The sequence below is a fragment of the Ciconia boyciana genome, chromosome 1, assembly GCF_034638445.1.
Source record: "Ciconia boyciana chromosome 1, ASM3463844v1, whole genome shotgun sequence".
Taxonomy (NCBI): domain Eukaryota; kingdom Metazoa; phylum Chordata; class Aves; order Ciconiiformes; family Ciconiidae; genus Ciconia; species Ciconia boyciana.
Window position 1 is genome coordinate 68,478,299 of NC_132934.1, and position 142,700 is coordinate 68,620,998.

Sequence of the window (142,700 nt, forward strand, 5' to 3'; positions counted from 1 at the left end):
ATGACATGGCTCAAGGGAGGCTGAGCTGGGTTTGTTCGGCTTGGGAATTAAGGCTGCAGGACCTGCAGTCTTCAACTACCTAATGGATGCTTACAGAAAGTATAGAGCCAGACTCTTCAAGAGGCAAAAGGCAAGCTACAGCAAGTGAATATCTGACTGCATATCAGACAAAAGTTTGCATTGAAGATGCTACAAAACTGGAACAGGAAGCCAGAGAGGCTGTCGAATGCCCATCTCTGGAAATACTCAAAACGTGACTGGACGCAGCCCTGAAAAACTTGACCTACTTTCAAAGTCAGCCCTGCTTTGGCCAGGAGGTTGACCCAGATGACCTCCAGAAGTCCCCTCAACTTAAATTACTCTATGATTCTAAAAACTGAAAAGATCAATGCAAGCTTCACAGTGTGGCTAAACAAAACACACACACATCTGTTTATCTTACGCTGTGTGACTGTATTCCAGTCCCTTAAGATAATTTTCATAATATCATCAATTTTACCTTAAGCCCTCATTATCAAATAATTCAGGCTGCACAAGCATTCAGGTACAGATGATCTGTCAAAAGCATGAATCCTAAAAGTAATGGTACTGAAGTTCAGGAGTGACATTTATCTCTACACAAGTAAAGCTGCCCAATTCCAGGCCCTGGTTCTTAAAAAAAAAAAAAAAAAAAGCTTGAAACCGCATGGTTTGGATAAGATATACAACTCAAGTCCTGGCCATTTTTAGTTCCTCACAACAGCTCATGTCATTTCTTTGACCTTTTGTGTCAGACACATGAAGAGAAATAACATGAACAGTGGCTAGTATCCTTTGTAGAATGTAACATTAAGACATGTACCTTTCTAGATAGATACACATGAGCTAAGATTTTGTGTATACTGAGATTTTGTCCCCAAAGCATGAGATATTTTTCCTACAGCTGTAGCAGACATGTAAGAAAATTATTTCCTTAGCTTAACTTTGGCTTGCTTCTTTGCATATGTTTTTATAAAAATTCAAAACCCTAAGATCTGGAGACAGTATCACAGCTGTAGCTTTAGGTTTTTCAACCACTAACTACATATCTACAGATTTTTCCAAAAGTTAACATTTATTCATAAGTTCATACTATCAGCAATCCTTTGAGAGGAATTATGCTCTTAAAAAATAAGCTTAAACAATAAGATGTAAAGCTAATAATGGTCTTCGGTTTATGAACACCTTACCCGAAAGCAGATGAGACATCCATAACTAGAAAAAGTGTGGCAACCTCCTTTCGACAGTGTAATAAAGAGCCTCTTCCATGTGATAATATGAAAAACAGCTACTAAAAATGTGACCTTTTGCACATTATTTGCACATTTCTCTCTGTTGTTTACTGTTTTCTATGCTTGTTACCAGCAGAATGATTGACCGTTGCATCGTATAGCTGTTTGTTTCTTTCTTGTTGTAACTAGCGCTACTGTTAACATTCTCCACCACACCTTCTACTTGGAGAAACAGGAACATTCAATGCAGATTTACTAAAAGATCACTTTTCCAGTTGATGGTAATTACAAATAACAATGACTTTATCACGACAGAGAATGTAGGAATGGTTAAGAGGATATGCTCAGTGGCTAACAGGATATGCTAACCATATTTTCCCTGTTGTGTCATGGATTCTAGGAGTCAGGAAAGAATACAGAACACTGGGATTCTTTAAGAAATCTTGTACTAGTCTACTTCTGGAACGATTAAACATCTGTGACAGATAGTCTATCCACTCCATATAGGGAAACATTTATGTAGTACCATCAGTTAAAGCTTGAAGGAAAGGAAAACATCTGTTTAAACCAGTTTACCAAAACTAAGCGTACATTGAGAAGAAAAAAATGTAACTGAAGTCAAAAAGAGGGTATGTCTAGCTATAGCATAGACTCCTTCATAAATAAACAAATAATACTCTTAAGTTTGCTACGGTGCCTCTTCAGCCACATGCTTAACCACAGCTTGCTTATGCTTTTAACACCATATTAGTCTTTAAGGAGCAGGAATTATAAGTCTGTGCCCAATTTGCACTCAAAGCTCCCAAGACCCTGTATATTCTGCCCTCCATCTTAGCCCTTTTTCTTTTGCACATCTTCCTCTTCCCAGGTAGCAGGCACAAATAAACAAACCGATAAAGTTCGTCTACCTGAGCTGAATTTTTTTTTGGATGGATAATTCTGCCAGATAAATAAACTTCCAAATATTAGAGAACAAGAGAAGGGACACAGAACAGTCAAGACAGAACACTTTTGTTTTTGTCAATATTTCTTTAAATCCCAATCCAGCTCCTAGTAAGACTGGACACTACTTACATCACTCCTAGAACTGCAGAAGAATGGAAACACAATAGGGAGCGAGTGGAGAGGGGGACAAGACAGCCCAGTGTCTGGCTTCAGACATTCACATACATAAAGCCAGCATCCACTGGAGTCGTTAAGGCCCAGATGCCCCACTAATAGGAACAATCCCAAACACAAAGGTAGCACATGAAATGTATTTACCTATTTAAACACAGGCAGCTGGTCAGGCTAGAACGGGGAAGGTAACTGCTAATTCCTTGTACTACAAGGAAGGAATGGAGTAAAAAAACCCAAGCCCACGGGCAGGTTTTTGCTTTGTGAACCTCTGTCTGTGCTGCTGGTTAACAGTGGTAAGTATAAAAAAATCAAAGAAAAATAATCTATTTATAGAACAAGTCAGTAGTCTGAGACATTTAGAAAAAAGTAAAAACAAGTCCTTCTTTAAAAATGGATTTACTAAAACAACTGTCACCCAGGATGACCCCAAGCCCTCTGGTCCTCTGGCAAAGCCAGGGGCAACTTCAAACAAGAACTGTTGCTGATTGTACACTGGTACACATCCAGCAAAGCCAGCAGGGAGGGGGATTTGCGCTGCCAACAGTATCTGCAGACTGCTTGCTGGTATCGCTTGAGGCCATGCCCGTAGCCTGGTGATACTGGAAATAGGTGTGAGTGAGACTTTTCACAGAAGCACATGTCAGTGTAACCTCTGAGGTAAGTGGGCTGTCTTCTTTCCTTCCCATCCCTGGGTACAGATCACAGAAGCTGGTGCCCTGGGTGCTGTACCTCCTTGCCAGCTCCATCCTGCGTGAGACAACTTTAATATGCAGGAGTGCAGAATTCTAAGCAAAGCCTAGAACAGGAGAGGGCACCCCTGCGGAAAGGGAAGCACTCTGCTTTTCCCAAGCTCTGGTCTAGCTAGACATCTTCATCAATGTTTTCTGGCCCTCCTCAGGACAGGAAGATCAGCTGTTCCCCACTAAGGAAAAAATTTTGCCTAGTGGGGTAGAGTTGGGTTTCTTTTTTGGTAAACAGAACCTTTGCTGACTTCTGAGATCATGAGCTCCTCTGCCCTTTAGCTACAAAAGAGAAATTAAAAGAAATTCATCCACTTGCTCCCATCCTTATAGTGTAGTGTTAGCTGCCTGGATATGGAGGCAACTTAACTCTCCCAAGACACTGCCCTACTCACTGGGTTGCCATGGGGAGGCAAAAGATAACTTCCAAAGTCACCTCCTTAGGGTAACCTGGTAGGCCTAAAAGCTCCAGCCTATACCCACCAGTTCCAAGCCAGCTCCACTGCCAACATGTACTTCTAACACCCTGAAGTGTCTAATCTAACAGCCTCGGGTTTGCTCAGTCTCTAAGAGCAACAGCCACACTCAAAGATGGAAATACTCAAGTCAAAAAACACTGGCTGGAGCTCCTAATCAGGCGGTGTCTGCATAGATGAGTCGGTACCACTGTGCCTTGACGTCCCCATTGTATGAAGGAAGCCAGCTGTAAGGAAGGGACCAACTCTGCTGCAGGTCTGTACATCCTTGGAAGTGAAGCTCAGTGGCTACATTAGCTTCAAACCCTCTTTCTGTAGGGTTTCAGTGGTCCATTTCCCAACAAGTTCCAGGCATCGACTAGTTGCTAACTTGTCTCCTTAAGATCTTCCATTGGTAGTTTGTAGCTCAGTAAGAAAGGAGGAGGTGGTGCATGAGCAGGGCTACTTGGTCCCTGCATTGGCTTCTTTGCACAGTTTATACATATGTAATCCTCATTCTCAGCCATTTCCGGAGAGACACCAACACAAATTTGATGAAACCACTCATCACAGCCACCATCACACTGCACCCAGTCTACCTGCAAGAGATCAGATCAGCAACACATAGCACATTACAAGGAAAGACAGATAGGCATAGTTTCCATGAAGAAAATACCTTCTATTAAACCCACCTGATACACCTACAACACAAAAGCTTTTGGGCACAAATTAATGCCTTGTAGAGCTTGTTTTAACAAGCTGCTTCAGTTTAATAAAAAATAACACTCTTCGAACAAACCTCGCCCCTCTTGCATCCTTAGATCATCACAATACAAACACACACTACTACTGAGGAAGATGACAGGTCTTCTCAAATGAAAGACAGGTATGCTGGAACACATTTAAAATAGGAGCGTGCTCAGGGACCGTTACTTCAGCATAGATGAGAGTCTACAAATACACATCCTAAATTATATATATCCCCTTAGACTGCATTATCAAATGGTAGCTTTTGCAACTTAAAAATTACAGAAAACAGAAGGACTTGTTTACTGCTTTTGGCTAAAAAAAAAAAGCCACATGACATCAGCAGCTTTAATACTTTTCTACCAGCTAGATACTAGGTACACAGCTGGCCACCAAATGCCAAAAAATGCACACAAACTGTAACTCTAAAGTGTCAGAACATTTAAGCTAAAATTTTTCAAACTTTGAGCTGAACTTGCTATGGAACAATTAGGAAAAGGCATAAAAAGTAAATTAAAACTTAGGAAGGAAAAAAAGATGAATTATTAGATTTCTGTAATTCCCTGAGTAAAAGTACATGTTAATTTGAGTCAGTGGGCAGAAACTGAGATCTGCAGGATAAGGAACACAGATTCTTAATTTTAATGGCATGCACTGGTACAGTTATAAAAATTGTTACTGCTGTAGTTCTGCTTTCACCTGACAGGGGAATGTGAAAATGAAAATATATTAGAAAAATAACAGTAGTGGCAACCTATCTAAAATGAAGAAACATTATCAGCTCAAGATTTTACTTCAGTTTGTAGGAAAACTATTCCTGAACAAATTTTTATAAGTGGTAATGGACACTAACAGCTGCAGCTTCGGTCATTACATTCCAGTATCTGCCATTTTTTACTTGTATGGCATTCACCTGTTGAATGCACAAAAACATGTCCAACCTTACGGAAAGACAGTCATTCCATTAAAAGCTTTGATTATACAATCAGGAATTTTACTCAGTTTAATTTATGGAAGTTTGACAAATTTAGTACAACCTTCTCTATAATATGAACTTTAAGGCACCCTCCTCCCTTGCAATCTCAATTTCTGTAAAAATGTACTAATACAAGCTAATTATCATCTGTGAAGTAAAGGGAACGGTGGTACAAACACTGTAACATCTTTTGAGTGATTGAGTGTAATTTCTAAACTTGCTCTAAGTTTAAGACTTCAAAACTGGTCTTTTAACTGGTCTTCTTAAGTGTTCAAATGAACACTTGAATTCCATGTTTTAATTTTGCGAAACAAGAAATAAGTTCTTGGTATTTGTATTTGTTCCTACTCTCTCTTGTGCAAGCCAGTGCAGTATAGTGTCAATCCCACAGTACTTATTGGGAGTGGTTTTTTTCTTCTTTCTAAAAAGCAGAGAAAAAACATTCCGAAAAAGACATTTTTTGATCATCAATTAGTCAGTGTTAAAAGCTGACAATCAGGACAGGCAGTACCACAGAGAGAGGCAGATCAAGTTTCTTTTGTAATAATCCAATCAGGTCTAAAAACACTGATTATTTATCTCCAACAAGAAAAGTGAAGCACTGCAGTTTGTAGAGCCCTCAGCCTGCAGCATCACTGTTCACAGACTGTATGCAAGTTAGAGAAAATATACTTCATTTAAGAACATCGCACATCCCACTTCTGCTCAGAAACACACTGAAGTCAGGAACATTTCTAGCTGAATCAAAGAGTTAATCCTTTGAATCAGACAATGCATGTTGCACATAGCCAGCAAAAAATTACACAGCTTAAAGAGGTTGAACTTCCTAACCAAGACAGAGTACCTTTTCCCAGGTTCTAATTTTCCATCTCCTCCTGTTTTAAAGTACGTAAGACAATAAGGAAGTTCTATAGTTTTATCGACTACATCTGTATATGTACCCAAGTACTACTCAATGCTCTCTCATTTCCAATCATACCACTTTTGTTGCTCATGCTGTTCAACCTAATTATTAAATTGCACTGGGGTTTTTGACTTCACATGGAATTGCCTATGACAGAACTAACTGAAAACTCACTTTGTCCTTGCAGGGCCTCTGGCAGTTTTGTGCAGCACATACAGCATTCTCATCATCTGACTCTTCTGCTCCTGACCAGTCGTACTTAGAAGGAATATCTAGAACTTTCTTCTCTCTTTTTTTCTCTGTGCTCTCCTTTGCTAGTTCCACCTTTGCGACAACTGCTTTCTCTCGCTTCTTCTTCCGCTCCTCTTCCTTAGCCAGTTTCTTTGCCAGCTTGTTTAGCTCCTTTGTCTTATCCATGGTGAGTTTTAGCTTCTTCTTCTTGGGTTTTTCCAGTTTTTTCAGCTCTTTAGATTTTTGCTTCATATCTCCAAAGAACTGCTCTGCTCTCTCCAGCTTTCGTTTCCGCTTCCTCTCAGAAGAGTCTCTCCCTCTCATTTTCAGTGGTTTCTCATCCATGCTGTCATCCTTCATAGAAAGGGTGAAAAGAGATTTTTTTTCAAATGCAAATTTCCACATACTGCAAACCTGTGGTTTGAGAGATGTACTTACCTCCACCATTACCCTGACATGGTATGAATAAACCTATTCAACAACATACTATCACAAATTCTAAACAAAAAGGGGCTCAACTTTATTGTCGCCATACTAGAAAAATATAATAAGTGGTATCAACTGTGTCAAAGTACAATGAATCAAAAATGTCCAGTGGAAAAAGTAAATCATCAGCAAGGCTAAGGAGGCAGAATAGCAATAATTACAACTCCCTTCTCACATTGCTTTTTAATAGAAGTTGAGAAGAGTAATCATTTGTTAGATGCTCTTGCTTATTTTTCATCCTAGGTCAGTCTTGCCTGTAATTATTTTTGAGAGAAAGCAATTGCTATTCTGGAGATTAAGAAAGAGCAACTGGTGAATTCTTAAAATGTATCATCAACTCAAGCAAGAGAAGAAAGTAACAGATCCATTATTTGAAGAGCTTCCAAACTGGCACACATTGTAAACATCCTGGCGTCATTAACAAATCTTAAATAGCAGATTCAGATCAGAAATGAGGCTTAAAATTGGCAAACTCTGTCACTGCAGGTAGCACCCACAGTGACAAGTCCTATTTATAGCTGAAAGATTCACATGTATAGCTCCTTTGTACAAACAGGACTGACTCAATTTGAGTAAATCCATCTATATACTTTAACCTTAATAATTATTAATAGATTAAGGACATACCATAAACCAGTAAAAGACTGTTTACTGTATATTACTTAATATAGCTACTCCACCCAAAACCAAATCCTCTGAAGATTATTTTACAAAAGACTACCTACTTTGCATGTAAATAGACATAGAAAGGTAGCCAATTCAAATTGAGTAGTTCTGGTCAAACAAGTATTCATAAGGGTTAACCAGAAAATGTTGTCACACACACACACACACACACACACACCCACTTACACCCTTTTAGACTCCCCTCGCCCCCAAAAAGCTGTGCTTAACTACTAATGTAAGAGTCTGGCATACTATTTATAAATTGCTATTTGCTGGCATTCAAACTGTTCTTCAATCAATCCCATGCCAAAACCATTACACTGAAAGAACATTAAGCTTATGAAGTGAAGTACTTGGGTCAAAACATAGTTAAGCAGTACTTTTTTGGAGGCAGGGTCTGCTTTATACTACTGTCCTAACAGATGGCAGTTTGGCAACACTTCGACTTACCCATTGTATATGGATGGCACCCACAAAATGAGACAACTGATTAATATGCTCATCTAACCTCACTGTTCACAGCATGTAACCTTTCATCTTATATTACTGTACACTACCAAAAAGTCAAGAAAGAACCATCTTCAATATATTTCCTGTGCAGTTCAGTAACCAAAAAAGCAATCATGTACTCCATAACTACACATGGTCAAACTGACCCCTAACTTCAGCTGACAGATGATAAAGGATGGGTTCCAGTACAGCTCTTCAACACAAAAGTTTACCTTCTCATCCAGCACACATCCTTTACCCACTGCATGAATGAGGCTAAGTGATTTGGACTAGACCTCAGAATCAGCAGATAAACCTGCCTCATTCATTGTCAGCTGAACAAAGTGATCAGTACATCTTCACAGTATATTCATCAAAAAACTGCTATGTCTATGTTATTCTGAGGAAGAGGAGGAATCTTATTACCTGCATTACCAAACCAAGTTTTATTTAAAAAAGTGTTCTTTCCCCAGTAACAACAAAAGTTCAGTAACATACACGTATCAGGTTATACAAGCTAAGTGTAGGCTTTCCATCTTCCAAAATGTTTCTTGTAATTCTTTTGCAGATCAGTTCTGATTCCAAGCACAATCAAGAACAGCATTTCCTTCCCTAACCTTGTATTTTCTAAAATAAGGTTTGCATATGGAACTGCCTGAGAAAACTGTTCTAAATATAGTTAATCGCGGAGAACAACGCTACGGCATGACTGATCAAGAACTGAAATTTTGTATCTCTTATTCTGTTATTTTCTGGAATCTACTATTCCCTGGTTGAAATCCAAACATGTCAAGTAACTAAGCACTCCACTACCCCACATTATATTTTTTAAAAAGCCACCATAATAATGTGGTGGGGGTTCCATACCAGAGTATTTCTTCAAGTTCCATACCTCCATGACATGAAGGAACCTGTCCTCAGAGGGTGGATGAGTAGCCTGTAAAATCCGCCAGATGTGCTGAGTCTCATCCAGTGATACCTCTAGTAGATCTCCTACCATCATTAGATCTTCTAGCTGAGCTTTCGCTCCAGGTGACAGCTCCAATACAGGGGGCTCTAAACTGCGAGGTACCAGTGGACTCTTCCGAGGCTGCTTCCTTGGAGTGCTAGAACCTTTCAGACAGGAGGCAAGTCATATAAGGATAAAAGAAAGAGATCAAAACCAAAAGAAATTACATACTTTTTACAACAACAATCGAAGGAGGGAGACAATCCCAAGCAAAAAACATTGGCATAGGTCTATACATCAAACACTGGGAAACTAACTGCAACGTAACTCTACTGTACCTTCTTACAGACAACATATCCTCTACAACTAGCACAGCTGGTAAAGCAGTTCCTCTCCTTACTGACTGCTCATCCCAGCTATCTGTTCAATTTTGTCTCAATGTATACAAAAGCAAATACCTTGAGAGCAGCTTTTAGAAGCAGATGAATATGCATGTTCGGCACAGAATGAGGGAGCAGTCCACATGTGTGTCACCACTTCCTCTGATTTAATGGGGATTTCTTCATCACAAAACAAATTGGGCTCCAAGCTGCTAGAAGATTTTACACTGGCATTGTCCTGAAAAAGACCCACAGAAAACATGCAACATCTGGATCCAGAAAATACCTACTTCAAAGTAAATTCTACTAAGACTGACCAGTCTGCTGCTCCTAAAACCCTACTTTGAAGCACCCCACCAGATACACCAAGACCATGTGCAAAAGGTACAAGTTACATCCCTACTTAAATAGTGGATGAACATAGCAACTACAGAGGTAGGTCAATAGAATTATAGTCAGTGCATGAGAAACACTTGACAAGTTTCCTCACTCAGCAGTCCCTCAAGTATGGTCTTCAGAAGTCAACATAATGAAAATAGGCTTACTCTAGCCTACGTAATTTTTTTTGCTTCAAAATTTGACTGCAAGACCATAAAGATTGGCATCTTTAGTAAAGCAGGGGTATGCTGAGTAAATAATGGTTACTACAGAAAAACTATTAAAGGTCTTACAGGTGAGGAAAAAAACAGGGTGTTCCAGCACAGCAAATATCAACATAATGGCAAACAATCAAATGTTGCCCTGGGATCGAGACTTTTATGGCAGCCTTAAACTATTTTAACATAGGAGCAAACACTGAAAGGAAGAGGGCTGTAATACTTGAGACTGTTGTGAATATTTCCATGAACAGAATAATGATGGCATTGGCTTGTGCTCAGCTCAATGCGTTGTGTAAGACGCTCAATACACTCAAAGCATTGTGTGGGATGGATGCTTGACTTTTTAGATACATCGTATTCTGAAACAGGACACATGCCTTCAGGTGGATCCACTAAGAGAAGAGAGATTAGGAATCTCTTAGCAGTGGGAGAAGCTTTGTTTGACTTTGCATTACATAAGGCAGAAAATTCAGAGAAGGCACAAGCCCATCTGAGCAGATTCCCTGATGCCCCCTAGTACTAAATTCTCCCTCTTCTTACCCCTGCAGGTGAAATTAATAAGGATAATCTCCTCAACCAGCTCTCTATTTCCACAGCACGTTCCAGAACTCAGCTACCCTGTCACATTTATGATGAAACTGGCCAACAGGTTAAACATACTTAGCATGCCGTGTAAGACTGAAATCTTTCAGAAAACAATAAAAAAGAAGAAGCTAGCTTAAAAGAAGAGAAAGGCTGTAGAGCAGTTATTGACAATATTTACCTGAAGATTAGCTGTGTGGGTCCCAAAATGGCCAACTCAGGAAATTGTACCACCCAGACACTGTCATTTCATGACATAAAAAGGGAGTTTAAGAATGGTAATCTCTCTCTGGCTTTCAGTTACATGTTTAAAAGGAAGTGAAGTGCACACTAATGATTTTAGTACAGAACGAGAAGTGGGAAATTCAGATTTAAATTGCCCAGATGAAAAGGTGGAATAAATATATTCAGAAAGAGGAAGATATTCTCCCTACATAGTAAAGGTTATATCTCGTACAATATCTTGTTCTGGATATCATATTATACTCCATTAAAGAAAGTTCAGGGCCAATAGGGAAATTAATAAAAAGATACCACCATTTGGTGGCCATAGGGAACACAGGTACAAAGGCATGAGAAAAAATACATGAGACAAAAATGAAAGCAATTACAGGTGAAGAAAATTTACAGTGAATTTGACCAGTGAATCAGTCTGCTTGGAACAAATCTTAAAACAAGTCTAGCTACTGCACTCATAATGAAGTATTTGCTAGCAAGAATCATGTTCTAATTAGAAGAAGCACAATATAATCAAACAGGCCTCTTCACATCTGTTTTTGTAACCACTGTTGTACTTGAGTTGTCCAAGACCGTGGTTTTCGAAACATAGTCTATGGACCCTTAGGGATCCAAGAATTACTTCTACAAGGTCCACAATAAGGTATTAAGAGCAAATTCATTCATGATGCATCATGATCTATATCCTCCCCCCCCCTTTTTTTTTTAAACACATCACTCCACTGGAAAATGTTTATGGATCATAAACTGAAAAAAAAAACAAAACAACCTTGAAAGCCAACAGTATAAAAATAATTAAATTCTGAGCAACTTTGCTTCTTCTTTTGAACTTTGCTGCTTCTAGATTAGACCTGAAGAATTTGGTTGCCTGAAAATTTGTCTTCTATTCCAACCATGTTAGTTGACCTAACAAAAGACATTTCTGGTCCTATCAGCTTTGCTTTGACAGATTTTTACTTTTAGGTTTTTACAATTACATATAGTAATGGACATCCAAATCAAAAGGGTTAAGTAACAGATTTTGAAATCATGACAACAGAATCAATAAACAAATGAAATTATGCTCCTGCAAAACCCTCAGATCCTGACAAGCATATGCCATCTTTCTTGACATATGCTTTATCACAGCCTCAGAAAATGCCACATCTTTCAGAAATGCCTTATTATGACTCTTGATGCAAAGAACAGTTCGGAATCTTTTTTTAATATATATAAAACTAATTTAATTAAAAGCTGTAACACCCAATTGCAATGTACTTTTGTTGGCATTTCACATGGGACTAAGACAAATGTGTGTATTTGCATAAAGCTGCTTAGAAACAAAATACTAAATATGGGAGATTGAGGCAAATCATACCTGGAAAATTCACTGTCCCTTTATAAACCAGAAAATCTGCCTTAGAATAATTTACATGACCACACTGGCTTTTAAGTTAGCATCTTTTAAGATAGATATGACACTCTCGCTAAAAAGAAAACACTGCACAAGAAGAAACAGTGGCATTGCTTCTTGTCTCCACATATATGAAAAAGACATTTCAGAAGTTCTGAAGTGAAATACATCACACATTGAAAACATTTGGTTATCTCTACAATTGCCTTGTCATGACAGTTCTTCTCTAGTTAAAATATTTTTAAAATTTAACTGCAGTTACAATTTCTGAACTGAATCCAGACACTAATTTTACAACACAATCCAGACATCTAGTCCTGAATATTTCCACACATCCAAAATGCAACACATGTACCTCCTTTATATGAGGGTTGAATGAAGAGAAAGGTATGAAAATGTGAAAGAAGCTCTGGCATCAGAAAACTTCTTACAGGGCATGCAGTTTTCAAAGACTAATTTTTCCTGTAGCAAAAACTGTTGAAGAGCTCTCCATACAGAAACTGACTCATATTTATGATTCATGGTATCTCTTGAATGGGGCATAAAGACAATGTTCATCCTCCTTGGTATTATAAATACAAATCCCTTGAGAAGTGTTATCTTTTCCCTTAGCACTAAAAAGCACAAACTCAAACAGGACATTTGGAAATTTTGAATAAAAACAGTACAAAACTTCCCAATAGTCCAGAACTGAGACGTTCAGAGAAAATCAAGAAGTACCTCTTCTGCAACAGGAGCCAGGGCAGAATGTACATAGATAGTTTAAGATACAAAAAATATTCTGAATAAATTGAATTAATAAAAAACAGGTGTTCTAGATTAATTCCATGCAGACAAGTGACACTGGATTACTTACCTTTATGTCATAGCCATACGTCTCCCTGATGTCTTCATCAGAGTCTGTCTCTTCATCATCGTAATCCAAAGTCTGCCGTGGGGATGAGGACACACTCCCTATCACTCTGTTAAAGGCTGATTGCTGGAAACTAGTCAAGTGTCCCTAAAAGAAAAATGGAATTCGGGAATGAAACAATAAAATTTCCAGAAAAAACTATTAAAAAGCTGACAAAGAGTTACTGAGAAAGAAAGCAGTGGTTCTTTTGGCCTGAGGATAACTGCCTGGACAGTCACAGAAAAGCCTAGTTACAGCAAGATGTGAAGGAAGATAGGGAAATAGCCAAGGAAAAGGTTCTATTAGATTTTATTTCCATCTTTTTGAATAATAGTGACTAGAAATATCTAGATACTGCTGTTCAGTGCTACCAAATTATAGCCTGTGGTTGTACAAACTTCTTCACCACAGCATAATCTGATCTCAATCTCAAAATGAAGAGATTAGCTGTAAAAGTACCAGTGTTTGCCTACAGTCCTCGCTGAAATTTACTAACAAGACACCAAATGCCCAAGAATGACAATCCATGAGAAATTATAAGTATCAAGACCTTTGCTTCTGTCATGAGGGAAATGGAATTTGGACACCAAAGAAGCCACTGCTTTACACATCTTCAGGCCCTTAGCCAGCTGTTATATCTGAACCGACATTTCTTACAAGCACCTTCAGCAGTCGGTATTGACAATGAGTACAAAGCAGCAGGCCTGTTCCTGGAGCAGCATCTAACTGACTGAAGCCAGCCATAGACTGAGACTGAGGAGCACTGAACTAAGTAATTTTGATATATCTAATTCTCAGCTTTTAACTGCCCTCCCCTCTCCCCCAAGCTTCTCCAAGAAAGATAAGGCATTTCAACACACTGAAGAAGGACAAGCACGGTAAAGAGCAAGCTATTCACACCCCTACCTGCAGGTCTGGGTTAGCTGCTGCTTTCTGTAGCTCTGCACTGATTATTTTCTCTGTTTTCTCCCGTGCTGCCTGCTCCACCATTCGCTGGCTGAGCACAGAAAGCTTAGCCAAAGCAGAGGACAACTCGTCAGTGGCCAAAGCCTGCCGCGCTCGGTCCTGCCAACTCATGGCACGTTCTGTCAAGCACTGCAATGCCTCCCCTTCTGGCAGCCGTACAGGCAGCTTCTGCAGGGACACCAGCAGAGACAGTATTGTCTCAAGCCGTGGCCTTCGAGAACGCATGCAAAGTGGACACAGAAACTTCACTTCTTTGGCCTGCCAACTAGAGCCCTTCTTCTGAGAACTTGTTTTGGGAAGGGGCACGCAGCCACTATGAAACCAGTCTTTGCACAGCTCACACTGCAGCATGAATCCACTAGCTGTTTTGCGGCAGATACAGAATTTGACTTCTTCGATTCGATCCACCATAGTCATCTTGGCCAGGTTAGCTGCCCTGAGAGCATGCATGGCTTCAATCTCCTTCTGTTCCCGCTCCTTGAATATAGCCACCTACCCAGCAAAGACAAAAACCAGTTCATGACCTTCACAGCTAAGAGAGATTACATTTTATTAGCAACGTAGGAAAAGAAAAAAAAAAAATCAAGAGATCTTCCTAGTTAAACTAGCCCAAAATTTAGGAATTGTGTGATCTAATTAAAACTTTAGCTAAAATACCTCCTCCTCAATTACTCATTACTCCCCTGAGTCCTTCTGACAGAGATTCTATGTAAAGTTCAGATAACCTTCTCCATATCTATGAAGTTTCTGAAGTTCATAATTAAATCTGTCATAAGGCCACCAGAAGAACACGTTTTGACTCCAGGAAAGAAGTCAGAATCAGTTCCATCCATCTGTCTATCGAGACAATGCAGCTGAGCATTGTTTCAGTGTTGACTCAGCACCAGGAGCATCTGTGTAATCACTTATCTTCCTGAAGCAACTTGCATTTCCTCAGTGTCTCCATTCAAGTAACTATAACAAAGCATACTAAGGTAAAACAGACTGTGTATAAGCCACATTAATGAGCCTGCATGTATTTTCTTTGTTCCCAGAGAAAGAGCAGCCAGATGACAGCAAATTCTTCTGATAAGCTGCATTGATATCCTCCCAACAAGGAGGAATTAAATATAACGTTCCCCCCAGCCCAGTTTCTACAACCAAGCACTTACAGGCTGCCCTCAAAATTGACCTAACCAAATGTGTCTTGGTACTGTTTAAGGTAGAGCTGTGCCTCATTCCACATTATTTTGATGGGATTTCAATAAATGTTAATAATACTAGATGAGCAGCCACAAATACTAACTCAAGAGCATTTAAGTCTTACACATAGCCCAATACATATTAAATACCAGCACTTACGCTCTGAACTGTGCTTCTCTCTACTTTCACTGCAATTAAAGCTGAACTATATTCTTGTGTCAAACATCATATTGAGATATTCGTTTCAGTGAGATTCATTTATCAGTTCTTCCATAAGATTTCTACACAGATTAGAGACAAATTAAACCCACGTATCAGGAGACACTACCTTTCATTGCTCCTTACCACAGCTGCAGTGTCCCTGGCCTCCTCCAGCCCGTCCTCCAGTTCACTTAGGGATTCCAAGTCAAGATCTTTATCCTTTTCCTTCTCCATCAACTCCTTTGCCCTCTTCCGCCTATTCTTACTGCTCCCATAAACACCAATATCAGTCCGAGGGCTCAAAACCTGTAACCACCAAGAACACTTACCCTGTCAGAGCCAAGGATGCCAAGAACAGAAAAAAGTCCTAATCTATAATGTTATGGGGACATATATGAGAACATCTAATATAGGAATTACAACAGAGTCACCAGACAGCAAAAAATACTCAGCAATCTGTCAATTAATGCTAGGAAGAGGAGAAATAAACAGAAAAGGATACAAGTATTTCATACATATGGAATTTGAATGTAATCAGCACCACAGTGATGTGGCAGGTCAACTTGAAAGCCACTGTGTTTTCATGATTAAATTACAAAATCTATTCAGGTTAAGCTATCATACCTATAGCTAACTGAAATACTATACGCAGTTAGATATCAGTAGTTTAACATTCACTTCAAGAACCTTCATCAATTGCAAGTCTTAAAGATCTGCCATGATTTCATATTTACATCAGCAACTTGGTGGCTGAAACAAAACTAAAAAATATGCTGTAAGCCTTTTAATATCAAACACGAGAGGCTGCAAAGCACTTTTAAGGACAAGAATTAAATTTTCAGTAATCTTGATTAGTTGGAAGGCATACTTAAACATAAAATCTAGCAAATTAAATTCACTATAGGAAAGTTCAAATTGATACATTTAGGAAAACAGTCAAATGCAAAACCAGAACATCTTAAATAACTAGTTAGGCAGAAGAATACAGAGAAATAAATTTGGACCTAGAGTGCATCATAAACTGAACAGAAATCAGTGTGATGTTGTTGCAATAGGGGCAGATCCCATGGGCAACATTAAACAGCAGTATCCCCTTTGAGACACAAGATGTAATTATTGCACTTCATGTGGCACTAGGGAAGCCATAGGGAGAGGATTCTGTCTGGTTTTGGACATCACACAAAGTGAAGACAAACCACAGAGAATAGCAACAAGATACGAGTATGAAAAATACAGCCTACAAGAAAGTGTTGAAAGAACTGGAATTGTTTTCCCTAGAAAAGGGAAGCCTGTCAAGTAGATATGATAAATCTTCACACACATGAATGATTTTTATTAAAACAAAGACAGTGACTACATTCATTGAAGTGAAATAAACAGTAGCTGACTTAATTTTTCTTATAGTTAAACAGCTTATAAAATATCTAATCTATTTTCTTAGAATTTAAGCAGTGGAACAAGTTAAAGCATTCATCAATTAAAGACAGCTTCTATGTCCATTTCAGGCCTACATTTCTACAATTACACAAAACCAGAAATCCTCCCCCCCACCCCCAAAAAAAAAAGGAGAGTTTTAATCTGTTTCTTCAAAAGTAACAGTTGAGGTTGTCTATACATAAAACAAGACTAGCCAAACAGACTTTTTTTGCCTTTTTCATTCTTTTCACCTGAGAACAGCTGAAGTTTTTTATTATAGTCTCAAAAGGAGCTGTGATCTACTGTAATTGAACCAGCTGTTCCCTCCAGATTGCAGAGGGCCATCAAGATCAGTTTCTGAAGGCTGACGCAGAAGTGTCTGTTGCTCACCTGTAACAGACTGTAGCTTGAGTTCTTCTTCAGGAAGGTTCTTCCTGTGCGCTCTCTCCAGGCACGTGCTGCAGCTACCTGTGACTCCAGCTGTGGCAGGGCATCAAGACGCACTGGTATTGGGCGGCCTTTGGCAGACAAGCTCTCCAGTTGCTCCAGGTAGGCATAGTTGCTCCCATTCTGGGGTAAAAGAAATTTTTCTAAGCCAACAATTCCACCATTGTATCAGTGGCCAGCTTAATTTCAAGCTATACACTGTTTTGTCACTGACTAAAATAGAGTTCCATAGGAAAGGAAAGGAGGGCAGGGTTTCAATCTTACTGATATTTTTAAAACTCCCTCATACAGTTTTTATTTTAACAGCCAGCTGGCTTATGGAGTAAGACAACATTTCATTTCTAGATGGTTGTCTTAAATGCTGTCTGCTTAACAGCAAGCTATGGTATCTGAGAGTTGTACAGGGGCTGATGTGAAATCAATTGGGCTTCTCAGTTCAGTTCCCAACGAATACCTGATACAAGAATAGCAGTTGCAGTCCAGAGATCAACACCTAGAAATACGACAGAAGCCATGTCCCTTTTGGATCAAGTTATGTGGGTAGAGCAATAGAAGGGGGGACTACTGAACTAACAATGTCATAACTTAATCTATTTCAGATAGAAAATTTCAGCCATCAGTTCCATTAAATCTTACACCATCTTGGGGAGGAAAAAAAACAACAAAAAACCCCATTTCCATAGCCAGCTCCAAAACTGAAGACCTGTGAGCAGAACATCTGCCACTGCAGCTAAGAATTTCCAGTGACCGTGTGGAGAACAGTCTCAATACCAAGTAAAGCCCTTTGAGAGTTACATTTGTATCAATGAATTTGCCAGCTTCTACATCCTCCATGAAATGCATAAAAGGAAGGGAAACAGAAATTGGATAGCCAATGGGGAAAGAGCAGCACAGAAAGAAAAAAATTCAAGCACGCAAGCTATGGTAAGCACATTTAACAGCTATAGTAAGGTTTTCCTTCAGGTCACCTTTGTGGGTACAGGGGCTAGGAATAAAGAACATGTCTAAATAAAAGGATGCAAGCAGAAGATTCCAGTCCCTGCTGTAACCCCTACCTGAATGGCCTCCACTTTGGCTGTCCAGTCTCTAGCCCGCTGCAGGGCTTCTTTCAGTGCCAGCACATTGGGCAGGTAAGCAGGGATGTTCTTTGCTTCATTCACGATGCCCTCCAGAGCCATCATACTTTGGCGTGGTCTAGAGTAAGAAAAACCCAATTCCAGCCTTCTCTCAAAATGCCAGTCAACTAAAGACAAATTTGACAGGCTGGTGATGCAACTTCATCACTACACTGCAGTGTAGGATGGCTCTATTCTTGGAGGGTGCTACTGGCTACCAAATAACAGGAGAGGTGAGAAAGCTGATGGACTTTGCACAAGCAAGTTCAAAAGGGCACAGCATCAGAACTCCTTAACATCAAGGAAGTTGTCTGGTGTAGCACACTCAGTGTTTTTTCTTGAGGGGGATGAATAGCAAAGACAGCAGCAATTCACAGCCTCCTGCCACTGTGCAACATGACAGGGAATGAATTTTTCAGCAACTCATCAACAATCTCAAATCCAACTCTTGAGCAATCAAACTGCTGGGAGGTAAAAAAAAAAACAAAACAAACACTACAGCTTCAAAGCCCCTACTTTTCACCACACTCCTCAACAGAGGCTGAGAAACCCTGAAGTGTGTGACCTGTGAGAACAGTTTGCAACTCACCTGGCCTGCAGGCAGACCTTGGCCTTCTCCTCCCACCTCTCTGAGACTGTAAGCAGCTCCTGCAGCTCAGCCATGGCTTTCTCTACAGCATGGTGTGGTGCCAAGCCGACACCCGAGTCAATCAGCTTCTTCATCACATCTAAGGTGACCCTCTGGGGATCCAAGAGGGTGGACCTCACCTCATCTAGCCACCGTGCCTGCTGCAGTTCTTGCTTCAGCCTTGGCAGTTCAGGAAGTTCTACATAAAGGCCAGAGCCCATGTCTATCAACTCCTGCAGCTTGGAAGAGTCTGGGATCTCATCCATCATAGCTTCTTGAGCACGCTCATGAAATTCTTCCACATCATCAAGCAGATTCTGAATTAACATACAGTACAAATCAATTAGGAAAAAACGCCCATAGAATCAAAAGGGAAAGCTGACTGAGGGATCAGTCAGCTGTGAATTTGTACGTGATCATCACATAATCAGTCAGAGCTTCTACACACACTGCCAGCTAGTTTGTCACAAGCCATCAAGTCTGACACATACTAAATAACAGACCATCTAAACTCATTTGGCCTAATGTTTTATACACCATGCATATCAGGTGCATGAAACTCTGCACCTAAAATAGTACAACTGCAACTAACTACAGCTGCTAACAAAACAGAATATTAAGCACTGCCTGGTCAACATTAATTTTAAAATAGTCAGGGAAAAGGGGACTTCTGCAAACAGATCGTCCTTTCAATCTAGTGTCAGGGTCATTACAGTAACAACAGTAATACACAACAGAACACAACATGCTGAGGAAAAAAAACAAGCCAGAGCTGGACACGGACATGAATACCAAAAGATCATTAAAGTAACAATGGTCAGGTTTTACATTACTATTTCCTAAAGCAGGCCCACTACTTAAACACACCTGGGCTTTATCTCAAAAAGGAAAGAAATGAAAATGCAAAACTCTCTAATGCAAAGAGACAATTTCACAGAAATCCAACTGCACTGCTGCAGTTGTCCTCATCCTCATGTTTTGGCACTGTAATGAAAGAATCAAAGAAAACAAACAGACAGGAAAGAATCTCTGCAGGAGATTCATTCAAGGACATTCAACCAGTATACTCAATTGATTCGCTCCTGAGTCTCTTACAAAAAGACAGGTATTTCTTATAGCAAGTCAATGGCACAATGAGGAGCAAAAGCTTTATTTCCTAACCCTTAGCTTACTGCACTTTTTGTCTGATACTGCTTTTCATGACTGTGTGGAAACCAGAAGGCATTTACAAAAAAAGAACAAGATCCACATTATAAGGATTTTGATTTAGGGAACATATGCTGAATGCTTCATAGTGACAACAGTAAATTATTACAGTTTAATAATTATAATGCCTTTTGTGTTAGAAAATACTCATCATCCAACATGACAATTATTCTGCAATTCATTACGATGGATAATTGCATTCAAATGCTATGCTGAAAGTTAGTGAGTGCTTAGGCATAAATGATCATTATCTGACTTCATTCAGAAACTAAGAGACTATGGTTCGTAACCAGTAAAATTATATATTTATTTTATTGGTTAGTGATTATGTTGAAGCTTCAAGAACATACACATGCACAGATAGAGTACTTTAACAGAACCAATTTCCTGAGGCTGAGGAGGGTGAAGAGAGAGACTAGCTGGGTGAAAATGTTTAGACAAAAATATGAATTAAAACCGTTAAGAGTTTATTGTATGCCCTCAACTCTGTCATCTATGAATCATGCCTTAATTAGAACCAGGTTTTAAATACACTAGAAACAAAGAACTCCTTTGAGAACAACCTTATACATCTATTAATAGATGATGATAAAATTTCATTAATAAATATTAGTAAATATTTCTGGTTTGTATTTGGAAAGAAGTCTAGTAAAATCTTCCTATCATATGAGACTAATATACTTTCCACTCTATAAGCTAATGGGAAACACATTAAAGAACATCTTTGAAGGATAAAGATTAGAGTCAACAGGCCCGGAAAATCTGTATCCTGGAGTTCTATAGTTTTCTGAAGGCACCTGTTTTCAGCAACAACATGCCAGTATCAAAGACAAGAAGAAAGTCCATTATAAAGTATCTCCATGACACCAACAATGAACTACCATGGAAAAGTTAATACAGGATTCATGAATGAAGGAGGACATAACCAACACTAGGAAACACTTATGGAAAAGAGGCCTTGTCAAACAAGAGTATTATATGTCTGGTTATGTAGGGGTAGCTGCACATATGGTAATATTTTAGAATTTTAGAACCTTAATCTAGCACTATAGAACATTCTTCTTAAAACTGTATCAACAGAGAATACGTGGGTTAATAAATGGTTAACATACATCTCAAGAACCACTTCTCAAGGTGAAAAATCTTTATTTATTAAGGTTGTTTCTTGAAAGAGTTTTCCAGAAGTTGGTTAGTAGGCGAAACACTATTTAACATTTCATCATCAGTGACACAGAAACAAATTAAGATTACTGCTGAAAACACTTGCTATGATACAGACTGCCAGAGTGATAAACGACAATAGCAGCCAGGGGAATCAGTATGATCTGGATTACTTATTAGGCTAGATTCATTCAAAGACAGGTGCAATGATATATATGAAGGACAAGAAATGCAGGCCATGCATACAAATTAAGGGGCCTGTAACCTGGAAAGCAATGCTGAGAAGTATTTACTGAACAATTGTCAACGTGGTACTGCTTTCCCTCTTCCCTGAAGAAGCACACCAATATAACCTTCAGAAGTTTCTACCAAAACATATAAAAGGTAGATTTAACTGGAAATTCCACCACTATAGATAGCATTAAAGTTGCTGGAGTAAGAGTAACAGGTTGAGAGAGGTAAAACTGGGCCACCTGGACAGTGACAGGTGGGGAGGATCTTTTATCTTGATTTACCTACAGCAAGACCACCACATCTGACCATGCCCACTGCAACAGGCACCATAAAAACTGTATGCATAGTCAAGTAAAGCGCTCTGCTCAGTTGCCTAAACGCTGACCACCATGTGCAATACCCCACACTGTCTGAGGCTGCCACACAAGAGAGCTAAGGTATTCTTCCAGAATGGCAATGGAGGCCAGATGGAATACTTTAGAGCATCTCACAGGTCACTAGATATCCACGCGTAGGCTACAAAATTGAGCCGTACATATTCGGCTGCTATGACTACACTAGCATAAAAGTACAAACGCCATCATTGCCCACTTAGAGACGTGCTTGCAGATGAGTAGGAAATACATGTTACTGTTCCATTCTGGACAGACAGCAACATGTCATCAGCAAAACTTCAATGACAACAGCAAGATTACCCAGTAAAACAGCATGACACTGAGGTAGATGTATCCAGAGTATTTTACTTCCTTTCTTGAGACAACAGATACCATTGCGAAGCAGCTACTTGCTTTATATTAGAAGCTAGAAATGAAACACCCCATTCGATTAATCTCTGCCAGTGCAAGACTGATTCTTAAAAAAAAAAAAAAAAGCCTTTCATCCTTTACATGAGGCAATATCATCTGTTTAAAAACGAAACGAAACACCACACCAGAAACAAAACAGAACAAAGCAAAAAGCACAACACTTACGATATATCTGAGGAGCAGATGCAAACTTACCTTTACTTGTCGGGCCTGGCTGATAACACAGGGCAGGCTAAACAACTGCTGTACAAATGCTTTAAGCTCTTCCATAGTTAGCTTGGTCCGTGTCCTTCCACTATCTTGGCTCTGTCTGCTGTATGAATGGACATAATTAAATAATATTACATGAGAGAGATGATGATGATCCCTGGATTTACTCCCAGTGACAGAAAGCTATCAAGACTACGGAGAAGTTACAAAAAAAATTCCATCACTTGAAAACTCAAAAAAACCAAACTCCACAAGAATTCCAAAATCTTGAAAACTAAATCTGATGTAATTCTTCGAAGCATCTTCAAAAGAATTTACCCTGCTCTTCAGAGGTAGGAATGTCTAGATGACTTTCAAATTGGGTTTGTTCCAAATAGGTAAAAGAACATAGCCCCAGAAAGCTTGCTTTAGGCAGCTCAAGAAGTTGACTGCCATGACAGGCACTGACAAGAAGTATCAGGTATGTAACAGCAACAAGCTCTGAAAAGAAGTCTTATTTTCTAGAGCACTCCCTCTTGTAACCAGAGAACTGTTGAAACTGGCCTTGCCACAGGAAAAGACTGCAACTGAGTAGGACATGTTCTGCAAAGACATTTCCATTAAATATCACTCGCAGCAAATATCACAAGCCCACTGAATGCAGTAAAAGACTTAAGTGACACACTGCACAAATTAAACACTTGGTATCAATGACAAGCACAACAATTTCACAAGCAGGACAGATTTTAAACACTGAAGAGTTGTTCCCTGCTAATGAATCTATATTTTATTACTATAGAAACATTAAAGAAAAACAAAATTCAATCTTTCAACCTATGGACTTAAATATAATTGTAAAGATTAATATATTAATATAAGATTAATTATCAAATATAATTACACACTATGTAAAACTTAGAGGGGAAAAAAAGAACACTGCAGGCTTTGACTAGCTATGACAGACAGTGAGGAGTGGTGGCTGCACTGGACCTGCTGTGCCTCCAATACTCCTGCATGAGAGTGAACGGGGTGCAGCGCTCCAAGACAACCCACTGCAGGAGGGCACACTCTCTGAAACATCGTACTGGCATTCTGTCCCTAGTCCAACCATGGACTGCCATAGCACAAGATGCTGCACAAAAAGATATAACTATCCCTGCCTATGGAAACTCACAACTTTCAACAGCAGGGAGAGATACAGGATTGGAATATTGGACACACCTTCACAGCTACACATTACCTATTTTTCAGGTTTATATATAATCAAATGCATAAGGAATAGATTTTCTTTCGCTACATTCGACCATGAGTTTATTTCTGCTTTAATCCCTGCCAAATTGTCCTGTTTGAGCACTCATTTTTAATTTTTTTTTTAATAACCTTATACTTTGTGTAAATGTGATCCTTCTCAATGTATTAAATATCAACATAAATGTTAAAGAAGCTGAACATGACCTCTATATTTAAATTTCTTAACACTTCATCAAAGAGGTTTCAAAATCTTTCTCAAACCTCAATTTTGTAACATATTGCTATTTAGCATACAACAGCCCTCAGACATATATACAAGTCCTTTTTTTTTGCCCCATGGAATTCCTTTCAGCTTTAGACCAGACACACCATTGAAAGTTGTCAAATATTTCTACCCCTTGTGTTTCTTGGGATAGTGCTGGAAATCCACCAAATAATTAACTGAAGACAAGTCTGTTGAGAGGAGGCTGACGCACTCCAACAGCAGGACAAGGAGGAAGCAGCAACAGACCAGGAACAGCTGGGAGCTACCAAAATAATTAAATTTCACTCGGAACAGGGCAATGCAACCCCTGTAGCGTTGCTTCCCTCACTCAGACCAGAGTTCTAAGTGACCATGCCTCTGTGGTAGTGGGATTCTACAAGCAATAAAAACCAAACAAGAGAGCTTTCTTTACCCTTCAAATACAGCAAAAATGCTTCTCTATTTTATAACAGCTTTCCAGTTACATCAGTGGTGTAACTACCATTTCAGTGTTCAAATTCAAGCAATGATGATACGCATTATGTTCTGTGTAGCAAAGTTGGGTATTTTAATTAACAAGGTATTTACTTTTTACTCCCTCCCTTGAAAAGTCTTAAGTAATACGTAAAAACTACACATGCAAAAAAACCAACCAACTACAAAGCCAAATCTTATACTCAACAGAGGAAATGCAAGCTACAAAAGTTTACCATACAACCACTGGCACAAGAATTACAGTCACCTGATCAAATTTCTTTTCTGAGGGACTTTTATTCAGTGCACAGAATGCATAGGAGAGAAGGAAGAACACGTTGCTGAAGGCTCGTGACAGCAGAACAAGGGGACACATCCAGCAGATTGTTGAGGTAGGGCCAGCGGACAGAGTAACACTGAGGCAGCCACAGGCAAGGCAGGCAACACAAAGAACTAAGGGAGTCTAAACTGCCAGAAGTCACTGAGGCAAGACACTACTTTTTGACCACACATCCCTGACTCCCATGGTCCTTCCCAAGAAGTAAAAGACTGGCTCAAACTATGGATTGTTTTTGCTCTCTGCACTGCTCTGCTCCCCAAGATCCTTTTGTCCTAGTCAATACCGGCAAGACACACTTCCTTTGCATCTTCCAGTAACTCCACCAGCATCACAACACATTCGGCAACTTGAGAACAGCTGGCAAAAATTTAAATATTTTTGAGAAATACTGTATCAGAAGATACAACTGCGCTTGCCTCACCAACCGTAACTGGTATTTCCTACTTTTCAAGCATTTTGCTTTGCAATCCAATGTTTTAACAGATTTTCTTTCCACAGCTTTAAGCTATGTACTTAGCCATGCTACCTAAAATAAAAACATTCAGGTCAAGACTTACTTTTCATTACATTTTTACCTCTAGTTGTCTTTCCCTACAACTCTCCCACACATTCAGAGAAATACCTGAGCAGTGATCAAACGCAACTTCTCCAAAGGATTTCACGTTTCAGTACATAAGTCAGCTGAAAACAGTACATGTAACACATGGCAACCAAGTCTGCTTTTTTGGCCCTTTGTGTCATGGTATCTGCCTCCCCTACCTCTCAATGAGTCACAGCACTAAGGGCAGGAAAGACTGAAAGAAGTTAGTAGGCAGTGAGTCCTAGGGTTCTTACATTTCCAGGTCCAATCAAGTAACAAAACCAGACAGATGGAAACTGTTGAAAAAATACCTGTCCTACCTGTGTTTTTGCTTTTTGCTCAGAAGCAGCTGTGCTACTGAAGCACAGGTCTCTGCTTCTTTCACAGCATCTCTGAGCCTGCGGAAAAGATCATTCTCTGGATATTTTCTGTCTTCAGCATCTTCCAACATTACTCTCAGCTCGATCACATCTGTAATTAACAGTACATAAATAATTTGTAGGCAAAACCAAAAGAGATTTTAGGCCTGCTTCAAAGGCCTTCAATCAAGGTTCCAACAGGCTAGTTCAATTTGAAATGCAAAATGAGTCGCATTACACTCTCAGATTAGCTCGTTTCTTTTTTCCAAACAATACACAGTATTTCTCTCATTAAATGAGAACACAGAACAAATGTACGAGTTTCAGAACATCCTACTATGAATGACAGAAGTCTGACCTTTCTTGTGGTTGAGATTGGCAGACAGAGCCTCTGTAACTCTACTGACCCAAGTGTCATAAGACTGTGCTCTAACTTTCACTCCGTAGAGCAAAGAAGGAAGGTCTTCTAGTGGATACCGGTACCTGGAGATATGCAAGGAAAATACAGAAAGAGTATTAATGCCCATACAAGGGCCAGGATATTGCTTATATTGAGTTTTTCCAGCTACAAGGCCAGAAAGACAGAACATGTATAACACCTGCTGCCTTGGAACCAAGAAACAAGAGAAGAGGATAAAAACACTCCTTAAATAAAGGAAGAGAGAAGTGTGGCCAAATGTTGTGTTTGGTCACTGGTATCCAAAAAGCTATTGGATATGGAAGAAAAGTGGGGAAAAAAAATCCTGTGTACCTTAGACACTTCTTCTGCATGGGACATGGACATAAATCAGACGGATGGTATAAGCATACCAGACGCTCAGGATTACAGGAACATGTAAGAGCTGACAAGAAGCACGTGGTTCTGCAAGCTGTGCACTGACGCTCATCATCTGGAACCAGTTCAAACACCTCTTCTTCAGACATCAACACTCCCTAACAAAAAAAAATTAGACACTTGCTAAAAACTCTAATCCAGGCTGGGGGAGGGGGAAGCAAAAGTTCTTTTGCAAGCGAAGTAAGAGAGTTGTCTTATTACTCACCATCTGTACAACAGACTCCCTTAACCGTGTCTCTTCCTCTATCATTAGAGTCATCTCCTTGCAGACCATGGCAGCCAGCCCAACATCCAAGCACTCTGGATCTGCAGCCATCTTGAAGATCAGCTCCTCATGGGAGAAAACACAATGACGTCCTAGCCTTCGGTAATGACTCACACACTGACGTCCAATGGGAAGCTACAAAAAAGCGACATCTTTCATTCTGGGAAAAGACATTTCAAGATGATCTCTTAGCTCCCGCTTTCCTTCCTTTGACAAAACCTGGGAAAAGACTGAGACTAAAGAGCTGTATCTTATGGGACAGAGCCAATTATAACAACCTTAAATCACGTCACAGATGAGGACAAAGAGGATATCCATGTTGGGGGGGAATCTGCTATAATCTTATGTGCCTAACTTTCAGACACAAGTTTAAGAGCTGTCCTAAGCTCTTTTTACTTCCAGTGGAAAGAAACTGGCACCAAAAAGAAGTCATCTGGTCTATGCTAAGGTGAATGCATTGCCCTCTGCATATTACTATGCTTGGACATAGACATTCAACACAAGATACCTAGAGTTAACCAAAATTGATATTGCTTATTTTATGCCTTTGAAAACAAAAAATATAAAATGCTAGATGAATCTGATACACAGATTTCTGGTTACATTTTGCACAAGCAAAGGAAATTTCACACGGCTGGTGTGAGTTTAGCAGTTTTTCACAGAGGCTATACACAGATTACATCATAAGCACAGGAGAAAAGAACACTGACACACTGTCAATCCTGCAGACAATCTCTCTGATGAATGAATAAAATTCTCTGATTAAGGACTAAAATTCCTATTTGAAGGTAACAAAAAAGAATTTAGAGACAGATAAACTACAGATGAGATCGTACCTTCCTACTGTAAACCCTGGATAGTGATAGGACACACTTCTGACAACCTACTGAAGAATCCACATAAGCTAAGCTCTGGTGTGGCATGGCTATTAGAACAAGCACTAATATGATTTAAAGGTGCAATTAGCTGGCACAGAAGGAGAACAAAAGACTATTATATGCCTACCTCCAACACTCAAACAACAACAGCTGTTCAGGACAATACATTAATCTGTATCAAATTCAGAAAGAGACATCACAGAAATACTAGCTAAAGGTACTGTGAGATGTCACTTTTTGGTTAGATCAATACTTAGGAAGGAAGATGTTGTGGTTTAGCCCCAGTCAGCAATTAACTACCACACAGCCGCTCACTAACACTCCCCTGCTGGTGGGATGGGGGAGAGAATCAAAAGAGCAAAAGAAAACTCATGAGTTGAGATAAGAACAGTTTAACAATTGGAACACACACACACAAAAAATTGTAATGAGAAGGAAAACAAGAGGCGAGAGAGGAACAAAACCCAGGAAAAAACAAGTGATACAACTGCTCACCACCCCTCAACTGATGCCCAGCCAGTCCCCAAGCAGCGATCACTACCCCCTGGCCAACTCCCCCCAGTTTACATACTGAGCATGACATCATATGGTATGGAATAGCTCTTTGGTCAGTTTGGATCAACTATCCTGGCTGTGCCCCCCCCTCCCAGCGTCTTGTGCGCCTGGCAGAGCATAGGAAGCTGAAAAGTCCTTGACTAGTGTAAACATTACTTAGCAACAACTAAAACATTGGTGTGTTATCAATATTATTCTCATACTAAAATCCAAAACACAGCCCTATACCAGCTACTAGGAAGAAAATTAAAATAGAAAATACCAGCTGAAACCAGGACCGAAGACCACATGCCAGAGTTTCAGTTTGAAGCTGCTTAAAATTATGTGCTCATCAAAATTATTTTGTGTAATGGAAACTCACGTCAGTCTAACTGTTGTAGCAGGAACTATAAACATAAAACATACTATGTAACATAAAAGACTACTCTTCAGATAAGAAAGTTACTAACATTCTCTTTGCAAAGGTGACCTAGCAGAGATATAGCAAACATATACAGAAGAACAGACCCAATCAGCAGTACAGAAGTTCACAGCTTCAGCAAAGTTATATCCCTGGTTAAATCCAGAGTGATAGGCACGAGGAAAGGTCACAACAAACTCGCCAGCACACTGATTGGTCCTGTATACCTAATACAAGTGAGGATAAAGGGGGGGGAAAAAAAAAAAAAGAAAAAATATGAAACTTGCAACAGACTTTAATACACATAATTACAAGGCATTTGAACACCACTTTCTTTACCTATAGAACACCACAGGCAACGTAGCTACCCCAAAAGTGGTAAGGATTGGTTCTGTCTTCTTAAAATGAATCCTCAATTTACAGCCTTAGTCAAAAAAGCTGAATATATAAGCCAACAGTAGAAAATTCTCTTTATGAATCCCAAAAGGGATGTTTCTCTATCATCATTTAATCTATCGCACCACAAAGTGCAAAAGCTTCTGGAAACAGTTTATGGTTTGCTTTGTTGGGGTATTTGCCAGGGAAGCAATTTATCCTAAGACAAAAGCAAATGATAGTGACTGCTGCTTAAAGTCTGCAGTCAATTATGTTTGGTCAAAAAAGCATTTTGTAATGCTGAGATTTCTACTGAACATAAGAAAAGTATTTTACTGTCAAAAGATATTAAAAGGATTTCACAGACAAACTTGCTGCTATGGCAAGGTGGGATATTTTTTTTTAATTAAAATGTAACACAATGTACACTTGTTCTATAAAATATTTTATGTAAGAAGCTTGGCACACTCACTTCTGATATAATTTAAATTTCATGGTGAGTCTACAGAAGATTCTAGAAAATAGCTTTAAAAAACACCCCATAACTAATTAATTAAATATGTAAATGTCCACTATAAAAATTCTTCAAAGTTATGCCAAACCATTGTTACACAAATCTGGCACAGAATGAAAAAAAGAGAGCGCATAGGAGTATTTATGTAAAAAATGCTCATGTGCTACTCACTGGTACACCATGTTCCATCAGCACATTGGGGTTCATAATAGTGACCAGCTGATGGAGGAGATCAGGCTGGGATTCAAATAGCTCAGGAGCCAATTCCTTCATCACATCCTCTAGCTGCTCTGCTGCATGAGAGGGCACACCATACCATGTCTTTGGCTCTCCCCTAAAACACAACACAACCACAATAATAAACGTATTACTTAAAGGAAAGTAACGGTGCCACCCGACTGCAAAGTGTACCTCAAGTCTAGCACCACTGTCCACACAAGCCAAATATTTTGCATATAGACACAGAAGTATCTTTAATCAACAACCATCTTCTTCAGGATGTATCGTTCTAATCTGAAAAATCAATTACACTACAACACAATTCTCAACATACCTGACAGCAGATTTGCCTTGACAGGTCTAAAGTGGAAGATAATTGTCATTTACCATGCTCTAAAGGGATAAAATGGGCAATTATTTTCCTTTAGGAAGAAGAAAGTAAGTTTAACAAACAAAACCTTGGCCATCACAGCTAATGTTTAAGAGAAAAGAGATCACGGTACTCCTCCACTCACTTTAATTAGGCTTGAGGTAGTCCTATTCCTGAAACAAATAGAATAGTATACCAGCTAAGCAGAAGTGCAATTAAATATAAGCAATCCTTCTAATATACTTAACCAATTACTGAAAACCAGTGGTCTGCTGGAATCTTAAGATAAAAAATGCCTAAGAACATGATTTAGTTAAGTATGAGGGAAGAAAGAGATTAACAAGACCAAAACTAAACAGAAAATTACTTGAGAACATATTATTCCAGTCCTTCCAGTCCCATCTTAACTTAAAGAAACTGTAATGATCTAGTATCTATAGTGCTAACATTTATTTTTTAATTTTATTTTATTAAGAAGTACAAGCAGTAGCCTGCTGAAATATCTGAAACCGTTTACATAGCACTATTTAATTGTATTAATCATCTTGTCACCAAGCATCCCAAAAGTTAGGTGAGGCACAGTCCAGCATTTTCTGTGGTTCCTCCAGGCTTCAGTGACACCTGCTGGTAGGACACAGCTAGTAAACCCCAGTAAATTACTACTCTCTATCTGGGCTGCTGGAATTCACCAGCCGACACAAAACCCTCACATACTGATCTAGTTAATAGCATGCTGAGGACAATAACTGAACTCGAAACAAAATGAATCCTCCTCCTGAGCCTGTGGGTCAGATCTTACTAGCAAACATGCTTCTCCAGAAACGTGCAATCACAGTCTAAAGGCTATCAACTCATCCTTACCAGACGTACAACAAACTTTCTATTCTGAAGGGGTACTTCCCACAGCTTCCCCCTCCTTCCCCCCTGGCCATCCACTGTGACTGAGCCTGATGAACTGGGAATACTGCAATGCAAATAGTTAATCTGTCACGATTTTTCTTTTCAAACACAAAAGCTGAACTCCAGAACACTTCCAGGATTGTTCTGAAAGTCAGAATTACTTTCAAATTCCTCTTCTCTTGACTAGGAGTATTTCTGTGTATACATAGATCTGCTGCTGAACTGTCAGCTCTGAAGCCTGTGTAAGCCACTAGGCAGCAGCCTCCATTTCCAGCCTAGGGGCACACCAACTTTAAATCATAAAGCAGTGAACCAGTGAACTCTTAATTCGGTTCAAAACCAAAAGCTTTCTTAGAAAAGATGTGAGCCTGTAAAGCATGATTTTACAGTTACACTGGATTTTTGGCAACACAAGAATATTTAATCAGTTAATGAAAAACACTAAAGTGTTTAAAACAGTATCTGTATTCGCTTTTAATCAGCCTCAGCTAAGAATATGGACTGCTCATCACATTTAGCTTTTTGGTTAAAAAGTCATCAGCATGCGTAGGCATTTTCAAGTAGAACTACAAATTGACTAACAGCAAACAGGGCAGTATAAGATAGAGGCACAAAGGAGAGCCCATACCAATGCAAGTAGTTGATGGAATAGCTCCAGTGATCTTCAATATGCCAGCAAAATGAGGAGAAGCACATCCCTACATACAGCCAAGGTACCTTCATGCCAGAGATATCTGCATTGATGTGAGCAAGGACTGATTGTTCTAGAATTGGCATGTTATTCAAGTTCCAACCAGAAAGCGCATAATCCTGCCAAAAAAAGGAGAAAATTCTGAACAAATCAGAAGAACGTAAGGATACCAACTCCAGAAAAGGAAAGTACAAAGGAAGAGATAAGCCTATCCATTTCTATAGTAGAGAGTAGATAACATTCTGCAACAATGAAGCATCAAAACTAGGAAATAATTCCTTAAATACCTTAGCAATTAATCAGACTAAGATTTAAGGCCAGTCCTAGTATTTCAACATGCATAGTCCATCTTCTTTGGATCAAGGCTTATATACTTAGGCTTTGATTCCTGCCCCCCCCAGGTTTATAGGTTTCATGCTTTTATGGTGGAACAAAATACTAGCAACACTAGTAGAAGAACAAAAGATAAAATTCTTCAATAAAACAGGATAACTTAAGATTGTAAACAATGCAGTGAATCTGATTATATTATTTCAGCTCTTTTACTGCACTGAAGTTTATCTTGATCTTCTCTATGTATTACTTCAGAAAGTTCTCTCAAGAAATTCCTACACGCTCATTTCTGAGAAGACAGCATCACCAGTTAAGCAATCCCACCTTTACTTTCAAATACACACAATTTGTACAAAAACTGAGAATCCAAGCAGACTGCCACTGTGCTTTAACATTAGTCTTTCCACATTAAAAAAAGCTGTTAGCACAGATTCACAGTCATTTTAGGGATATCCCACAGTTGCTGAAAGGACTGGTCACACCCTCAGCTCAGCCACACATTCCTGCTGTTTCCTTTGCTCTGACACTATAAAGACAATACAGTGAGTCAGACGACTTAAGTGATCTGGCTATAAAATATTTTTTTAAATTACTACTTTCATACAAATAGATCAACAAGCAGTTCTGACTCACTAAGCAGCTACACAATCCCTGCATAGCCAACAAAGGTACAAGTAGAAAGGTGCAGGTATGGATGGAAGACAATAATGAGCAGGATTACTTCTTCCAGTGAGCAGTATAAATTGATTTGGGGCTGTCTAATCATGAAACCACACCTTTACTCATTTCCTCTGAAGTTAAACATATAAGCAGCCAGAAAATTTATATGCTACAGTAAGGTCTGAGGGAAAATAGGTAATATACTTACCAGATGTTCCTTATAAAATTTTCTATCATGGGATGCTGTATCTACATCTTTTCATTCTTACAGCATGCACAGTCAGAGAAATAAGCTAAATCCAATTAGTTTGTTTTACCTATTAAGAACCTCCTAAAGAGGTTAGAATCATGTTTCTGTAGCTAACTCTATAATGAAAAGGTTTGGAACAAGAAAGAAAAAAAATCTTATCAGTCTCCTCATACTTGGACATACTGTAACAACTTGCACATCTTTGCCTGCTAAGATTAACTGATACAAAGCAGGTGTGACTTAAATCATGAAAAACAGCTTAGCTATTAGCAACCAGATCTGTAAAAGCACCTAAAATATCAGATTAATGCCCTGCTCAAAAAGGAATGTTAAGTGCACACAAAAGTCTTAAGCAATTTCTTCATTAAAAAAATCCATGCTGATTTCTGACCTAAATTCTTAATGTGAAATCTCATGCAGAGCAAAGAATGGGGTCAGTTTGCATATCCTGTTCCTCACCTCCTCCTCTGGCATCAGCTTTCGTCGGCCATCCTTCACTGGGAAGCCACTTCCAAAGTCCTTGGATGAGATATCAGCCCCATATTCCACAATGACATCTTCTTCTATGCTGCTCACCAATCGCCAGAATTCTTTTTCTACGAGCTCAGTGGGAACCATCTGAAAGTGGAAAAGATGTTAGCGTATGTGCAGATAAGACCCAACATAAAAGTTATCATTCAAGCAGTAAATCATTACTAATCCCCCGTGAATTTTCAAACACCAAGGCCACTCCCCCTCTCCCCTCCATCTCTTCAAAATCATACAGTTTGGTCTGTATTACTTAGTAGTAGCTGCAATGTCACAGAAATAGGATGCCACATGATAAGGGATGGAATGAACAAAAAAGAAGATGGGGTTACCAGAAGTACAGTTAAAAAGAAGGGGATAAGGACACAGCCAGCAGAAGCTAAGCAGCAAAGAGAAGGAACAGCATGCAAAGTCCAAACTATTTCAGAAGATAACAACCAGAACTTCTGAGTAACAGTAAGGAAATTCAGATAAAGAATTGCGTTCAAGAGTGTAGTCTTCATCATATAGCTCATTACAACTCCTACTTATATGCATTTATTTATGAAGCTTATTTGTAAAATAAGCTTTGTTCCTTGCTTTGCTCCATGTCCCAAAGTTGTATCATAAATTTGAGTCCTTGAAAGGTAGAAGCTTTAGCAAGAATGCCCATAAATTACCAAAGAAACGCAAGAGGAGAAGGAGCTTGGTGCTGCATGCAGTCTACAGGACAGAGGAATTGTGGATGTGTGCCAAAGCAGAAATGCTAGTTTTAAAAATGCTGCTGATATGCAAAACAAAAAAACCTTGATTATCAGACAGACTCAGTCTGTTGACTTGTCTACAAGAAAAGACTGTAACAGGGAGGAAAACAATTATTTATCCTCTGAACAAATTAAACCAAGACAAAAGCCATAGGAAAGGCAGGAGAAAGACCCTTTTGCCAAAGAACAACAAGATACTTGGTTCAATTAATCAAAAAGGGCAAGAACTTAACTACAGTACGGTCAATAAGGTATACCCTAACAAGCAATAAAGCTATCTATCCATCACAGGAAAATGGTGAAATGAAGTTGAAATGAGACCAGATGCCAGAAAGCTAAATCATTTGTTTACATGTTTGAAGCTTATGGTGCCTCTTTAAACAAAGCTAAGATGCCTCAGCAAAAATTCAGGATCAGCTGAAACCTCTTCTCTTTTTCCCCTGCAAGGAATCACAACAAAAGTTGAAACTCACATGGACGGGCATGTTGAAATAATCAGACTTGAAGTTATCAGCCATTTCACCAAAGCTCTGGAGAGTATATTCCCTGACTGCTTGTTCAAATCCAAAGGCCTCACGGGGTTTGTTGCATTCCTAGGAGACGGAACATAAAAATATTGATCCCTGCAGCAGATTATGACACAGTTACATTTTTAGCAAAAAAACCTACTGTCCATCCGAGTCCTTATCAAACACAATAAGCTATCAGTTTTGAGCGCACTTCTCAGCTGAGGAAGTGCTACCACAACAGAAACAGAGCAGAATTAATTGTACAGAAGCTAACCTAACATGGTAAACCCCAATGCTACACACTTCTGCTTTCCTGTCCAAAACTAAGTTTCATCATCTACTGCTGCCAGCCACAGAGTAAGACAGTGCACAGAGGTAAGACATTTCTTAGACACACTGGATTCAAGCACCTGCAGAATAACTGCACAGGAAGAAACCCTGCAAGTGCTTCAGTCTTATCAAGTCAGCAAATCATCAACTGATTTGGAGCTGTGGAAGTACACAGAAGGAAAGCGGAAGAAGGAAATTAAAACAATGCAACACAGCTAACAACAGACATGGTCCGTCTGACAGAAAACCTTCAAGTCTTCCACTGTTCTATCCCCATTCATCCCAAAAGCGCAAAAAATACTAGTTCACATTTCAGCTGCTCTCCCCACCCATTTCTACAGTGTCCTTTTTGCAGCCCCTTTGTATCTGACACAATGTTTATATATACAAGACATATTTGAACCCAAACATGACATAGAACTATCTGATAGTCAGCTGTTCAGTCATAAAGAAACAGGACTGGAAAGGAATTAATGAGATCAGTAGTTTATTTTTCTTCAAGAGGAACTATCCTTAGACTATGCCCAACTTTGATAAAAGTAGTTCTTAAATGGAGCCTGCAACAGAGAACTACAACATCTGTAAACACTGTCAAACAATGTTGACCTGAATATACGTAAAGAACCCTTACCCTGTTCTTCCTAGCTTCTGTTCCAGCACCCTGCTGTTAACATTGCATTAAGCATCTGTGCACAATTAAAGTAAAAACTGAGGCAAAAAGCACTACTGAGCATTTCAAACATCTTTCTGCTGTTATTTGTTTACTCTCCATTACATAACATAGTTATGTTTTTTTCCCTTTTTCCTCTTACTTTCAATGTATTTCCAGAATTTTTCAAGTACTTTCTGTATCATTTGCTAGTAACAACTTATTTGGCACCTTAACTTTCCTGATTTTGTTCCTACATGTGTATTTTTTTCCTTGGGAACAACATATCCCTGTTTTTACTAGTAGCAGTAGTACTGAAATTTCTTGTGAGTTTCCACATTCTCAAACCACTGCAGTCACTACATTTACTACCATATTCTCTAAATTACCTCCACATTGGATTGCTGTAGTTTGTTAATACTCCTTTATTGCTCTATCTTAAGGGAACAATAAACAAGCAGCTTAATCCACTCTGTGAGCGGCAGCCCAAAGGGTTACTTGCATCTTTTCCCTTGCCTGTAACTATAAATTTCCACCTCTCACAACAGCATTTGCCTGAATTCATCTGACAATCTAATCTCTCTTGGTGAAGAGTTAGAGAGCAGCGAGCTGATCCACCTCATTATGTGGCTGCACAACTATTCAGGCACCACCATAAAGAAAACAGCAGAAGCCCACAGCAGGAAGGGTGTGGGGAATGTGGGGGGAAATGGGCATATACACGCGTGTGTGCGCAACTGCCCCTTTTGGAAAAAAAATGGTCTAAAAAGTTAAAGCCAGTCCCAAAATTACAGATTTAGAAACAGTAAGCTTTTTTCCTCAGAACCCTACAACTACCAATTTCCTGAGCTTGCAAAATTTGTTTTCTTAAGACAAATACCAAGCCAATCAAATTATGTTTGCTGCCTTTAGGCTGTTGATCAGTCATCTCTTGGAACTTGGTAGCTCTTTTTTGAACAATGAAATTCAACTAGCTTCCACTTTCGGAGCCTCAACAGTTCCTTTTCTAGTCTAAACCAAATCTAAAATAGCTACAAATTTTTGAATTAGTTCTTTCACTTTCTGCTACAAGCTATTCTGAACAATGCCATAATGACTTCCCAATAATCAAAGCTCTCTGTTATACCTAAATTGCATACTTTACTTCATAGTTACAAAATGTCTCAATCATTATGCTGAAACACCTATCACAACCCTACTTCTCACCCTAATTTCCCACTACCAGCTTATCAAATTGAGTTTCAGCCCTTAGCATACAAAGGCCAAAGTTTTATCTGTCACATAGCTGTCACATAGCTGTATAATAAAGAAAGGTTATGCCCAAGCTCTAGAAGGAACATTTCTCTCTCCTTATGGCTCATCAACCAAGAACAGCTGGAAATTCACAGGTCATCTTGACAATATTCCAGACAAAACTACAGCTTCTACCCACATGGAACAGCATTAAGCTGAACTGCTCTTCTTCTGATCTTTCCAGGAATACAAATATACATACAAAGCTTGAGTAGTTCTTGAACTGTACCTCAGCAACACACTTTGGACACCTCCAGTCACCTTTGGGTACATCAGGTAAAGGAGGAATCAAGCAAAAAGTGTGATAGCTGTCATCACATCCATCACACAGGAGCAGTTTGTCCTCATTATTTCCTCTGCCACAGAATAAGCAAACGTACAGATCAACCTGTGGAGAAAAAAAAAAGAAAATAAAAGGAAAAAAAAAGACAACATTACAAAAAGTTTCCTCATCCAGAACCTGCCTTCCTTAAACTAAGGAACAAAGGATGTAATCCTAAAGTCCAATATATCAACATCAACGTGGTCTCCTCTGGTTTTTGAGAAGAATTCGTAATGAACGATTATGGTTCAACTTCCCAAAGTACTAGTATGTGGGAGGCAGGGGGACTTTGGGTGCTGCAAAATAACTATCCAGTTCAGTTGGACAAATGTTTTCTATATAACTCAAAGTAGCATCTCATTTACCTTATTCTAAGGCAAAAGAGTAGGTTACAGTTTTTAGAACTTCGTGCTCTCCCTCTCTTTGGGCCTCTCTCATGGAAAACAATTCAAACTAAATCCCTACAAAGAGCACATGGCTGAGGAATAGCTCCAAAAACTATTTCAGAAACGTACATGCCATCACTTGCAACAGTACAGTGATTACCTTTGCAATGAAAAAGAATAGGTAACAAAACCCACAAACCTGCAGATTTCAATCTAAAAATCCAAGGGGAAGGGAATAAAACTGCATGTAAAGGTACCAACTTCTTTCTTATTTTCTCCAAAATAAAGGATAAAAACTCCAAACGATAAGAGACAAGTATTAATCCCAACACAATAGAAAACAATTTTCGCAGGTGTCTGTCCAAGATAATCTCAACAAGAACACCACCAACTGGGAGATATTCTCAGGGACCAAAGAGAAAACGGTATCAACAGGTTTCAAATTTTCTTTGCTGTTGCTTCCTGTATTGTCCAGAGGACTTGTAATTTAATAAGAACATTTAATATAGTACTGAAAATCTGTAACATAATCTAAATGAAGAAACCGTGTATTACTTTATCACAGCTAAAAAGTTATCTTATGTATAAATTTTTAATAACAACATGAACTTCATTAATAACACTTGCTCCAAATTCTGCTACTACTCCCATCAGTCACTGGGCAACTCAGGCTATGCATATTTCCCTCAAGCAGCTCAAAATAACACCAGAAGTGGTGGGGTTGTTTTTTGGGGGTCTGTTATTTTCATCAAGATGTCACAAAAACATGTGCTTTTCAGCTGATTAGGTTCACACAGTTGTGTTAAATACTTGATGTCAACCCCATCTTAGTCACACCAGCCTAGTTAAGTAGCTAGGTGTAGCTTCCTAGCTACGCAACGATACGCTTCTTCAGAAGATTTCTCAGGTTTCTTAAGAACAATCTTAAAAAATAATGCAGTTCTATTAAGAGACGTATCATTTTCCCCTTTTTAAAAAAATCCACGCACTCACCCTCATGGAATACCATGTCTGTCTAAAACACCAAACTAGTCACAAGTATATAAAAGGGAGGGAGGGTACCTTAGCAGAAATTTCCAGGTTCTCTTCCCAAAACTAAAAATGAATTAAAATGGCAGTCGTAAGAGGATGCTATTCTGTGATACTCACTAGTTACCTATCACTGATAATACCTTCTTCTCTCCAAATTCATATTAATGTATGCAGTCTTTTTTACGTCAGCCCAAGTGATGATTTGTCAAATACAAAGACTGCATTGAAATACATATTCACAACAAGCAGATCTGTGATTACACAATAACCACAAATAAGCCTGCTAGCCATGTAACAAAACACAGTAAGACTTTGATGATATATAACTATATTTATCAGGGCAGAGGGGATAAAAAGAAAAAGGTGTATTTTATTTCACAGTTAGCATTTCACATAGATAAAATAAATTTCACAGCATTTCACAAAAAGATAAATGAATGAGACAAAAGTATAAACAAAACTGCAGCACAGTATTTTTCAGACAAAAGTTATGTAAGGCTAATGTATCACCTGTGCACTTCAAAGACTGCTTTCCTTGAAGGTCTCTCATCCAAGTACAAAAAAAGCGGTGAACCAAATGATACTAAGTCACAGAATTTCACAAGATTACAGTTACAGCAATACAGTTCCAAAATAGCAGTTCTGCTGCTACAGTATTTTCATTTTCTCTTATAAATAGGAGTAAATGGAAAGAGTAAACAAATATAGTTTTCTACAAAGAAACAGAGACTAGAGAAAATATTTTAAAATTAAAGTGTACTTAAGCAAAATGGTCACAACACTTACACCGCCTAGGAATACCATATACTCAGAAGTAGTAGTACAATTTTAAAAAATTCAAATCACACAAATTCTAACTTAGCTGCAATGACACAATGATCTGTTTTTTAAATATCCAACTTCTCCCACATTTTTTTCCCCAGGAGGCATTTCCACATATAAAAATATGATTACTAGAGACTTTCAGTTGCCTTGGCCTTCTATGGTTGAAATTTAAAATAAGGTCTTGTAAGTGTTCTCAGGCTAAGAAAAAAATGAACAGCTGAATTATTAGTGAAGAGTCTAATTATTAAGACATTAAAAGCATGCATCTTCATTCATGGTTGCGTACACATGCTAAATTATGACACTTTAAAAGTAAAAAGTCATGTGCTATGAAAGACATTAAGAAAAGCTATACTCTGCTTTTCCATGGCCAAACATGAGAGCACTAAACATTTCATTTTTCCCCTTAGGGGTTTCTCTTGCATGGACTTGTATAACGACTAGGTTAACTCAAAACAGAAAGACATGAAAGCTGGAATTGCTAAAAACCAAACTTCTGAAGTACTGGAGCACCTCAAAATATCTTTTAAGAAAGAGAAGTAGTATTATAATTGTTCTACAAAGGGGAGCTCAAATAGAAAGTGAGCTATTGAAGGCATCCAAGAAGTGTGTGGCAAAGCAAGCCATGATCAGCAAGTACCTTCATGCTGCAACACTCTTCCTGTCCAAAAGATTAAAACAGAAACCTAGAGCATAGATTATTTTTCAAAATACTGTTTACTCTTCCCGTAACAGTATCATCTGCTGCAGTGTCCACCCATTCATCTATGTGGGGGCGGGGGAGGTGGGAGGGTATTTTAGGAAAAAAAAAAAATCTTAGTAAATCAATGAATTTCTTATTACCAGAAATCACAGCAAAGGAATCAAACTTACGAAGCTGACAGAAAGAGTTCCTTTGCGTTGCCTCATCTGCATTCCAAATGCTTCTGATCTGGTTCCTTTGCGTCTTCGTGTCACCTCATCTTGAAGTAAAATAAAGTTAAATGTTATTAATATCACATCAAGATAGACTTAACTTGCAAAAGCAACACAGATGTCCAGCCTGGTACCCTGCCTTTCATATCAGAAACTACCTGACAGTCCAAAGAAGGCACAAATGCCTTCTTATACCTGGCCAATCTAAAATAAACAGGGATAAGGAAAACGTATTTTGCTTATCCTCTCGGGTGATCCCAATTGCCTCACGAAACAGAGTGAATTACACTCATAGTTCGTGCACTTAGCTGGTAGAATCAGTTTCAGTATTGTCAAATCCTGTTTTCCTTTCCAGTCACTCAGTTCATGCAACAGCTGCTTAATTGTTATTGTTACTATATAATACATAGAGCTGAAACTATGCCAAGTTACATGAAGCACCCTGTAAATCTCTCTCACGAATGAAACCCTAGAATATTTAGCTTTCTTTTTCCAGTTATAATGATTTGCTTACTTCTTAATGTTGTCTCTAGAGACACGCAGAAAGATTTAACAGCCTCATTACTTTACAAAGCGATGAGCCCAAGATTTAATTACCCTCTTTATCCTTTGCTCCCAATGCCAGTCCCATCATCTTGGGTCCAGCTCCAAAGATCTGCAGCTTCTTCAGCTCAGTATTTCTACTCATTTCTCCTGCCTCCACCTAAAAATAAAAACAAGACCACATCAGCACAAACCATCACTATTTCCCCTCCAGGTCTCTTCATAATTTGTTTATATTCCACTCTCACGCAACATCTGCTTATCAAAAGAAAGGAAACAGAGGCATGAAAAGACATGATTTTCTGTTCCTAAATCCAATGAACAAATGCAAATGGAATAAAAGACAGCATTTTTGTCCCAACTTTCCAAATTATTTCCCATTTAGTATTACAGATAAACTACAGAAAGTCACCTATACAGCAAATAAGAGAACTAGCTTTGACATTTCACAAAAAATAAGAAGAATGCCACAGCAGTATTTTCCAAAATCACCATGATTCAGTCAAATGCTTGGATGTTAACACATACACTGTTTAAACAGAATTTTTGTATCTGCTTCCTTGAGTAGACATATACTCACGACACTAATGAGTTCCAACATACTTCCTTAAGCGTGGCTGCTCCTGGGTTTTTTTGTGATGAATTGTTAGGAGTACAACTCTGAGATCACAGCTACTCATGCTGCCCTTGCAAGCTCAAAATCAGAGACGAAAAGACCCATTAGGTGACTACTCCATGCCCATGCCCCTGCCAGTGTGTTTCCTGAAGTGTTCTGTTCAACTCAACTTCTTCCTGTTTCCCATTACTGACCTACCTCATTTTCCCACATCATTGCCACTAACCTAACAACAAAAAGAACCTCCATATTCTGTTTCTATCTGCAATGTAATCACCTTGGTATTTTTCTTTATGTTGCCTCCTTATACTTTTAAAACCTTTTCTAAGCTGATCTAGAAGGCCACTAAATTCTCATCATTTGCAATCTTCCTCCTGAAATTCACTCATCTTAAAAGATCTCAGCAAATCTAATTCCAACAAGGTTATCTTCAAGTAACTTACTGATAATACTTCACCTGTTATTTTCCACAGAGTTTTGGCCTCATATATCATGCATGAAATAAGCTCCCTTGGGGTGACATGTATTCACTTTTTAATCAATAAACAAAAAAACCAAGTTCAAATGCACTTGCAATAAAGCTAAAAGAAAGAAGATCATTTCCATTTATTCCATCTAAATCAGTTGTTTTTCTTGCTTCTGGAACACATTAAGAGAGATATCATTTCCTGGGCATTCTTACTCTAAATAATTTTTAGTGATATTTAGAGTCCCTGTTCCTACTGAACTGTGCATGCAGTATGCTAACCGGCATCTTTCCAAACTGATTACTGCTGATATTCTAATTTTGCACATTTATGAATTCTATGTTGCTATTAAATTATTTTCACTTTAGATATATGTTACCAACTTTGTAATCCCACTCTGAAATTGCACGCTAACTGGCAAATTTTTCTCATAAATTCCTCACTTTTTGGCTAACAAGCCATAAGGAAACACTGACTTTTTTGCTGTACGGGAAAGCCTACCACCTGGAGACTTCACAGTCCCTCAGTTCCCATTTGAAATTCATTAACAGCTCATCCATTCTCTCAACTAATAGAACTTGACAGAATCAACCCACATTACATTTCTCAGAACAATACAATTTTCCATCATTTCAGCAACATTTATGAACAATCTCCACAATTTCTCTCTCCTGCTATTGTGACCTAAGATAATTTTCTCAATTATACCTGAAAAATAATGTTACTATCGTATTTACTAAAAGTAAATCATTAACATGCAGCAAACCCTCTTCAGTTTTATAGCTTTGTTTAAAAATGCATTGCCTAAATATATTTTCCTAACTCCATTACCCAGATTTACTTGGATTCCACTAAACCCAAGTGGATGCAATCCATTCATGCTCAGGTGGAAAAAGGTATACAGTTTTCAAAAAGAACAGGTTGCATATTGAAGTGGAAATGTTTTTTAAAAATCAGATTTCTATATAACCTTATGAACACTGCCAGGATATTGATAGTTTAAGGTGTGAATACCAAAAACATTCAGAAGCCTCAATGAGTAGCCTTTCTGTGGTGTCCTTTAAGACTGTATAAAAACACCAAACTCAAAACTGTGAACGCATGGAAGCGGAAATTTTGCATTTCTTGCCATTTTCTCATTGCTAACAACACAAAATTCCATCATACTTTTGCATAAGCAAAATGAACTTGATTAAACTTCGATTCTATTCTCAGCTCCTCTTTTTCCTGAAGGATGCAGACATATTTTTGTTTCTTTTACGTTCTCAACTGAAAATACACCCAAAGGCTTTTCTTGTATATGGGCAAATCCTAATAACATGATCCAGTTACACTGGATTCACATACCATCCTTCTCTGTCACAGTACCCTCATCAACGTTGAAACATTTGCATCCCCACCCCTCCACCCCCCATGCGCAAGACCAGAATAGTTACAACCAAGAATCAAAATATTTACATGTTTTGGGCATTTATCAGCATCTCCCAGAGTTCTTTTATTTCACACAATTATTCCCATGGAAGGAAATATTTCAAATTTTAAAAATGGAAGCTTATTTTATTAATTCTATTATTCTGCAATCAACCAAATTTGTAAAAGAAACCTGAAAGCAGATATACTAGTTAGAATTGGTTTTAATTTTTCAGAAAACTCTCTGGACCTTAAATTAATATCCTTTGAAAAGACAGCACTTCATTATCTTTTTGTTCCACTACTGCATTTCTCCACCAGAAATCATCATGATGTAACCTCATTAGACAACTCCCTTGCCAGTTAAAATACACCCTAACAGATCATCTATGAAGATATATTAGTCTCTTCTAAGAATGAAGTATTCTCCTAAATTTAACTTTTCCTTAAGGATAGTCTCTTTTCCTAATCTGAATTCCTTCTACTTTTTGCTGTCCTTTTCTTTACAAGCCTTTAGTAATTCAGTTGCCCTTCTCCAGTTTTTATTTGTGATAGCTTTCTTCAGAGAAAAGGGAAAGAGAATGAAGCATTAAGTTTATTTTTGAGCACAATCTCTCATCACAAAATTATCCTCTTCCTATTCAGAGACAATGTATTCAACTGACATTTGACTGTAGTATCCAAAGACTCCCAACCCATCTTTCACAAAGGAGAATTCTCATTCCCTATTTTCTTTCATTTTTCACTTTCTCTAAAAATTCACTTTTCGAAAGTCTGCCACCCCCTTCTACTGCTGAGAATCTTTGTTTATTTCAGTAATTTCTGATGTATGCTTTCTTTATGCTTTCTTATTCATCACCCATTCTTAGGTAAGTTATCTGCAACAAGATGATGCAGAGCATTTTTGGAAAGTACTTTTAGCACTTGGAAAAAATGTACTGAGATGCAGAGGTCAGTGTAGCTATCCATGCTGACTACCCAGGCATTGGACTACTCAGCACACTACACACAAATCATTTCAATGTTTCAGTTAGAGCAGAATGACATTTATTTAACAGGTTTTTACATTGTTGTATCAGAAACAGCGTGGCCAGCAGGATGAGGGAAGTGATCGTCCCCCTGTACTCAGCACCGGTGAGGCCGCACCTCGAATACTGTGTTCAGTTTTGGGCCCCTCACCACAAGAGAGACATTGAGGTGCTGGAGCGTGTCCAGAGAAGGGCAACGAAGCTGGTGAAGGTTCTAGAGAACAAGTCCTGTGAGGAGCGGCTTGAAGGAACTGGGGTTGTTTAGCCTGGAGAAAAGGAGGCTGAGGGGAGACCTTATCGCTCTCTACAAGTACCAGAAGGAGGTTGTAGCGAGGTGGGTGTCAGTCTCTTCTCCCAAGTAACAAGTGACAGGACAAGAGGAAATGGCCTCATGATGCACCAGGGGAAGTTTAGATTGGATATTAGGAACAATTTATTCACCGAAAGGGTTGTCAAGCACTGGAACAGGCTGCCCAGGGAAGCGGTTGAGTCACCATCCCTGGAAGTATTTAAAAGACATGTAGATGTGGTGCTTAGGGACGTGGTTTGGTGGTGGACTTGGCAGTGCTAGGTTAACAGTTGGACTTGATGATCTTAAAGGTCTTTTCCAACCTAAATGATTCTATGATTACTTGCACATTACCTATTCTCTGAAGACTATCTAGACCATCTCTGGTACAATTCCAGGTATGCACTTTAAACAATAAACAGAGTCCTGTCTACAATAAGGACGTGCACTGAAATCTGGAACAATTTCTCAGCATTTCCCAGATATTTACACTTCTGCCATTTTGTGCTACTGAGGACAAATCTCTGTTTCTAAATACAGTTCCAGAGTTGACTTAAGAGAGTTATACATAGCTTCCAACACAGCCAAAAAATACTTCTCCTGGCTATGCAAGTAGGTTGAGTTTCTCCTGTATTAAAGAACTCATTTCAGCCACTTTAATAACTGTAATGCTTAGAAGATAGCATGGCTACAGGGCTAATAAAAGGTATTTAAATATATATATATATATTTACTTTTCACAGATGATCCAAGTAAAATCATCTCTCATTCCCAAAATGCAGCCCCTTTACATGAAATGAAGCAGTTATACTGTGCCAGGATAACCACAGAATCATTTTTTCCAACAAGGAGAAATAAGTACCACCACTATTCTACTGAAATCAGTAGAAGAAAAGATCCCACAGGATCTTAATAACATAGTGACACTTTCATACCGTGTATGAGAAAAAGGTCATACTGGCATTACCCCACAAGATTCGCTCAAATCCAAAGCAGAATTCCACATAACGAATGACTGCTGCAGTTCCTGCAGCGTTCTCAGTTTTTCTGGATAGCTCATTAACAACACATGATTCGAGAGACCTGGTAAGATCACAGCCTGGGACTGCCTGTGTGATGCATTGTTATATGACTATGATAAATAACATCGTCAGTTTCAGTAAGTTGAGAAAACAGACTAAAAAAAAGACAATTTATTCTAAATCCATCACAACATCAGAGAAAAAGATGATATTTTATAAAGGATACTCAAATATCTCAGTGACAAGAAAGATGGATTTGAAAAAAAGCAATTAAGAGCATATGAAAAAACTTTGTGGTGCTTAAAATAAGTCTAGCATGGCATCAAGCAAGTAGTAAGTTTCTTGCATATAAAACCAGCTTTCGCCCATGCTCCACTGACTGGCCAGCAGGGAGCCACTAGACCTGCTGTGAAGAGCCTTAGGTTGACACCTGCAATAGAAATCTTTGTCAAAAGGTGAAGGCCTGCTTTAAATAGTGCAATAGAAGCAATGGAGCCATCAGGACAAGCCTCCAAGATTATTTCTAATGGTATAGCATTTAAAATGGTGGTAATTGAGTTTGAATTGAGATTTACTGGGGGGTGCTCCCAGGATTTAATATAACTGAGTAGAATGTCAGATGTTCCTACACCACCACTAATCCAGAAGAAAATAAATTGCTTTTCAGTAGAAAAACTGGAAACCCTATACAGTTGCAGCCATTTACTGAGCATCTGCCCTCGTACCTGTTTCATTTCTTCACAAAAACAGTCTGTCCAGCTTGAGATAATTAGTCCCAAGTGCAATTTCCACAATTAATAAAGACTTACCAACACATATTTGCATTCATATAACTAAATGGCATATTTTAAAAAGTTTTTAAAAACTTTTCGAACTTTGCACAAGCAGAATCTTCAACATCATTTCACAAATGGCTTTTTATCTGTTTAGTTTTCACGGGTATATTCACTACCAAGGTACACAGGCCACTTGCCAATTAGCAAAAAGCAGCTTTTGAAAGTTTTTAGATAAACAGAGCATCTACCATAAGCAAATCAGGCCTCAGAGAGACATCCTTCACTGTTTCCTGTGGTCCTTTTCAGCAGGCTCACACAGCCAGACAAAGGCTGTTGCACTGCCAACGCTGCTGCATTAGTGGAAGGAATAAGCGTTCTCTGTCCGTAAGAGCCAATTAACAGGGGTACCTGGGATTTGACACGCCTGGTTCTCTTCAGCACAACATTCATTCTTGAAGCTTGCTTTGGGGAAGCCTGGGCATCTGAGCTGAGGTCCTCAGCCTCCACTTTTTCCTTAAGGTCCAAGTTTGGCTTCTGGATGCCCTAGAGGATCAGAGCACAGGACAGCAGGCTGAGTGATCAGGCAGTGCTGATTATTCCATGGTCTGTGAATCGTTCTGTTTGCTAAGAAACAGGATGAGTGAAATCACACAGCATTACACATGCCATTTGGACAAGAGGCCAATTAATCCATGCACCCTTCAAACAAGGAAACTGAATCTCAACTGCCAGCTTATCAAGAGAGAAAGACATCTTTCCAATTAATCATATCATCTTTTGCCTTGTTTTCCTTCCCAATAGGGTTGGCCCCAGTCCTATAAAGAAATGGCTATCAGAAAATAACTACACAAGGTAGTTACAACTTCTAGCGCTATTCTGTCACAGGTAAGTATGAAGGTGGCTCTAGGTTTGTTTACACAGCTAAAGCTTCTAAAAGCGTAGACCCTATGTCCTAGTTTCATATGCAATAACAAGTAGCATTCTACGTGCAGTTTGAGTCCCCTAATCATATCACAAAAGAGAAGTGTCTCACCATAAGGCTGACCCCAGACTGGAAGAGCTCATAGGGGTATAAGATCCGTTCATAATGAGACTTGAGTAACGACCCTGTGCCTTTTCCTGGCAGGTAGCCAAGCCGACTTGCCACTTTAGACCATTTCTTCTCTTTAGTGACTACTTCAAAGCCTCCTTTGCTGGCAACAATCTGAAACGCATAAATAAAAAAGTTAAGCGTTTTGAGCTGCTCTCACCACCTTGCATAAACCAAGAATCGATTAAACCAACCAAACGTTAAAAGGTTCTATTAAAAAGTGACAGAATCCTGAATTTAGTTTTTGTTTCCTGAAGGACTAGTACTTTAATAACTAAGCACTTACTTATCCTCATTACTTAATACATTTAACATGATAATTTTCCTAGTAAATGTAAATTGAGTACTGTCCTAGACAGGAAGAGTCCAACAGTTAAGATTTATGACATGTTAGAAAGAATACAAACCCCACCATCAGAACAAACTCAAAAGTTAACTATCACCAGACTTGCACTCTGATGCAAAACACAAGTCTGGCCAAAAGTGAAGCCCATTCAGATAGACCCCAGGCAGAAGGGAAAGCGTTGGAGCTCACAACTTGAGTGTTATAGAAACCCTCACAAAACCCTGAATGGAAGAGAGACTACTGTAAAAAGAGGAGAAACTGAATTTACCTTCCAATTAACTCAGTCTAGTTTTTATACCTCACTTCAATTGGTTTGAGGTTAGTAATTCATACGCAGAACTATCACTGCTTACATGTAACTAATATGTACATCGAAGGAAAAATGACAGACCATTTGCTTCCAAGCAATGAGTTGCTTCCTCAGAAACAGTGGCCACATTTCCACTGCCTCCATTCCCTTTACAGTTTCACTGCCAAGTAGCTTAAAACCCAAATGGATTGTAATTTCATTTATATTATTGTAAGACTAATAGTATTTCTACAACAATGTAGTTTTGCATTACATTTCTTTACACGAGGACCAAATTTCATGCTTAATGCTTCACAGACTGTTAGAAACCTCAATGCAAAAATATTTTGTTATTGGAGTTAAATTTATGGTTTACTTTTGAGGCTGAGGTAAATTGAAAAGTCTAATTGTAACAATGACATACATTAGTTAATTCTAGTTCCTCCTATAATCAGAGACAGCTAGACAGATAAAACAATATTGATCATTATTTTTCTTCATATTTACAGCTAAGTACTAGAAAAGCCATTTTAAATGAAACTATTTCTAAATTTCAACTTATCTTCAAAATGTCCATGAAAAATTGATTTCTAAAATTATCTGTACATGAACAATGGCTAGAGAAGCCACTAAGTAACTAAATAAGCTTAGACCTGCATATCTGTGGTCAACTAAAATGTTCCAGCTCATAACAGTGACCCAGATATTTCCCAGTGCCACTATGATATTCTGCATATCCCAGCAAAGCACCACAGACATGAAAAGAAAAAAAAAATACTGAAAGACATTTTATCAGCTTTTCTCTACATTTTATCAGCAATTCCAGACTGTCAAAAGACTATGACTTCTTTTCTTAAAAATAAAAAACTATTCAGATCTTTACATTTTTATTTACCTAAGAGAAAGAAATCTTTATGGGGAATGGAAACTGATATTCTAACCTAGAAGCACTAGAACTACCTTATCTTAATTCCTCACCTCTACCATATCTTAATTCCTTACCTTGCAAGAAGTAATATACCTATTTATATTAAAAATCCATCCTTAGCAGGTAAGTTTATAACAGTACATATATTTTACCAATGCAAAAGCAAATTCTAACAGAGATTTTATTTGTGTGCACTTTGAAAACAACCACACCAAACACAGCTATAGTAGTATAAATTTCTAGCCAGCCTTAAGCCTAGCCTGTTTTGGAATTTAATTAAAATAATTATTCCAGAAGTTGACAATATAAACTCTCAAAGATGCATGTTTATGTCATGTGGAGAACCTCTACTGGGAGAGAGGAGGGAGCAATTACAACAACAATTCATTACAGAATTGCTAGGTCAGGAGCTGAACTGCACGCAAGTATACCGCTGCCTTCTCAAAAACCACCTCAAACTCCTGCAGCTCTACAATATGTAAAAAAGGAGAACTAAAAAGCAAGTGGCAAGCTGACATCAGGATGTTCAAACTGTATACAAGGTAACGAATACATGCTGTATAGAATCCAACCAAAGGCAATTAAATCACTGTGCTTGACATGTCTGCCATAACCATTCAATTTAAAAATTCTCTTTCACTATATTTTTTTTCCACTCTCTCATTTAATCTCCGTATTAATGAGATTAATGCTGTAAAACAAGCCCTCCCTGTTGCTTGGTTTCTTGAGCTTGAATGAAAAATGAGGTCCCTGTCTGACCAAGGCCTACAATTGCTTACTCACCTTACTCAGAGCATAGAGATCCAGTATTTTTCTCTCCACCACAGGGATTTTTAAATTAGATCCTTGGAGTTCCCAAAATTTTGCTAACTGATCCAAGAAGTCCAGCTTCACTCTTGTCATTGCCTACAACCAATAAAGGAAGACAAACCCGTATGTCCCAAAACAAGCATGTCAATTCCTTACAGTCCTGAGAAAAAACATGACAAGTTTTTATAGTGTTTACATTTTCAAAGTGCAACTTGGCAAGTGAGGTATTTCTTAGTCATGTAAAAAAACCCCTAGAAATAGAAATATTGATAAAAAGAAAGATCTTTACAAACGGAAAATTGTATATGCTTTTCTCTCTGCACTGAAGATCCTATAAACCAAACTCCTACCTAACAATTTCTTGGTTTGGAACCAAAATGCATACTTATGAAAAATCGGCATTCCAGAAACACAAGAGCAATTATTAAAATACACATTGGGGGGGAGGGGGAGAGTTACAAACAGTTTTTATATCTGCCTTAACCATGCAGAAGGGCCTCCTCCCTTGAGTATTTTTGGAGTACTCAAATCACTTTCCATAAGGAGACCCATTTACAAGCCAAATGATACATGACATTTTGGTATATAACAGAGCAAGGCTTTCAGAAATGTAGAGAAAAGGAAAAACCAGGACAGAATGGGACTCATGCTGCTTTCAAGAAAGCTCCCATGCATTTTTGAATTGTAAAATTAACCAACTATAATAAAAAAAACAGTTCATTTTAAGGCTTAGAAGGCATTATCAAGACAGTATAAGGTAACCAGGGGCTTCAGAACAGCAGTAAATATTTTAAGAAAAGAAATTCATTGCCTGTGGAGCTCTGAAGGCTAGACACTGGCTGCTCTTACTACACAACATGGTACTTGGCATTCGTTTTAGACATTTCCAGTTGAATGTGAAAAACTCTTGTGGTTATTTTGGGTAATAAAATTAAAACCAGACTTTTCTCAAAGGCATGGAGAGTTATTTTATATGAACTCTGCCACTGCCAAGTATAAACACTGATGTGGTCTATGGGTTTCTAAAGCCTCCCCCATCCAGAAACCTGCCAAGATGCAAATCTCAAGCAAGGAGACCTACTGCTTTCAGTGCAAACACAAAATTATATCAACAGTGGAAAAGCTCACCTCCAGTTCATTCAGGCGCTGAATTCGTGGAGTGAAACGAAAACTTTGTACTTCACACGCAAATGGAGGCTGCCAATCCTAAACAGAGACAGAAAGACATTTTATTGTTTCAAGAAATTTCTCAAAATATGCACAAAACAGAAGACTCTAACAATGTCTGAGTAAACAAGCTCCAATAGTAAATTAATTTCTAAGTACAACCAGTGATATCATTTTCCAATTTTATGACATTCTTGTGCTTTTAAAATAATGTTCTTCCCACAATATTTTAGTTCAAAGAAAGAGATCCTCACAGAATTGAAAATACAGTTCAAAGCATTTAGTACACATTACCTCATATTGAGTTTAAATGAGAGAGATAACCAACAAGCTACAGGGTATTTACTTTTAAAAAGTTCCATGTATCCTGCACACTGCAAAATTCTCACTGTCAACTGTGACAAACACTAAATAAAGCACATTATTGCACATCTAATTTTTTTTCACATTTGTTTACAGTCATTTCAATAAAGATAAGGCCACCAGTCGGGAGTCCAATTCTTTAACAGAAACGTAGCCTTAAATAATAATTTTCTCAACACAGTCAGCAGTCAGTTCAACCACAAGTACCTCCTAGCCCCATCTCTCAAAACTGTGTTACGACATCAAAACAAGTATAATCCAGCTTTTTAGTACTTTTTAAGAAAGCTTAAGTTATAGTAGATTGTCTGCTTGGCAGTAAATACAACAGAGTAAAGACACCCCATTCTAGGTGGACAAGCCACACTAAATATTTATTATTTGCACTGCTGCAGCATATAAAGGACTCAAGCACAATCGTAAAATATTTACAGCTTCTAATAATGGAAAAGAATAATAAATCAGTAAGGTTAGTATAAAGTGTCTGATTTAGTCCTTATTGCAGGTTGCAAATCAACCTGACGCGTGCATCCTGCAAAACCCTGCAATGCAAACAGCCAAGCAATCATGGAGAAATACAAATGCGTTCAGCAGCCAGGAAAGTTCTAGTTATTCTCAATGAACAGAATCTGGATCAGTTTCTTGTGGCCTCTCAACCTAAGCCATTCTGCTTATTTTAGAAAGGGCAGCCCCTTGGAGGTCAAGTTTTCACCATGTCATTAAACCAACTAAACAGATTCCAGCAGCCCAGATGGGTCAGAAGGGGAGGAAGGATCATGAAATCTAATCAGCAACCCCTGTATCCAAGTTGTTCTCAGTTACGTGCTCTCTTTTCAGTTTTTTTTCATCCTCTCTCTCAGTATCTCCAACTCTCTTATTTTACGGCTGTATTTAAAGTTTATTGGCACTTCAATTTTGAAGCGATCTAACCGCCTTTTGCCAAATTGCCCAATGTTCTCGTCTGTACGGTTTACCAGGTCACAGGGCAAGTCACCTTAAAATAATGATCAAGTCATCGGAGAGATTAAGCTTCTACCTTCTAAACTGCTATGCATAAACATAATTCCCCTGCACAAACAGGTTGGCCGCACTTCTATCAACAGTTTCTAGATCATGTTTATAAACAATGATCCATTAAAAAGAAATACCCTTCCTCCTCCCCCTCTCCGCTCCCGGAGCAAATGCCTGATTTCACCTACAGTGCCTTCGCCGTTTTCAGAAGCAGGCTGTTGGGTTTGTTTTTCTTTTAAAGTAAAAAGAGCGTGAAGTCCCGGGCACCGCCATGCACTACTAGCTTCTCACCTGCTCCAACGCGGCCTCCACAAAACCCAGCTCTGAGGTCAAAGACTATATAGGTTCCCGGGTGTCCCTGGCACGGACACCGAGGCCTGTGGAAGGCGACACACGACACCCCATGCGAGCCCCGGGAGTGGGGGAAGGGGCTCCCCGGATCCCCACATCCACCGCTCTGCCACCGAGACGCCGGGCCCGCTCAGAGCTCCCGGCGCACCCCGCAGAGCCCAAGGCACAGGGCGAGCCCCTCCCGGCCACCCTGGGCCCAGCGCGCTCCCCCGCCCTGCCCCCACCCCAGGCCCCGGACGGGCGCTACCTTGGGGGGCCGGATCTTGCAGATGCCGGTTTTCTCGGCCAGGCCGCGGATGCGGCCGATGAAGCCGAGCGGGTCGCTGAACTCCTCCCAGCTGGGCTCGAACACGGGGCACTCGGGCGGGGGCACGAACTCGGCCGCATAGCGCGACCCACCGCCCCCCGACATGGCCGCAGGGGGAGGGCGCCGCCGACGGGGGGAGCGCACGGAGGGCCGCGGCAGGGCAGGGCGGAGAGGAGCGGAGCGGCCGGGGGCGGCGGGGGGGCCCTCAGGGGCGGCCGGCGGGGCTGGGCCGGCGGCCGAGGCGCATCATCCGGCGGCGGCTGCCGGGCTGGACGGCCGCCGGCGGGGCGGGGCGGGGGCGCGGGGCGGCCGTGCGGGGCAGCAGGGGCGGCTCCTGCCGAGTGCTGCTCTCCCGTCCCCCGGGGCTGCCTCCCCCCGCGCCGAGCCCCTCTCGCTCGCGTTCCAGCTCGCCGGAAGTTACGCTCCTCGCTTTCAGCCCTCCCCCGGAAGCAGACGGCGCTGTTGCCTTCCGATCCAAAAAGTAGTCCCTCCGCCACTCGTCCGCCGAGGCGGCTCCCAGCGCTGAGGGACCGGCCGCCTCCCGGGCCCGCCGCTGCCGGCGACACTCCTCCGACAGATCCGAGGGCGAAACGGCTCCGCCCGGCGCCCCTCAGGACACGCTACGGGGCGGCTGGGGGAGGAGGGGGCCGGGGGGTCGAGGAGGGCGGGGCCGCCTCCACTTCCTCCGCGGAGGAATGTGCGACGAAACTCGAGACATTCACTTCCGGTGCTGAAGGGCCGTTTCGCCCATTGTCTGAGCCGGACGTCAGGGGGAGGGCCAGGAGCCCCGCCCCCTCCCGCAGGCCCCGCCCCTCCCGCAGGCCCCGCCCCCGCGGCGGCCGTTGGGCCCGGGGAGGGGGAGGGGCGGCCTGCCCTTCCCTCAGGCGCGGGGGGTCGCGAAGCCGGGGCCTGCCCGGGAAAGGCTGCCCGAGCCCTGGCGTCGTGTCTGCCGGCAGCTCAGCTGGTGCCCAGCGCCTTCCGGGGACTCCTGTCTTTAATTCTTTAACTTCTGCAGAAAAGGAGCCGTCAGCACGGCGGCGCTGAGGGCGGGGCCGCCAGCCGGCCCAGGCCGGTACCGGCGGCGTCTGCTGGGTGCCTGAGGGAAGGGCTGCCGTTGTGACCCTGCGAGGCGGCTGTGCTGGCTGCTTCTCAGTTTAGTCTCCATTAACCAGTGCTAACGCCAGTCAACGTACACTTCTGTGGGCAGCTCCACCGTCTCTGGCCCTGAGCGTCCCTCCTGCTGCTTCTCCGTTAAGATCTCAGAAGTCCGGTCATAATTAATTACAAGGTTGTGTGAAGTACTCCACAATCAACCCCCAACTTCTGCGTCACGTATAGAGACTCTGCTCATCTCCCCATACAGAATGTTTTATTTCCACAGTCAAGTACTCGCAAGTTACAACTCGCCTGGTACCTCTTACCTATCCATTACTACATAGTCTTCAAAAAAGAATTGCGTATTTTGGGGTTTTTTTAACCAGAACCCTGCCTTCAGTGTTCAGTATACTCCACATCTCACTTATTCTTACTGTTTATTCCAGCCGTGGCCCTGGTGTACTATTTCAGTCTCAGAAAAAGTTAATTTCCTCCTCCTGTTACCATGAGGCTTACAAGATCCCCTTCAGACAGACTAATACATTTACCTGCATCGCTTCCCTGCCAGATTGAAGAGGTGTCGCCCACATTTTACATATGGGAAGCAAATGGCTCCAATGTGAATGGTTCATTTTGACAAAAGTTATAGGTAAGAGCAAACTCATAAGACATTGAGTGAGTTTACCAACAGTTACCGTGTTGCTGCAGTGTCTTCTTGTATTGCGCAGGGGGCTCCTGACATGGATGCCTGATACTTTTATGGTTGTAAAAGCATGTGGAGTGTAGATGTTTCCTTACCAGTATCTAGAAATTAGATTTCTACTCCTGACATTTTTTTTTCTTCTGTTAGCTGGTTGTGTCTCTCTCCTGACGAGCTGTACCACAATCTTTTGAGGAAATGTATGTGTATGCGTATTCTGTTCCCAACAGCAGAATCAACAACGTACCCAATTTCCAAGATAAGCAGTGATTTAGCCAGGAATACTAGAGGGGAAAACCTCCATGCCAGAAAGCACCTAATCCATGCAAAAGCTTTGTTTTGAGAACCAGCCTTCTGCTGATTTCCTTCTAGACTGTTCAAGGTTGTTGCAGTTTTGTCTTAGTAAGTTTGGGCTAGCGGAGGGCTCTGGAAGGGGCTGCTGGGAAGGGTGCAGGTTTTCCTAACAGAGTAAAAAGCTAAAAATCCCAAATAACCTGTGAGGGGGCTTTTTTTTTTTTTTCCATTTTATCAGTTCTGCAAGATACCCTTTCTGCAACAGAATTTTATGCTTTTCTCCGTTACCCCCTTGGGTTTGGGGGCCATTGGCCTCTGGAACACTGGGCCATGCTGGGACTCGTGTACCCCACGTCAATCTTTATTCTTCTTGGTCGTCTGGAAGTATTTATCACTTCCTTGCGGGAAGACTTCAGCCCCTTGTACAATGTATTCAACTGCTTTATGAGAAGCGGAGAGAGCAGCTAGTCTGGCCACGGGTAACAGCAGCCTTTCTTCTGGACTTTGCCCAGAAAATGATCCACCCTCCTCTCTGTTTATTGAGAAAATTGATTTGAAGAAGAACCTCATAGTTTTGTAAGTAAGCCTAGATTTTTTTTTTTTTTTGTAACACAGAAGGTCAATTTCTTTAAAGAAAGTTAAGAAAAAAAGCTGGCTTATTAGTGTGCAGGTTTTTTCCAGCACGCTTAAGCAATGAAATTAGGAAATAGCGTATTGCATAAATTGTGAGAATACTACTAAGCGCTGCTGGGTATGAGAAGATAAGTGGGGGGATGAAGAGGCTAAAAAGCATCTAGGTGATCTAAAAAAATACACGGGGACGTTCAGCCAGAAAGCGAACCAGTAACAACTTTGGCGTGCTTCGCGACCCCCGCGTTTCGTTCAAAGAAAAATGGAAGTTGGGTTTGTTTTGGGTTTTTTTGCCGCTGCTGATGAAGCGAGTTCCCGCTGCAGGTTGCGTTTACCTTGCCCACAGCCCTAAGGCCTGCCGTCCCCAAAGCCGGGTTACTAACCCAGGGCCCCCCCTTCCCGCCCCAAACACCCCCCGACCCCGCCGCTCGGTGCCCATCACCGCCCCGCCCACACCGCCGGCCGCGCACGCGCAGTGCTCCCCCGCCCCCCCCACCCCCGCCGGCCACTCGGGGACTACAACTCCCAGACGAGCCGGCCGCGGAGCCCCTGGCGCCCGTGTCGTGAGCGCTGATTGGTAGAGACGGTCGGCGCCGCATGCAAGGCTGCCTGTGATTGGAGAAGGCGGCAGGCGGCAGGTCGCTTCGCCGTTTAAGTTGTGGAGGGTCGGTTACGGCGGTTATTTTGCTGTTGGGGGCCGCTCTCAATAGAGGGCTGTGAGGTGGCGGCGGCTGTGTGCGGGTGGTGCCGGCCCCCTCCCGCGCTGCCTCGGGAGCTTGTCCCTGCCTTGTTTGGCAGGGGGCCCGCCGGGGGCTTTTCCGCGCGGCGGTGGCCGTTCCCAGCGGGGCCTGCAACGCGCCCTAGCTCGTGTTTCCGCCGGGCACCCCCATCTCCGCCAGCCTCCCAGGGTACCCGGGGCCGCAGGCGGCCCGGCTGAGCCCCGGCTGGAAGCTTCTGTCCCTTACCCGTGGTAAGCCTGGCCCTTCCGCAGGGGCGCCATGAGCGCGACGGACTGCTCTCCGGGGACCTCCCCTCGCTCCAGAAGGTAGTGTGGGGGTTGCCTCCGTAGTCACCCCGCGCCGAAGCTGCTCTGCGGACTCTGGCCCCGCAGCTCTCCCCTTTCTGTCAGGTAGCCAGGCTTAACGTAAAGGCACCGTTTTGTCCGCTTTTGTACACGCTGTGCTTCCTTGTCCTTACCGCTTTCCATTTCCACTGTTCTCTAGTTCAGTAATAAAGTATTCACCTTGTGCCTATGTTACCTGTTTTCTTCTGTTGCTGTTATTTATTTTTCCAAGTGTGTTGTTTAAGGCATTTCTGGGCACAGCTGGTGGGAAAGTTCCTATGTGAAATAATCATATTACTGTGTATTTAATACTTCCCTACAGTGCTAGGAGTTAAGGAGCTTGGCATGTTTTCATGGATGTAGCACACTGGGGTTCTGATCTAAGCAGCTTTGGTGAGCTGGTCCATAAAGGTCACCGCTGCCTCAGTGTCACCTGCCAGATCACTTTACGATCAAAGTTCTGGCACTGGCTCCAGAATCAGATTCTGGACTGTGGTGTTTTTTTAAGCAGATCTTTAGTAAAGAGGCTTCTTAGCTTTAATTCTGTTACACATGGCATCATTAAAAAAAAGGCTTGTTTGTCAGATCAGCATAAATAACAAAAAGAACACTTCCCAAGGGAGTTTTGAACTTTACGTGCAGCTCTGTTTGCAAATTTGGTGCTTGTTTGAGCAGATTAAATGTTTGAATGCAGTAAACATTGCTTAAAAGAAAAATCAGATATGTAACTACACATACATATTCTTGATTTGATTTATGTAATATTGACATGCTTTCCATCTAGTACCTCAACATAAGATTCAATAACTTGGAAGCTTCTATTTCACTATCAAGGGTGGACGAGCTATGTGGATAAGAACATCAAGTACACCATAAAGGAAAGCATGTACATTCCTAGACCTACATCTTAAATTATGGTAGCTGGTGCATCAGCTAACCTGAATTATTGTCGTTAGGGTTTTCAAAGTTTTTATTTCTCCTAAATGCTGTGATCTCCTGTTAATACCCAGAATTATTCTTTTAGTCTTTCTTTAGACTGTGTTTTTCTCTCTGGATATCAGATAGTGATTCTGTCACAGATTATGTCTTCCTGTTTTATCTTACAGTGGCTGCTGCTTCTAATTGCACAACAATGGACTTTTTTGTCCCCTTTGTTCTCTCCTTCTTTTCCTTCCTCCTCTTCCTTTCACGTTCACCCTCCCCAAATAGCCTATGAGACTTTCCTTCCATAACATTTTTCTTTCTCCCTTTTCCATCAGTTGGCCCCATCTCCACAGTATAGCAAGCCGGCAAGCTGTTCTATATCAAAGCTTTTGTTTTTCCTAAACGCTGTGATCTCCTGTTAATACCCAGAGCACAGACAAGCTAATCTGTGTTTGAAATTGAACCTGTGTTAAAATTGAAAATCTATTTTTAACTATTTTATGAAGTTTTTTTATTTTATTGTCTGAAGCTTACATGTCATTAGAAACTGTTTCTGTCCAGGCTGGCAACCCCCCATGTCTCATCCAGATATGCTAGTTCTCAATCTCCAAATCAGGAGGACTTTACTCCTCTCCCTTCAATCAGTGAGCGCTTGGCCTTTCTCCGTCCCTCCCGGGAGCTGCTGGAATACTACCGTAAGAAGATTGCTGACTTTGATGAGGAACATGAGGATTTGGTAAAAAGGCTGGAGAGATATAAAGAAACGTATGATGAGCAGGTTAGGAAAAGAGTTTTTGAATGATGATGGACTATGTATCCTTACACAAACTTAGGATTTCTCTTTGGTTGAAAACTCAGCACAGATGGTCTTAGATTTACCAGTAATGTGGTAGAGCTGAGCTAAGAAGAAATAAGCAGATTTCAGGGTTTCATTGTAAGATCTAGCTGTCTGTCCTCTGTCAAAGCAAAGGATATTCTTCTATTCTTAAGTTATTATAGTTTGGTTATATCTTCACAGTGGGTTGTTTCTGGTTTTTTTTAAATTAAAGCCTGAGTTTAGATGTTCAGTTCCCACGTGGTCCAACTTCTTTCCCTTGTTTCTCATAGTAAAGAATGAGTGCTCTTTTGTCCAAATTTAGTGGGCTTTGAGATACGGATATAATTTGTATTTACTGCAATGGAATTCATAAGCTTGGCCATAGGCTATTAAGCAGTACGCTACACAGCAAATAAATGCAAATTTAAAAGAAACTCCAAAACCTAAAAATCTTTGCCTTTTAAAAGAAAGAAATCTTACAGAATATGTGTAAGATATTCAGTGCTCTGATATGCCTTACAGCATACATCTGTCTAGCAGTCATCTTTGTAATTGTGAATGACCCTTTGGGAATAGAACCATCACTTCTGAGGTGATTGAGGTGCCTCCTCAAGTACTGGCCATGCTTGAAGCAGCCTGAAATATGTGGAAATACGTGGTGTACAAGTTACTTTTGTTCAACGTACGGGAAAAAGAGGGGCAGGTTCCAAAACAGTGCCTTCTCTCCTATGGGAATGGTTTTCTGAAAGGTTTGTTAGTTTTCCACACCAGGTAGACAATCATTAATGAAACTTGGTAACTAACCAGGTTTCTCACTACTAAACCATACGGGTATTTTAATGTTTATTCTTCTGTAATTTCTTTTAAGAGTAAGTGCTATTACAGAGGCTTTGCTATGTTTTTGTTGATGTCAGACTCCCCATACCTGTGCCGCTCTGACTGCCAGTGCAGAAGTACAACCATTGGAAACAGGAGACCCTGGCTTAGGCCTTATTTGACTGTTGTACAGTGACAATGATTCTCAAGGCTCTGAACTCCCTTTTGACACATTTTTTAAAATCATTTTTCCAATGCTGCCCTCATCTGGTCAAATTTTGTAAGAGAATTAAAATAATTCACTTGAACTGGCAGTTGTTCTATACCAATTACAGGCTCAGGGCACAAACAGTTTGTAAGTGTTCTCCAATGCTCTGTATCATTTCAAGTACCTCATTCTCTCTACCTAGCACAAATTGCAGTGGGAAGTACGTCAGCGAGAAGAGGAGATTGCAGAGTTGCAAAAGGCTTTGAGTGATATGCAAGTCTACCTCTTCCAGGAGAGGGAACATGTCCTTCGTCTTTACTCAGAGAATGACCGGCTGAAAATCAGGTGTGCTCTCTTAGATGGTGGGCTGGGTCACTGGCAGTAGCAATTGCATGCCTTATGTTGTAGTTCTCACCCAGATCTGGAGTCTTCAGAGAAGCAATTATGCCACACTTCCCAGGGAGTACTCCTATGAAATCATAGCAGTCTTGGAAATGGAATGCAATCTGTTAGGCTGCTAAATGTTTCCGCTTATTATTCCTCCTGTTCCAGTAGTAGAAGAAAGAGCAGAAGTTGAACATAGATTCAGATTTGAATTGCGAGTTGCCAGTTTGAATGTGGAGGTTCCGATTTAAGCAGACTGTGGTGGGTTGACCTTGGCTGGATGCCAGGTGCCCACCAAGCCACACTCTCACTCCCCTCCTCAGCTGGACAGGAGGAGAAAAAGTACAACGAAAGGCTTGTGGGTCAAGATAAGGACAGGGAGATCACTCACCAATTACCATCATGGGCAAAACAGACTCGACTTGGGGAAGTTAATTTATTACCAATCAGAGTAGGATAATGAGAAATAAAAGCCAAATCTTAAAACACCTTTCCCCCACCCCTCCCTTCTTCCTGGGCTCAACTTCACTCTGGAATTTTCTACCTCCTCCCCCCAAGCAGTGCTGGGGGACCGGGAGGGAATGGGGGTTGTGGTCAGTTTATCACATGTTGCTTCTGTTGCTCCTTCCTCCTCACCCTCTTCCCCTGCTCCAGCGTGGGGTCCCACCCACGGGAGAGAGCCCTCCACCAACTTCTCCAATGTGAGTCCTTCCCACAGGCTGCAGTTTTTCATGAACTGCTCCAGCGTGGGTCCTTTCCACGGGGTGCAGTCCTTCAGGAACAGACTGCTCCAGTGTGGGTCCCCCATGGGGTCTCAAGTCCTGCCAGCAAACCTCCTCCAGCGTGGGCTCCTCTCTGCACGGGGTCACAGGTCCTGCCAGGAGCCTGCTCCAGCGTGGGCTTCCCAGGGGGTCACAGCCTCCTTCAGGCATGCCCCTGCTCTGGTACGGGGTCCTCCATGGGCTGCAGGTGGATGCCTGCTCCACCGTTAACCTCCATGGGCTGCAGGGGGACAGCCTGCCTCACTGTGGTCTTCACCACGGGCTGCAGGAGAATCTGCTCTGGCCCCTGGATCACTTCATCCCCCTCCTTCTTCACTGACCTTGGTGTCCACATAGTTGTTTCTCTCACATGTTCTCACTCTTCTCTCTTCCAGCTGCTGTTCTGCAGCAGTTTTTTCCTCTCTTCTTAACTCTTTTATCCCAGAGGCACTACCACCGTTGCTGATGGGCTCGGTCTTGGCCAGCGGTAGGTCTGTCTTGGAGCCGGCTGGTATTGGCTCTGTCAGACATGGGGGAAGCTTCTGGCATCTCACAGAAGCCACCCCTGTAGCCCCTCTGCTACCAAAACCTTGCCACGCAAACCCAATACACAGACCTTGCACCTGCCTGGCAAAACTTCCTCCCTCAGCCCCAGCCCTAAAAACACTTAAGCTCAAATAGAAAATACAGACCAAAGCAAATAGTTTCCCCTCACTCTATGAGATCATGTTGACAGCCACTCCTTTTTAATGCCATTTAGTTGGGGAACTGGAGTATAACCTGCTGTACCAGACTAGCTGCCAGTGGCAAAGGAGTTCCCAACCTTCTTCAGAACATTTGTGGGTGATAATATCAAGTTTTCTGTTAAAGTTTTAAGAACTTAAGTCAAAACGTGTGTCGGTGTGCTTTGGCACTTCTCACGAGTGTGATGAAAGCTCTGATACAACCCTTAATGTAGTTTGCTTTAAAAACAATGGACACTTACAATCTGTTGAATGAAGTATCTGAAAGGATTTTAGGTAGTTCATAACTCTGGAATGCAAATTCTTTACCACCATGTGCTATTGCTGTATCAGCCTATGTAGTATTGTCATACTTGAAAAGAGGAATGCTCCCCAATGCCAGCAGAATTGGTGGTGGTCTTATTATATTGGCAACATCAGTAATGTCTTTGGGGAGTTTGTTTTTAAAGCAGCATTCTCAAGAACTGCAACAGTTTGGAAAACTTGTAAGCATTAACGAGTAAACTAGAAAGACAGTGTGTCACAATGTCTTGATGTACTTAAAAATAGCGATGTACTGACCACTTTCTTTGAATTCCAGGGAATTGGAGGACAGAAAAAAAATTCAACATCTCCTGGCTTTAGTGGGAACAGACAAAGGAGAAGTTACATATTTTCACAAGGAGCCTCCACATAAGGCAAGTTCCATTTTTCTGTGGAACTCTGCTTTTGATTGTAACATGAAGATCCGTACCCCAGAGGCTGACCACAGACCAGATCTGTCCCACAGGTCAAAAGTTGCTAAATGAGTCCAAAGCAGGAGGGAACTGTAGCTCTGTAGCAACATCAGGTTGTCGTATAGCTGCTGACAGATAAGTAGGAACAAGCACACTGGAAGCAGGTCCTCTTAGCATCAGTCTCCCCCCAAAACATACCTCCAGATCAGCCTCCTAAATGTCAGATAGGAGTCTGAAGCCATCTGGCAAATGGTTATTGAGAAGTTGGAGAGAACACTACAAAGAGAAAAAGAAAAAAAGGAAGTGCAGAAAATGACCAGGTGGGGTGTTTGAAGATCAGCTAACTCAGAGTGCCTATCTCTTAGGGCCTCAGTAAAGAATAAAGCAGTGTTGAGGTTGCTGCAGCAGTTTCCTGGGCAGGAGACTGCAGAAGAGCCATCCCCTCTAGGCAATATTGTACTGCATATTTCAGAAATAATTTCAAATTGATTAAATGTCAGTGCATATGAAGTGCAGTGTAGTTGAACCTACTTAAGAAAGTAATGAATCATGAATGATTCGGACATACAGAGACTATGATGGAATATAGGATTTATCTTGGAATAAGGTGCAGAAAAAGGCTGAAATATGCTGCATTGTTTGTGGTTGCTCTGCACTGCTCAAGCAGTTCAAAAATCTTGCAGAAGCTTTAAAAGACCCTGATACAGGGTAGCTCTAAAATTAGGCCTATTATATAGCATTGACCTCAAGATAAGCATTGGGGTTATAACCAGCTCCCTCATGGCCTCCTGTTTTTAAGGGGGTTTCAGTTCAACAGTTGAGTTGTTTCAATAGTTTTATTGGTTAGCTTTTATCCCAGGCTTGTTCAGTAGCTTGAGTGAATGTGCTGATGAATCAAGCTTCGTGTTTCTCTGTCTTGGTAAGGCAAGAAGGAATATGAAAGAAGGAAATAACATAATCTTCATCTTCACCTTCCTCTTCTCCTCTCCTCTCTGTCCCCAAAATGCTCCTTTTCCTGCTGAGGGTGCTGATTTTCATCCTAATGAAGCCAGCAAAGGCATGGTTACTTTCCAGTTATTTCGGTGAAAAAAAAAATAGAGGCAGAAATGGCAAAACTCAGCCATGATAAAGGAAACTTTTCAACACGGACATTACACTTGTGAATGTCTCCCTTGTCTTGTGGTAGAAGTAAGGTAATGCTATTCTTTTGGATATATCATTTTACTCTTTAAGATTTGTTCTTGACCATTGCAACTTTGGAGAAGTCAGATCTTCAGCGAAGATACCTAATCTTGTTTCTATAGGTTACTGTTCTGCAAAGGCCAGCTAACTCCAGGGAGTCACATGAACGAAATGATACTTCTAGAACAGGTACCACACCAAGCTGATTAACAGCAGCTCAGCTATTGATACTTGTTCCTCTGTGTGTTTGTGTCTGGTATACCAAAATAATTCGTTACTGTGAGTACTTTGGTATACCTCCATTAAGTTCCCTAGATGTATCCATGTGTACATATATATACATGCAGTACTCTTGGCTTCCCTTCAAAAATCTTTTAAAATAACCTGAGCTGGCTCTCATGTCTATGATCTGCTCAGCTAAGGAAGAGGCTGGTAAGACCGTGGAATGGCTGTTCTGGAACTATGCAGGTACCAACTGGACAGGCACCCTTAGCCACAGCCATTCCAAGGTGTGAGGTTCTGCTTGCCTTTAGTGTAGACAGTAGTGTGGGTCTGGATGCCTGCTTACTGATTTTCTCTTTTGAAATAACTGCCTCTTCTAAATTGACTGAAATTAGCTAACAAGCTCAAAACTCATTCAAGGCTTGATGCTTGTGCAGCTGTGTCACTGCCTATTCATCATTTATTTAAGAAAATTTGTTAAGTTTGCTTGCTATATATGCCAAGAAAATTAGTAGGTTGCCTAAATATTTTGGTGTGATAGTGTGGGATAAAGGTATGTGATCACCATGAGTTCTGAAAATCTTTTCTTCCAGCTAGCCCTCTTAGAAGTCCTTGTGGCTGTAGCAAGTACTATCCACTTCCACGGTGACAGGAAATGGCAGCCGTGGCTAGCTTGCCATCAGGAGTTCTGATTATCCAGCAGCCTTTGTTCAGCTCAGTATGGGCCATACAGCATGGCCTGAGACTAGGAATTCGTTGTACTTGAACTGCTCTTGAATCGTATGCAGTTCAGGAGGCAGCAGGTTGGCCACAGCAGTTAAACCACCTGGCAAGCTTTTTCCTGTTCTTGTAGGCCTGCCAGAACATACAATATTTTGTGCTTCGAAAGGTACTGCAGGTAGATTGGAAAACCCTTTTCTACTTCTGTTAAATTTCTGCAATAGGCACCAAGAGGAGCACTTCAAAACCAGCAGCAAAAGGAGAGAAACCAGAAAGTCCTGAGAGATATCAGAGAGATAACCAAACACTTCTACTTCAGGTAAAAACATTTCCTAAACGATGGACATAATTCCTGGCTGTCCAGGAAATTATGATAGACAAATATGCTGTCTGCTTAGATAAGATGTAGACATACCGATTTTATCAGTACCCACATCTTACTATGGATTCCCACTTTCTATCAGTTTACTTAGCTGCTTCTTTGCGATTAACGTAGGCTTAGATTTAAGAACTTGGTTCTGATTCTGGAAGCTTTACATAAGCAGATGTTCCAGTAATGTCAGCTGGAATGTGTTGCCCTTAAATATAGAATGTGTAATTGATGTTATCTCCCATAATTTGATTGTGGCTATGAATTTACGTTAAACCCACAGAAGATCTGCAGGGTTGCGTATTTTATGGAAGTCTGACAAAAGCAATGTGTCTGAGACGGAATTAGGCAGCCCTGATAAGACGCACTAGTAGAATGAAATGTTCCCTTTGCTAGACTTCAGTGAAAGATAGGGTGTAGATAGCATGACAGAATGAAAGATAAAATATACAGAATCATGATCTGGGGAAGATAACAGAAGCTGTATGTAAAGCATGAGGAAGGATGAGTCAAGAAAAGCAAATTAAAGAGCAAACTTGTACAGCAGATAGATTTGTTTGTTTGTTTTGTTTTTTGTTCAAGGGGAGTGGTGACTGACCTAATGGCCAGTTATCTAACAACATTTATTCTGGAGCAAAAGCATCATACAAAATTGTCATAAAAATAAGCAATCTAAATATACGCCAAGTTTTTTCAGATAGTTTCTTACACATAGGCCAGATGCACATTTTTCAATTACTTGTTCCAATTTGCCTCCCTGACTATGTGCCCTAGACCAAGATTCTTTGCATCCCTCTCCTTCACTCATTATCTTGTTTACATTTAGTAATTAATTCTGGTTGAGTAATTTCTTTTGTTCAAGATACGTGGACTTGCTGCCTTCCTGGGATTTAAGTATTTTTATATCACCATTTCGTTGGAAGATGGTAGCACAGGGACAGAAGTGTGTCTGCATATTCCATAGCATTTGTCACATCCTGTGTGAAATTTGAATCTTTCCAATATCTTCAGTCTATTGTTGATGCTTATAATATGCCTGTCTTGCCTATAGCATGATTTTTTTCTTAAAATGTTTTAGTTCTTTGAAATACTTAGCATTAAAACAAAAATTAAAATTTGAGAAATGAGAACTCTCAAAGGTATTATCGGGTAGAGTCTTTGATCTGAATCTTGGAATTTAAGAGACTTGCAAGGACAGGAGCAGAGCTGCTGTGAGGTCTTATTCAGTAATGTCTTTGTTTGCTTATTTAGGTGGAGGCCCTGCAAGCTCAGATAGAAGAACAGACACGATTAGCCAAGGAACAGGTTGAGGCACTACTAGAGGACAGGCGGATTCACATGGAGGAAGCCCAGGTCCAGCATCAGAGGGACCAGGACAAGATCAAAACTATAACAGATAAGTGAGTGTGAGAGAATGACCATGATGTACTCATGAGATGAGAAGAGAGGGGAACAATAGAAATATTTTGGCTTTCAGTATGTTGCTTCCTGCAGCAGGCAGAAAAGCAAATTATGCAGCCATCTGTTTGGTAGTGTGTGTGGAAGAAGATGAATAGAGTAATCTGCATATTAAAAATCCTATTTCACATTGGAAGAATATCACTTCTTTCATTAGATGAGAAGAGCTAAACTCGTTAGGAAAGCACCTACTACTTCTTCCATGCTTTTTCCAACTTGCAATGATGACTGAGGAAATTAAGGTAGGAACTAGGAAAGAAGTTAACTCCACTGGGATCCCTTTTTACAGACTCCATAAGACCCAAAATCTCTTATATGAGAGTACACGTGACTTTCTCCAGCTCAAGTTTGATGCCCGAGCCAGTGAGAAAGCGTGGATGGCAGAGAAGGACAGTCTGTTGAGGAAGCTTGACAAAGATCTGGATCAGCTTATTATCAGCAGGGAGCCAGGAAGAGAGAAGAAGCAGAGAGATACCAAGAAGATGCTTCGAGCAGATGATGGAGCTTGGAAACTCCACAGCAGAGAAATAAAGGTAATTTTTTTTTGTCCTAGGTAGAGGCTCTTTAACAGTTTTTTACTAGAAAATTGCAAGCATCTGGGTTTTGCCAAGATAGGCAGTAGCTAGCAGCTGTTTCAAAGCTGTACTGGCTTGCCATAAGTTATGTTGTTGTTGGCACTAATGTAAGAAAAAACCCTCTCCTGCCTCAAAATCAGCATTGCTTGCAAATTTCAGATAAAATGTATAGTTAGGATTTATGGTAGCACTTCACTGTCAGTTTCTTTTATGCCCAGAACAAATCCCTACTTCTGCAAGCCACGTGATATGTAGGCCAACAGTTCTTGACCTGCTTGTTGCACATGCCTTTCTTTTAGTGTAAATGCTCTCAACTAATGGACTTAGAATGCAGTGTCTGTATCTTCCTTGCTGCTGTCAGGGGAGAATAAGTCCTTTCAATTGATGTCCCCCAGCTTTTCTATAGTAGTCAGGATTTTTCTTCCACTTCTAGTATACTTCCAGTGAGAAGTTGGGAGATCTGAAGTGGGTGAACAGGCAAGAAGGAATTGGAAAGTAAACAGGCAATAGGGAATTGTTTTCATCTATCACTGAATGCAGATGCTTCTGAAAGGCAGTGCTGGGCAAGCAGCTGTGAAAAGGGGAATTACAGCATTAGCTGAATATTATTTTTAAGGGGAAGAGGAGAGAGTTCTTTAACTGATCATGAGCAGTCATGCAGAACTGATGACCTAATTAAAAGGTTTTGGTAATGGAATTGGTGTTAGAATATTGTCCTTACCTAGTTATTTCATTAGCTGTAGCTCCAGTTGTTAATTTTTATTTGCCTGTCATATTGTCAGTCTATCACACTTGCTTTTCCAGAGCAGGGGAAATTTTGTGAGCACTGGCTTTTGAGTTGATTCTTTCTGTTCCTCCTATGTCCTAGTCACTGCAAGAACAGCTATTGCAGGAACAGCGCCTATCAAACATGTATAGAGAGCAGTGTGTCACCCTGGAAGGTGAGCTGGCTAGGATTCGTGAGGAGGGAGATGTTGGCAGAGAACTCTTTAAGGTAATTAGTCTGTAATCATCTGCTAGCTATGTGATGATCTTGCAGCATTTATTTTGTATACCCTATTGAATTTTCATCTCCATAGGAACGCTCAGAAAAGATGGGGAAGCGCCTGAAGCTGATGACTCAGCGATATGAGGCCTTGGAAAAACGTCGTAATATGGAAGTGGAAGGCTTCAAGAATGACATTAAACAGCTTCGGCAGAAGCTGAAAGATGTAGAGAAGCAGCTCTTTAAGGTAAGAGCTAAGCATTTCTGAGGCAGACTATTATGGGCTTACCCTATGGAGGTGTATTCTCAGTATTTAAATGCAGTATTTCCCTAGAGTTAAGAAAATAATTTCTTGCCTAAGTACTCATTTAGATATTAATATTTGTCAAAACTTGCCCTCTTACGTATTTTATGAAGCAAAAAATATTTGTCTTTGTTAATCAGTAAGGCATCAAGCTTGCCAGGAACTGTCCTGATTATGCATTAGCTGTGTATTTTTGTTGCAACTCTGAAAGTTCTTATCTGATACCTGTAGCTCATTTAGCTGTCTCAAAATTGCAAGGCAGTAAAGTAGTTTGTTTCAGAAGTATATCCTGCAAAGAAAATGAAGATTGGTTTTCTTTCTGGGGGCCATAGTGTTTGGTTTTGTTCCAGGAAGAGGTAGATCATTGACTTAAGTATTGTGAATATTCTATTTATTCCTTTGTTAATATCTCATTTGTAACTCTGAAAAAATCACTGCAGAAACAATGGCTGGAAGTTGAAGCTGTGTACTGTGTAGTAGCTTCCAGGTGCATAGATGAACATCAGAACAGCTTAGAAGGGAAGTCACAGCTTTAATGTTGCTTGGAGTTTAGGATGAAATTTTTGTCTAAGATATACTTGAGAGGATGATCTAGGCATAGCTTTTGTCCAGCCGACTCCCTTTCAAGAGTCTGGCAGTGCTACCGATTCACTTGTTTTCTGTACTTTTGGCGCACAGTTGTTTACTTAGACTAATGCATTTGTCTTCACTAAAGGCTTCGATTATTTTTTTTAAATTTCTTGTTGGGCTGTGGGTTTTTAAACTTTATTCTTTAAGGACTAAACAGCATATGTAAATGAGGGAAAAATTGCCTATGATACCTTTACTACAGACCTGAATGTTCTGTAACTGTGGGTGTGCTCTTAATTGTATTCTTAATGTCTTTACACTTTTAACCACAAGAGGGCAGAGGAACAAAATACTTGATAGATGTCTCCAGCGTGATCTTTAAATCCTTCTCATTACTTGAGGTTAAAATGACTGGAGATGACTAAATTTCCTGATTTTCATATTAAAATCTTTGACCAAGAACTACATGATGACAATGAGACACCCTAAAGGGTCGAGAGAAAAGAGGGCTTTAAGAGCAGCTGCCAAGGCTGTGCTGCTCTGCTGTTGAAAGTGGGTTGGCATGCTATCCACTTCCACGGTGACAGGAAATGGCAGCCGTGGCTAGCTTGCCATCAGGAATTCTGATTATCCAGCAGCCTTTGTTCATCTCAGTATGGGCCATACGGCATGGCCTGAGACTAGGAATTCGTTGTACTTGAACTGCTCTTGAATCGTATGCAGTTCAGGAGGCAGCAGGTTGGCCACAGCAGTTAAACCACCTCTAGTTCTAGTAACAAAAGATGACAAAATGTCATCATATCAGGTGAGGTACTTAGAACTAGATAAAAGTTATTTGATAAATATTTTAACTTGCTTCTTTTTGTGGGTGTCTAAATAATACAGGGATTAAAAAGGAGTCAACAGGTTATGGGTAAACTTGATTATATTCTATCCAGATTTCTTCTTCACCAGTAATATAACACCATAATATATAAAAGCTTTGTTCTTTATTTTTTGTTCTGGAGCACCTTTCTATTGGTGATATGCATTAGCCTAGTGATATTAGCTTAAGCATCCTCTTTGCCAGCTACAAAGGGTCTCCTTTCGAGTTCTCTCCCTCATATCCTCATCATCGTACTCCCTACATCCTATTCTGTACAGCTTTGTTTTTCTTAATCTGTTTTTCTTTTCCTTTTTAGGTGACTCTGAATATTGGACCAGACCAGGATCTTGCAATTCTACATGAGGTCCGCCAAGGAAACAGACTAACGCGTAAAATTCAAGGAGAACTAAAAAACTTAAAAGCAAAAATCTATGGCTTAGAGAATGAACTACGGGTCTGCTGAAGCTGAGGTATTAGCTGGCATCCTAGTTCTAGAAATGGGACATTGCTAGGCTGGAATAGTCATATGTGAGAGCAGCTCCTGCCTGTCTGTTTCCTGGCATCCAGTGACAGAAGGCTTGAGGAAATCTGCTGTCAATGTCATAACATTGTACATGAGCCGTTCCTAATGTGCCAGATTATATTGCTGTTTCAGCTGAGAGATGGCATCTGATAAGACTGACATAGAAAGTACATGATGACTTATAAATCAGGAATATGCTTATGACTTCATCTTACCTTCATATCTGTGGTAGGGGTCAGTGTATACTGGCTTTCACCTTTATTTGGACTATATTATAAACCATATATATGGTTATAATGAAATTAATAATCATGGAGGGATATGGTTCAAGATCTGAATTGCTTGACTGACCTTTTCCTATGTGAGAAGCAGCTTTAAAATGGTTCAAATGATTACTGTTTTGGTGCTTAGGCACTTCAGGATGTAACTGGAAATTTTCTTTGAAAAAGACCATGTATAGAAAGTATGTACTAAAGTGTATTACATCTGACTCTCCCCTTGACAGTATAACTATTTTTAAATGGCTTCCCTTTGCTTGGTTCTAACCTAATTGGGACAAACCTGACTGATTTAATATGGTGGAAAAAGATAACGTGTTATAGAACTCATCTGAAGAACCAGCAACATCTACACTTGTTTGGAATGTTTGAGGGGGGGAGGGAAATACTACACTATCGAGTGTCATCTTCTCGTCCCCTTCCTCCCAGTTTAACTTAACACACAGAGGAAGCCCATAATAAAAGGCATCTAGTATCTTCCTTAACCACCATATTATCTGCCTCTGTAGCTTTAAACAATATCATGGTTACGTACCAACAAATCATGGTCAACTTTTGCTACAGCAGTTGTTGCTACTGAACTGTAAGTGAAATTGGGGTGGAAGAGCAGGTGCCTAGTTGCTACATGATAAATATAAGTCTAGCTATATGATGACTATCTTCATACCAGACATCAGCACATCACAATTCTAGAAAACAGATGAAATAATGAAAAGGGTTACAACATGGCTTCAGCCCAGTTTATAATTGTGGGTATTCATGCTTTTACCGTAGCATCAGCAAATCTTGTAGACTGAGAGCAGATCTGTGTTGGAAAAGGGATTTCAGTGCCTCTGTTTCCTACTGTACCTTTCCTACCTTGTTAAATGTGACACAAAGCAGAGTAATATCTTTCTGAAGTATACACCTATAGGCTACCAGCACTTCCTTTCCCGCTGGAAAGAACTTAGTGTGTGAAAGCAGGTAGTTTCTTTTGGACATGGTAATGGCCATGGAGATCCTTATTCAGCGTCTGGGAGAGGTAGATATGCAAAAGATGTTTTTGTGCTGTCAAGATTTGGAGAAATAATTGTTTTTATAGCACCAGATAAAGCAATGCAGGAGGGGAAAATCCCTTAAGAAGTCAAGGCCCGCTTCAGTTGTGTATCCTTTTTGTGCAAGCTTGCTGTCCCTTATGGTCCTGTACTGTGGCTTTTATCTTGTATGTGTTCTGGAGGTCAAATTCATCACAAACAGACTTTAGTGTGGGTGGCTGACAGTCTGTACCTAGATGCTCAACTACTACGACAACTTACAAGAGGCTGTGTTAAAGTATGTTGCACTGATTAGTTCAGCTGAAAATGCTGAACTGTCCAGAAACTGATTCACGAACAACTTGGGTGCCGATGCTATGGGGACAGTTGAGGAAGGTTATTAAATAATGCTATCCATCATTTAGTCTCACTCTTTCTTAGTTGACTTGTACTTTCTCAGATAAGTCTAGCTAATTAAATTGAGTTTGTATGTGAAATAACATGCTACTGGTTTGAAGATAAGATATCAAAGTTATCACAGGGCCTGGAAGGCTGCTTCTGAAAATTGCTGCATAATGAAGTATTAGCCACTTATTCAGCAGGATCCATCTACTTAAAATTCAGCTGATGGGAAGCTAGCAAAAAGGTCTCTTGAACCTATAGAAATAAATGGGTTTCTGCTTATTTTCAACTCTTCCAAGCTAAAGAATTGCCTATGAAATAACATTTTCCTCACTTGAAAGCCCTGAAGAGTGTCTGGATAAAGACTGTAGGCTTTTACATTCAGGTTTGTAAGATTGGGAGGAAGTATTGGGGGAAGAAGGATGTAAATGTTTAATTTCCTGTCTTCCTTACCAGTATTCCGTATTACTTGAAAGACTGAACAGAATAAAACTACAGCATTCCTAATATATCTGCTGGTGTGTCAAAATCAAAGTGCAGCTTGAAGTTTATTCTTAATTTGTCACTAGACTATGAACCCTTCCTATTCAAGGGGGTGGGCGGTGGGGAAATTACAGTAGTGCTGATGTGTAAATCCATTTTATTTGCAAGCTTGAATATTTGTCCAAGGGCAGGAAGTGCAAAGCATTGTACATGTTCTTTCTGTGTGACACCATGTGATCATGTGAAATGTTGCTTTATGTTGCCAAAACAAATGTGGACCTTCAAACCAAGAACTGCTTTAAAAAACCAAGTGCTTTCTACCGCTGACAGCTACCCTTTAAGATGTCCGTAAAGAATTATTGGCCTTTCCAAAAGAGTTCCCTGGGAAAGGTTCCAAGACCTATATTAGTCAATTTTCTTCCACAATTTTTAGGTAGAAAACAAAAAAATGGCATTTTCTCCAAAGACTGATTAGCTTTTTTTTGCTAATTTAAGTTAGTAACGTGTGACTTGTATCATTTCAACACAACTAAATGCCAGGTTATGTATGTAGGAACACAGAATTTGAAAGATCTCCAAAATGGCTGATTCTAGGAGTAAGGAGACCATCCTACAGAGGATTAAAGGTTAGAACTGAACAAATGTTCTTATTGTGAGCCAAGTTACTAAAATGTTTCTTGCATAAATAGGAGAAAAATGAGCAGTAGGGGAAAACTTTATTGTTGTGTAGCCTTATTTAGGTAAGGAAGGAGTGCATACATTTCAGAAAGGATGTTGAAATATTGGGTAAGGCACAGAACCACAGATGATTCAGCAGAAGAGAAAAGGTTGTGCAAGAGCTCATATTGTATTACATTAAGAAGACTGATTAATATACATGTATCTTGAAGATAAAAAGCTACCAAGGTGCCTCTATCCCAGCAGAGAAAGGCTGAGCAAGAACCAGTAGCCTGAACCTGAAGTTAATAAAAAAAAAGCACACCTTTTTAACAGGAAGATTGCGCTTTTTCCCTCATTATAACAAACTATTTGTGGAGGTAACAAATTCTCCATCTCTATCTTCAAATCAAAAAATTATTGCACCTCTGGAGAAGGTAGCTTCTTTTAATAAGTCACTGGGTTTGACACATTAGAACTTAGTGAAATATAATGATGTGACCTAACAGGAAATCATTTAATGGTTCCTTCTGGCTTTAAACCTATGTTTTATTTATATGCAATATTTGTAGGAGTTTTTCAGCACTCGTGCAGTTGCCTTAATTATAGGAATGTATGCTGTGTCAGCTTGCTCTACACAGCAAGGTTACACAAGGTAAGAAAACCAAAACAAAATTTAAAAAAATCACTTATGATCTTCTGATACCACCACTTGCAGTAATTCCCAAATTAATTGGCGCTGTGACTGTGCTTAGAAAGGCAGAGTAACTGTAGCCACAGTTCTGATAGCTGTCAGAATAAATCTAAATAATAGTATAGTATATACTTCTATGCAATGGCTGTACTCAAATTGCTTATGTAAGTAGTAGTGTCAATTCAGAAACATGCACATTTTACCAGTATGGATGGACTGTGGGCAGCCTAATACTCTGGAATTGTAATGCCTCTGTATGTAGGCCAGGAAGTAATTCTTTGATAATCAGATACTTTTTTGAGACTAGCTGGGAGCAGCATCCCTGTGTACTTTGTTCTGGTAGATCTGTTCATATTCGTGAAAAGCTATGTCATTCAGACTTTTAATTACAGCTCACAAACAAATTTAATTCTGCTACACTAGAATGTATTTGTGCTTGCTCAGCCAAAATCCTAATAAAGATGTCTCATTTGTCCCCATTCAATGTGGCATTACAGGTAATTTTTATATAAGGACATTTTAAGATTTTTCTTTCTAATTTTTCTGCAATATTTTGCTTTTATATTCCCAAGTTGCTTTTAATTGTAAGAAATATCCCCTTTACTCCCTAAACAGTTATTCTCAAATTTGCAAGTCTACTGTAGAAGTATATGCACTTCTTAGGATGTGGACTGGCATTATGTACCAAAACATACTTGGATACAGTGTAGGAGGTGTGAGAGGTGAAAGCTGCGATGATTCCTTTTGGCTGCTGTATTCATAGGGTTTAGGCACAAAGAACAAAGTTTGTTTTGATTCTTATGTTGCATCAAAAGTTTAGGACTTCCTTTCTGAAAGGAAGGCCTGAAACAGGCCATCAGAGGTAACTAGAATTTAATCCACTAGCAGGAAATATTTCTGCTATGACTGAAGTATTTGAGAAGAGTGGGGTGTCCTTCTGATATTTCCCATTTAGCACCAAATGAACTGTTTGGAGAAAGGCCATCTTTGAATATGAGTTAGTGGCTGCCCTTCAAGTAAGCTCCAAAAATACAGCTTTATAAACAGAGCCCTCAATGGGGCTGGCTATTCACTTACAGTGACTAAATTGCATGTTTTAAGAATTGTGATGCTATTGGATCGTGGACAGAGTACAAATGTGTAAATACGGATTATTTGTTTTTATTCAGAAAACCCAGAGAGGCTTTCAACACAGAAGTGTTTCTATGTTAAAGCGAGACAATTATTTACTACACAGGCATGAAGGGTTTCATTGTTGAAATGGGTTCAATTTGAATAAAAAGCTCTGGATTTACCCTGGTGAAGCATGTCCAGGATGTGCTGGATTCTCCTGTATTAATTCAGGGACCAAATTGCCTTTCTTTCACTGTAAACATTTATCTCTGTATAGAGTCACTTCTGAACTGTCCAGTAAAACGGTTTTCTTCCTCTTCAGTGCTAGCTTGGGTGGACAGAAGTCTGCTCGGTGTCATCACAGGGAGAGCTGCTCAGCTTTGTGTTCTGTAGTGTCCCTAATAAAATGACTGTGGCATATCTTTGGAACTTCTTGAAACACAAGGATGATGAGCACAGTTGCTTAAAATATAAGCCAAGTGCTGATACTTTTAAGACAGGGGAAGGAGGAAATTTAGGCAAGACTTTAGTCAGATTTGAAAACATGGACTTCCAAAATTATCAAATACGTAGATACATCTTTCATTATGGTAAATGTCTAAACCCTGAAAAGTCTTTTGAAAGTTCTCAAAGTATATAAAAACTTTTTTCTGGAAGTGCAAACATGTGCTCTAGATATCAAGAGATCGGTCTGATGTGCAGAAAGCAATTCAGGCCAATTCCTGGGGCAGGACCTGCAATAAGGAGGTGCTCCTAGAGGTACGGGGGGAACTTCATGTAAAAATGTGTCCTCTTTCCAGCTGAAAAGGAAGAGCAGCCGTTTCTATGTAATTTTATCTGGACAGCTGGGGCTTGAGACCTATGAAAAGAGTTACGCAGTGAAAAGACAGAATCATGAATGAGGCTTTCCACCCCGACAGGTAAGTTGTAGGAGAGCAGTGGTGTGACCGTGATGCTGTCAGTCAAAGCCAGAACTGGGAGCGTAGCCATGTGACCAGTGAAAGCGAGGGGAAGTCTCAAACCCTGGCTCAGGCCAGTTCATACAAATGTTGGCAGCGTAACTGTGTACAGGTAAAAATCACGTTGCTGATTAATAGAACTGTTAGCAAACCCCACCATATCAGCACAACTTAACTGGGCAAGAAGGTCCTTTTGCTAATAGTTTGTTAATTGCAGGAGCACCCGGATTCCCTTACTGTGATGTTAAACTGCAGCGCTGACAGGGATTTTTCTGGGATAGCTCCACCAGTAATGCCTTTTAGAGCCCAGTCCATTCCTGAGGAGCCAAAAAGCGAAATAATGGGGAACTGTGTCTTCAGAGACTGCCTTTTCCTTTTAGAAACACTTCTGTCTTTGAGCCGTTTCGATTATGAATGTTGAGATGAAGTAATTGTTTGTGCTTCAGAGCATGGCTGAGGTCAGGAATAGGGGTGTGGAGCCACCGGGGTGGTGAAAGCCAGGGGCAGTTGGGTATCTTTGGTGTGGAGCTGGTAATTAGTGTTAAAATGAAAATTACACAAGAAGAAAGAAGGGAGGGAGCAAGTGGCAGATAATTGAACCTTTGGGGAGCCTACAGAGAAAGGATATTGGCACAGAGCTAAAAGTGATTTACAGAACAGAGAAACGGTTGTTAGATAACTAGAAGCAAAAGCATAACAAGAAGAGGCAGGGATGCACAGAGATGGAGCTGGAGAGGGGAGCCGGGAGGAACAGGAGATGCGCGTCCTTAAGTGCTGCACTCCTATCAAAGGCTGCTTTTATCATGAGGAAACATAGCCAAAATAGAAAACAAACAAAAGCCCAAACAAAGCAAAAAAATGCTCCAGTTGGCTCATCTGGCAAATAGTCAGTTTCTTTGAAGTGGGTATTCAGGGTAGGCTAGGAGAGGTGTATCCTGCAGTGATCTGTCCGATGTTCGAGGATGGTCCGTCAGGGCAGTCAGCAGTGTCAGCTCCCTGCCTGAGTCATCTAACCATGACACAGACCCTGTTCCTGCATCACCTCCGTCCAGCTCTCTTGCTGTTTCTTTCCCTAATGGGGCTGACCCCAGCATATGGGATTACTGCAAGCTGTGGTTTCCACCGCTACCATATTGCACCCAGTGAAGATGAGAGATGTGGAGGTCTGGGCACGCGCTTGTGTGACTTGGGACGCTTGAGAAATTGGGAATACAGGACTGCTGGTGGACTTGGGATAAGAACATTTATGTGAGGTGTTTTTAAAACATTAGTGTAAGTGGGACTCCTACTCCTGGGCATCAGCGCTTTCCGCAATGAATAAGTGGTCCAAAATCAGTTACTTTTAAGTACAGCATAGGGCTATTCCAATTCCTTATTTCACTATTTATTACACATCCAGATTAGTTTTGTTCCTTAATATTGTTCTATTGTAACTATATTGTAACAGATAGACATCAACATGCCACACTTATTTCCTTAAGCTTTTTCTCCAGAGATAAGAGCTTTTCTGTGTCTTCCTTACAGCACAGTTCTACCAGGAAAAAGATTTTGTTTCTTTACAAGTCAACAATACTACTGTTAGCCTACAAGTTCACTTTCCCCTCCCCTCCATTTTAGTACCATGTTCAGAAGAGAAAAATGTGCTTACTTACTTTAATATGCAAAGTTTCAACAAAGTGCAGTTGTCATTTTTCAAAGTTAAGGTTGTTCCTTTAAGAAATGCAGACAACTTCCTGCTAAGAATACATCATTCAGTTCTCATTCTGTAAATGGTAAATAAAGTTTCTTTTAGATTGGTATTTATTACACATTTTTCCTAGTATTTTTTCCTCTTTTTTTCAACAAATATGAAAAACTCAGTTTATTCCTCTCATGCTGGAAAAAACCCAAACCAACACACCACCAAAAAAATTTCCACAGTGAGTGTCATACCCTTATATGAGATTTCTGCCCTGCGATGATTAAACTGGTGCACAGGTTCAAGTTTTCAGTCGTACAGGTGCTGGTGGTGCCCGGGTATTGGCAGCCCTTTCTGTTTGCACCGGCGGAAGTAGTGCCATGATTTGAGCTTGGATCGGTACCAGGCGCCTCCCAGCCTCTAGCAAGGTAGGAAGGAGGAATGCAAGTGTTGCATCCATGAAAGCTGCAGAATGGACCTTGTCCCCGGGGAGGCAGGGGACAAGGGCAGAGCCGCTCACCAGCCTCCCCCGCCGCAGGATTTGGTTCCATCTTGAGAAACATCATCTCTTTCCACCTCCACAATCAGGTATAAAACTCTCTGGATGCACTTTCCCGAAACAAGAGAAACCTCTCTGACGCAGAGCTGAAGGGAGATGGCTCTGAAACCTTTGTGAGACATTCAGAAAAAGGAAACCTATCGTCCGTCTGTCCATCCCAATGTGTGATGGGTAATAGCAGGGTCTGTAGCTGCTGCCTGGACACTGGGAATACGGTGTTCAGCACTTGTTGCCAGAGAATACAGAGGCTGCTTCTGCCCCAACCGGTGCAACGCCTGGGATGCTGGCACTCTGCCAATGTCAGCCTGTCCCTGCTGGGACTCACACCGCTCTTCTGTGGCCCTCCATGCCATTTGAAAGGCCTTTGGTGCATTTTCTAAGCCTAAATAATGGCGAGTGTCCTTTTGCGCAGCCTCCCACTTCAGAAGGCTGCTGTGAAAGGAAGCTGGACCCTCAAAAAAAGGTCTATCATTGTTGCACGCCTTTTAAAAATTAACTTCAGCCTGAGGGTTTCTCTTCACGGTTGCACACAGCACAGGGGCTGCATCTGCACAGGAGCAGCTCTGCAGCAGCAGAGCTGGGAAGGAAAATGGTTGGTGCCAATGACTCGACACCCACACCATACACGTTTGGAAAGAGGTTACTCTGGACTAGCTCCCCTGCTGGACTTATTACGTGCATCCCAGACAGCATCTTCCAGTTTAGTTTCACCTGGGAGGAATCCAGTTTGCATCCTCTCTGAGACCGCTTGATGATGTGAACCAAACCAACAGCGTGGGGGGAACAGCTGGGAGAGTGACTTCAAAAGCGTGCTTGAGATGTGAAACGAAGCACTAAGCACACCCAAGGAAGGTCCTGGTCTTCGTGTGGGCCTCCAGCGTCCTCCCAACCCAACCCTCTGGTGGGTCTGAACGGTGGAACACCGCCATCTCGTCAGCTGCTACAGACGGCAGATGTGGAGACTCCATGAGCGCTGTTCCTCCTGACTGAGCAAAGCACTTTGAAGTAAATACACTTGTTGCACCAGGTGGAAGACACTTTAAAACAGATTCAGCTGTGTGTAACGGTGTGAATTTGAATCGCCCGCTCTCATCCTGCTTCCCTCCGCACAGGGGAGTTATCACCTCCCGTTCTCTCACCGGAGGGATCCACCAACGCTCCTACCGGCACGAAAACCGGCTTCGAGGAGGATTTGGAGCCGGGGGAGCGTGCCCGCCTCCTCCTCCTCCGCCACTGAAGCAGCTTTCCTGTTGCCTTGGCAGGAGCGGAGACCTCTGGAAGCGCTGACGCCGCGGGACCCCCGCGGCCCGGGCGGGGATGGCTCCGGCCCCGGCGCCCGCCAGCCCCTAGCGCGGCCAGGGGGATGATGGCGGGGCAGCCCCGCCGCCGCGGAGCCCCCAGCTCGGCCCCCGCGGGGCGGAGGCAGGTGCGGGGGGCGGTGGCAGAGCCGGGCCGGGAGCTGCCCCCGCGGGGGCGCGGCGCCGCCCCGCACCTGGGCCCGCCCCGCGGAGGAGGGGGGGCCGCGGCGCCGGGCCGGGCCGTGCCGGTGCGGCGCGGCGGCGGGAGCATGCCCCGGGGCGGCGGCGGGGGCCGGGGCCGGGCGCCCTGAGCGGCGCCATGCGGGGCCGGCTGCTGGCGCGGCGGCGGCGGCGGCGGCTGCTGCGGCTGTTGCTGGCCCTGGGCGCGCTGGCCCTGGGGCTCTGGGCCGCTTACCTGGAGCTGGTGGCGGCGGCCGGCGGCGGGGCTCCCGCGGACCGCAGTGAGTTACCCCGCGGGGCGCCGGGGGAAGGGAAGGCAGGCGGGGAGGGGGGGTCCCGCCCGTCCCGTCCGTCCCGTCCCGTCCCGTCCCTCGTAGCCGGGCGCGGCCCCGGGCTCCCCCGTCCCGCTCGGGAGCCCGGTGCAGTGTCCCCGTTTCCAGGCCGGCCGGGGAAGAGGGGGTGAGCGCAGCCCGCTGCAGCGGCGGGCGGGGAGCCGTTCCCTGGGGAGCCGTCGGGGACGGAGGTGGGTTTTGTCCCCCGGGAAGGAGATGGGTGTTGGGGGTTTTCCTTTCTCTGCCTGCGGCCCGCCGGCTCTCACCCTCCTGTCAGGAGACCTGTCAAAACGTGACCTTGCTGGAATTGCAGAGCCCGGAGTCACGGCTTTGAGGTGTCTCTTGTTCTCGGTGCTCTGGTGCTAACCTGGAAGGCAGCAAAGATGCTTTGAATATTGCTTTGATGAGAGAAGAAGTGTATGCAAAGGAGGAGGAGGGAATGCGTACCCGGGAGATGCACACCACTTGCCTAGTAGCGGGTTCATTTTGTGCAAACTTTTAGGACTACAGCAGGGCTGATACTAAGTGCAGTTAGCTGCTTCTTTTCCCGGAGCAGAGGAAAACAGTTATTTCTGTCAGTGACGTGTGGGTTTTTATGCTTCTCTTCTTTTTTACAGTTACAAGAAAGTTTTGAGTGGCCCAAGGTTTTGTAAAAGCCTGTGGTGGTGTTCCTGCTGTTCTTAAAGTAATGTCAGTGCTCACTGCCAATCTAGTTTGATGTAGTTTTTCAAATCCATGTGAGCATTTGACTATTAATACTTTTCAGTATCTTGGCCGCTTCATTACACATTATAAAAACCCCTGATTCTTACTCCCATGAGTCAGGCTTGGTTTCGGTCTTAAAGCTTTAGATGGGGGCTCTGCAAGGAGCTCCATGAATGTCTACTCCCACAAAGTCCATTACAGGACTTCAGCCTGTCCATTTGTTCTGTATTATATGTGACGTTAAGGCTAAAAACACATATTTATTGTTCCAACAGTGTAAGAGATCTGATTTCTTTGGCTAGGATAAATCCTCTGGTTATAATCTGGTTTTTATGCCTGGTGGAATTAGTTGGGACTTGAGAAGATGGGTTGCACTATGAGTCTACTTTGCGTTACATCTTTCATGCGATCTAGCTAAGCCTCTTACTGTACGCCACTTTGCCAATACCCCCCAAAGATCCTTAGAGGAGTCTGTAGAGGTATGTAGAGGACTTGTGCAGTGCAGCAAGGGAGAAAACAAGCTACTCAGAGGTATTTAAAATAGTGGTTATAAGGAGAGAGGGGCTGAGTCAGGTGTTTGGAGCCGTACAGCTGACAGTCCTTTCGCTGCCAGCAATGCAAAGGGAGAGGGAGGGGGTGGGAGAAAGGAGCAGAGCGCGTGAGGACAGAAGAGATACGCAGGAGCAAACAATTTTTCTTATGAATTGGATTCTTCCTCTTTGCCTTTAGACAGGGTTATTTTTACATCTCTGTTATAAAAGTCATTCTGTTTTAAGACTGAAACTGGAAACAGTGACATGACTACAGTTACTACCAACTAAAACAGAAGATGAGGAAAATAATTACATTATATTAAAGTTCAATTATATAGAAGTCCAGATTTTCCCAAATCCACCAGAGACGTGCTGCTCATTGCATGCAGAAGGCATTTAAACGCTGCTGGAAAGGGCGGGAGGCTGAAACCCGCCGGCAGGCAGCTTCTCACGGCTCTGCGGCATCACGGAGGGAGAGCAGCTGTGCCCGGAGAGCCGAGGCTCTGCGGGTGTGCTGGGTGCTCGGCGTCATGTTTTCCTGGCCGCGTGGCCAGGATCCTGGAACCTGCTAACAGGAGGAAGGTTAATCTGTGACCCCTCCCCACCCTTCCTCTTGCCCCAGTACCTCTAAAAGCCTGTTTTGTTTTAAGAGAAATCAGAAGTTGGAATGAAAGACAAATAGTATTTGTTTTCTTTTGGCTGTTAAAACTAAGTAATGTTTTCTTCTCTGGGGACTGGGGCGGCTGCGTTTGTGAGTCCACATGGTGACTCTTTCCAGAGATCCCAGGGAGGTGGTGTAGGAGGGAGTGACTCTCAGAGCAATTAATATTTTTCCCCTCTCATTTCTGCATTGCTTTCCGTTGCATGTCCCAGGTGGGAACCCTACTGTAAGTCACACCTGGGACCAACCAAGAGCTACCACCTCAACTCATCTGATGCAACACCCTCCCCAGTAATTAATGATAAAATACAAAGGCTGTTTGTTGGGTAATTTTTCTGGGCAAAAGGCTAAGAAGCTCTCTCCGTTGGGGCCAGAAAGCTGAAGAGCAGCTGGGCTTGGAAGGAGATCTACAGGAGATGACTGTTTCCATCTCCTATGTCTGTAACAGAGTTTCTTCTTGCCTCCCTAAAAGGCATTGCAGAACAGCCTGTGTATGGAAAGCTAAGTATGTTCTCTCTTTCCAGAGAGGTGAGCCCTCCTCTTGCAAGGCTGTAAGGAGTCACAGAAAACATTTCCTTTCCTCTCAGCCACACATGGGATGGAGCACAAGCCACTGTGATGCCCCCATGCCGCCCCTGCTCCTGGGTCAGCGCCTTAGAGCAAGTCGTCAGGCGTGGTGGATCCTCCTCAGCTTTATGCTCCTCTCCTCCTCTTCCCCCACCAGATCAGTGTGTGGTGGAGGAAGCAAATGGCAGATGGCCTGGGTCTGGGCGTTTGAGTAAGCGATGCTTAAAAATTGAGGCCATGACTGTCCTCCCTTGATGTATATGCAGCTCTGCTATGCAACAAAGTTAAGCATATAAATAAGTTTGGATGAAAGAGAATAAAGGGTCTAGGAGAATATGCTGTAATCATCGGTACCCATTGGCTTCTAGGGCGCTGCATCACCGTACGCTGGGAGAGGCTCTGGCCACAAGGTTCATTTTGCTGTGACGTTGAAGTCAAAGGTTGAGGGACCAGCCTGAGGTGCAGAATTCATGCTCAGTATACCCCACGGGTTGGGATTCACATGTGCCTAAGTTGATCTGGGCCCTTTTCTAGGTGTCAGAGAGGTTTGGGATGGGCTGGACAGGAACGGATAATAGTATGGGCTCTCATGAGTGATAGCTTTCCTTTGAAGGCGATGCTGAAAGAGCAGTCGGTCTGGTTAAAAAAAAACAAACTTTTTTTTTTTCTTGTGATGTGACTGCATCAAGGTATTCCTACATATTCTTCCCAGGGAGCCTTACTGGCAGGACTGTTCTCTCATGAGCAGGAGGACGTTTCTGTTCCTGTTGTTGTGGGGCTTGCCTTTTTCTTTTTCTTTCTTTTTTTTTTTTTTTAATTGAGCATGTTTGGCTGGTCTGCTGCCCAATAGGTATTTATAGGAATCTTAAACATGTTTACAGCTGAGTGAAGAAAAACAAGCAGGCTGGTGTGAGCTGAAGATGGGCACAACTCTCCTCACATGAAATGTGGCCTGTTGTCATCCAAAACAAGTTGTAACAGGCAGGACACTGCCTCCCTGCCAAGAAACCCGAGGAGCTGGAGACAGTCTGTTTACTCCCGCTGCTGATGGGCACTAACCTTTGCGGAGTAGGCTCTCCAGTAGAAATGTTTTTCTTGTCTTTACTAGCTGCTACACAGCACGCTTTGCTCCTGCAAGTGAATGCTGGAGATGGGAAACTTTCTTATTTCAAGGGTGAATGAGGTGTTGGGCTGGGAGAAAATACCAGTAAGGCCCAGAGCAGCCAGGTCTGGAGGGCGAGTCCTGCACCCTGCCTTTACTGCTGTAATGCCATTGGCTTGGCAGCATGGCTAGAAGGGGCAAGGGCAGGGACAGGTCTTCCTCAGGGAAGACCCCCACCCCAAGACACTGCGTCTTCCCAGAGCTGCTGCAATGCTCTGTTTGGATGGAAAGGCTGGTAGGTTGGGGACTTCCTCCTGCTGCCTCTGTTTTTCTCTTCTGTGCCCAGCAGTGCCTCATCTCGCCGGCCCATGCAGAAAGGTATGACTCTGAGGGAGCAAGGCTGGCGTCAGTGAGCCGTGCTTGCAGGCAAGGAGGATGTGCAACAATCCCCCTTTGCTTTAAGAGCCTTGTGTTAACATAGTAAAGCGAATCCTGATCCCTGAAGAAACCTGGAGGTGAGGTCATTCCCAGCCGTTGCTGTGCAGACTCCATTTTTTTTTCTGCTGCCAGGCCAGGGTGTCTCGAGAGACTATAAATCACTTGCACTAATTTCCTTTATTGCAGGTGTGAGTGTCACGCTGAGTCAGGCACAAGCAGGGTGTGCAGGATTAGATTAGATTGCTGGGAGGTGCAGCTTGTAGGAACAAGGGATCGGGGGATCCCTTTAACCTGCTGCTCCTGGCTGCTTCAACCTACGCCTGTTCCTCCACATTTTATTGTTGCATGTAAATAACACTGGGAGTGTGTTATCTTCCTATCTTGGATTGTGACAAGTGGTTTGTCTCACTTCTAGCGTCTCAGACTGCTGCTTTTCCAACTCAGTAGTGCGCAGTCCCACTCCCTGAAGTGGGAAATAGGAGGGGTTCAGAAGAAACCGTGGAGATTTGCGAATAGAACAGTCCTTATGGCAAGACTTCCACCTCCCCAGTACGTACGTCTTCAGTGTCCCTTTCCTTCCCCAGAAAATTGGTTTCTTGCCCCCCCCACCACAGTGAGCTCTCTGATCTTCAGGCATCCAGGCTACTACAAAGCAGCGCAAGTTGCTTAAAAACTGGCCCGAGTGTTGGTGTGAATGGGCAGGTACGTGTGTTTGTAAGAGAAAAGTAGCTGGCAGAAAGCTTAAGTTGCTCATTTAATGTAATGCGTTGACTTCCTTCTCTAGCATCCCTGCCCAGGCACCCTCAGAAGCACCTATGCATAAGGGTGAGCACACCTACATATGCAGGTTCATTCACATGCACGCAGGCTGACTTTTGCAATTGCTCGCATGCAAGGGTACTTGCCTGTACATGCACAGTATCGCTCTTTTGTATAGCTAATTGCACCGAAAGTTACTGAGTGCCCGTGGGGAGAAACTGGACCATGTGGCTCTCCAGTGGTGGCTGAAGTATCTATTTTCTCTCTGTGGAATCTGTTAACCCAGAGGAAAACTTAAACTAGGTATCACCCCCAAAGCACCTCATCCTGACTGAAGAGAGGTGTTGGCAGCAGGGGAACATCCATACCATGATGTTTGCATATGATATTTCTGTGCTTTTGAAGACACTAGTGAGACCTTCATTCACAGGGACCTGTGCCAAGCAACACCGTTCCCCAAAGCACATCGTGGGCTGCTGTACCAGTGGGGAGAAGGATGGGCACTGCAGGTGGGGCAGATGTTTCACTTCTAGGTGGTCAGTTCAGCCTCCCTGGAGGATGACCAGAAGTGCTGTCACACCTTACTCTGCGCTGGTGTACGTAAAGTGAGTCAACATCCCCAGGCCCATATTCACAGCACAGACCGCTATCGCAGACTCAGGGCCACTGAGAGCAATTTGGATCATACTCTAGCTTGGTTGTGAGGTTCATTGACGCAGCAGCCAGGGGATGCCTGGACCTCATGCTAGCTTATGCCATAGCTGTCCTGGGCCAGCGTATCCTTTCACTGCTGCTGGGGCATGTACTGCAGGTAATTTGTGAACCTGGCTTTTTTCACCTTTTGACCTGAAGTCGGGTAGGTATTTGACTTTTAAATAACGCTTTTGTGGAGCAGCACCGAGTGCCTGGGTCCCTGTGCACTGAGTGAGAGTTGTGACAGTTTGTCTTCTTGGAACCTGGCCTGCAGTTTGTCTGGCCCCAGAAGATCCCCCAAATCATGTGCAAAGATTATATATTATCATCATAAATAAACTCTTACGCTGTCCCTTATGTACACATTACCTGTGACAGATTTGTGTAGTGGTGTGCCAACACAGCACGTATTCCTGCACCAAACCTTCCTGTCTTGAGTCAGACTGGATTAGGATGACTCGGATCTCATGGAGTGGTACCCTCCTGTGCATCTCCTCTGCGCTGTGGGGTTGGCAGAGGAATGCTCTTGTCTTCTGGAGAAACATTTCTGCGTATAGTATAGTAAAGAGAAGGTGCTGCCTTCTCTTGCCTGCAAGTTCAGGCAGATGTGAAGGAAGAGTGGTGCTGGGAGAGATGATGGACATTGTCTTTCATCTGGTGGTTTGGAATTACTGATGTCTGCAATATGGTAAAAGGCAGTATGTTTTCCTGAAGACAGAGGTTGCCTTGTAGGTTGTGGTGGTGGGGAACAGAATGATGATGGGGTTCTTTCTTCAGTGCTTACAATGATAGCCTCAAGAATTGACGGTGTTATATATTTTGTTGTACTTTGAGTTTCCCTTTCTTATTTGTTCTTGCTGTGCAGTGATGTTCCCTTTTCCAGTCACTTCCCAACTCAATTGCTTTTTTCAGTCTTGCAGTAATAGCTGAGAAGAGCTTTCCAGAAAAGGAAATAAGCTGTCTTATTTAGATGTGGTATGAGATTTAAGAAAGATCTATGTAATGCCTTGGGTGGAAACAGATGTGAACCTGGTCCTTAGATACTTACACTTTTCAGGATGTTAGAAATTCATAGTCAGTGTAATCAGCCAAACAAAAATACACTGGGATCTTGACCAGAGCTCTTCTGTACTACTGTTTTCCTGAGAAGACTTTCCCATGCCAAAGCACAAATGCTTTGATATTCCTGATCTGGGGAGTCCCCTACACTTTGAGATGCTAAGATGTTGCTGGGGCAACATTGCTGTTAAGTAAATCAACCTTCTCCAAAGACACCTCAGAACAATAATTCATGTTGGCATAATAAAGAATGTAAATAAACTACACAGAATAATTAGATTCAATTAGTCTGAGACGTTGGATCATTGCAGACAATCCAAAGATTGTTGGGGGGATCTGTGAGTTCTCCTGAAGCATCAGTGCCCCTCTCAAAAGGTCACTAATTCTGATTTTATAATTTCTTAAGGGTTAGTTATATCAGCATTCTGTGACTATTTTCCCATTTGAGATTTTTTTTGAGGGGGAAGAGAGGTCAGTGTGGCTTCTTATCCCCCTTGTTTTTAGAAGTTGGAAAAGCTGTCACCTGTTACTTTACATTGTACGTCTATCTGATACCCTTATGTGGCAAAAGTATTGCATCTTGTGCTATTCTTGCTTTTCTGTGTCACTGTTTTCCATCAGAGATGCAAACAGTAAGTCCCAGGCCTCTGCGTCATCTATGCGGGTTTTCTTCATTCCTGGTTTCCATCTCGGTGACCTGGATGTCCATTTCAGACAGTTTAAATATTCTTGGTTTTTTTTTTTTTTTCCAGGTGAGCCAAATATGAGCAATTGACAGCCAGTGCTACTCAGTAATGTAAAAACACTGAATACAGATCAGAGGTTTGACTATGATGCCTTCTGTAACAGGCTTGTTTTATCTTTTTAATTTTCTTTTCTACTAGCCCTCTGGACTGTGAGTATTAGGCACTAGTAGGCTTACATGGAAGCCCGTGTTTCACTGAAATTGTGTAAATTCACACACACTAAACAGTAGTTCATTGTCAGATACAGTTATATCCCATTTACCAGTAAAAATACTTGATCTACATCACCACTCGTTAGGCTGCAGAATTGTCTAGTAGAGCTCTCTTGAAGTGCGGATAATCTACATCAATGATATGTGTATTTTTTCCTGCCATTCTAAATAAATCTGTTCCTGCCTTGCTTCAAGAGGCCACTTATTTCCATGCCATTAGTGTGGGCTGTTTGACTTGGCCCGTATATTTGGTGTTGGCAACTCCGACAGCTTCCTCAGTGCTGCTGTTCCTTTGAGCCTAGTTAAGATATCTCCAGCCCTTCTCATAAAGACTGCACTTCCTAAATGAGTTTTATTTATATTTTGTAATGTTATTTTCTGTAAAATTGCAGTAGTCATGTCTGGGTGCTATTAACCCCATCTAAGCTGCAGAACAAAATTTATAATGGGCTGAGAAGATCCTGTCCAGACCACTCTGGACTAATAGCCTCAATTACCTGCTGCGGCAGCTCACTCAGCATTAGCTGCCGCTGTCCAGGTTTTGTTGTAAGCTGGCCAGTTGGGAGGGGTTTGTTTGTTTTCAATCAAAAATGCAAAATAAACCAACAGTCTGCCAAAAACAAGTTTCCCTATCAAAGCTGACTGACCTATAATTTCAGAGGTGTACCTTGAAGATAAATTGTCTGCCTAACATAAGGAGTAAATGTAAGAAGTCTCATTTTGCAATTGCTATGTCTTGAAAACATCAATACATGCCTATTTCAGAGGGAATTTTGTGAGCACCAATTATGACCCATAGACTGTACTGTCATAGCAATGGGTGGGAGTATTTGCATCTACTTAGAAATTAAGAATAACACCCAAGCCAAGGTGTTAAGAATGAACACATTGTCTTTCCCAGGTCATATGTCGCCCCTTTCTTATTTTGGGTGGGGGAAGCAGTGAGAAGGTTTGTCCTTAAAACTAGAGAATAGAGCAAGGGTGAACCTTGGCGTGGAAAGAAACCCTGCCACCTCCAGGCCCCAAGGACATCCCTCGGTGGCCTCCGACAGACCCCTCGCGTTGTGCCGGCACAGCGGCCTGAGGAATGCCAGGCCCTATCCTCCCCGCTCCCTCGCGGCTCCGTGTGGAGGAGATGGCACCTCTCCACGCTCCAGGGGCAGGGACGGGAAAGAAGGGCCCACGCAACAGTTCGCCATCAACAAGGACTTTATGGAGTGCTGGGCGACGTTGTGCAGGCCGGCTGCGTCTCCCTTTCCTGCTGGTGGGATGTCTGGATGCTTCACCCCCTCGCAGCCGCTGTTGGGTGTGGGGGGCTGAGTTGCTTGCAGGGAGTCGGGTTGGTGGGGGGTCACTGAGGACCTCCGACCCTCCTGGAACACTGTGGTGACTATCTCATCCAGGGGACCCTGGGCACGGGATGAGGAGGGGGCTGGAGCCTCGGACACGTGAGGGGAGGTGGAGGGCAGTCCCTGTGCCCAAGGGGCAGGAGAATGGTGCAGGGGAGCGATCCCCGGGAAAGGGGCCCTTAGTCCCCTTGGCCCTCCTCCTTCTCCCACAGTAGGGCATCTTTCAGGCCACAGGCCCCGCAGCTCCCAGAACAGCCATCTTTGGCCATATGCATCACCATCACAGCGGCCTCCTGATGTCACGAGCCACCTTGCTGCCCTCTGTTCCAGGCCCTATAAATACAGGGACCCTGGCCACTGGCCCACAATTTGCTGAGCTTCAAGGCCCTTGGGTTCTAAGGATGATTGGAAGAAAGAGGTCCCACAGCAGCAAGGCGAGAGGCTGCCCACTTTTGCGTGGGAAGGCAGATAGGCAGTCGCAGGAGACATGGAGGAAGAGGAGGCAGTGTCAGAGGGGGGACACCATCAGCTGCCTGGTAGCCATGGCCATTGCTTATGTGGTTGATGGTGTGGAGCCCATGGAGGTGGATCCACCCAAAGATCAAGAAGAACCGATGGAAGTGGATCCACCTCCAGCGTGGCTCACCTGGCACCATTACACTGTGCCAGGGTTACCCTCCATGAGACCGTGGCAGCGGCATCACAGGAGCGCCCTGCCATCGGCCCAGCTTCCATGCCCGGTGTTAGCTGGGAGGCCCAGCCTCCACGTTTGGCCATCCTGCGGGCTCACCAGTTCCATCTCCCAGCATCAACAATTATTTTGTTGATTGCCACAGGTTGTGTGAGCCCTTCTTTCCCATCCCCTAGCTCCACCCCTCCTGAAGGGGTGCCATCTCTTCTGCTCTGAGCCCCAAGAAAAGGGGACAAGACAACCTGGCTTCCGCCAGGCTGCTGTGCCGGGGCGACAAGAGGAGTCCGTCGGAGGACCGCTGAGGTCCCTGGGGCCTGGAGGTGGGGTTTCTTCAGTCTGAGGATGAGAAGGCTGCCCAACGGGCGGTTGAAGATGAAGCCAGACCCTTCGAGGTGGTGCCCAAAGGATAGCAACAGGTCAAGCAAAGAAGTTAGAGGGACAGCTGTTCCTGTGGAGAAGCAGGAGACTGTAGTTCTGCCAGGAAGAAATGCTGGCCTTCAGCATTAAGGCCCTTTCTAGCTGCTTCATTAGAAGTTCTTTCCAAGATCGGCAATAAACAATTAAAAAACCAACAATAAAAAGAACAGTAAAAATGCTTTCCTCCTCTCTTATTTGGTACTTTGGCGACTGCATCTGGACTCCTCTGTCCCCTCCTGGTCTCCCCAGCCCAGGAAGGACACTGGTGTGGGGCCAGCCCAGGGCCTTTGAGATGGTGAGGGGCCAGGACACATGAGGGCAGGCTGAGGGAACTGCCTCTGGTCATGAGGGTGGTGAGACACTGGAACAGGTTGCCCAGAGAAGTTGTGGATGCTCCCTGGAAACAAGGCTATGTTGGATGGGGCTTTGAGCAACCTGATCTAGTGAAAGATGTCCCTGCCCATGGCAGGAGGGTTGGACTAGGTGATCTTTAAAGGTCCCTTCCCACCCAAACCATTCTATGAGTCTGTGAGACAGGCAGTGGTATAATGTGCTGCTGCGCTCGGTTCCCCTGCATTTTTGTGGCCTGTGCTAGCAAGTGTCTGCAATCGCCATCTCTCTCTTGGGCTTATATTCAGTTTGTAAAACAGGCTCGTACAGCAAAACCAACCAATGTGTCAGCTGTGGATCACTGAATTACTGCTTATTCTCAAAACACTAAGCCTGCATCGTTTCTTTTTCAGCTTCTCGGCTGAAACTCAAGCCCTGTGCCTGTAGGATGCTTAGCTCTGAAGGATATATTTTCAAGCATTTATAATTAGTCTGATATAATTCACTATTCCAAGAATTGTTGTGTTTGTTCCCGCTGATTTTGAGACAGGCACCCCGACAGCAGTCTTGGCATTACTGTTGCCAACCACTTCACCTTTCAATTTTTATTTTTCTTTTTTGCCGCATAGGTTATGTAGACCCATTTGCTTAAACCCAGCAGGTCTAGTTTTTCCCAAGCCTCAGGGGATGATCCTCTAGGACTGTCCCCCTGCCCCAAGTAAGCATCTAAGTTCATATGGGTCCTAGAAAGAGCTTCAGTGCCAGACACAGCCCAAATGGTGGTCTGTGAAAAAAAGTTTTGCCAAGTTGACGCTTGGTTTGTCTCCACGCGCTGGCCAGACCACCAGCTGCGAGCACCTCAAGCACCAGAAGTGGTTTGGTATTGGTCATCATTCTCCTCTCCCCTCGCAGGCAGGGGCAAAACCCTCTTTATGAAGGTGTTTAATTCTTCAGGGCCGACGCCGTCAGGTTTGTGGGAGGAGGAGCATGGCGGGGATTGCTTCATCACGTCTTTCTGCCCAGGCGCCTGGGCTGCTCCAGCTCCTGTTACTGATTCCTGGAACCGTTCCTGGTCCAGCTCTTTTGCAGCCGCTTCCTCAGGGCAGGAAGAGCTTTGTAAGGTGTGTGAGTTGAAGGACAGTTGTACTGCTCCTGGTTGTGCTATGTTGGGAGCTTGTTTATCCTTGGATAGATGTATTCTAATTCTGTCTCTGCTGTTTTGGTCTCCTGCCTCTTCAGGGAATTGGGCACACTTTGTGAGACCAGGGTTTGACAGACTTTAACCTTGGCAATGGGTGTTTTCCTTTCCCCCATAGTTACTGACAGTACCTGATCATGTGTATTTACTTGTCCGTGGTGTTCACCTGCTCCAGTAGTGGAGCTAAGATCGCCAGCATTCAGCCTGAATTTAATTTGCTTTTCCTGCCAGTGCCTTTTTGTCCATTGGTAGTTTCTCTGTTGCTAGCATGGTGCAGCTCACCTGCACCTAGTCTGCAGCTAATAAATGCCTCCACCTTTCATGTTCCTTTCCCCTCTTGCTGAGCCCTTGTCTTCATCCCTGCTGCTCCTCTGAAGAAGTCCTGGTGATGCTAATGCTGCTGCTGTCCTGTAATCATGCTCTGCACTTGTGATTCCTCTGAACACGCTGTCATTCCTTGCAGGTCTTGCAAGGTGTTTCCAGGTGCGTCTCACTGACTCGCACTGCTTGCTGCAGTGGAGAAGAGGGTCTTTTGTGTGTGTGGTGGGGCAGGGGAGGATGCACTCCCCTTTGAACTCCTCCTGTCCCCCTGCCTCAGTCTGGCTAGTATTATTTCAGTTTGTCTGCACTGTCTGATCGCTGTCTGCATTCCATCAGCTCTAGCCATGTGGCCCATTTCCTTTGCTTCACAAATTGTAATTGCTTTGCCAATTAACTCTGGGTCTTCCAGTACTCTCTCGAGTGCTTTGTCCCAAAACCCTGTGCTTCCCAAATGGCATGATTAGTTGGGTTTTTTCCTAAACTTAGATCCTTTTTAAATTCTGTTTTCACCTTTTTCTTGTAACTCTGTGTTTGAATTAGATATCTGACATAGGCACATCAAGGAGGGGAAAGAAGTATTTTAGCAAGTCTTGCAGCTCATGCAGAAGTAGAGGAAGAAAGAAAAGTGAAAGACAAGACAAGCGGGAGAGAAGAGGCAGCATTTGTGAATACAGACGACAGGGATCATTTAACAAAAGTAAGAAGCGGCCAAAAATGGGGCATAGTGAGATGAGTGTCGGAGGAGAGTGATCAGAAAATGCCAATGGCCACTAAGAAGTTGTAAGGGGGGAGGAACTGAAGGCTAAATTAGACGCAAATACTTGGGATTGCAGTGGTGCAGAGAGGCTGGAATCCACAGTCTCGGGTGCAGAGATCAAAAAGAGAGGAGATGTAGAAAGGAGTCAGAGGGCACAGAGTAAACCACTGACTCAGTTTTAAAAGGGGTGGAAGAAAATGCAGGGATAATAATTACCGAAGCTGGTGGGGACCACAAGCAGCTCTACCGAGCTGGTTAAGAACGTACTTGGTGTCATAAGGGTGTTTGGTGCCTTGAAAATTAGTACCACTTTTTACTGTAGTCGGTGCCTGCCAGGACATCTGTTTTCCCTGTGTAGAGCATTGTGCTCAGTGCTGCAGCTGCTCCCCTTGATTTGCAGAGTGTGGTTACCTGTTTTGTCCTGGGTGTCTAGCAAATGCTCAGCGCTTTGTTGGTTGTTTCTGTAGAAAAAGGATTTCCTAAGGTAGTCAGGAATTTTTCACGTGTCCCTCTTTATTTACAAAGAATGCAAAGTCCCTTTTCTCTAGGTACAGTGAAAATCAAAGAAAAGATGCTTGGTTTGTGCATAGTCCTATGGTCCATGGTTGGGTAGCATTTAATCCAGAAACTGGATTTGCTGAGGATTTTGCTCTGGATTTGCTGAGGTTCGTGCTACCTCTGCTCCTTTCACAATCCTCTCACAATCCTCAGGGCTCCCTTTCTGTCTGTCTTTCCATGCCTTTTTGGGGTTTTTCTCTTACACAGAGGGACAGACGTTGTTTCCTGGAACCAGTGTAAGTTTGCACCCAGGCACAGGGGAAAACTCGCCCCGCTTGACTCCCACCCCAAGCACCAACTCCCACAGCGGACACTGCGACATTACAGCTATCAGCCTCAGCAGCGAGGGCATCCCACCCCCGGGTAACCATTTTGTAGTAGGCAGCGTGGTGAAGAGACCATTATGGGAAGGAGCCAGATCAGGCTCTTGTACGAGCAGTGTTTGCAAAGTGGTGCTTGCTCGGCATGGTGTGCTGAGGTCCAAGGTGCGCCAGCTCCAGATCTGTCCAAAAATATGTAAAACACATGGGATCCTATAACGAGTTTGCAGCCTAAATTATCCCTCTGGGCAGAAAGTGAGTCCTGCGGGTGCTGCCTGGGTCCGGGAGCAGATCCCCTCGGGAGCTGCAATTTGTCCTTGCTCTGTCTCTGGGCGATGGGGGAAGGATTTGCTTCATCCCGAGCCAGCGCGGCTCCCCCCTGCCTGCCACCAGTTTATATTTAGCTGGCAGTGTGTGGCCGTGTGGGTCGTTTGAAGGCAGCGTCTCCCAGCCCTCACCTCCGTGCTGCCCAGCTTTCCATAGCAGTTGAGCTGCTGCTGCCTGGGTGGAGAGCCGGAGGCTAAAATTAGCAGGGAGCTCTTCTCTTGCCAAATGCTGTGTCTGACCCAGCTGAGCCTGGCGAGGAGGAGGGGAAAACGGTCTTAAATCTCTCCACACGGAGCGCCCAGTGTGCCTGCCGGCTTCTCAGGGGTCTCGTTGTGAGGGGTGGGGATGCTCCTCCAGGGCTGCTTGCAGGGATGCTGAAGCAGTGGGGAGAGTAGGGCATTGCCAGGACGGTCTCAGAACACGGTAGGAAATCCTGATTTCTCAGAGCTCTGTTTCTTTCTCGGTCTCCCTTTAAGTATCATACAAACAGTCAGGGAGGCCAATTCTTGCTCCTGGATGTCTTCAGAGCTGCAGGCGTCTCCCTGCTTAGGGAGAATTTTTCAGGGCAGATGTGGGGTTTGGCTGCTGTAGGAAAACTAGTGTGTATTCACTGCTCCCACCCCGCCAGAACAAGCTGCTGAAGATTTTGCTGCTCCTAGTAGCTGCCCACCCTAAATGAGCACTTGTTTGCTCTCTATTACAGAGTGGGCTCCCAGCAGGGCAGGCTCCAGGAGGGGCTGTGGTCTGGTGGTTACAGCACAAATTTGGGTGAATGGGGATGCACGCCATCCCTGTCTTGGCTGCTCAGCAGCAGAGGCTTCAGAACGAGCTGCTTCAGCAGCCTGTGCCTCAATTAGCCTCTACGGCAAAGATGTCGATGATAATTGTTATTTATCCTATTGAAATACTTAATGTCCATGAATGGAAAAGCATTAATGGGGCTCCAAATGACTTTGGTGCAAGGGGAAGGCATGTTGTTTCATTATTGACTATTCTGCCGGACCCAGCCTGCCCTGCTGGTACAGTCCTGCTGGTTTGGCTGCCCCAGGCATGCCGCTACCCTGTCTTTTGAGAACCAACTTTGCTAGTGTGTGTAATGCTGCTGCAGGAACTCATCTGGGCCCCCAGAATACAGATCTCACCTCTGACCTTTCCCATTCATTGCACTTGCCTGAATTGCACAGCCTGGGGCAAGAAATGGGTGGAAGGGTGCAGCTGAGGTGGGGACTTGGTCCCTAAACCCTATTCCTTTTATCCATGGCCTTTGGAAAGACCCATCTGCAGCATGTTCAAGGGCAGTACAACAGCAAACCGTGACTGTTTCAGGGAGAACTGCTCTCTGTAACAAAACTACAGGGTTTTGCACGTTATGGGTCTTGACAGCTCAGGAGGAGGCAGTCTGAGGGACACCATGGGTGTGGTGGAGGAAAATGAGCACCCCTTGACAGCCTAAGGTCAGAGTAAACGTAAACAAGGTTTGCATTGAGATTTCTGTTTTTTCAGCAAGGGTTGGCAGGCACTGCTCGTGGGGAAAGCTGGGCTGACTGCAGGAAGAATCAAAAAACCAGGAAGGCATGTTCATGGTCTGCCTGACAACTGTTTCTGCTGAAAGGGAGGTGAAATTTCCCTTTTCCTGCAAACAGCAGAGAAATGAGAGCAGCTGGGATGGCTGCACTTAGCTGTGTCTTACGCATTCAACCAGCTAACTTGGAAAGCGACCTCTCCAGTTGTGTGTGGAGATGTGTACAGAGGATGTGTGCTAGCCCTCTGCCAGGTCTCCATTTTGTTAGGTGTACGGGAAGGAGAGAGAGCTCCTTCTGTACTGGCAGGGTCCGTCCTTGCTGCTGTCTCAGCTCTAGGTACAGGTGCCTCCCTCCGGGGAGCACCACTCTGTGGTTTTCGTGCTGGTGAAGTAAAGGAAACAAAACTTTTAAGTGAGTCCCCCGCTCACTTTTTTTCCTTTTCCTTGCCGGAGGTGGAATGAGGAGTGTCTATGTGAAGGACATCAAGGTATTTTTAGAGTGGGTAAAGAAAGGCAAAATATAAAATATATGGGAAAATAGTCCTCCTGCAGCTGCAAGAGGAATTGCACTGTGTCAGCCCAGCTCAGGGCTATTGTTTTTCCTGGGAAGGATTTATTTGCCTGAAACCCAGCAAGATGAAGAAAGCACCACCAGCTGCAGACTTACTGGGAGGCTGGGGGAGAAGGTGGCCGTGTCCTGCTCCTTCCCCTTCGTGCAAATCTGGCAAGTCCTCTAGTACAAGATTTCTTCCTGATGCTGGCACCCCACACTCCTGGCAGCTCCTGGCTCTCTGTGCTGGCACCGGGAAAACAGGAGGGCTGGGGCTGGAGGGACCCTGTGGGGCACTGGCACTGCTGGGGCCAGGGGCTTAAGCCAGTTGTGTCCCTTCAGCTCACAAGCCTGAGAGGATGGACTTGTCTTCTCCCAGCTGAATGCTGTTCTGTGATGGAAAAGTGGCTTTTTCCTGCACTTGCTGGTAATAGTGAGAGGGACCTCCTTGCCCTTAATAATCATAATTTACTGAGGAGGGGGGGAAATTGTTCTTCCATGTTCTCTTCCTGTTACTGAACTGTGTTCTGGCATTGACTACTGGCAAAAAAATACTAATTTCTAACCAGACAGCCACTTGTAATGGCCTGCCTTTGCTGTCTGAGGCTATCCAGGAAGGGTCTGTCTTCCAGCTGCAGCGCTGGGCTCCTCTGTCCGTGCCAGGCAGGCTGTCAGCATCCCTGCCCAAGGCCCTGCAGAGCTGCCAGGAAGATGCTACACGACAGTAAGTGCTTTAGGTGCCGTGCAGCATGGAGGCTCACCCACCACCCTAGAGAAGGCATTGGGAAGGGGCTGGTGCTCCCCTGAAGCTAGGACAGTATGCATTGCCAGCATTTTGGCAAAGGAAGGAGGGCTAGAGTATGACTTGGAGCGTGCCCCCATGTCCCTGTGCTAAACTTACTTCTGCAACCAGTCTGTTTAAAATCCAACATTGCAATATTCTGCTGCCTCCCCTCTGCAGAGCTGGGCATTTGCAAGTTCTGCTGAGATCTCTTCTCATAGTCAAGCTGCTAAAATCCACAGACATGCCTTTCTTGGGCTCTGCAGGTCTGAAGGCTGCTTATAATTTGTCTCCGACCCTGAAACTGGAGTGGTTCAAGTAGAGTGACTTGCCACTGTTTCTGCAGGGTGGTTCCATTACCAGGCTAGGCGGCACCCCCGTATCCCATGGTGTTAGAGCTGGGTGTATTTCTTTGTTGCTGAGTGATAACGTGCAAAGGCAGCTTAAGGATTTAGTTACTGGAAAGCTTTTTTCAGGAGAGTGGGGCTTCATACATTGCTTGGCTGAGGGTAGAGGCCCCTGGAGGGAGGACAGCTCGGGTGAATGATACTGGGCTGGTCCTTGAACCGGGCAGTGCCTGGGGGGTCTCCCAGAGCAGGCATGTTCAAGTAAAAGAAAAAAAAAAAAAGAGAATTGAGAGAGAAAGTGGTGATAGGGGGGAGGAAAGGATTTGAGCCACCTCTTGTGCTGGTAGCAAACACTCAGGACAGCCCTTGTCCAGCTCTGGCCATCTCGGCAGTTCCAGCAGAGCAGCTCTGCTCCGAGGACAAGGCAGAGGCATGCGGTATTGGTGCTTTTTCTCATGAACGTAGTAGATATGCTTGTACAGTTGCAGGCACGTAGGCTGTGATTCTTCTTTCATGCTTTTGGATTTTACCAGCTATGTCTGTTGCTGGTGCTTGGCATGTGTCATCTCACTATAAGGCTTAAATGAAACCATACAAATCCCTGTGTGCATTTTTTTGCATTCCTTTGTAAATAATCCCAATTTTTTATATTATTATTTAAAATGTATGTGATCGTCCTGTCTGGATCTGTAGCTTTGTAAAGAAATGGCTGTAACTTTACTCCCTGCAGGTGTGTGTATCTCGGGTTCTAAAGGCATTTCCACGTGTAGCATTTTCCACATATAGAGGGTCTCTGTGTGCTCCAAGTACTACCAAATCAGTCCAGAGCCCAGCAACTAGCAATTGACTATCCCAAGAAAACAAAGGACCTAGTTTTGCATCGTATGCTAAGATACTCTCATGATAGTGCCTTTCAAATGTCCTGTGCTCCTCATGTTTGCTGAGCACATCTAACCAAACCTGTTTGCTCCAGGTTAAGAATGATTATTTCCCAGCAGAAGAATTGCAGCACCTGCACTTCACTTTGTCTTGTTTCAGGTGGCCAGGGAATTTGATGCTGAGCTTCATTGGATGGCAGACAGCTGGGCTAGTGCTAGGGCAATTTTACATGCACTTCGTTGACCCAAGGTGGCCTGCATGGAGCTGATCTGTAATGAACATCTAGTTGCAGCTTTTCCCTCTTCCCTCCGAGCCTGAGGAGGCTACAGTGTGAAGTGGAGGTGAGGTGAGGGTTTTAGCAGCTCTTAAATAACCTGCTGGCAATGCTCAGTGCATTGTTTTATAGACCAGAGGTATGTCTTCCATGCCAGCTTTACTATTCTGCATAAAAGCCTTGCAGGCTGCAGTGGTTTCCTTTGTATAGAGCCAGGTTGTGGGACGCTTCATTACACTCTACCCTAATATTTTAACATTAAGGTTAATGTTAAGACCCAGCTTGGGATTCATGAGATCGGACTTGGATGCTGTATTAAAACACCCCGAGTGATGCAGGCTGCGTTCTGCACTTGCTGTCAACCAGAGGAGCAAGTGGGTTTAGGCACTGTTAAATGAGGTTTCTCTCCAGTGTCGGTCCCTTGTTGACAGAGGGTCTCTCTTGTTGTCTTCCCTCATGCATGGTGATAGCCAAGGATCCTCTCTGCGTAGGATACTCATGTGGTGAAAGCGCCACAGGCAAGAGACTTCAGTAAATAGTATTTGTCTAATAGGTGCTGCCGTTCCCCACGTAAAAGTGTCCTAAGGAATCATTGCACATATGTAGGCACATCACAGATGTCTGCTGCAATTTCTGTACCTGCTCCCTGCCCAGGGGAAGTCAGCAGCACCTGGATAATCCCAGCGTGTGCGTCAGTGCTTGTATCACATGCTCACTCCTACATGCTGCCACACCAGTTTTCCTCACCTCCTGGCTTCCCCACCCGCACTGGCACGGAGGCACACACAGAGCCCCGCATCGCTCTGCTTCTCCCTGCAAAACATCTCTCCTCCCACTGAAAGGTGCCATCCCTTCATCTCTGAGGCTGTCCACCCGCCTCATCTCACAGCTTCACACTCCTCTCTCTGCTCTCTGGGCGTGTAGATGTGCTCCCCATGAATTCACTCCTCTTCATACATACCTGTCCAACCCAGCATGCAAGTATGTGCATGTTGCTGACCTTGCCTACTTAGTGCTCTTTCATAGTGTTCCCCTGCATGTTTTCATGACCTTGAAAGCCTTGCTCTCTCCTGCCAAGCTCCTGGGACTGCACAGCTTGCTATATATTACAGTGTTTTTCCCTTCTGGGGTCCTTTAAGATGGAGAGCAATGTTCACAAATGTGGTAGGTCAGATCCTGGAATAACTAAGACATGACATGGCCATGGCACTTGCAAGTTTCCTTTCTAGGGTTGCAACTCTGCATTTCCATTTCAAATTCTGACACCATCCCACACCGGCTCCTCACCGACTTGGCCCGTGCACTGCGGAGGGGAATCACGGCCTCCCCCAGCACTGCTCTGCCAGTGCATCTGAACGCAGGCCAGCGGTCCCCGCTGCTGTTGCCCACCTGCCTCCTCTCCTCCTCCTCTGCGCAGGCCACTCTCTCGAGTCCTGCCCTTTCCCACCGTGTACGTGGCTACCAATGCATGTGCCTGTTTGCACCAGGACGTGTGTTTCAGCTGCGGTCAGCTATCTCACCTGAAATAGCAGAGCTGGAAGAGGGCGGAAGCCTCTGTGCCCCTAAGGAGCACGTAGCAGAACTTGGCAACGTATTGGCAATATACAGTCATTTGCCATTTTCTTTGTGGCCCCCTCAGCTGCTCGGGGCAGCTCACTCAGGGCTTTCACACAGCTTTTCCTTTCCTTGGCCTGCAGCATTCCTTGCTCTTCCCACCTTGGGTCTTTCTGCACCACGTATGTGCCTCTGCAGACCAGAACTATACCCAGAGACGTGTATAGAGCCTGTAGTTAATCAGGGAGCGTATCTGTGTTCTTTTTTAGCATCCTGTTCCTCAGTTGTTTTACAAAGGCTTTCTTAATCCCATTTTGCTTAATCAAAGCTGCAAGATCTTCCTGTTTCTCCCTCCAGATGTTTCTTTAGTTTTCAAATGCTGGCAGGTATGCAAGTACCTGAAGGTGTTGGGCACCTTCATAAAGAAAACACAAAGAAACTATTATATCTCAGCAGGCAGAGATCATAGAGCAAAGAGCTGTCACTTGTAGCTCACTAAGATGAAAAGAATATTGTTGCCGGAAAAAAAAAGTTTAAAAATCTGAGAAATCATTCTTAATTTCTTGTTTGTGCTCCCATTAGCCAAGATAACAGATATTACTAGTTGTCCAGTCACTGCAGGACCTTCTTAGAGGTTAACAGGGCACAGCAGCACACAAACAGCACCAAAGTGGTCTGTAGGGATCTTGAAATTTCAACCCTGTAACAAATTCTCCCCATTTTTCTATGTAAAACTTCACAACTGAATTGTGTCCTTCTGCCTCACTGACGCACGTGAGAGGGACAGGTCTGCCTTGTCCGCATCCAAAGGGAAGTCATGCAGAGGGTCTCTGTGACAGCCCACGTGCTCCGTGGTGTTTGCCAGATTTCCTGTCGCAGCACAGCCCATCAGTGCCTGACTCGGTAGCTGTCCTGCAGGAAGGCTTTGATGTGAAGGTCTGTACGGGGAGTTGGTGTCGGTTACTGCGTGCTGCCTCTCCACTTGCCGGGGAAGGCTGTACTGGCTCCCAAGAGCAGGGTGTCACAGGGAAACTTTCTGCCTTCTCCCAGCTCTAGCTCATGGACCTTCTCTGCCTCGCCCGAGAAATTTAGCTTTAGGAATTGAGGATAAAAAGAAGCAGGGGTGCTCGTGAATCTATCAAAATGCACGATGTCAAAACCCCTCTGCCTTTCATGGTGGTGCTGGAGGTGCTGCAGAGAGGAGGCTGAGAGGTCATGGCCAAGGGAACTGGATGTGAAGTGGGTGACGCTGGCTGAGGATGGGTGGAAATGGGGAAATCAGGGGGACGAATCCAGACCCCAGGCACCCCCCTGGCTCAGAGTGGGTTGCTGCTGGTCTCTGGGGACCTGCCTAGGTCTCCTAATCACCCAGAGAGAAGTACAAGTGAATGATAGACCTTGCTCCCACAAGACCACTGTCACCCGCTCTTATCCAATCCCCTGTTCAATTCTGCCACTATTCCCACCCAACTTGTCTTGGACAGAGCTGCCTCCTGGGCCAGCTGCACATGGAGTTGAGCTGCTCCTGTTGCAAATAACAGTCACGTGGGCAATGCCACAATTTAGGACACTTCCTCCTGGCCATGTGCACATGGTTGTTTTTATCCATCTGCTCAATCTGAGGGCAGATGCTGGCTCTATCAGGTCATCTGGGCTACTTGGCTTTGAGGCGACTCCTAGAAACCCCCTCATGCAGCTATGGGCTGCTGGTGGCAGTAAGAAACAGTAACTCTGGGGTACCCCACCACGTACCTGGCGTGAGCAAATCCTTACCTGTGCCACAACTCTGCTGGGCAAAGGTCTTCAGGGACTCGGGTAACAATCCTGTGTGCTTTGCTTGGGGATCTGGCCATGGTGGAGTAAGAAACTGGGTAATCAAGAAGGAGTCAGTATAGATAGAGGCTAAACTGTGGTATGAGAAAGTGTTACAGCTGGGCTGGGTGCCAGCATAAACCATAATATTTATGCATTTCCAGGCACCTATGCATATCCTGCAGCAAAAAGGTGTAAGCCAAATGGTTTTCCTCTGGAGATCAGTGGCAAAAATCCTATTGACCTCAAGTAGAGCAAGATGCAGCTTACTGCAGGTGATTCTTCAGTGCCTTGTGTGAAGGGGAGGTAGCTGGCAAAGCAAAATGGAACTCTTTCCTCCCCACGGGGTACGCTTGGCTGCTGCTAGCAGAGACCGTCAAACCTGCAAAAATCATGCCTGTCCACCATGCAGGCCTGGTAGGAGCATTTCAGTGTTGGTTACTTTGAATGAGACCTGTATTCAGATGTTTCAGTCTGATGCTGTTGGAGTTGTGTAGTTTGGGGGAAAAGGTCTCAAAATACAGGTCTCAAAACAAGTGAAATGGCTAGCAGTGCTGATAGGGAAGTCACAGAGGAGAAGGCTGCCATGCTTGGACTGTGCCTTCTGGAAGGGTTGAAAAGGGAGCAAGACACAGGGAGGCCAGGGATCAATGGGAAATAGCCAGAGCATGAGCTAGGATTAGGGTTACAGATAAGCATCCAAGGAAACAATCGCAGAGTGGTCAGGATTAGTGGGTAATGGAAATGACTAGGACTGGGGCAGCTGGGTGGGGATAGTTAGAGCCAGCAGGTCAACGCCATCCCCGAGGTGGATGAACTAACCCCTGGCACCCCTTTTGGGATGGTGAGGAACTGTCTGCAAGCATGTTTGTACAAGTGTATTTCCTGTATGAGTGGCCAAATGCCAGCGGTTGCTTCCAAGAACCTTGTGTAGTTTCCAGACCTTCAGCAGGCCTGTAACCTCAGCCAGGCTATTTGTCGTGCACAAGGACATGGTAACAGTCAAGCAGCCCATGCTGTTTGGATATCTGTATGAAGACAGCACTGGAGTGGCAGGAAGATGTCCACATAGCAGCAGCATTTGGTAGCGTCATGCACTGCAAGGACAAGAAGGTGCAGGGAGCTGCTCGTGGATCCTGTAAGGCTGTGGGCCAAGCACAGCTCTCATTTGAGCAGGTGAACCTCTGCTGAGATCCTCATGTATGTGCTAGCACTGAACTGAACCCTGGAGGAGTAACACCCCTTGTCTGCACCAGCTACTCCACAGCAGGACACCCTTTACCCTCCTGTCCTTCGCGCTGTTGCCAAGCCGGGCTGAAATGCCTGGGTTTCCCCAGGGGCTGGCTTTAGGCAAGCTGGTCTCATCCCCAAGAATTCCCACAGGAGGGGAGCGTAAGATGCCACAGCAAAGTCCTGACTGCATGAAGTGCCCTGCTTGACGTGGACAAACTTGCTGGTTTTGGGGCACCTGGGTTTGAAAGCTGGGCCCTGGAAGTCTGGTTTTGCCCGGAGCTGCTCTCATGGCTGTTTACTGATCAGCCCTCGCAGGAGCATAAAAGAAGGTCAGAACTTCACCGCAGGGGCCAAACGCTGTTCTCAAAACTCTGCTCCTCAGGAGAGTTACTCCAGATTTACCACAGCATTTCTGAGATCAAAACCAGGCCATAAGGAGCTAATTAAAGTCAGGCTACTATGAGATTTGATATGGTCAAACCAATACATCTTTCATCTGCATAGCTGGATCCCTCTGAGTTACCAGAGTTGTCTGGAAAGGCCACAGTGAAACCAGACACCATATACCTGAAACTGAAAAATCCAAGCAAACCTCTTTCAAAAATTGTCACGCAGGGGTCTTCTCAGGAGGCTGAGCGACCCAGGAGTAACTCATTAGGCTGCATAGTAAAAATTGGCTAAGCAACAAAGCTGTCTGCCTTGCTTGCTGCAGCTAATCAAAACCTAAGTAGCGTGTGGGCCAAGGGCTGGATCTAAGCGTGCAGAAGCCGGTGGAAGGGCTCCCACTGGGTTGAAGCCAATGTGGTCCAGAGCAGCTTTGTTTTAAAAGTGGAAGAGAACATAAACAGGCATGACTGAGCTCTGACATTCCCTTGAACCCAAATACATCTCCGTCTGGAGCAGGGTAGCTAGCTCGGTGTGCTTCGGTGCTCAGGGATATCATGAGGTCTGAGAGAGACCAAGGGGAAGGAACAGCAAAGGTGGCTGAGGCAGAAGAGATTTACTTGTGACAGGATTTACTTTTGTAAGGTGTCTATATCTACTTTTTTTTTTTTCTCCATGAAGAGAGAAGGATTAAAGCTGGTCCTACAGCAGAATTCAAAGTGGCTCTAGAAATGAAGTCAGCCTCTTGGTTTCCTTCAGCCCCATAGCATAAGGGAATTATGCCATTAACTTAAAAAGCATTATTTGTAAAATAAGGCTGTCGTGTATGTGCTGGGTAATTTCAGCATAGTTAATTCAGTGCTGCAGGAGCAAATGATGCAAGTGGCGTGGCTGGATATTTTTGTTTTTAAGGGTTGGATAATTTTATGACTAATAGTAACACTTGCAACTACGCATGCTAAGAGAAGAGTAATCACAATTTGCGCTGCAGGGCATAAGCTGCCTGTTTGCATAGGTCATGAGGACTTTTTTTTCTCCTCTTTAAAGTAATACAGCTAAAGGTACTTTTGAAGGCTGTTTTCTTCTGCCTTTTAAACAGTAGATGTTGGCCACTGGTCAAAGGTAGATTATCTGATGGGATGAACCAATGGTCTGATCTGCTAATTACTAAATTCCTACATAAGGCTTTTATTTCCTGCACAGGGAGGTACTGTGCATACGCTGCACCTTTTCAGAGACACCTTTTTTGTAACATGGAATTAAAGCACCAGCTCTGGTCCCTAGTTGAAACCAGCAGCATTCAGTAAGTTTGGACCACATCTGCGTGCTGAGTAGCCCTCAGCGGGCCTCTGCGGTTTCTGTTCCATACATGGGAACTGTATTTCTGGCAGAAGCTCTTAAGAGTTGAGTGAAGAAATTGCAATCAATAATCTACTATATTTATTTCACTTTGTGTGTTTGCTCATGGAACTTCCAGGAGCAGATCAAAATCTCCTCAGATGTATTTGATGTTGTTTAGCAACAGTTCATTATGTGGGCATTACTTTTTTTTTTTTTTTTTCCCCTCCTGATTTGGCTAAGGCTAGCTCTTTGATAATCGAGGCCTGTTGTGAATGCTTGTAAGAAGTGAATTAAAAATTGGCCCTGAGTAAACCAAAACATGGGTTTGAAAATATGTTGGCGTTGATTTCTTCCAGGGTGGTTCAATCATCCAGAAACTGGGAGAAAGCTACTTTAATTACTGGGGAGATGAGTGGCAAAAAGAATCTTTTTAACATTGCTTGTTGTGGCAACTTAGTTTTGCTCTGTTCCTTCTGCTCCTATAGCTGTATGGCTCCGTGCAAATTGTATACAGCTGTGCACACAAATGAGCAGCTGGGTGGTTTTGGCCATTGGGCAAGATCCCTAGTGGGTGGTGGTTTGTTTTTTTTTTTTTAAAGAGCAAAAAATAACCTGGCTTGTTTTTTCAGCTTGTGGTTTGCAGCACCATTGGTTAGAAAACATCCTTTTGATTTAAAAACTGAGTGAACTGGAGCAAGCTACTAAAAGAGAGAAAATACGTGATACTGAGATGCTGTCCTGTATCACCGCATTGACTGTATTTGCATTTTGGCGTCTCACGGGTCCCGATTAAAGCCTGCACATCGGGTCGCTGAGCAAGTGTGCTCCGCTGCAGCTCCTGCCTCGCTCGTGGTGTTGAAGCAGTCGGGATTTCACTAGGGATTTAGTCTTCCGTCTCAGGTTCACAAGTACCAGGGTCTCCCCAAATCCTGCTCCCACCAATCCATTCGAGTTCAGTGCTACGTCCTGTCAGACTGGGGAGGGGAAAGGACTTCCTTTGCTGTAAGAAATGTGACCCTACACCATAAGGACATTAGCACTAAAGGGTTCCCCCCGGCCCTTGTAGCAGTTCAGGAGTCAGCAGGGCCGTCTGGTGCCCGTCGCACCTGGCCCTTGCTGGGGCTCTGGGAATCTGCTGGAATGGTTTAATTGGTGCTTTTCTCATGTCTGAGATGGCGAAGTCCTGGGCGGGAAGAATAGCTTATAAATTTTTCTCATGTGACGATTATTCTTTTCTCTATCTCGTCATTGCTTGTTTTCTTAGCTTTGCCTTGGAGTGAGGGATGAATCACGAAATCTAATGGGCTTTCATGAGAAGAGCCTTGGGCACTGAGCAGGGAAGGACCAGGGAGCGGCAGCTGATTTCTCAGGGGTTTTGATGGAGGGACGAGCTGTCTGCGGCCTCCAGACGAAATGCGGTGGTGCCTCGAGCTCTGATGGCGCGGGAGGCTGCTGGGGAAGCCCCCTCGGTGGAGGTGTACCTCAGGGGCTGCTGGGCTGCGTGGGAGCCCTTGTTGTCCCTCAGGCTGGACCCAAGGTGCCGGCAGGAGGCCGAGGCGGCTGAGGAGAGCAACATCTTGGCTCGCTCACCAACCTGCTCAGATGGCGACCTGGCCTGGAGTCAGCCCTGGGCCTTGACGTGGCAGCACCACGGCCTGGCCTGGGCCGGTGCTTGCCCATTGCCTCAGCAGCAGGCAGATCGCTTACGGCCGGAGGAGAGGAGATGAAAGGGAGAGGAGGGACTAGCTATCATTTATTAATGCTATCGGGTTGCATTTCTTTCCAGTGCTGTAGGACTGGGGCAGGACTTGCAGGCAGCTGATGAAAGAGGAGGCAGAAGCTCACCAGGAAACACGAGAGGACTTGGAGGGGGAGTCTCAGGAGGGTCACTGGGAGATGGAAGGTCTGGGTGCTCTCCAAAAAACTGTCAGAGGCTGGAAGAGTCTGAGAGGGCAAGGGAATGACAGGGGGAAGGAAATCAGATAAAAAGCATCGGGAGGCCGACTGAGAAGGGATGGGAGAAACCGGACAGTCATCTTGTTATTGCGGAGTTGGGAGAAAAAAACATGATTCTTTTTCTCTTCTGTGTTGTTTCCTGTTTGCTAATAATTTTAAGATAGTGTTATGCCTGGGGTGTCTTTCCTGTTATTTGAGCTGTTCCTGGGTGAGAGCTTACCTATACAGAGACCCTACCCCATTGCTAGCATAAGGGAACTCGGGTTTCATGAAGAAGACCCATAGGAGTTTCTAGGGTTCACTATGGGGCTCAACTTTAGAAGCATCCTAAAAATTTCTATGGAGTCTGGTGGAAAATTATGCATGCTCTACATGTTTTTTTGGTAACGTTCTTTAACAGTCTGTAGCATGGATAAAGTTGCTGATTAAACTCTTCTATCATTTGAGACAGCCCAAAATAGTTAGAGATGTTCATAAAGGGCATCCCTCCATAAGGGTCGCTTACAGCAGCTGAATGCTTTAGCGACCAGATTTCACCCAGGGTCTGGGACATGCTGTGTGTCTCATCTGGTTTTGTGACAATCATGCTTTTGAATGCAAAGATGCATCAAAAATGTTACTCTGACTTTTCCCAATTATGCAAAGTTATAAGCATTTGAAGTTAAATCCACCGAGGCTTACTTTGCCAGCTTCAGAGCTGGAGAGATGCAGAGATTCCTAGATGATACATTTTTTTTTTCTTTCACTAGAAAGCATTTTTTCTTATTTCTAATGAGGATCAGAGTGCCCAGGGGCCTGATTTTTCCGATAGGACCAGCAGCATTTCTGTAACGAGCCCGTGTGAGCCCGAGTGTGCAGGCCCTGTGAATCAGACTCTCCATCCTTGTCATTTTTGGTGGTCTAGAAAGTGAGATAATTGAGTCCCCCAGTACTCCAGGGAAGCAAACAGATTTGTGTTATTCTCACCATCAAATGGTGGCTGAAAAACAGTCAAGGAGAGCACACCGGCATCCAGGACATGCCCGCATTTCACCAACTGCATGAATGCAGTCACATTTGTGGGCTAACATGTCTCTATTGACACTGGGACACAAGCAGTAACGGCTTGTACACATTCCGTATTTACTCTTCACGATGTTTGTCCTGTTCATTCATCGGTACTGCCATTAGGATTACGGAATTTTCAAACATCAACACAGCTACTTTTCAGACAGGGTGAAAGCTCTGTCTTCGCAGTGATGAGATGTCAAAACCAGTGCTGAAAGAACACCTAATAGTTCAGTCAGTATTGCAAAAAAAGCATGATAAAATTCAGTCAGGCAGCCCAGATCCTTAAAAGCAGGTGCGTGCAAATCGAGTGTGTGATATATGTTGTGCGAGTGTCATTTTTGGTGTCAGCTAAAGGAGCAAAGGCGTATGAGAGCCTTATTGTGCTGTTCTGAAATGGTGCCATCTCCATTTCATGCACTATGCCAGGTCTTCCTCCCAGCTTAACTGTCGCTGAGACCAGGGCAGAGCAGCAAAAAAATGAACGTGGCAGTGGTGAGCAGTTTTGTTTGTTTGCCAGTTTACCTGTATTGCATCACAGCAGGACTTTTTTCAATGGATAAGCTCACAGACAATAGGCTGCTGACAACCCCCTTGCATCATTTTGGCATCAATTCTTCAAGCAGAAAAGCGTGTCTAACAGTGGTAGTTATGTGTACTATAAAATATAATAGACAAAGCCCTAACATCCTGCAGCAAACAGGATTTACGTTCTGTTCCAAGTTTTCTAAATCCTGTGAAATGCTGATGTGGTAGCCTGGATATTATTCTGTGGTTGCTTTATTTGAATGAAACAATCAGTATCTCATTAATATAGTAGGGACATGAATAATAAACTTAGCTTACAAGACCTCTCATTATTCCTTCTAGCATTCAATCTCTTCTTTTGTACCTCCATTCTAATTTTTCAGGATCGCAAAGATTTTTGATCACAGACTTGAAACTCACTGTGGAGAAGGTGGATTTCTAATGGGGAGGTGGAGAGCACAGAAAGACGACAGAGGAAGGCTCACAGTGATTTTGCAAACCCTGAAGTAGTTAATTGTATTGCCATTTTAGGTTGGGCTCTGAAAAGGCACATGTGTGGCTTGGCTCAAATTCCAGCACTTTCTCTTGGGACTTCTGCTTCCAAGGTACTTACAGGCAGATTTTTCAAAAGCAGTGAAGTTGTAAACTTTTAGGGTTCAGAGTTATCAATGTATTTAGATGACTGGCTGGTTTAAAACTACTTTCACAAATGATTTTTACCTCATGTGGTGAACAGACTGGAGTTAACTTGGAACAAGGCAAATAACAGCCCTGGACTTCAGGAGAGCAGACTTTGCCATGTTCAAGGACCTGCTTCAAAGAATCCTATGGGAGACAGTCTTAGGGAGCAGAAGAATAACCCCATGCCCCAGTACAGGCAGCTTTGCAGGAAAGGACCTTGGGATCCTGGTGGACAACAAGTTGAACGTGAGCCAGCAATGTGCTGTTGCAGCAAAGACCAACAGCCTCCTGGGCTGCTTTAGGTCAGATTGAGGGAGATGATCCTTCCACTCTGCTCAGCCCACGTGAGACATCTGTAGCGCCATGTCCAGTTCTGGGCTCCCCAGATGAGAGACATGGACACAGTGGAGTGAGTCCTGCCAAGGCCCATGAAGATGATTACAGGCCTGGAGCATCTGACATACAAGGAGATGCTGAGAGAGCTGGGGCTGTTCAGCCTGGAGAGGAGGAGGCTCAGGGAGATCTTATCCATGTGTATAAATACCTGATGGGAAGGAGTAAGGAGACAGACTCTTCTCAGTGAAAGGACAGGAGGCAATGGGCACAAACCAACCCAGAGAAAATTCTGTTTAAACATAAGAAAAACTTTTTTTACTGTAAAGGTGGTCAGACATTGGAACAGGTTGCCCAAAAGTTGTGGAGTCTCTGTCCTTGGAGGTATTCAACACCTGACTGGATGTGGCCCTGCACAACCTGCTCTAGGTGATGGTGACCCTGCTCTGAGCAGGGGTTCGGAGTAGATGATTTCCAGAGGTGCCTTCCAACCTCAGCAATTCTGTGTTTTTGTATTAGCATGCAGAAAAAATAGATTAAAAGAGTAATCAAGAATGGACTGCCCTGGGCTATTTGTGGAGCATGGGAAGTCACAGGCACACACAGTCCTCATCCATCCCAGGAGACACCACATTAGGAACTTTTCCCGTAAAACAGTGTGTAGCATATAAACTGTACTGTAGTGTTTCAAGGCACCAGAGCTGAGGTCCGATGCTCTCCTAGCTATGTAAAAGCTGGAGCTTTGTGAGTTACTGGGGTCAGAGGCACACAAAGGACAGACGATGAACAACTAGTCCTTTGGCAAAACGCAGTAGAGAGGCCAGCTGCTTTCACTTGCCTTCAGTTTTGGCAGAACATGCTAGAAATGGGTATTTTGACATACGTGGTTAAGTTGTAGAAGGCGATACACTCATACCATCACAGAAAGGGAATGAAGTTGAACAGAGTCAGTGGAACTCAGTAGGAATCACACCAGGAGCCTGTGGAAAAGGTCAGTAAAACTTAGCAAAGAGGCTGAGAACAGAGTTTGGATGAAATCTCAGGTCAGCATGTAAATAACCAATGTCAGACGGCATTTTCATTGGATATTTATTCTGGAGCCGGTGCAGGAATTACTGTGTGAGTTTCCTGTACTGAATTATGCAAGAGGCGGATTGGCCAGTCGTTACGGTTTCATTTGTCCTTAAGTTCATTAGGCACTTGCTGGACAAGTGCTGGGCAGTAGGAACCTCTTGTCCTTGACTTATGGAAATTTCCAACGTGTTGGAAAGAAAACGGTAATTTTGCAGTCAGTCCTCACAAGCCACCTTAAGCAGTTGGCAGGGCGATTTTAATGCTCTGGTAGAAAGCTGTAGCATGGTTAAATATTCCACTGAAACAGGATAGCTCTGTAAAGCATGCTGGCCCAGCTCCAAGGCGACTAACCCGGCCGTCTCCTCCTGGGTGAAGGATCACCTCCTGGAAGCCCTCAGGAATGCCTGCTGGTGGCAGGGATTGCTTGCAGAGAACGGGGCCCCGCAGCAGCGTTTGGCTGGCCCCTGCAGTCTGGGCTCTGAAAAGTTCAGCTGTGTCTCAGCTTGTGAATGGCTCCAGGTTTGTTCTCACTGGGACAAAGAGTGGTTTCTGTGAACTCCTCCTGGTTCCCACTTTCTTAGTCATTTTTGTCAAGTGTGTTGCGCAGGCTGGTTTGAGACCTGTAGCAGGACATTGACATGGGATTTAGTCAAGAAAGAGGAGAAACAATATTTCAGAAGTTGGTATTTTGGAATTATGTCATTGGGTAAGAGCTCTCTAAAGAGAGTTTACACAACCCTGATTCCTCCCCATAGCAACCCATGTTGTGTAAATAAAGCCAGCCCAGAAGCAAGAGTCTGTGCTTTGCAGCCCTTCCCATTGCACGGCGTACATTTGCTTGGAGGCAGGATGCCTGAAGGGAGGTCTGGCGGCTTGTTTTGTCCACGTGAATTTTGAGCCTGTGTTGTGGAGGAAGTCGAGCGTGCTCTTTTGCCCCCTTAGTATTCTGAGGCTTGATACGGTTTTTAAGACATAGGTATATAGGATTTTCCGTAACATATCAAACCATTAATCCATCTTGCATGTTTGTCTGCCCTGATTACCAGTTGGTATTTGATGATGATTCAGAGGAAATCAGTGTTACAAATAACACCTTTGCTAAATAGAGATGGTGGTTTTGGGTAGAGAGGTGCATGCACAGTTCCTCTGCAAAGAGAGATGAAGGCTGGCATTTACGGTTAGAGGCCAAATGAAGCTTTGGGCTTAGATGTGGTATTGTCAGCATCTGATGAGAAATTTCAGACGTTCTTGAAGAATATCCTGAAATTCCAGTTGCTTTTTGCTGCCATTTTAATCAACATTCGATCATATGTAAACCTGAACCAGAAGCTCTAGTTTTGAATTTCGAATGGGAATCGTGGAAGTAAACTTGTGCACAGGGATTGCATCCAAGTTCCTGAAATTCTTGGATTAGTTTGAGCCTCATCCAAACCCCATTAACATTAATAGAAGGACTTAATCTGACTCAAAATTCAGTCATCAAATTGTTTCTAATCTGATGTACCTAGAAAGCAATACCACAGCAGTACCTCAACCACTGCACTGTCAGTTCCTCTTTGTTATTTAGAAGACTTGTTACAGTTCTCTGGTTTTGATATTCATCAGTATGCCTGCCTTCGTTTACTCCTCAGCATAGCTCTCAGATAACTGTTGTGTTGTCTCACATCTAGGGGTGTCTCTGTCTTCAGCGCTTTTGTTTGGTGTCAGAGCAGGGCGTCCCATGCAGAGCCCTGGGAAGACCAGTTGTTCTGCTACCCTCAAGAACACAGGCAAATGAAAATAATTTAAACACATCATAAGGTATTTCTGGAGTGGCCTTCAAGAGTGTTGGTTTAGCTCACTTCCTTGCCTCGAGGTCGGGTCAGCCCTACCTGCACCATTTCTGGCAGATGTTTGTCCAGCCTGTTCTTTATCTTAATTCCTCTTTTCCTTTAGTCTCATCCCTAGACTGCCTCCAGTCACCACTGAAACTGATAGCGTAGGGTAATAATTTTGTCGCAATGCTCACAGAGACCATGGAAACAATACATTTCAGTGGGATTGGATTACTGCCTTTGAGGTGAATTCAGGGTAAGAAAATGGCTACAGCAGCTTTGAGCGAAATGGCAAGTAGAGAAATAAATAAGGTGTGGGGGTTTTTTCGTGGAAGCAGTGGATGACATTTTCTACAGCACAAAGTTCCACAGAACATGACTGAAAATCAAGCTACAAGCAGATGTTTTGGGAATGCTGCATCTACATGGAAGTGGCAAGCTGTTGAGTCTTTGGGAAATTCCCCATCCAAGATAAATAATGTGTTAGCTATGTTCGGTAAAGCAGTAGCAAATGCTAAATTGAAGGTCTATTGCGCAGTTGATGTTCAGCTTCACATCCTAGACAGCTCCTGTATAAAAAAATATCTCTTGGAAAACTCTTTGAACAGTTTGTGTGCTTCAGTGTTTGGATCAGTTGAGAAAGATGCACTTACCAAAGCTTTCTGAAAGCTGCATGCGTGACCTTGTTCAACTTTCTTGGGCACAGTCTTGTTGCAAAAAGAAAAACAGAGGGCAAAGGCTGCTGACCATAGAATTGCCATTTTCTTTATTTATTTATTTTTGCAGGTACCTCCCTGTGCTGGGGGGAGGGAAGCCACATAGATATGTTGCTTCTTATTCATTGCATTTATTCAGATACCATGGACATCAAAGCAATAGCTTGGTTCATGGTTGACAGCATTTAGAAACGTGCTTCTTTTTGCAAGAAGTCCTTACTGCTGTTAATGATGACGCTGTACATACGAATAGAAGCGGGCAGGAAACCTCCCAGGTCTGTCTCCGAGTGCAGTGGGTATGATTTGCTGCACTGAGCTGGTGATATATGGAGGCAAACGTTAGCTTTAATTAACTTGTTACCACAGTAGAAGAAGCTTTTATTGCCTCTTGTTTCTAAGGGCATGGCTTCACCAGTGCCTCCAGACGAAGGGGAGAGTGCCAGGAATACCAGTTTCAGTGATCATAACCAGGTGGAACATCTGTTTTTCATGCTGGTCACCTTGAGGGCCAGCTAGGAATTTTTTAAGTTGTTGTTATTTTTATTAAAAAAAAAAAAAAAAAAGGCAGACTGTATGCAGAGCTGCAGAGTGTGAGTCAGCAGTTGAGGATGTGGTCACTGGGAGTGAATTGGTAGAAACTCATGTAGATGTTCCAGGATTAAAGGTATTTTTGTTCCAAAAATAATGTCAGATGTTACCGTTTACCGAAAAGAGAGGAGGTAAAAAAAAAAAAGGCATGAAACTGGAGTCCACGAAGCAGTGAATTATTTTGATCTTAAAAGCAGGAATAAAAATCAAAACTTAGACTTGTATCAAAACACCTGATTCTGTGCTCTTCTGTCAACCTGCCAATTTTTCCAAGCGCTGCAAGTATTGTAGTTCAAGCAAACCAAACATCTTGACCTCCCATCAGTAAATGGTGTGATGCAAATCCCATGTTTTAAAGACAATGACTGGCAAAAGCCTGGCTTGGTAAGTGCGATACCGTGATGTGAACTACTCAAATACCCTTAATCTTGGTACGACTGGAAGCAGCTCTCTTTAACACTGGCTGTGGCTGGTTTGGGAAATCAGTTGCTGTGCATGGAGAATGTAAAAAAGTGAGAGACTGTTTGGTTTTGATGGCAGTATCTTACAAGGAGGCAGATACAGAGTCAGCCTGTGTGCAGCACGTCTCAGGGACAAGCACACCGTAATGGCAGGACAACTGCCACGCATTCTGTAAACTAAGGAGTTGAACTTGCCAGTAGTTAATGATTTTAACTGCACAGCTAGTATGGCCGTAATGTTGAAAACATATTTTATTATTTAAAAGCGTCTGCGTGTGTTTTGTGTGGTTAAAATGACCCATGGATTACTGCGAAAGAGTAGCAGAATAGAAAGCATTTCTCCCCCTGTTGCTGTGGAAGTTAGCAGTGCCAAAATCATGGTCTTTATCTTTTGTTCCTAAAAGCAGCAGTAGGTGCTCTTCTTCTCAGGCTTCATTTGAGTCAACGTCGCCTCCTTCCCCTGAAAAATAAAGTGCCCTGCTCTTTCCCCTTCCCCAGTCTAATCCTTCAGGGCTCCTTCGTGCAACTTTGCAGAGGCAGAAGAGGAAGGTGAGGAGGGATTAAGTTGCATGGTTGGAGCGATGAGGATGGGCAGGAGAGGATACATCTCCATTGCACAGGGCCCCTGCTGGCTGTAGTCACCGCAGGCAGGGGATTACAGCTGTGCAGCCAAAGCTGGGTCTCTGTGGCCAGGCACCTCAGCTGGCTGCAGGTCGTAGCCACCCTTCCACACTGGCATCGGCTCCTGAACCTCCTCTGCCTTCAGCGTGGCAAGTGCAGATAAGCAATAGTTTGCAATTGTTTTACTCTAGCACACGCTAGGTTGAAACAGGCATTTCTGGAGCTGACTTATGAGCTCAGCCCCATAATTTTTAAGGCTAGTGCAACTGGCAGCAACATCATTGTTGCTTTCTCACTCGAATCCAGCAACACATCTCCACATGCATATCCTCGCTAAGCTTTCAGGATGCAGGCAATATTTGCCAGATAATCTTGTGGCATAGGTGGATTTAATGATTTAACTAGGGCAATGGAAAATTTTAGTGGCAGAAGCAAGATTTGAATTTTATCTTCCACAAAACAGGTTAGTGCCCCAGCCATTGCTTATCAGTGCCTCCCTTCCTGTATGAAATACATTTCCTATACCTAGAGGGCAACAGCAGCAAGGTATTATTTGGTGGGTGAGTCTGGAAATGAGACTGCATGAGTGCCCTGGGTAGTTACGTCTGCTCATTTTCCTCCCACTCCCAAGTGCAGTGCTCTGCCTTTTCCTCCGTCATACTTCATGTACTTTTAATGTTCTGCATCTTATTGTCAGAGTTTGCAAACTCGCAGACAGCAAAGCCATGCAGTTTCACAAAGCAGTGAATCAGAGTTGTAACTGGAGGAAGAATGGAGTAATTTATGTCTGCGCACACAGTCTCTAACTTGTGATTTATCCCTGGAGGAGGTCAGCAATCATTTTTGCAGTGTTCTGCGCTAACCCGAAATGGAAAGGTTTGCAGGGCTCCCTCTCTAACACCAGGTTTCATAACTTCTGGAATCCTTTTAACTCCAAGGATGTTGTTCTGATCTTCATCTGAGGGCACGGAGTTCACTCTTTTCTGCCTATGCCTTTTATTGACTTAAATAAGTAACCAGAGAGACTCTCTTGGCCCAGCTCTACCCTTGAATGAGGTTTTTTTTTTTTGCTAGTTTCTCTGGCCCCTGTCTGTGATTCATGACTTGACCTAACCTTCACTCACCCCTATAGCCAGAAACCATTGGCTGTTCCTTTTCACTTTATCCTTCCCCCACATCTCTGTTTTTAGGAGGTCATTTTACACCTCATCTTTATGCTTTGTACGCTTGGTGTTGTGGGGCTGCATACGTGTGCGTGTGGTAGACCAGGAGGTGGGTGTTGCTTCCCCTGCAGTATGGCACTAGCAGTAGGGGTTTGCTCTGGTCAGGGTGCATGAAAGGCATGTCAAACTCTCTGAATACCCTCTTCCCCAGAGCCTGATGCAGTGCTGCCTTGGCCAGGTGACAAGGAGATGGCCGCTATCAGGCTGCAGCCGCAAAACCGTGCTGCCTGGGGTGCACAGCGCAGCATGGCAGCTTGTCCCCATGATCTCACTAGCCAGGAGTATTTGGTTGCTGGACCACAGCCTCGCTGCCCGTGACACCCAGTGTCATGTGGCGGGGTGAAGGTGCTCCCAGTGCACTGCCTATGCGAGTGGGGTATAATCTAAATGAGAGTAACTGGGGCAGGAGGTAGAGTTGAGGTTCGTGTTCGGGGCAGGAGGCTTGATGCCTAAGCGTGTGAGATACTCCCCGAGTTGAGCTCCTATGTCATGTTCAGTTTCAGGCAACCTTCCCCAGCATCTTTTGGACTAATATGTTTGCAAGGCATCTAATGGTAATATTTGGGAGTATTGGGTACTTCACCTGCATACCTGTTCAGCCAGGAATAATACTGGGAAAGACCTCAAATGACATTGAAGTCCTGTGGGATAACAGCAAGTTGAAAAAATTCAACCAGGATAAGAGGAGAAATAAGACCATCCAAGAGAGGGTTAAAACAGCATGCCATGCTGAGGGGTCTGTGGGCACTGCAGGTAATGAAGAACAAAACCCTGTTTCATACCTGCCAGTTTTTTCTTGCCCTGACCCTGCAACAAACGAGGAAGAGGGTGGCCTCGGATCAGAAGGAAAATGCTTTTTGTGCAAACCAGCCTGTGGACCTGCTGTTTCCTGAGGCTGCTGAGTGAAATCATTTAGCAGGGTTACAAAAGGGCTGGATAGCATGTGAGTGTTAATAGCATTTGCAGCTATGTAAGCAGCAGTAACAACAGCAGAGTAATCAAATCTCATCCTTCAGAGAGGAAGCTGATCACCTGAGTGGGTCTGGGATTTCCCCCTTCCACAATTGCCAGGTACCTTCACAGGCTAATTGAAACATCAAGTGCCGTCTGGGGCCAGGGGCACGGCAGTGGCTTGATGGATCTAATCTCCAAACAGAGCAGCCCTGGTCACACTCCTGCCCCGAGGCCCGATAGCTCCCTGGGTACTGCTATCTGTTATCACTGGCTGCGGCTTTCTGCTTTTTTAATTTTTATTTTTTTTCTCTCTCGAGCTGGGCTCTAAGTGCATTGCTCTGGCAGAGTCATAACTGCTGGATGAGATCTCCCCATCTCCACTTGCTGTTCCTGCAGCTTCCTTGGCTGACTTTTAACCTGAGAGCAGTAAAAAGCATAGCTGGAAGAGGCAGATACAGCCCTGGGCCCTGACCGGACCCAAGGCAAGAAACATCTTCATCTTATTTCCTCTTCTTACAGCTTTTCTGTCCTTTAACGGTTGGTCCGCTGGCTCCGCGGGCAGCTGGCTCCAGACCAGCTACCTCTTGCAGGGGTTTCTGCTGTAGGATGCAGCATCTCTCTCAGCCTCCTTTTCAGCCTCTTTTCCTTTTCTTTGTGTCCACCTGCCTCTATGTCCAGAAACAAGCTCAAGTCCTGAGGGCTTCCCATTTCAAATCTAGAGGGGTGGCTGAGGCTCAGCCCTTGTGGGCATTTGAGTCCTCAGCAGGCAGCTGCCAGCCTGCCTGATGGGAACAGGGAGAAAAAGTAGCCCTGTTCTCCAAAGAAGAACCACCCTCACTTTCCTAGGTGGTGGCTGGTCCCTGTGAGGCTTGAACCTTGGACCACCGGTGTGCAAAAGTAGAATGAAAGGTGGGCCTCTGCTTGTGGAAAGCAGGTCAGCCAAGTGTCTGGTTGTAGACGTAAGGAAAATGCCCTGGACGTCGGAGTGAGGATAAAACCTGCAGTTTGGGTGGGCTCTGCACAAAATCTCTGTCATTGCCATGAATCTGGCTGTTCTTCTGCCCCTCCACAGTGCCTTTGAGAACATCTCCTTGCTCCTCAGGTCCCTCTCGGCACAAAATCGTACAAATCTCCCTGTCTACGATGTTCCGGTGCCAGGCATGCTGTTGTAGGCAGGGATGGCAAAGGGGCAGGTTTGATGTCACACCGTGTGTGGTATAACCGCAGGTCGCTGGAAGCATGGATGCTGCTCTACCCTGGCTACTGGGGTCTGCTGTGGTGCTTGTGTGGCTATCAGCCAGCTCAGTTGAGCAAGCTGGGCCAGCAGAAAGCCATGTGCCTGCCTTTCCTCTGGGCTGGATTTTGGGTGAATCACTGCCCTGAACTCCCCCTGTGGCCGTGGGGAGGCTGGACCTGATGCCGAGTAGGGGGAGTATGTGACAGCAAGGCTAGCTGCCTCTTCAGGCAAGCTGCACCTGCACCAGGGTTGCCGTCCTTGGAGGTGTTTGAGGTGAAAAAAATAGCCTTGGAAAACAACTGTTGTGCTTCGGGAAGTCATGGGAGGTAAATGCCCAGAAGAGAGAAAGGCTAGGAGTTGGCTGGTACATCTGTCTGACAGACTAATGGTAACAAAGCCTGGCCCAACATCTTCAGCTATTCACCTGGCTGTGGGACAGGCTTTTCCCAAGCCTTTGATTTCTTCCTTTACATTTTTTTGCCTTTTCCCATCCTAACCAGAACTGGTTTTGTAGAGAGGCTGGAGCAAAACCATCAAAGCTAAGAGTTCTGGCATTCCCTCTTAGTAATACTGAAGTGTTTGCTGAGGTATTTTAGTTCCTACCTACTGCTTTTTTCCAAGCGTATTCTTGTTGACTTTAAATAGCCATCAAGAAAGTACTTCAGCAGCTGGGCTGCTGTGCAGAGCTGATGGAGACCTCAAGGATGGGCTGAACCTGTGGTGGACCACCTCGCTCTGGTGCTCTTGGGACAGAGCAGTGGACGTAGCTGTAGGGCTCTGCTCTCCGCTTATCATGCAGGAACGGATACTTGCAAGGTGACGTCTTGAATCCTGTGGCATGTGCTGGGGAGAAAACCTTCACTGTGTCCTCAGTCAGCAGTTGGCCTCGGCAGGTCTTCTGGTTGCAGGAAGCTGGAGGAGCTCTGTCTCTTTTCTAGAGCTCCTTCCCTCTTCCTAGCAAGGAACACTTGGGCAAAGCCAGGTTCTTCTCCAAGGGTGCCCTGTGGAGATCCGCAGGGAAAAGCCAGTCTTTTGGAGAGGAACTGGAGTGCCAAGAACTTTCTCTGAGGGGAGTGTTTATCCTATTATTTTCTGAAAATCATTTCCTACCACGTTGGGGAATTAGCCTGCCAAAGTACAAATTGCCCAGCAAGGAAATCACTACCTCCAGATTAATTCCTAGCTGTTTTCCATGTTTGGCTGATGTAAGTGTTGGGTAAATATTTGTACAACACAGAGAATTGCCCCCCTTTCTTCTCTTTTCCAAGGGTCAGAGAAATGTCAGCCGTTGGCACTTGTGTGCAGCCGAGCTTCTGTGTTTGCTGCGAGGCAGGCTCCGTGCCAGCCATGCGCAGGAACCGAAGCGCAGACGAGCCAGGGAGTCGCCGCGGTGGAGCGGCCGGGGCAGCTGGCTGTGGTGGCCAGCATCCTCTTCCCAGGAGAGGCTGGTTCCTGACGCTTCATCCTGAGCTTATTTCTCAGAGCAGTGAGGTCCTGAGTTTAACAAGGAAACCAAATAATCTCTCTCTTCCACACCAAAGGAAAAAAACCGCTTCTGTTGGTGTCCTCCCTCGGTGAACCTCCAGGAGTGAACCAACTTTTATTCCTGTTTTTTTTATGTTATTCCTGTTGTACTTGTTTCCTCTCTTATTTAGCCAGTCCCACTCTTCTGGCTTTCTCCTCTGAAAAAAAAAGTGTGCTCCCCTGTCCCACGAGTACAATGAGCCCTCAAAGCAGTGAGTGCTGAATTTCGTGTGAACTACAAAGTCTGTTCCAGTCTCATTGCAAGTGGGGCCATGTGTCCAGCTGCAGGACACTCAGAAACAGTGGTTCCTGCCTCATTGCTCTGAATGAGGTGGAAGCTCACCCTTTATACATTATTTTATGTGAAGACACAGGAATTTCTCCTTCTTTCCCATGACAGTCAGTCCCTGAAGCATGAGATGTGCTTAGCTGCATTAATCAGTAGATTACTCACCCAGAGTGTCTGACTGAAAAATCTTCTGCAGAAGATAAATATTGATGTTGATGTTTTTAGTCATAGACTTAAACCTGTAGCTTCAGATCAGAGTCTGGGGGTGGGAAGACCTAGATCAGAAATTTGTGGCTGTTTAGCATCTAACAGGGCCTGAATGAAACCCACACATCTAAGCTAACACTCATGTCAGGAAAGCAGGACACCCTAGTTGCCTCTGAGTCTTGTCTCAGTTGCATCTCTGACTACTTACTTTCACATTTTCCACATTTCTTGCACTTTCTTTTCATTAATTTTTTTCACCACATCATAGGAGGTGAATGGTGGTTGAATTTTTCATTCAACATCTTCGCTTTCTCCTCATCTCTGCCAGGCCCTGCAGCACCCAGATTGAGGAGCAAGTAGAGACAGAGTTTTGCAACCCTGTTTGTAGGTGCAGTAACAGGCCAAGAGCTTAGCACAGCCAGGGAGGGGGATCTGTCAAAGGGTTGTTTGTGAATTCTAGTTCCTGAGGTTGTTTTGGGTTTGCCTTGGCCTCTACATAGCTCAGAGATGTTTTGGAGTTGATCTAAGTCATGTGGCTTGTAAATGCCCCCTCCAAAGCAAACTGATGGAGCAGGTTCCTACTTAAGCCACAGTGAGTCTCCTGTGCTGCTGGGTTGGGTGGGTAGGGTGAAGATGGGTGGGTAGGGTGAAGGTGGGTATGCTGGCTCCAACAGTAGAGGTTTCCCAGCAGTGGGCTGTGCTTCCCCGTCAGAGCACGTCCCTGCCACTTCCGGCTGCAGGGACAGCACAGAGGGCTCAGACCGTTCGTCTCAGTGCTCAGACTTGAAGCTGGCAGGATGGTTTCCTTTATATACCAAGGCAGCCAACTTCTCTGGACCTCCTAGAGCTTTGGGGATGATTTCCATTTCTAAAGAAAATAGGCAGAGAGCCTGGCTTCGCTCCCTGGTACGTGGATGTTGAGCTGGTCCGCCACCAGCCTGGGAGAAGCAAGTGCTTGCAGAGGTTTTGGCACTTGCGCTCTTCACAGTTAAGCTATCGTGCGGTGTGGGCACAGCGCTGAGCTGCTGGCGGGTTGGTTAGTTGCTGACTCAATGCCAAAATGTTTAGCAGATCTGAAAACCACGTAGCGTGAGCCACCGTAATGCTGCTGGGAGGCGTGAGCTCTGCTCACCAGCACTGTCTCATTAGCGAGACGGACGGCGGTTACGGGGGGCTACAAGGTTATGCTGCATCTGCTCATCTTTGTCCCTCCTAAGCCCAGGAGGCCAAGAGAGTTGTAGAAGGTAAACCTAAATTGATCCTGGCTCCTGGATCGAGCAGACTGGGAGGGGAGGGGGCGTCACATGAAGTTGCTTTGAACCTGGAAGCTGACTTCACTTAAATGGAGATGTCCTTAACCGCATCACTGCTAATATTTTAGGTATTACAGCTGAATGTCCCATCAGGTGCATTCTTTGCTGTCATGTCCTTCAAGAAAAGAAGATTGAAAGCTTTTGTTGTGCAAATAGGTGCATGTTCAGAATAATATTCTTTTGACGGTTAAACTAATTAGTAATCTGGTTATTGTCTTACTTATTTTTCTTTGGGATTGCTAGTTAAAAAAATGGATGTTCTTTAGTTTGACCAGTGGGATTATCCGAGGGATCTACAAAGAGGTTCCCACTCCTGTGGTGATTAATGAAATCTCTGACGTATTTTAGAACTATGATGAATCTTTAATAGAACAAATTAATAAGAAGGAGGGAAGAGCTTTTAAGGAAGACAAAGGCAATTTCTCTCTCTGTGTCAGTCTGCCAACTCCGAGTAACGTAAACAACTCCTGGTCTCTGCTGGACCGTTCCAGAGTGTTAGAGGTCTCTCAGCCTCGTAAAGGACCAGTTTATTCTGGTAACTGCTGCGGCTTCTTTTTTTAGCCTGTACTCTGATATCTCTTTCTGTTTCCTCTGCGCAGGATATGAAAGCTGGAGGGAGCTGGCTAAGGCTCTGGCAGACACGAATGTCCCAGGTGGGGACCCAAGCCTTCAGTTTTACTATCCGCAGAGGCTGGGACACCAGGTGAGGAGGCTTGAGATGTCTTCTGAATGCTTAGAAGGGCAGACCTTCCTTTCTGATGGTGGCCCCAAGAGACAGCTCTCTCTTCACAGAGGAAGGAGAGCATGCCACAGGGCAAAATCTGAGCTGACTCACAGCCGTGTGAATGTACAATGACTCCACTGTAGTCAATTAAGTTATTTTAGATGTACTAAGCCGCAGCGGTGGGCTGAAGCTGGCTGAGTATGTGGCACAGGAAGGTAGCAGTAAGCAAGATGGAAGCAGAAATGAAAGGTCAGGAGAGAGTTTGTAGCTCTCTAGTGAGGCACATCTTGCTACTGTTGCCTGAAGGAAGTGTTGGAAGAATATTGCTTGGACCTTTTTGAAACAAGGATGGGGGGAAAAAAAAAGGGAGAATGACCTAAGTTTTAACTCTGTGCTAGCAAACAGTTATAAAGTGCTGATATCCTTTCCCCTCAGTAGCTCACCATGGAAATTTGCTGGCAAAAAAGTCAGGGAACATTTTCACCCCTCTATGGCCATGATAGCTGGCCTGTCCTTTGGAAAGTGAGCTTGGGAACGTGCTTTTTTCTCACATGTTCTTGTGACCAAGTTTGAGCCCTCTTGTGTAGGTGTCAGTGCCAGGTCATTTATCAGGTTATTTTGACTTTCCTCTGCTTATATTTCAGAACCAAGAGCTGCAAAGAGGTGGGAGGAATAAATCGAATTATGTAGCTGTGGACAACCCTGTCCCATGGATGCCAGAGGTGGGTGCCTTTCTCCATCGTTTTGCGTGAGGGAGCTGTAGCTAGAGACCTGTGCAGCGAGAAAGGAAGGCAGGGACTTCTGCCTGGAAGTTATTTGCTTCACTAGAAGTCCATTCCCTATCACCCCCGCCTGGCTTAATGACACTTACAGACCTGAGTAATCATCTGGAAAGACAGGAGTGTCCAGATTCCTGATAATTTGGCATCTCCGCCAGCCATCAAGGCAGCAAGCACCCACCCACAATTCCCTGAGAGCAGGCAGCCCGCTACTTTCCTGAAAGGTGAATTTTATTCAGGGCTGGGAGTTTGTAGGACCAAGCATTCAACAAGCAAATACACAACTGTGGCACGCAGAAGTGTCACGCTCTGCTCTTGCTCTGGCATTTGCTTGCTATCCAACCCCTGTGTGTCATACATCGAGATTTCTCCACTTCAGTGACAGTTCTGATGAACAGAGACCTTCTCTGGTGACCCCTGAAGACTGGGGTAAACATTCCCTTTGTTTCCTTCATGCCTTGTTCCTCCCCTGTTCCCTTATTTCACCATCCCTCTTCAGATAAGGGAGCAATGCAGCCTGCTGATAATGAGAGGGACACCAAACGGGTGGGGGGGGCGGGGGAGGATGATTTAGCTAATGAAGTCAGCTCACTAAATTCCTCAAGGTGATTAGAGACCTGCACAAATTAGAAGGGCCTCCGTGGCTTTCCTGGGCAGGGAGCAGGCTGCTGTCCCTGTGGTTAGGGCACGAGATGGTCACCGGCCAGCGGAGGGAAGGCACCTCCCTCCAGCCATCGCACTGGGCAGTTTAGGTCCCTGCAGCATGAGCTAAAGCTTTCCTGGAAGCAGCCAGCACCAGTCACCCTCCAGTGCCCAGGACCAGACCAGACCATTGATCTGTTCTGCTGCATTGGCTCTGGCGAGTGCCGGTCCCAGCTGGAGCCTGGGGGCTTCCTCCGGCTGCAGGGCCTCGCAGGCAGCATGCAGGCAGGGCTGCCTCCCAGATGAGCAGCTGCTGGCGAAGAGCCAGTGGGATGTCAGGGCGAGGACTGCTGCTGCGCACAGGGACAACACGGAGTATTTACTGCTCCTCTTTCCCACGGCACCGGGCGATACAGGCTCTGCGTAGCATCTCCCAGCTTCTCTGAGGCTTTGCCCGATGTCTCTGATCCCCTCCCTGGTGATTTCTCAAAAGCATGTTAGTCTTGAAACCTGCTGGCTGTGGTGTGCAATGAGCCTTTACTGGGTTAGAAATGCAACTGGTGGGGTACGTGCTGTGGCTTGGGCGAAGGTATGTTTTTAGCACAAGGCTCATGTGCAAAGCCCTCTGCTTCGCTGGTGGGGCGACTTCATGCCTTCGTGTGCAGCGGTGCTGGGCAGGACACCCACCAGCCTGCAAACCTGCCGCCCCGGTGTGGCCCTGCCAAAGGGGGAGCAAGCAGAGAGGTGTGCTGCCCAAGGGGAAGGGGCAGGACTTGGGGTGCGCTGTGTGGGATGGCCCCGTGCCTGGAAAGGTGCTGCGTGCCTCCTGCCTTGTCCTGCGCTGCTCCCTGTTGGAGAGGAGAGCTGTGCCGGGTAGCAGGGCTGTTGCCTCAGACCAAACTGGGTGGGGAATTTGTGGGTGCCCCAGCCATGCTCTGTGTCAGGTGCTGTGCGGCAGGTACGCCGCAAGAAGACTTTGAGATCCAGGGCATGTGGATACCAGACTGGGAAGCTGGTTTGGGTGGCCTTGCCCGACTCGCACGCCCTGCCATTCTCCCCATCAGCCCTCTAATGCCGCTCCTGTGAAGCACCTGCCTCCTTCACCAGTTTTCCCTTTGTCTCTCTAAGGCAAAATTTCCTGCCCTTGGTGCAGCACTGTGTCTGTACCCAGAGGGCCAGCAGAGCTGCCCTGACTGCAAACAGAGGCCAGCAGTTCACCAGTACCAGCTGCAGGAGATGGAGAGGGATCTATGGGCACAGCTCTGTATAGAGCTGCTTGCCCTCCTTTTAACCACCGGCTGAAATTTTTCCTGGCCTGAGGATTAAGTTTTTCTGTAACTCTGCCCAAATTAATTACCCAGGGTCTATGATCCCATTGTGCTCTCCTGGCAGCATCTCTAAGAATTTAATTGCAGCCTGATTCCCTGGGATGAGGGGCGGCAGGTTGCCTCCCACAGGTCAGGGAGCTGGGATTAGTTTGAATAGAGAGGTATATTCCTGGCAAACATGAATAATGAACGGAGTTGCAGGGTGAGCTGGCAGCCAGCATGGCCAAAAAAGGACAGGTTTCAATTTTCCTCTTTCAGTTTCAGGAGATGAAATCGTGAGCTTAAGTATTCAGCCTTGGATAACGTGGTGGGAAAGTGTGCGCGTAGGAAAGCCTTAACAAACTTATACCCCGCTTATGGGGAAAGGTGGGGTTCAGCCTCACTCCTGGCTTCCTTGAGGTGCCCGTGCACATCATCCCTACCACCACGGTCCCTTCCAGGCGCCAGGGCAAAGCCTTCCAGCCCCCAGTGTCACCCACTGCCTCCTCAGATTGGAGAGATATGGGCGTTTTGTTTTATTAATTCAGAAAAGTGCACGGTTATCACCAGGGCAAACCTGGGCTGTGGGACCGTGAGTGTCACTGTTTGGCAGTGCTGTAGGGATGGGGGGAGGATTGTCAGAAATGTGCCTGGTTAGCCTGATCCTTCTCATTTACCTCTGCAAAAGCCTCTGTTCAGCTCTGAGAGGAGAAAGGCCTGGGCAGCACTGGGAGGCATTTAAAACGTTCCCCCCTTTGTGCCTGCACAGCCTCAGAACTTCCTTCTCGCTGGAAGGTGTGAGGGATGTCCGGGAGCGCAGCCCCTTGCAGGCAGCACCTGTATAGGTGCATAGGTGCTGCACGAAACCAGAGCATTGTGCCAAGGCATCCCCTTGCCCCCAACCTGCCCTAAGAGGAAGCATCCTTTCCGTAGAGGACTAAAAGACAAAGCTATTCCTGCTTGCTCTGTCCCTGCCCACATCCCTTCCTTGCTCGCTTGCACCCGTCAGGTGTCAGGACTCGGTGGGACAGGGGGGCTTTGTTGCTAATTTGTCTTGATGGATTCCCGCAAGTGCCTGACGTGGCAGAGCTTGCAGCGAAGACCAGCTGCTGGCTGCTGAATGTCACCCAGTCAGGGGAGCTGAGCCAGGCAGGAGGAGGGGCAGTGGCCGCTCTGTGGAGACAGAAGAGTCTTATGAACTCAGGAGTTTCCAGTCGGCACCACAATGTCGCCTTTCTTCCCTGGCTCAGGCCCTCTCTGTGCCCCGTTTATCATCCCCAGCGCTGCGCGTTCCCTGGGCTGCACGCAGCTACGCAGCTGATTTGTCTCCGTGATGCCAAAGCCACCCAGGGTTAAATTAGGAAAGGCCTCTCTTCTCCATCCTGCTCCAGTTACAGTGCAGCAGGTCATGTCTCTGCTGCTGCAATCCTCCCAGCTTTGCTGCTTGTGCCAGCCTCTGCTGCTGCTTCGCCTTTCTTCCCTGGGGCTCCTTGCTCCAGAGGAGCTGCTGGCTGTGTGGTGCCAGCCCCCTGGGTGACTTTGACACAATCGGGTTTGGGCTAGGAAGAAAGGTCTGTGCTCTCTTGTGTCCCTGATCCTTCTTTACGGTCTGTTTTCCTGGGAGGGGCTGATAATCTAAAATTCCTCGCTAGAAGGAAGCGGAAGTACCAAAGCCTCTTTATACAAACCCAGGGCTGCAGGCGGGTGTTAATTCAGCACACTCAGCAGGAAGGGTCGGCGCTGGGGCTCCGGAGCCCAGCCGCATTCCCAAAGCCATGGAGGCTGCTGCGTCAGCACCGAAGCAAGGGCCTGTCCCAGCTCTCGCCTCCCTGCGCTTGTTACGGTTCAGCTCCCCCTTCCCTTAGGCATTTCTGTCGCTTTGTGTCCATGGCGTCGTGCTCAGGAGGGTATCAGCCTGCCCAGACCTCCTTGGGAAGAACAGCCCTTGTGCATGAGCTCCTGGGCGTACTTGTGCCATGGTGATGGTGCCCTTCGTGCACAACCTGTGCCCATTTTGGATCCGAGCTGGGTTCATGCAATGCTACTATTTCAGCAGGGTGGCGATAAGCAACTGGGAGGTGGGGTTGGGATGGGGAGGAAGCTGAGGGGCAGGAGGAGCCCTCTAAACGGGAAGGCCCAGCCTGCCTAATACCAGCTCCCATTTAAGGCCCAGACTCTTGGCTTCTATTCCTGGTTCTGGCCAAGTCAGTCTATCCAAAATTTTCAAAGCAGATGTCTTTAAGGGGAGAAGGGGAACTTAACTTGTTGCTTGCCAGGTCCTGAATTTCCAGCCCTTTGAAAACCAGGGCTAGGTAGTTACAAGCTGTGAAGTCAAACTCAGTAGCCATATTTTAGAAAGTCCATCAACATGTCTTGGGAGCTGTGTGCATGAGTTGGGGATGATGGTGCCATTTATCTGTTGCTGCAATCTGCAAAAGCCCTAAGCAGGAGATTTGTATTGCATGTTCCGGAGGGGACCCAAATAGCAAATGGAGGAATTTCTCAGCTGCCTGCAATGGGCAACCATGAGTTCAGTTGAAGGGACAGAGGTGATAGGGTTTCAAAACAGCTGCTGCACTGATGACTCGTGGGGGCCTAAAATGAAAGCCTAGGTCAGTTTTCACTCCCAGAGCAGCGCTTTGGGCAGCCAGCACTTATCTGTCAATAACGTTGTTCTTTTCCCTTTCAGAGGAAGCAGAGAGTAAGTTAGGCTGCTGTAGCTCAGGAGAAAATCTGTTGCTTTAGAAAAGACTCTGAAACCACATGGAAGAAATGCTTATTATTTACCAGTTAATTATTTCTAATAGCTGTAAGTGCAGGAAAGCAAAGTGATCTCATTAGCTCCTGCCAGAATCTCCTCTCGGGTGGCTTTGTAAAGACTTTGGAGACAAGGGTGTCGGGCTAGAAATCTCAGGAACCATCTCTTACAGCATTGATAGAGCACCGAGTACAGTGGTGTCTGCCTTATTTTTTAGCAGGCTGCCCTCTCCCTAATACTGCCAAACTCTGCAGTAAAGTATTGTATTAGAATGGGACTGGTCCAAGTTTCCTCTGCAAACATTTGAGCAAGTCTAGCCACTCTTTTGGGACTTCCCTCAGAAAGTTCTGTTTTGGTGTTTGGGCTACCCCATGCCAAAGCCAGCCCAGCTCCATTGCAGTCCCCAGCCTCGGGAGCGTCCCCTGGGTCTGTCTTTGCCAGGAGGGGACTGCAGTGTCAGCCTCTCCACAGTGTGGGAGTGTTGTGCTACATTTGATAGAGATCTGAGCCTGCTATCTGCAGTGTGCAAACAATTCTCTGAGAAGAAAAACCGGCATCACTCATGGACAGCAGCAGCCTGACTGCCAGAAGATGCAGTTTCTGGCAGTGACTCGCTGTGGGAGGCTGGTCTGTTCACCTCACTTCATGTTCCACAAGAAACAGCCATCGCCATTATTTGATTTGGCTGAGAAAAGTAGTGTAAGACCCTTGGGTGTGAACCTGGATTTGGCCAAAGGGCATGGGACTGCCCAGCAATTTTATTCCAATTCAGTGTTTGTCACACTTGCAGTGACTTATTTGTATCACAAGTCCCTGCGGAGTCCCAGGTTTCTCTTGGCTGCATCTATCGCCTCGAGCCCTGTGTGTAGCTCCTCTCTGATTTTATGCAGCATCACTCTGGCTAGTTACATCCACTTTGTCTCGCTGCTTTTTCTTTTGCCCGATGGGCAGAAGCCAGGCTGAGGGATGTCAGCAGCGAAGGAAAGGAGAGGAGATAGTAGTGGGGGACGACATGGGCTTGCAGACATCAGTGAAGCCCTGGCAGTGCAGACACCAGTGAGAGAGGGCTGATGAGAGACCACTCAAGAACAGTAGTGGTTGTGAATGTGTTTTGCCTGGCACACAGAAATGGTTTTCACGTGCATGACTAAAGCGCACAACTCGCAAGGAGCATTACTGCATAAGCTGGTGCCAGGCCAAGTCTGCTCCACGTCCTTCCTTCTAGCCATGGTTTGTTACAAAACGAAACCCCAACCCGCTATCCTGGGAAAAATAACTCTGTGAAGCAGTTTCTCTGCCAGGAGTGCACAGCGGGGCTGGGCCCTCCTCCACCATGCTGCTTCAGCCTTGCTAGAGACTCCTCAGCGAAAACTAAGAATTTGCTGCCATCTGTAGACATTTGGGTGTTGTTCAGGCAGTTTCCCCAGCACTGCTTGCACAGCCCTTATATAGGCAAGACAGCTGCGGCAAAACCTCCCCGGTCCCAAGGCAACCTATTCCTTTCTTCAGCGTTTCCCTATCTAAGGTAGCTTCTACAGTCTCCAGCTTATTTATTCTCCACTGTTGGATGTCGGTCCTGCGAGGAGGGTTTCAGCATCCAGCTCCACTGGTTGTAGGCAGAGAGCTTGGACTTTTCTGGGGGGCAGCCAGCTCATCTCTTCTGAATGGCTCTGACAAAAAGAAAGTCTGTCCTGTGAGGAATGTATCGCTGAAATCCCACAGCGGCCAGCAAGCTTTTCCCAGGAAAGCTGTGCTCCAGGTCTCCGTTGGGCACTGTCAGCCTCTCCTGGCAGGGCCGGCTGAGTAGTGGGGACAGCCAGCCATACCCACACTGCACACCCTCCTACGCTGTCTGGGAGGGGACCCCCGCTCCCCGCAGCGTGTCTGTGTCTCTGCGGGCATATGGAGGCCATGCTGCCCACTGACCCGCCTGCACCGCTGCTCCCCACCCTGCTGAGCCTCTGTCTCCCTGTCCCCACCATCCTCCATGAGCTTTACCTCGCAGACATGCTTTGAGAAGGCGATCTGCCATCTCCTCTCCCTAGGGTGTCCCCTCTTCCTTGGGTCAGGAAAATAGCCCTGAAATGGTGAGGGAGTCTGAAGCACCTTCTTGGAGGGCATAAGACCCTATGGTCTCTTTGCTGGATCATGGGGGGCTATTGCCACCCTACCGCATGTCCCACACCATGGCCTCAGAGCACAGCCCTCTGGTTAAACACCTCCTTGATGGAGCAAAATGGAGTGCACCCTAGCTGCTTAACTGAGATGGCCTGGGCATTATCGCAGTTCCCTGCTGCTGTTCAGACTCTCACCTGTGCCAACCCCAAACCCTCAGCAGATGAGAAACAGGGGTCTGGACCCACGTCTCCTGCAGACCAGCCTGTCACAGCAATGGCATCTTTCTTTGCTCTCACAAGTGCTCCAGTGCTGGGGGCTGTGGCCAAGGCTGGCATAGCAGGGAAGGGACACAGGGGAGGGATGCAGCAATTCACAGTGCCCCACTTCTGCCCCCCAGTTCCAGGGCCAGGTCAATCTGCACGTGTTCGAGGACTGGTGTGGCAGTTCCACTGAGCAGCTCAGGAAAAACCTCCACTTCCCCCTCTTCCCCCACGTGAGTAAGACTGCGACACCCTCTGTCCCATGCTTCCCAGCTCTGCTTCCCGGCTGGATCACCCCTGCTCCCTTCACATCCTGTCCCTATCCCTCTCCATCACCTCCTCTGTCCTCCTGCTGAGGGATCAGGAAGTTTTCACAAGGGTTCAACGGTGGCAGCTTTTCTGCTGCACAGGGGAGGTTTATTTTACCCGTGCTGGCCTGCCAGGCCTCAGACACAGGTTGAAGGAGCCCTGTATTTGGTGCTCTCGCTCCAAGTGGCTAGTGAATGCCCTGTCCCCACCATGTCACCGTCATCCCCCATGCAGCTCTCCCCTCCGCAGCAGCACTTGCTCCAGTTCATCTCTCATCTGGCTTACTCTTTCCCACTGTCTCCGTCACGCACCATGCCCCATCCTCCTCCCAACGCAAACCTCATACTTCCCTCTGCCCACCTGTCCCAGGGTTTTTGCGTCCCCCCCTTGTTCCTGTCACGTCTAGTTATTTTTGTTATTTTTTTCTTCTTCCACTTCAGACACGAACTACACTGAAGAAGTTGGCTGTGTCCCCAAAATGGACCAACTATGGTCTCCGGATATTTGGCTACCTGCATCCTTTCACCGATGGTGAGGGCTCTGAGGCTGCTGTGCCGCTGCTCGCGTCTCTTCTCGCCTGCCTCTCCCTCCCCTCCCGGTGCTGAACCACTGGTGCCCTCGCCCCAGCAAGCCCAACGCCAGGTCCCTCACGCGGGCGGCCCAGCTAGCTGTGCGTGACTGGCTGTGGCCTTGGCATGGGTGAAACACATCTGCCTCCCCTGTAGGGTGGAAAGGAAAAGCACAGGAGAAAACAGCTGGGAAGTGCTAGATAAAAAAACGATGCTGTCGTGAATGCACAGCCCCATGGTGTGTACGTGAGCACAAGCGATCCCTGAGGTTTTCCTCCCTCCCTTGCGTGCACAGGACTGTACATGACATCATTTATGTTCCTGCTGCTCCCCGGGTGCATGAATACCATCTGACAGCAGCTGATATCTGTATCACCCAGCTGCATGCTTCTGCCCGGAGCAGCCTACTAGCAGTCACCCACGTCTCCTGGTCCCCTGGCCCTCAACAACCATCCCTGTAACCCAGCCAGAACAGTGAGACTCAAGCACCTGTGTCTCCCTTCATGGCTCCACGTGCACGTTCCTCCATCCAAACGCAGCTTCTCACACAAAAATTTGCTCTGGAAACAAAAGGGGAGGCAGGGAGACTTTGCATGGACTTCTTAGCTTTCCAGGTTAGAAGCCAGTGCAGGAGGGGTAGTGAACCTGTTGCATCTGTAAAGTTTTGTTTTCAGTCACAGGAGAGTTAGAGAATTCAGAGAGGTTCAAAGGGGTGGAGGTGGTAATATCAAAAGGGAAGGTATGGTCTCACCAGGAAAAAGGGTGAAGACAGCATTTTAGAAGAGCAGAATCCGTTCTGCACACAAGTCCTTACCCCAGAGCCCTACTTACTCCATCCATCTCTCGACAGGGGAGTTTCAGTTTGCCATTGCTGCGGATGACAATGCTGAGTTCTGGCTGAGTCCAGATGAAAAGACCTCTGGTCTCCAGCTGCTGGCCAGTGTAGGCAAGGTACAGTGCATGCTGCATGGCTTCTTCCATCAAGGCTTTAATGTTTCTGTGGGGATGGAGACCTTCCTGTCTTACATACTTCCTTGGACTACCCAAGTTTCTTTTCCTGCCCGACTACAGACAACACCACCACAGATGCCAGATGGGTATGACATGACATACCTTAAGCCAGTTACATATTGGCAGTGTTGTTGGAAGCCCCATGTTCGTGATTAAGGGACTTAAATCTGTCCGCAGGTTGTGGATCTCACAGGCACCTTACCAGGAGAAGTAGCACAGTTTTCCCTCTTCATCACTCCCAGTGCAGTAACCAGGGAAGAAACTCATCTTAACTAGAGCATTTTCTGTCTCTTCACAGACAGGGAAGGAGTGGACCGCGCCAGGGGAGTTTGGGAAATTTCACAGCCAGCAGTCAAAGATGGTGAGGTGAGTGAGCAGAGCCCCTCGCTCCCAGCCACCTCTGCACATGGCCAGGAAATTACAAGGACAAGGAAAAGGATGCTTGTTCTGAAGAATTTAGCAATATAGAGAAAGGGATTACTCTGGGGTATCACCAAAGCTGAAGTGACACATCCACACCTGTGACAGTTGCTTTGCTGATTTACTGCAGGAATGCAACACTGAATTTTTCTTCCCTGGAGGGAGCAGCCACCAGCAGATCCAGACTCCTCTATATGAACTGTATCCCGAGCTTCCTGCCTTGGAACTGGCCAGGTTTCCCAGAGGCCAAAACCCAGCAGGCAAGACTGAAAGGGAGTTATTCAGAATTAACTGAGAAGGGTCTGGAGCGCTCCAGGTGCACAAGGGAAGCTACCTATCTCACTGTCAGCATCTGGATTTTCTTGGCAGTCCTAACCCTGCTCACCCTGAGAATTAGGTTGTTTCATGGGTGTGGTTGATCTCCGCTCGTTGTCTGCTGACAAGCTAAGAAATGTTCTTTAATGCTCTTGGTGACAGACACATTGTTCTTCACAGGTTGTCAGCTGCAGGCAGGTACTATTTTGAGGTGCTGCACAAACAGGATGACAGAGGAACAGACCATGTGGAAGTAGCAGTGAGTCTGTGCAAATGGTCGTGCTGTATATGCGTCCCCGCAGACCTCGGGAATGATGTTTGTAACGATTTCCCTCCTTTCCCAGGCCCCAGCTCCTCTTTGCATGAGATGTATCTAATCCCTTCCAGAGTCCTTACCTACTTCTATGTGGGATAGCCCTGGCCACATGTCAGGACCCTTTCCTCTGCTTGCTTGGGATAGTTCTGCCCTCTCCGGTCTCTGCTGCAGCTCTTTGTCCTTTCCTGCTTTGGATGTGTCCTGGGGGATCTCAGCTCATTCCCAGTCTTTTGCTGCTAGGTAAACTCAGTCATAGTAAGGAGAAAGAGGAAACTGTGAGCCTATCTGGTGAAAAAACATCTTGTGCCTGTTCCCTTTGTTCAGGCTTGGTTAACTCCATAAGCACTTCATTTTAATGTGTTTCTCTGTTCCAGTGGAGACTGAATGACCCAGAAGCGAAGTTCGCAGTCATTGACTCCCAATACCTCTCCCTTTTTGCTAGTAAGTATCTTCACCGCAGGTTTCCCTGAGCACCTCTCCATTCTTCCAAAACGTATCAGTGGTGTTTCACCATGAATCAGTCTAGCCAGGCAAATACCATGCGTACAGATCATTACGAGAAGGAAGTGGAGACAGGTCAGGAGAGAAACCTCTGCACAAGGGTGTGACATTATTAAATATAGGAGAATTGGAAGTAGGATTGGAACGTTATTTCAGGGAAATCTAGAGGCAGTGAGGAAGGGCAGAGAGGAGAGTCTGCAAGGATGAGAACTGTTCCAGATGTGAGAGTAACACAGGATGGCAGTTGCCTGCAGAGAGTTAGGGGGAACGTGAGGCCCATAACATGGGAGCTGTGGGGGTGTGCTGGCAGCTGGACATGATCAGGGAGAAGGAGCTGCTGTAGCATGTCCAGGAGATTTCACTCTGGGTGCTGGACAGAGTGGGATACACTAGCGATATTGGGGGATGCTGCTTTCCTCTGTATCGGCATCAAATGTCTTTGAGTTGCTGCTGGATTGCAGCAAGCACATCAGCCCAGTCCCTCCTGTTCTGTAAATCCTTCTTAGCACATCAAGTGATGCCTTTATCAGTTAAGGAGCTCCTTAGTCCTGTTTACCCTTATCTAGCTTTGTCAGTATCACTTTCGTCTGCCAGCATTCCCCCTTTCCGTATCTACCACTGTTGCCTTCCAACATCTCTGGGCTTTTTTCCATGCCAACACTTTTGGCCATGGAAGACTCCCTGATGTAATCGAGACATCTGTTTGGATCGCAGCCTGCTGCTGTATTTTCTGAAACCTGCCATTTGGCCAGGACTAGGCTTTCCATTAGGTCTTCTGTCCCCATCCTTTCTTCCTTCTGCTCTTTTCTTCTTATTATTCGCTGTAGAAGGGAAGGCTCACATCCCAGAAGATCCCTTCGTGGTTGGGCACAGTGCTGCAGTCTCATCTTTATCTGGCACCTTCTGCCCATACAGCGTTTCCCTCTTCCATGTCAGCCTTTGGCTGTATCACATGTCATCCTATTCCTTCTGGGTTCCCATGTTGTTCAGTACCCAAAAGTTGCTAAGAGTAACCCCAGTGCCCTTGGCAGCATGTTGCCTTTCCCTCCTGGATATTTATTCAGGTCCCTTCATCTCAGAGTAAGATCCATGGAGACATGAAGTCCTCTGGCAGCAGCACCCAAGAAAAAGATGTAACCAATACCCAGTCCTGAATTTAAGCTTGCCGTTGCTCCTGGCTTACTGTGGCTCTCCATTCCCCTGCTGGAGCATCATCCTCCTCAGCCACCGAAGGCCTCACCCTAGGGTCTTGCTCCTTTTCCAGAACAGGAGAAAGCTCCACTCCTCAAGTTTCTCCTCCCTTTCATCTTTTCTATCTCCTTTTAAAATAAATTTAATGCTAGTAATTCAGATGTGTCCAGTAATTCCTGCCAGCATGGGGCATCTTCAGCACACCACTGCTGGCGTGTCCAAGGCAGGAGGTAATTTTCCTCCATTACTCATCACTGTGTTTGTTTGCTTTCAGTGATAGCCATATTCCTACCCCACAGCTTCTGTATTTCCAACTTTCTGAGTCAAAGCCTTTCCTTCCCATGGTGTCTTTGTAGTGAAGCTCCTGATCAGTACCATTTAGGCATTGCTGTGCCAGAGACAGCATTAGTGTCATGGATGCAATGCCATTTGGAAAGGGCTGACTCTGGAGAAGGGCATTTTTTGGGACAAGGGACAAATTGGCCCTTCCTCCCCCTTCCGTTCTCTCTCTGGTTTCTAGACGAGACGCTTTTGAAGATGGATGAGGTTGGGCATATCCCACAGACGCTGGCCAGCCACACGAGCCGGCCTGCTGACAGCGCAGGCAGCAAGGCACACCCAGCTGACATGTTGAAGCCTGACCCCCGGGACACTCTTTACAAAGGTAAGACTTGCAAAGCAGTTGAGGAGGTAGCTGCAGCCTGTCACAGCACGTGCAGTAGCACAGCCAAGAAAGATTGTCCTCCTACACCACGGTTATCAAAGGCCACACTTTTTTCTCCCCAGTGTGGAAGAAGGGGCAGCATACAGTATCAGTCACTGTAGGAGACAAAGCACAGACTAAACCCAGCTCCTCTTTCTTGGCATCCAGCTCACACAACATCCCTGGGCATAATATTTTAGTGTAAGTGCCATAGAGCAATGTAAAGAGATGAGCTGTGCAAGATAGTTTGCTTTATATATCTGTTAGTATTTCACATGGATAAATAGAAACCAGGCACAGAAGTAACTAAGCTGGTACATCGGTTGCAGCAGGGCTCCTCCAGCAACGCTTGCCTACGTGTTTCTTCTTCTCAGTGTCTCTGCTCAGCAAGTCTCGTGTGCGCCGAGCCTTGCCAGACTGCCCATACAAGCCCAGCTACCTGGTGAATGGATTTCCTCTGCAGCGCTACCAGGGACTCCAGTTTGTAAGTTTTTTTCCTTGAGCGGTTACTTGCCCAGGGGAACACAAGGAAGAAGGAGGAAGACCTCATTAACCATGGGGGCCTCTCCACCAGTGTGAAGCTCCTGGGCAGATTTGACCATCTGCTGTTCAGGTCTGAGCATCCCAGTACACGCCAGAGGGCAACACCAAGAGAAGGGAGATGGGTGCTGTGCACTGCTCACGGTTCTCACTGGGGTACAAATCTGTGTGCCTTACAGAGCCCCTGGGACCTCAAACCAAAGAGCAGAGCTTGTCTTCACACGGAGCCTCACAATGGCCGAGGATTTTATTCTCCATGGGGTGAACTGTAGTCTGTGTGGACTACTAAAGCCCCTGACAAGCTTAAAAGTGGTCTCGAGGGGGAGCTCACATTTGTGGGGCATGCAGCATGGCAGGGATTAATCCCCTGCATAGCACAACAGACTTTGAGGTCTGCTGGGGACAGGTCACCAGCATGGTTTGCCCTCCCTGGATGCCAGTGCAAGCCTACACTCCATGGGGGACTTGCATCCTGGGCAGTCCCAGCTCCCTCAGCCTTGCCTGGAGGTCTCCCCACGTGCTTTCTGGGCTCCTGTGATCCCCTGCATCTCCTCAGGAGGACTTGCCCACCTCTCTCCCTGCTAGTTCTTTCTCTGTTATAGGACTTAAACGCACAGTTACAGAGATGGCCAGACAGATGCCAAGAGAGAGATAAAAAGGCACACCCCTGCACACATACCAGCACGCTTCCTTCTGTTTTCCATTCTCACAACCTGCTACCGGGTACCTTGGAGAGGCAAATAGTTAGTGAGCAACCCCTGCTCCCTCTCAAAAGGGCTGGTCACCTTGTGACTGATATCTGGCATTTATGAGGGTTTTACTTTATTTTCCTCCCTTCTTCCCAGGTTCATTTATCCTTTGTTTACCCGAATGATTACAGCCGCCTGAGCCACATGGAGAAAGACAACAAATGCTTCTATCAGGAAAACCCTTATTACTTGGAAAGGTAGGATGCTGCAAATGCAGATTTACTAGCAGGGAGGGAGGAGATGGTTTGAAGGCTGGAATTGGGTTGGAATTTCATACTCACTTCTGTTGGACTCTCTTAATTCTTAAAGATCCCCTAAGCCTTGCAAAACATTAAAGCATTTATAGTTTCTTTTGATGATGTATGCTCCCTTTAAGTGAAAATATGTTTAGGTCTCAAAGGGAAACTGCTGCTGCTTTTCTTACTCTATTAACCTGGAAGCTGGGTCAGAGCATGTTTATTCCACTACATCAGGGAATGGATTTCCAGCAAACTTTGCCTGCCAGCAGCTGGAGCCTCCTGATGGCTGTTGCTGTGAAAGCCAAACCATGCTCACCACCAGGCATCTCGGGGGAAATAAATGCATGTCGTTCATCTTCACTGGGGTCCAGCTCCCAGCGGTGGCCCTGCGAGGGAACTGCAACTCGCGTGCCACAGGCAGACGCCTTGTGTGAGGACTCCCCTCCGTTCAGGAGTACTTTTTGGCAGGATAAGGAGAGACACTTTTCCGGTGAGATAACTGATGGTGGCCTCTCTGTGCTCAGGGTCTTCTTTCTCCCTACAGGACTATTTTGAGGGCTGGAACAACAGATCGTATCGTAGGTTTGGGATGGAACTCCTAGGACTAGGATCGATAGTGAAGGATGGAGAAGGTGGCTGCCATGGGCTGGAAGGTGCCACCCTGGTTTATTGCTTTAACAATTCATTTGTATTGTGACAAGATTTGGGAACTGGGGGCCCATTTTGCTTCACATCAAACGCACATGGAGGGAGACAGTCCTGGAAATCCCTCCCAAAAGCTTGAAGCACAGGCATATGAGCACACAGACAGTGGTGGTATGAGAGAAGAGGGAGGGAGATGGTTGCAATTACCTGCCTTAGCCACTTCTGCAGCATGATGACTTGCGTTTGTGAGCCCTACATCATAAGTGAGCTTTAAGGAGCAGTTTAAGGGAGGCTGAAGAAGTCTTTCAGGGTACTTATATTGGGATTTCCTCCTGCGCTTATGAGAAAATGTCTGAGAGACTGAGATGATAAGCAAGGAAAACTGATGTCTTTGACAGCGCAGAGTAAGATCTGATTGCCCAAAGATATGAAAGATGGTGATGATGATAGGAAAGGAGGATCTAGAGATGCTGGGTAGATGTAATCAGAGTAATGGACCATCACCTCTGAAGCAGTGGCTCTAATTTATTTGGAGAGGACAAAGTAACTTTCATCAAACTTGTGTTTTGCCCTTTCCTCTGCAGATTTGGATTCTACAAGTACATGAAAATGGACCGGCCAGAGAAGAGCCTGGACTCTGGAGAAAAGACAGAACAGCCAGGTAAGGACCCTAACATCAGAGCCTGGAGGATCCTTTTATCTGTCACTCATGTGTGATCTTCCAGCACCAGCTGAAAGAAGCTGTTGACTTCCCATGCCAAGGAAGTCACAGCCCTACCCTGCCAGATTGCTGTGGCTGGGAGGAGATTTTTGCTGCCACTTTCACTTCTCTTAAGGGCAGGTTGGGAGGTCACCAAACAGCGGGGTGTAGTGGACAACATGACAATTACCTCTTAGGCCCGCAGCTTAGCTGAGGCACAGTTCCAGCAAAAATGTGGGCAGAAGTGACAGAGCCAACGGTGTGCAGCGTGGCAGCCTGTGCTCGCGCCTGCCCTGCAAAGCTGTGGCCGGACCAACAACTAAAGGCAAAGCCAGAGCCCTCCACAGCCTTTGGAAATACTGGCTAGTAGGTGCTGAGGAGGTTGGTACCAGCAAGAGCACAGCTCCTGTGTCCGAGAGCATCCCTGTCCCTCTGATCAGGAGAGACAACGCTGAGATGAGGCGAGAAGTAGCTGCCCCTGGCAGGGCAGGTGCCAGGGTCAGGATGGGAAAGGCAGTGGGAGGATGCCAGAGGTGTAACTGCAATTACTCCTGCAGGCTCCCAGGAGGGGAACCTGGACAACCTGCAGTACGTGCAGGATGCGGAGAGTACCAGTCCCCCCAAGCACCCCAGCACGGGGAGGGCAGAGCCAGCAGGCAACACTCTCAGCAGCGTGGTGGACAGTGATAACGTTCACGAGGACTATTCCCTCCGGGAGCGTCGTCGGCTCCTCTCAGTGGTGGGTGGCAATATAGGAGAGGAGCTACACAGGAGAAGGATGAAGAGGTCTGGTGTCAAATCAGCCACGCTGGCCTCTGCCAACCAAAGCCTCAGCCAGGCTGGCCTAGAGAGGAACCCAATAATGAAGAGACCCCGTTTAAAAGCTGGCATCAAAGACAACTCCAGGAGCCCTCCACAGCACGTCAGGGCCATCCAGGGGAGACCGCCCGTCAAAAAGGCGAACTCTCCTCCTAGGACTGTGTCTCAAAGGGAGCAGCCTCTCGGTGGCCCCAGGGACTCAGGGGTCATGATTCCCAAAGGAGTGAGACCTCGAGGAGACCTCAGCGCTGCTAAGGATGGGCTGCAGCCAGCAGGCACCGTGCCAGCCGGGAAAGGAGGCCCAGTCTCTGGCAAAGCCAGCCGACGCGCTGTGAGCGCTGCCAGCCCCAGCCAGCAGCCTGGGCTGCCACAGTGGCTGAACCAAGTGGAGTCCTACATTGCTGAGCAGAAGGTGGCCGAAGGTGGGGACATGGCAGAGGGAGAGGAGCAGGTGGCATCTCCTGTGAAGGGCAAGTCTAGACCTGTGGCAGCAGAAGAGGAAGAGGAAGAGGCGGATGGGGAGCCAGAGGAGGAAGATGAGGAGGATTTCGATTACGTGCCAGTGTTCGACCAGGCGGTGAACTGGGAGCAGACCTTCAGCACGAACCACCTGGACTTCCATATGCTGCGCACAGACTGGATTGACCTGAAATGCAACACGTCAGGAAACTTGCTGCTAAGAGAAAGGGAGGCCCTGGAAGTCACTCGCGTCTTCCTCAAGAAGCTCAACCAGAGAAGTAAAGGGTAAGGCACAGTGTAAGAACCAAGGGGCAGCGTCCCGGAGCTGGTGTACCATGCTGCACAGGGAATACCTATCACGTGAGGAGCTAGTGGGAGTCAGAGGATAAATGAGATGTGGGAAATAAGAGTTCAGGCAAGGAATCTGTGTAAAAACCTGGACTTTAAATACCACTTTTGGCTGAGAAATGGGAATTGTTGGACACCAGACTATGTCTGGGAGCTGAATATCGCTCTCCAACAGCTGGTGGCAGTAAAAGTGAAGCTGGCATCAATGGCCTTTTGCTGGCTTCCTCCTTGCACAGTGTAGGTATTGAGAGCACATAGGAGCATTTTACCAGCTGAAGATTAAGAAACCCTGCTGGTACGAAGTAGGACTGGAGCTCCCTGTGCTTGTGGTTTGATGTCTGCCACATCTCAGCTTCTGAATCACTTAGGTCCCTTCTGGTCCTATGTCCTATGGGATAATGTGGATCAGTACAGTGACCTCAGAGACAACCAAGCACCCTACACTGTTATCTGAATGTGTGCACCTCCATCTTAAAACTAGCTAGATTTCTAGATCCTAGTACTGATTTGGGAAGACGTTTCAGGTCCTCACTGCTTTGATGACCCACTGGAGATCAGCTTTTGCTGGTACTCTGTTTTTACAAGGTCTTGATATGGTTCTTTTTCTTCTCAAGACTTACGATCTTGATTGCCTTTCTGGCAAACAGACATACCTCCTCTGAGCCTCTATAAGCTAAACAATCCAACCCCTGACCCTTCTGTTGAGTTGGCCTGTGTTTCCATAATATTCCTATCTGTCCTTCTCCATGCTGGTTTCAGTTTGGGTGAATTTTCCTGTACATAAATGACCAGTATCCTGGATGTTTTATAGAATGGGTGTTACTAGTTCCCAATCTCTGCTGGAAGTAGCTCTCATGCTACAGATCATGCTAGAGATCTTAAGATCTCTCTTTGTTTTTTCAGGGCCACATCAGTCACACTCATGGTGTAACTGATGAGTACACACAAGCTTTTCTCAGCATTTTTAACTGATGAGCATCCATTTTACAGCAGAAACTCTTGTTATGATCTGAAAGGGCATGGCCTGGCATTTCATCCTGTTTTGGCCATTCTGAACCCACAGCTCACCCCAGTTTTTTTTATGATTGCTCAGTCCTACTCCATGTTATTGGCTGATAAGCTGTCATCAGCCAATTTCACTAGCCCAAACATACTCCTTGTGCCAAGATAGTTGTAGGAGGTGCTGAATACACTCGCTATTACCAGCCCTACAATCATTCAGACACATTTGTTATTTTCTGTGTCACCTTTATTTCATTTCCCTTGCCAACTATTTTCTCTTGGCTGGAATCCCAGATCTAATCCCACATGCTTGTGGATTTAGGAAACAGGTGCTAAACCTTCCCATGGGACTTCAGAAGCAGTGCAGCAAAGCGGGGGGAAGCTAGGGACAAAAAGGTTGGTGCTAGCCCGGAGGAAAGAGCCTGGCAGAGCTGAACAGCCTGGAGGTGGGAGAGGGGCAGGTGTATGGGGGACATGCCCACCCCAGCTGTATCTCCTGCAGGCAGTTCCAGCTGCAGCGTATCGTGAACGTGGAGAAACGTCAGGACCGCATACGAGGCAGCCGCTACCTGCTGGAGCTGGAGCTGCTGGAGCAGGGAGAGCGGCTCGTCCGCTTCTCCGAGTATGTCTTTGCAAGGGGCTGGCAGGGCACTGGCGGCGATGAGGAGGAGGAGAGGAAGATGAGGAACCTGGCGTGGGGTCGCCAGCGGCACCTGATGGCTGTGGCGAACGAGCCAGAGCTGTGCTGGCCCCAGGGCTTTTCTTGGAACCACCGTGCCGTGGTTCATTTTGTGGTGCCAGGTAAGGGGGACCTGCCTTCCCGGGACATCAAGGGATGGCACGGCAGGCGCTTCCTGTGGGGGCAGCCTGAACAGTGAGTCTGGGCCGGCCTCAACTATCCCATCTGGGTCACTTCCAATTTCTGTTCTCACCAAGTTAAACTCCCTCAGAAATATGACAAAGCCCAGACTGTCATGGCTTGTAAGCTCAGAGAAAACTCTCATCACACTCTGGGAAATAATGCACACTGATTCCTGGGCTCTTTGGTACAGGTTTTCAGGCTGGGCCTATTTCAGCATCCCTGCAAGGTTAGCGGGGTTTGAGGGGAGGCAAGAAGCCTTGCCTGTTGAGAAGCCACGCTGTCTTTTAAATCATTTGTACTGTGATTCTCTCCCTCTTGCAATACAACCAGTGAAAAACCAGGCACGTTGGGTGCTGCAGTTTATTTCCGACATGGAAGAGCTGTTCCGAGTCACTAAGGATCCATACTTCAACGTCATCATCACGGACTACAGCAGTGATGACATGGATGTGGAGAAGGCTCTGAAAAGGTCTACCTTGCACAGGTGAGAGTACTGCTTGGTCACAAAAAACTGCTCACATGCATATGCCTGCAAACAGAGCACATCTGCCAGTCTCTGTGTATTGACCAGCCACAGCTTCCTGCAGCTGGAAACCCAAAGATGACATCCATCCAGACCTCGCACATATACATGCATATATTGTTGTTATAATGTGCATACATGTATAGTGCATATAATTGTGTTATAAAATGGTAAGGCAGTACCTATTGCAGCCATCCATCCAGATACATCTCTTTTCTCCTGGCTTTTGTTCAAGTTCACAAGAGAGGACAGAAAGCAAGTCTCGCAGTTATGGGGCAGGGGGAGGACAGTGAAGACAAGAAAGCAGTGAGAAATAGGACGGAGAGCATGGAGGCCTCTGGGGACTCCGCTTGCTGGAATAGCTATCTGACTTACCGTGCTGTGACCTGAACCAGCCTTGGCTGGTCCTTTCCTTTACATTCCAGGGGTTTCCAGTAACAGGTCTAATCCTAGGCCAGAGCTGGACTAGAGCTGAAACGACTTTTGCTAAGGACTGCCATGTCCTTGCTGCGTAAGTGGGAAGTCCCTCAGGGCACGCTGGGGCCTGGAGCAGCGCTGAGCTTGCGCACTCACGCAGCAAAGGCTTTCCTTCTCCTTGGGAGGGTGCATGAGGGCAAGGGGCAACTCTGCAGCATGACATCCGCGGTGTACTGCTGATAACGGTGCTTTCTGTGCTCACTGGCGTGCACACATTGAACTTCTCTTTCCATCTGACCCCCAGCTATCGGTACTTGAAGCTGACGGGGAATTTTGAGCGTTCTGCTGGGCTGCAGGCGGGGATAGACCTCGTGATGGTAAGTTTGAGGGACTTGGGGTGGACAGGAAGCTGGATAGCTGAATGCGTCTGGTGCTG

General features: G+C 44.6%; 3 protein-coding genes across 9 annotated transcripts in view; 2 read left to right on the forward strand and 1 right to left on the reverse strand.

The window, feature by feature from the left end:
• Window positions 1–540: 540 nt before the first annotated feature.
• KDM5A (lysine demethylase 5A) lies at window positions 541–54,166 on the reverse strand. Of its 3 annotated transcripts, none has more exons than XM_072872966.1 (28): window positions 53,422–54,161; window positions 51,414–51,491; window positions 50,259–50,381; window positions 47,856–48,026; window positions 47,231–47,365; window positions 41,269–41,374; window positions 40,630–40,718; window positions 37,421–37,579; window positions 34,884–35,003; window positions 33,599–33,757; window positions 31,834–32,015; window positions 29,888–30,050; window positions 28,935–29,054; window positions 26,935–27,129; window positions 26,646–26,827; window positions 26,253–26,377; window positions 25,856–26,006; window positions 22,653–22,767; window positions 19,012–19,367; window positions 18,363–18,501; window positions 17,251–17,430; window positions 15,589–15,750; window positions 14,002–14,553; window positions 13,060–13,203; window positions 9,471–9,630; window positions 8,956–9,176; window positions 6,366–6,776; window positions 541–4,163 (listed from the first exon to the last, which is right to left on the reverse strand). In XM_072872966.1, exons 1-28 carry the CDS (start codon window positions 53,584–53,586, stop codon window positions 3,951–3,953), a joined length of 5,076 nt encoding a protein of 1,691 aa, XP_072729067.1. In that variant the 5' UTR covers window positions 53,587–54,161; the 3' UTR covers window positions 541–3,950. The 3 variants fall into 3 exon arrangements, with proteins under 3 accessions (XP_072729067.1, XP_072729057.1, XP_072729077.1); XM_072872956.1 differs by having other exon boundaries at window positions 22,653–22,770; window positions 53,422–54,160; XM_072872976.1 differs by lacking the exons at window positions 541–4,163; window positions 6,366–6,776; window positions 8,956–9,176 and adding an exon at window positions 10,755–10,814 and having other exon boundaries at window positions 9,496–9,630; window positions 22,653–22,770; window positions 53,422–54,166.
• Window positions 54,167–55,184: 1,018 nt separating this feature from the next.
• On the forward strand, window positions 55,185–77,766 carry CCDC77 (coiled-coil domain containing 77). 2 transcript variants are annotated; one of them, XM_072872998.1, is made up of 11 exons: window positions 55,185–55,225; window positions 58,749–58,965; window positions 60,231–60,373; window positions 62,497–62,593; window positions 63,937–64,003; window positions 64,981–65,075; window positions 66,378–66,526; window positions 66,874–67,117; window positions 68,028–68,153; window positions 68,239–68,391; window positions 70,200–77,766. In XM_072872998.1, the coding sequence occupies exons 1-11, from the start codon at window positions 55,200–55,202 to the stop codon at window positions 70,344–70,346; spliced, it is 1,464 nt and encodes a 487-aa protein (XP_072729099.1). In that variant the 5' UTR covers window positions 55,185–55,199; the 3' UTR covers window positions 70,347–77,766. The 2 variants fall into 2 exon arrangements, with proteins under 2 accessions (XP_072729099.1, XP_072729090.1); XM_072872989.1 differs by lacking the exon at window positions 55,185–55,225 and adding an exon at window positions 56,873–57,245 and having other exon boundaries at window positions 70,200–77,765.
• A 2,079-nt stretch (window positions 77,767–79,845) lies between these two features.
• Window positions 79,846–142,700, forward strand: part of B4GALNT3 (beta-1,4-N-acetyl-galactosaminyltransferase 3) — a 69,330-nt gene continuing 6,475 nt past the window's right edge. For all 4 annotated transcript variants that reach the window (XR_012044157.1, XR_012044158.1, XR_012044159.1 and 1 more), the window contains exons 1-17: window positions 79,846–80,001; window positions 121,638–121,741; window positions 122,407–122,484; window positions 129,764–129,859; window positions 130,376–130,466; window positions 131,355–131,455; window positions 131,814–131,881; window positions 132,431–132,509; window positions 132,941–133,007; window positions 134,779–134,922; window positions 135,336–135,445; window positions 136,347–136,447; window positions 137,719–137,795; window positions 138,392–139,397; window positions 140,965–141,263; window positions 141,655–141,808; window positions 142,569–142,641. Coding sequence is in view for 1 of the 4 variants with exons in the window: in XM_072873010.1 (XP_072729111.1) it covers window positions 79,860–80,001; window positions 121,638–121,741; window positions 122,407–122,484; window positions 129,764–129,859; window positions 130,376–130,466; window positions 131,355–131,455; window positions 131,814–131,881; window positions 132,431–132,509; window positions 132,941–133,007; window positions 134,779–134,922; window positions 135,336–135,445; window positions 136,347–136,447; window positions 137,719–137,795; window positions 138,392–139,397; window positions 140,965–141,263; window positions 141,655–141,808; window positions 142,569–142,641 (2,790 nt within the window). In the remaining 3 variants the exon portion in view is untranslated. The remainder of the gene's footprint in view (window positions 80,002–121,637; window positions 121,742–122,406; window positions 122,485–129,763; window positions 129,860–130,375; window positions 130,467–131,354; window positions 131,456–131,813; window positions 131,882–132,430; window positions 132,510–132,940; window positions 133,008–134,778; window positions 134,923–135,335; window positions 135,446–136,346; window positions 136,448–137,718; window positions 137,796–138,391; window positions 139,398–140,964; window positions 141,264–141,654; window positions 141,809–142,568; window positions 142,642–142,700) is intronic.

What these genes read in the sequence shown, in the direction of transcription:
- KDM5A (XM_072872956.1), bottom strand. Translation starts at nt 53,586, where the DNA reads ATGTCGGGGGGCGGTGGGTCGCGCTATGCGGCCGAGTTCGTGCCCCCG. An exon ending in CCAAAGTGGAGGCCATTCAG is followed by an intron (nt 17,431 to 18,362) that starts GTAGGGGTTACA and finishes CTTTTACCCCAG; the next exon opens with AATGGGAGCAACTATGCCTA. An exon ending in CAGCTAACCCAGACCTGCAG is followed by an intron (nt 13,204 to 14,001) that starts GTAGGGGTGTGA and finishes TTTTTCTTTTAG; the next exon opens with GGACACTTGACTAGTTTCCA.
- CCDC77 (XM_072872989.1), top strand. Translation starts at nt 57,199, where the DNA reads ATGAGCGCGACGGACTGCTCTCCGGGGACCTCCCCTCGCTCCAGAAG. An exon ending in AAATGATACTTCTAGAACAG is followed by an intron (nt 64,004 to 64,980) that starts GTACCACACCAA and finishes TTTCTGCAATAG; the next exon opens with GCACCAAGAGGAGCACTTCA. An exon ending in ATCAAAACTATAACAGATAA is followed by an intron (nt 66,527 to 66,873) that starts GTGAGTGTGAGA and finishes CCCTTTTTACAG; the next exon opens with ACTCCATAAGACCCAAAATC.